General features: G+C 32.3%; 15 protein-coding genes and 1 long non-coding RNA gene across 19 annotated transcripts; 8 read left to right on the plus strand and 8 right to left on the minus strand.

Annotated features, from left to right (window-relative positions):
* The first annotated feature begins 338 nt into the window (after positions 1-338).
* LOC123218115 (kanadaptin-like) lies at positions 339-3,953 on the plus strand. The gene is made up of 7 exons (XM_044639344.1): positions 339-760; positions 1,057-1,142; positions 1,280-1,359; positions 1,907-1,962; positions 2,940-2,988; positions 3,363-3,458; positions 3,538-3,953. The coding sequence occupies exons 1-7, from the start codon at positions 459-461 to the stop codon at positions 3,814-3,816; spliced, it is 948 nt and encodes a 315-aa protein (XP_044495279.1). The 5' UTR covers positions 339-458; the 3' UTR covers positions 3,817-3,953.
* Positions 3,954-7,002: 3,049 nt separating this feature from the next.
* On the plus strand, positions 7,003-7,509 carry LOC123218001. Its single transcript, XM_044639146.1, has one exon. The coding sequence runs from the start codon at positions 7,036-7,038 to the stop codon at positions 7,315-7,317; it is 282 nt and encodes a 93-aa protein (XP_044495081.1). The 5' UTR covers positions 7,003-7,035; the 3' UTR covers positions 7,318-7,509.
* Positions 7,510-8,344: 835 nt separating this feature from the next.
* Positions 8,345-26,419, plus strand: LOC123218809 (nudix hydrolase 3). 2 transcript variants are annotated; one of them, XM_044640447.1, is made up of 21 exons: positions 8,345-8,495; positions 9,276-9,455; positions 10,635-10,712; positions 11,593-11,689; positions 12,477-12,610; positions 12,935-13,016; positions 13,836-13,922; positions 16,215-16,321; positions 16,455-16,626; positions 16,774-17,027; positions 17,136-17,217; positions 20,394-20,459; positions 20,672-20,749; positions 20,833-20,928; positions 21,632-21,738; positions 21,888-22,056; positions 23,987-24,070; positions 24,840-24,934; positions 25,018-25,108; positions 25,183-25,329; positions 26,153-26,419. In XM_044640447.1, the coding sequence occupies exons 1-21, from the start codon at positions 8,416-8,418 to the stop codon at positions 26,204-26,206; spliced, it is 2,340 nt and encodes a 779-aa protein (XP_044496382.1). In that variant the 5' UTR covers positions 8,345-8,415; the 3' UTR covers positions 26,207-26,419. The 2 variants fall into 2 exon arrangements, with proteins under 2 accessions (XP_044496382.1, XP_044496383.1); XM_044640448.1 differs by having other exon boundaries at positions 8,475-8,612.
* A 641-nt stretch (positions 26,420-27,060) lies between these two features.
* Positions 27,061-30,459, minus strand: LOC123218278. Of its 2 annotated transcripts, none has more exons than XM_044639623.1 (5): positions 30,000-30,459; positions 29,134-29,351; positions 28,810-28,938; positions 27,364-27,495; positions 27,061-27,278 (listed from the first exon to the last, which is right to left on the minus strand). In XM_044639623.1, the coding sequence occupies exons 1-5, from the start codon at positions 30,355-30,357 to the stop codon at positions 27,165-27,167; spliced, it is 951 nt and encodes a 316-aa protein (XP_044495558.1). In that variant the 5' UTR covers positions 30,358-30,459; the 3' UTR covers positions 27,061-27,164. The 2 variants fall into 2 exon arrangements, with proteins under 2 accessions (XP_044495558.1, XP_044495559.1); XM_044639624.1 differs by having other exon boundaries at positions 29,134-29,334; positions 30,000-30,189.
* An 8,504-nt stretch (positions 30,460-38,963) lies between these two features.
* On the minus strand, positions 38,964-42,654 carry LOC123218444 (AP2-like ethylene-responsive transcription factor At1g16060). The gene is made up of 8 exons (XM_044639904.1): positions 42,286-42,654; positions 42,127-42,209; positions 41,976-41,984; positions 41,710-41,798; positions 41,518-41,591; positions 41,363-41,413; positions 40,670-40,746; positions 38,964-39,861 (listed from the first exon to the last, which is right to left on the minus strand). The coding sequence occupies exons 1-8, from the start codon at positions 42,429-42,431 to the stop codon at positions 39,320-39,322; spliced, it is 1,071 nt and encodes a 356-aa protein (XP_044495839.1). The 5' UTR covers positions 42,432-42,654; the 3' UTR covers positions 38,964-39,319.
* A 9,384-nt stretch (positions 42,655-52,038) lies between these two features.
* On the plus strand, positions 52,039-55,072 carry LOC123219090. Its single transcript, XM_044640825.1, has 6 exons — positions 52,039-52,242; positions 52,316-52,564; positions 52,721-52,894; positions 53,320-53,426; positions 53,550-53,839; positions 54,178-55,072. The coding sequence occupies exons 1-6, from the start codon at positions 52,132-52,134 to the stop codon at positions 54,783-54,785; spliced, it is 1,539 nt and encodes a 512-aa protein (XP_044496760.1). The 5' UTR covers positions 52,039-52,131; the 3' UTR covers positions 54,786-55,072.
* LOC123219091 (protein HEADING DATE REPRESSOR 1-like) lies at positions 55,041-58,979 on the minus strand. The gene is made up of 3 exons (XM_044640826.1): positions 58,676-58,979; positions 55,586-55,899; positions 55,041-55,514 (listed from the first exon to the last, which is right to left on the minus strand). Exons 1-3 carry the CDS (start codon positions 58,776-58,778, stop codon positions 55,311-55,313), a joined length of 621 nt encoding a protein of 206 aa, XP_044496761.1. The 5' UTR covers positions 58,779-58,979; the 3' UTR covers positions 55,041-55,310.
* Positions 58,980-76,913: 17,934 nt separating this feature from the next.
* Positions 76,914-77,750, minus strand: LOC123219589. The gene is made up of 2 exons (XM_044641593.1): positions 77,655-77,750; positions 76,914-77,460 (listed from the first exon to the last, which is right to left on the minus strand). Exons 1-2 carry the CDS (start codon positions 77,743-77,745, stop codon positions 77,093-77,095), a joined length of 459 nt encoding a protein of 152 aa, XP_044497528.1. The 5' UTR covers positions 77,746-77,750; the 3' UTR covers positions 76,914-77,092.
* Positions 77,751-87,317: 9,567 nt separating this feature from the next.
* LOC123218671 (putative leucine-rich repeat receptor-like serine/threonine-protein kinase At2g24130) lies at positions 87,318-90,634 on the plus strand. Of its 2 annotated transcripts, XM_044640202.1 has the most exons (3): positions 87,318-89,087; positions 89,322-89,984; positions 90,087-90,634. In XM_044640202.1, exons 1-3 carry the CDS (start codon positions 87,419-87,421, stop codon positions 90,497-90,499), a joined length of 2,745 nt encoding a protein of 914 aa, XP_044496137.1. In that variant the 5' UTR covers positions 87,318-87,418; the 3' UTR covers positions 90,500-90,634. The 2 variants fall into 2 exon arrangements, with proteins under 2 accessions (XP_044496137.1, XP_044496136.1); XM_044640201.1 differs by having other exon boundaries at positions 87,318-89,984.
* Positions 90,635-98,224: 7,590 nt separating this feature from the next.
* Positions 98,225-101,326, plus strand: LOC123218929 (putative leucine-rich repeat receptor-like serine/threonine-protein kinase At2g24130). Its single transcript, XM_044640581.1, has 2 exons — positions 98,225-100,703; positions 101,028-101,326. Exons 1-2 carry the CDS (start codon positions 98,225-98,227, stop codon positions 101,324-101,326), a joined length of 2,778 nt encoding a protein of 925 aa, XP_044496516.1.
* A 6,300-nt stretch (positions 101,327-107,626) lies between these two features.
* On the minus strand, positions 107,627-110,039 carry LOC123218116 (heat shock 70 kDa protein-like). The gene has a single exon (XM_044639345.1). The coding sequence runs from the start codon at positions 109,775-109,777 to the stop codon at positions 107,813-107,815; it is 1,965 nt and encodes a 654-aa protein (XP_044495280.1). The 5' UTR covers positions 109,778-110,039; the 3' UTR covers positions 107,627-107,812.
* A 2,722-nt stretch (positions 110,040-112,761) lies between these two features.
* LOC123218119 lies at positions 112,762-114,894 on the minus strand. The gene is made up of 2 exons (XR_006502626.1): positions 113,619-114,894; positions 112,762-113,507 (listed from the first exon to the last, which is right to left on the minus strand). It is a non-coding gene; the product is annotated as an uncharacterized LOC123218119 (long non-coding RNA).
* Positions 114,895-115,020: 126 nt separating this feature from the next.
* On the plus strand, positions 115,021-115,889 carry LOC123218118. Its single transcript, XM_044639347.1, has 2 exons — positions 115,021-115,342; positions 115,432-115,889. The coding sequence occupies exons 1-2, from the start codon at positions 115,204-115,206 to the stop codon at positions 115,698-115,700; spliced, it is 408 nt and encodes a 135-aa protein (XP_044495282.1). The 5' UTR covers positions 115,021-115,203; the 3' UTR covers positions 115,701-115,889.
* Positions 115,890-116,693: 804 nt separating this feature from the next.
* LOC123218117 (shikimate O-hydroxycinnamoyltransferase-like) lies at positions 116,694-121,541 on the minus strand. The gene is made up of 3 exons (XM_044639346.1): positions 121,416-121,541; positions 120,499-120,923; positions 116,694-117,945 (listed from the first exon to the last, which is right to left on the minus strand). The coding sequence occupies exons 2-3, from the start codon at positions 120,904-120,906 to the stop codon at positions 117,061-117,063; spliced, it is 1,293 nt and encodes a 430-aa protein (XP_044495281.1). The 5' UTR covers positions 120,907-120,923; positions 121,416-121,541; the 3' UTR covers positions 116,694-117,060.
* A 4,473-nt stretch (positions 121,542-126,014) lies between these two features.
* On the minus strand, positions 126,015-127,180 carry LOC123218930 (NAC transcription factor 25-like). The gene is made up of 2 exons (XM_044640583.1): positions 126,842-127,180; positions 126,015-126,761 (listed from the first exon to the last, which is right to left on the minus strand). Exons 1-2 carry the CDS (start codon positions 127,178-127,180, stop codon positions 126,015-126,017), a joined length of 1,086 nt encoding a protein of 361 aa, XP_044496518.1.
* A 2,697-nt stretch (positions 127,181-129,877) lies between these two features.
* Positions 129,878-139,549, plus strand: LOC123218120 (probable protein phosphatase 2C 60). Its single transcript, XM_044639348.1, has 11 exons — positions 129,878-130,018; positions 130,509-130,631; positions 131,892-131,955; positions 133,694-133,802; positions 134,381-134,534; positions 136,791-136,916; positions 137,988-138,111; positions 138,213-138,289; positions 138,467-138,519; positions 138,974-139,028; positions 139,108-139,549. The coding sequence occupies exons 2-11, from the start codon at positions 130,515-130,517 to the stop codon at positions 139,387-139,389; spliced, it is 1,161 nt and encodes a 386-aa protein (XP_044495283.1). The 5' UTR covers positions 129,878-130,018; positions 130,509-130,514; the 3' UTR covers positions 139,390-139,549.
* Positions 139,550-144,179: the final 4,630 nt, after the last annotated feature.

Raw genomic sequence — 144,179 nt, forward strand, 5'->3', positions numbered from 1 at the left:
AATTTTTTTTATCTAAAGTTTGAAAGTAATTATTTTTTCCTAATATTTATTCTTATCTTCGATCATATTCTTTGTGTGTCATCTCCCACTCTCTTCCCTACTCATCTTTATTAGAGGAGAAGATGAATAAGTCGTTTAGATTTGGGATTTTACCAAAGCTTGGTTAGGAATAAGTTTTTGGCCAAATTTATAAACAAAAAAAAAAAATGTTAGACATAGAAAGAAAAACAAAAGGGCATTTTTGTCACATAGCTAGTTATTTGGGTAACACGTTTCAGATTTCAGACTTGTCACTTGCTACAACTCATCTATTTAAGCTAAATTTTTAAAGCCCATTTCAGGTATGATCCGGCCCAGTCCATATATGACCGGACCCGCCGTTTCGCCGGTTTGTAAAATGGCCTTCTGCTGGCACTGAAGCCAGTCTGACGCAGTTCTTCGTTCAATTTTTTGACAATATGACGACAACCACCGTGCCTCCTCTGTCGTCCGAACTCCCAGCCGAGGAACCCGCCACCTCTTCAACTTCAACGACGACGGCGACGACTACGAAGGTCCCTGTGGCCCCGTCTCCTCCGAAGACCCCTAACCGTGAGCCGATTTCTGAAACCTCTGTCGATACTCAGCAACAAGATCAATCAAATCCCGGCACTCAGCATAGCTCCGTGCCTTACAAGATTCCTGAATGGAGTGGACCCCCGTGTCACAAATTCTACTTCGAGGTCCTCAATGATGGCTCCATAGTTGATCAATTCGACGTGTAAGTTTATTTTCATTTTATTAAATTTATGAAACGATCTTTAGTTTATTTTCCTGTAGAGTATAGTTGTGCATGATTAAAGTAATGTAGTGTTGTAATTCGTTTTTGTTACTGACTTGATGTTAAATGTTGAAGTACGAGTTAGACAATATGAAATTGGTCACAATGTTGAGATTAAGAAAAATGGAGTTGTATATTCGAATAACTGTTTTTCCTGTTAACATTACCAGGATTTGCGTCGAGACATCTTATCTTTTCTCTTGATTGTTAAAGGGTTTGATATTATTGTTGTTCAGGTACAAGAAGGGGGCTTATATGTTTGGACATGTAGACCTCTGTGATTTTGTTCTTGAGCATCATACTATTTCTCGCTTTCATGCAGGTGATTATTTTTTATTTTGATTTTCTTCTTTGCTATGCGATCAGTTCAAGCTTTGTTACCCAAGAATATATGTCTAAGTGGGCTTCCATTGGTTATTTAAACTACTCTAACTTAATCCCTTGTTCCTAAATTATCAGTTATTCAGTTTAAGAGAAGTGGAGATGCATATCTGTATGACGTTGGCAGTACGCATGGAACTTTTATTAACGATAAGCCGGTATCATAATTCCGTTTTGTTTTTGCTTGTTGTTTTGTTTTTAGAACTGTGTAATTGTGTTGCATGTTTCAAATGTTTAGAGGTAGGTGAATCTTCCACTTTTTACTGGAATGTTTTTATTCAATTTCCGTTGGTTGTGATGCAAATATTTTTCATTTACACTTCAAGTTATGCGCGAAAATATACCATAGGATTTCAAAAGCTATTTCAACCTTGACTTGTGCTAATATTTATACTTTAGTGGTTTGAATTAGGAGTTTCAAACCATTGCATCTCTATAAATCTTTTGAGATTTTATTAATTTTAGCTTTCCATTCATTTAAATTCACTTGGGAATGAATGCACACAAATGGCATCATAATGATAACTTATCCATTTTATCAAATTCATACTTGTTTGACACTATCTTAGTCCATGTAAATGGTCTTTCCTGTAAACTCATATCTGCATTTTTATTAAATATGAATGCTTGTCAATCTGTAATGCATTTTTCTTTGTTTTTAACTAGTATAATAAAATTTGTCGTCTGATTTTCCTACATTAACAGGTACAGAAAAGGGTTTATGTGGACCTACATGTTGGTGATGTTATTCGTTTTGGCCAGTAAGTGAAATATAATGTGACTTTGTGATATGATATCCTTGTCTACGTTTTACTTGTCCATATTTTCAGGTCACTATACACTCCTTACGTAATATTTGTGTTTCTCTTGATTAGTCTGATTTTCAGCTAGGTATCTAATTATTATAGTAGATTATGCTTTATTTGCTAGGAATTCTAAAATGTTATGTGTGTACTAGTCCTACTAAGAAGTATCTTGATGACTCTATGGAGATAATCTTACTATTATACTTGTTAAGCTGGTAGCTTAGCTCCTTAGAAGCAGCTAGCTTGCAGACAGCTCATAAAGAATTCCATACTAACAGCTCAAAACTGGTGATGTGTTTGCATGAGGGAGACTGCTAACTTATGCTGTCTATTAGCTAGTTTGTTTAAGAAGCAATTTAACTTTCTAGATGATAGATATAAAGTTACCGAATTGTTGTCTGGTCTAAGAAAGTCGCAGCTACTTCCTTATTGGCCACGTAAAAAAAAAATTTTAAAGATTTCAAGCTAACACATGGGCCTGACATTAGAGTAAAAGCACTTAAAACATTTTTTTATTGTATCAACTTATGAGTGGGTGGCCGTTAGCACTGATTTCTGTCAACTGCTATGTCAACTGCTATGTGGTTGATCTATAATGCTGATACAAGACTTTAAAACTCTGACAAGCCTTGTTATTTTTTTATTTCCGTTATTATTTCATCTGTAAAGTTAACCTTACTGCAGTAATGGTGTTATTTTGTTGATTCTTTGTTATCACCACATTAGATTTGTTGTAATTGCCCAGCTTAGTGTTATCATGGTATGTGATAGAAGCTTTTTTTTTTTCTGATTTGACTCTATTAGGTTATTGGTTGTATGTCAAATATCTTAAAAGAAAAAATGTGGATATTACCTGTAAATGCTCACAGTTTTTCCAACTTACATACTGATATTTGTAGTTGTGTTTTATTGTTTGTATTATTCTTTCACAGGTCTTCTCAATTGTACATTTTTCAAGGACCATCTGACTTGATGCCACCAGTAAGATTTCTTTGACAATAATTTATCTAGTGGATTGATATGATACAAAAATCCAGCTCCAGATTTTACTTATAAATTTTGGAATTACTTAGTTCTGGAGTAACTTCTGTTTCATTTATTTTCAATTACCCCTTATTGAGCATAGATCACTCAATCAAATATTTATAGAATGGATCAATGGCGCCATACTTTTTCCACAAAATGCGACACGGTTTTACTGTTTCAAGCTAGTTGACCAAAGCATATTTAGAAGATAAGATGAAAATTAACATACATAGTTATCGCACCTGAAGAATTTTGTATGTTACATGCAATCTCAACCACTGTAGGTATCTTGATCTAATTGTCTAAAAATTCTGTTGTAATTTACGTAGAAGGAGGAGCTCGAATCAAAGGCAGGAGATGAGCTGGCAGAGTCATTGAATACTCTCTTCACCAGCATATCCACCATGGTCAAATCTGAACTCCAGGTCAGATCTCAACATAGCTTTTTAATATATATATATATATGAAATCAAACCCTAATTTAATACATTGATATTGTTTTAGGGGACAAACAATACGTTAGAACTTTTGGAGAAGATGAATATGAGAGTGGCAGATGAGTACAAAGGGTTCGGTGATGTGGCTGCAGGGTTAAGGGTTTTTGTGGAGCAGTTGAAATCAAAAAGCGGGAGCTTTGATGAGTATGTTCAACAGATTGATTCAATTGAGCAACAAGTAACGCAATTTGAAGTTGTGATTTCGATGCTTGATAAATATATTTCTCTGCTAGAATCCAAAATTCAGTCCGTGTATCAACAGCAACATCTGCCTTCATCTTCATGAATCAAGCTTTCGATGATGCTCGAAATGATTTTGTACATTTTAGTCCCAATAAAACATTGTTGTTATCTGTTTTACATGTAAATAAATTTCGTGAACTTTAAATCAATGAAATACTAGAGAAGATTTTATGTAGAAAATGATAGGCTTTCTGGAAATTATAAGAACTGACTAATTTGGAAGATGGAGTTTGAGAAACAGTCTAGGTTGGGAAGTATTTCAAGAACTACATCAAACCCAAAATCTATAATCTGGAAGGACGAAATTGTGCTAGGTTGGCATAGTAGAAGCCTCAATTCTCTATTAAGTTTAAGCTTTTGGATGTTTATGCAAATATTTAACTTATATTGAGTAGGACTTGGTTGAAGTTCGGTTGTATGAATGGGTTGATATGACACAATCTGGTTTAACTTGTTTGATCCGTTTTAATATAAAATAATTTATTCTGTCAAAATAAATAAAATTATTATAATTCTAACTCAATTAATTTACATACATACATGCAGGTCATGTTCAGATTGTAAAAGATCAACTCGAATGTTATCCGATTAGCAAATGGGTTGACCTGTATACAATTTAAATCAAATTTCACATTAAAAAAAAAAAAAACCTTAATTCAATCCTAATTTTTCATATATCATTTGTCATGTTATCCAATCATATCTGAAACTAGACATGTCCAAATGGTCAGGTTGGGTCGTGGGCCAGCTTAGCTCGGACAAAAAAAAAGCGAGCTCCGTGGGGTTATGACCCATAATCTGTGAATTGTGTTAGCTGCGAATTATGCTTGGAGCTTTAGGATAAGAGGCCCGTTGGCCGGCCTGCGAAAAGAAAAGGTTTTAAAATTTTGAAAAATTAAGAAAAAAATTATTTGATGCAACGGGCTTGACACTGTACAACAGACTGCACCAGTTAGAACCTAGCATAGCCCACCGATGTGTATTGCGAACTGTCCCCTCTGTCTTCAATGGTGCAAGGAAACAAGGAGAAAGTACAAAAATTTCCCCAAATTTATAACTAGTGTTTTTCACACGCATTAGCGCCTCACTCCGCGGAATCTTTTTTATTTTATTTTATTTTTATTTCCTTTAAAAGCTCCCGTTCGCCCAAATGTATCGCAAATAACCGCAGTTCAGGCGCCGAGGCACGAGAACTTTATATATATAGACGTAGAAACGAACCTAACTAGTTTTTTTAACCAAAGGTTGAAGTAGTAAACCACTACTCCCGTCAGCTTCGTCTTTTTCCTTCAACTGTAAGTGATTTCTCTTTTTGGTTATTTGTTCAGATCTGACTATTCATGATTTTTTTTTCTGCTGTAAATGGCGTGTGGATTTGAGGAGATCTTGATTTGTTTGAATATGATTAATAAATTGCTAACCCGGTTGTTGAAATGTAAGTTTCGAATGGATTAGATGGGTAGAATAAGAATTAAAGAACGGTAACATCAATGGAGATTTGATATTTTGTTTGGTGAAATATATTAGTGATGAGCTAATTGAGCATTTGATGCATGTGTTTACAAGAATGGGTAGAAGATCTGAGTTTATGAAGCTGAACCGGTGACATGTGTTTATATAATTTTTTATATGGTTCTTGTCATTCTAGATTAATGGGTTATGTGATGGAGGTCTTGGAATCAAATCGTTTCTGTACCATGGTTAAGATTGGGGATTAGGAGGATTGGGGTCATTTGGAGGGATATGAAAAGGTAAAAGAGAAATGTGGGCACCAGTTAGTTTAGATTTTAAAGTTTCTTCTAATCGTGCTGGAGGTTTTGGGATGTAAAACTACGTAGTGGGGCTTGAAAGTTTGGAATGTAGAGTACGGGGTGTTTATCTGAGTTAATTTGTGTGGCCTATGAATTTTGTTTCTGTTGATGAATTAGTTTTTCCATTTTTCTGTTTTTCTGTTTTACTTTCTTCATGGCCTCTTTGTGTTTTCACTAAAAACAAATGATCTCTGTTTTTCTGTGTGAAATATCTCTTTAACACAACAAATAATACAACAATTATGTGAACAAAGGAGTAGACTCTTTTGGGTGTTTTTTAGTTCAACTGCAGTGCTGTTTAGCGCCAATTTTGAGGTGCCTTTATCAATATGTTCATTCTGTTCATTTGATAGTCAATAATCTCTATTTAGCAAGATTCTGGGAATTGTAAAAGATGAAGTGTTTCCTTCTCGTCCATTAGATGAACTGTTGATTTGAATTTCTTGTTTAGATCACAAATATGCCTGTATTTAATACCAAATTTTCTTTTAAAAAAATAATCTGCTCATGTTAATTTGTTGAGAATTCAGAACTGAATGTAGTTTGTTGTTTTTCTTTTCTTTTGCAATATTGGTTTGACTGTGTCCACTTTTGGATTTTTTTTTTCCTCTCCTTTGTCCCGTAGCCTTTGCTGTGGTTTCAGAATTTGGTTCTTAGTAAGTATGATGCAGTTGTCAATCTCTCATAGGACCTTGGTTTCAGTGACCAATAGTATTTGAATTACTTGGTATCTGTTACTTTAGTTGTGGCTAAGTGGCAGTTAGCTTGTTGATATACTCTAGATGATTGTGAATGGTTTTGGTGTGTGTCAGTAGGGGGTTGTGACGAATTTTGAAAAAATTACTGGGATGTATGAGAATCTATAGTCAGTAGCTTATTCTTTCTATTGTGTTGTGTAAATATGATGATTGTGATTGACCATTAACCATAAATAATAATAAAAATATCAATTATTATTATTAAAAAAATTATTTGTTTCGAGTATTAAAAAGCAAACTCTTTCATACTTTGCTTTTTCCTCTTAGTTTAAGTTCTTTTTTTCTTTTTAAAAGTTTATGGCAGACAATCTCTTTTAGTTGGGAAGGTTTTACCTTTTGATGCAACATCATTGAAGATTATTTATTGATAGATTTTTAATTCATCTGAAACGTTGATGGCTTGCTTACTGTGAATATGATTTTGATTGTTATTGAAGTAAAATTCTATTGATCTCTGTTAGTTTTGCTACCCCTTTCAAATGTGTGAAGAGTTTTCTAATCATTGTAAATCTAAAAGCATTTTCATATTTAATTATCCACCTTTATAACTTTAGAATACCATACTCTATTTTCTTTCCATCATTTCCCCTTTTCCCATTCCAAATCATCTCAGAGATATCCTTGAATTGAGCCATAAAATTAAAACCATGCAAATTTCAGGTTGGCTGTGGAAGTTTAGCAAACAAAACAAGAATGGTTCTTGAAACCATTTTATCTCCTCAAAGGAGGTCAGCGTCATTCAAGAGGCAATTTCCTCGAGATGAATTGGGAAGTTGGTCAACACTCCTCCAGAGGCATCGTTTCCTCTTGACAGCACTGGCCCTCTTGGGATTTCTTTGTACTGTATATCTCTATTTTGCTGTCACTCTAGGTGCCACAGAGTCATGTACCGGATTAACTGGAGCTCAGAGAGCTCAATGTCAATTAGAGCATGTGAAGACCTCTGTCTCAAAGGGCAAACTGAAATTTTTTTAGCATATAGTTCACAACCCAACTCATTGTTTTTTATGTTAAATTTCAATTTTGGGAGGGTCGGAAAATTGAAGAATGTTATGTGGTCACATTAAATTGTGGTTCAACTTGGTGGTGTTTATGATTGATTGTATAAGAATTTGTTTTGGAAGTTGTAGTCTATATATCAATGATTATTTTTTGTGGTTTTGGTAATTTTTCTTAATGATAGTATAATGAAATTTTGTTAGTGGAGTTAGAACCTTCTTGTAATTGTCATAATATTACTTGTTAATTTATGTTAATTTTTAGTGTAAAATTTAGGTTGTGTATACATATGCATTTTAAAAAAACAAAAAAAGTTTTAAAAAAATCCACATTATTGTCCCTGTTATTGGGTTTATTTGGAACTGAGTTTGTTCGAGCTTGAATTAGGTTCGAATGAGTCTAAAACAAGTTTAAATTCAAGTTTGAAAATTTAATGTTTTTGAATTTGAGTTTTAGGGTGTTCAGATAGTTAAACTTGTAAGTTTAAAAATTTTGATACAAAATAACGTTGTTTTAATAATAAGTTAAGTTAAAAACTCAATTTAAATTCGAATTTGAACTCCTTTAAAGCAAACTTGATGAGCTTAAATTCTGTTTTATTTGAATCTAACCCTAATTGGGTTGACAGGGGTTGTTCAATGGCTCTCAAGCTAACATTTAATTTTTTTTTTTTTAGCATGAATAATATTTGAATTAGATTATTTTTTATTACATAATTAATTACAGCAAGTAGATTAAAATTTCAAGTTCAATTATTAATCTTATAATTATTAAATTAGACCAATTAAAAATATAATTTTGATATACTACCAGTGAATTTGACTTTTGAGTCCAAATTCTTATTTTTTGGACATACTCTTTTTGCCATTCACACCACTCTGTCGGGGGTTTTTTTTTTTTAATTTTGTTTGTTGTGTACAGATTCGGGCTGCAGGTCCGCGGGCCTGATTTTAATTTGTTTCAACGTTAGAATTTTTTCCCCAAACTGAACAACCATATATAAGGCTGTAAAGTTAGAGCTCATCAAGTCAAGAGTGGTAAGAAAGAGTTCAGTGAATCAGAGATTGCGTAGCAATGGCGGAGACTTACGTACAAGAAGAGCATCTCGATGTTCTCACTAAAACTGGTCAGAAAACTGGCCTTTCTAAGACCAGGCATGTCTCCTCCGTTACTATTTTCTCATTCTTTGCATAGATGAATATACTCAGGTTGCAACTCGTCCAAACGATGTTTAGTGAATTATATTCAGCGGTGTTTTCCCTTTTAGACCGGTAATAATTTCTTCTTAAGACATCCATCAGTTTCAGCCAGTTTCCAATTGAAGTCCATAGCCTCGTTTTGATGATTTCTCTTCAGAAGTCTCTGTATATATGATGAATTTAATAATGAAGTCAGTGATTTTATACTACAAATTTCGTTATGTGAATTTGATTTGACTTGTGTTAAAGGAGGATTATTTTTGAGGAAAACTTGTTTTAATTTGATGAAATGTTTTCTCTGTTATCTATATACTTTGTGAATTTGTCAACAGTTTTGAAAATTGTTCTCAATATTGTTATTTTTTCCCCTCTTAGCTAGCATATTTAATTTTATAGCATCATTTGTTAAATTGATGTTTCTCTGTTAAATATGGCACTGGTTGTTTATAAATTATCTGTTCTCTCTAATATTTGTTTCAAGATTGAACTCTAAGCATTGGTATTTTGTTGTTGGCTAATTGTTAATCTTACTGGCATATTGTAAAGCTTTATCATCTTCTGAGAATGCTGCATTGCCTTTATTTTTGTGCATTGGTTTTGATATGTGATATATAACAGAATGTCTGATACTTTGTGGTTTTCAGCTGTAACAAAATGCTCTATGTATTAATATTAGTCTAATTATTGTGTGTTTCTAAATTTGCTTGTTTAAAAATAATTTTGCTGTCCATTCAGGGTAGATGTTCATCGAGATGGAGATTACCATCGAGCTGTCCATGTGTGGATTTTTGCTGAGAGTACACAGGAGCTACTTCTCCAACGACGTGCTGACTGTAAAGATTCATGGCCGGGGTTGTGGGATATCTCAAGTGCTGGACATATAGCAGCTGGTGATTCATCACTTATAACAGCCCAGTTACGGAATCTATTCTTGACAATATGGATTTCTCTTGATGCTAGTTAATGATAGACTTGTTTTTTTTTACCCTTTTTGTGTTTTTTTTTCTGGATCTTTCTTCTTTATGCCTTGTTAGCACTATGGAGAAACTACTGTTTTTCTATATAATATTGTTCCTGTGTCTTTTCTGTTTGATTACTCTTCTATATTTTTATGGCACATAAATTACCATTTTTGTTTAAAGAGTTAGTGAAGCATTATACTAGATGTTTTCTTCCATCAGTCTACCACTGCTTGTGTTGGATTTTAGGAGGCATTGGTGGTACACTAGGATGACTGTGATCCCTGGGGCATCTACATATGCTTTTTTTTAGAGAATTTTTGCAACAGAGACTGCATGACCACAGGACACCTGCTTGTATAAATTTTGTAGTTATATGAGTCACCTTGGTTCATTTTATATTGGTTTGAGATTTCTTTCCAATATAGTTTGCAAAGTCTCTCTGTTTCAATAGTTGGCCAGTACTATGTGATCATCCAATAGCCTCCTTCGAGTTGTTGGAAGATACACGTTTCTTGCTCTTTGTACCATTTAACAATGTATATGATCAATGTAATGCAGTAGAGCGAGGGAGGGGTGATTGAATCAATAATTATCTACTTTTTTAAATTTTTAACCAGATAAATTCTTTACCATTTGTTAATTTTCTGAGGTGCCCAAGGTATCAAGGAGGAGCTGGACATGCCATCATAATATTTTATCCTTTATACTTTCTGATGCTGGTTTTAGAGTAGTAGATTTTTAGTAGTCCCTTTTTCTGTGATATCTATTATGATCTTTTTGATGCTAATGATGGCTACTGGAAGCTGATCCTTTTTAAAATTCCTTTTCCTATGCTGAAGCTCTTAAGAAATAATTTTTATATTAACTGATTCTCTTTTATGTCAAACATGATTTAGTTCTCAAACTTTGTATAAACAAAATGCACCTTTAAATGATTATTGGTGGTGCTTCAGAGATTGATAGAATAGACTTCTCTTCTTCTTTTTTTCCACTCCTGAATTTCTTTCATTTATTTTTTTATTCTTGCATGACATAGATTTGACACAGTTTTTCCTTTGTGCTGGTTCTGGTTTTAAAATTTTCTGCTAAATAGTAATGCTTGCTAATGAAACCTGGTGTTCTTTGCAATCAGGAGGGAGCTTCATGAAGAGCTTGGTGTAAACCTTCCTAAAGATGCATTTGAGTTGATTTTTGTTTTTCTCCAAGAGTGGTCAGTATATGGAACCCCTTCATATTGTATGGCACTTATGTATATGTTCTCATATTTAGTGGCCTTTATGAGGCGTACTAGGTAATGTCCTTTTTCCATTATTGTCAAGGCCAGTAGCCTTCTCCTCGTCTTCTCAGTGAAGTCATGGAGCCTTTTTCTCTTGAGTTCTTTTTGGGGGAAAATATGAAAAGAAATGGAAAAAAAGCATCCATTTCTTCATCACAATAGTGATTAATTACTGAATGAAGTATTTAAAAAATTTGAAGGTGGAAAGAGGAAGTGGTCCTGTGTGGCTTGAAATTGAGTTTGAATCAACTTAGGCATCTCTTCTTGCCTAAAATTGGTGGAATATTATTGAAAAGGATGACCTGTTTGTATTTAATTAATAGATCAAACAATGAGAGCTTTGTCAATTTAAAGAGTAACAAAATTCTCTTGTACAACACTAAAATGTCAAACACCTAATCAACATTTAACATTTGCTGGACTTTAAAGATGCCTCGTGTGCCTTGGCATGTGCACTTGAAACAGTTGAACACAAAACACTAGGCTGTTTCCCTCTAAAAAAAGTGTCAGAATAGTGTAGTTCTTACTGTAACATAAGTTTTAAAGATATTGGAAAAAATACTTTTAGTTCTAAATTAGTTTATTGCTAGTCTGGGGTAAGTACTAATCTACTATGACATATCTGTTCTTGTATTTGCTTTTGCAATCTATTTACTTTGACTAATTTGTTTGGCTTTATGGCTCATATCCCCTGATGTTTTAGTTATATACTGATTTTTGTGTTTATTCTAAACTCAAAAGTGTTTTTAGTTGATCTGGATTATGAAGACCTAAAACTGTTTTTGTGCTTGATTTCTTTTACATTTAAATGCAGTGTCATTAATGATGGGAAGTTCATCAATAATGAATATAATGACGTTTATCTCATAACAACTCTAGATCCAATTCCTTTGGAGGCCTTTACGCTTCAGGTTAGGAGTGCAATAATTTTTATCAGTTGACATATCATCACTCTTGATGCAATAATTTGAATTTGATTCCTGTATAAATGGATTTCTTCAACTTTGGTAGAATTAACACTGTCATTTCAATTCAACAGTTGATTCACTCCTTTTTTTTTTTCTTCTTTTTCATTTTCTGTTGAGCAGCATCAGAACATCATAGGTTGGCTTTTGGGATCAATAGTTATTGCATGCATGGATTGCTTTAGTGTCTCTTGGAATTGATTTTCTATTAAATTTATTTACTTAAGTTCATTAGTTGTGTATTTCTTAGCCGCTTGTTACAGCATTTGTCCTAACCAACCTAAAACTAAAATTGGCAATGCAACTTCTTTTACTTGCACAATAATCTATACACTCGCACTTGCGCAATAATTATGAAAAAAATAAAATTATTGCTATAGGAACACGAAAATTCCTCTAAAAAATGGTTTGGCCATATGGAGTGATTTTATTCAGACTTCCTAAAGGATTTAAAAAAAATTAATTTTAAATTTCTCCTGCAATTCTAAGTCACTATTGCTTTGCTTGAGTACAACTTCTCCCACTCTTGTGGGCTTGCCCAGCATCAATTGATCTTGGTTTGTAATTTCTAATCAGTTGTGGCACCTGGTGTATTTTAGAAAGTGGGGCTTAAACAAGGCAAAGTACTGGTCAAGCTGCATCTGCCTGTTTGTTCACATGATAATGAGTTGGTGCTTTCTGTTGTCACACTGTTTGAGAACCTGAATGTGTTTTTGCTTTAATTTTGGGACAGGAAACAGAGGTTTCTGCTGTAAAATATATTGCTTATGAGGAATATAGAAGCTTACTTGCCAAAGAAGATCCTGAGTATGTCCCTTATGACATTGATGGACAATATGGTCAACTCTTTGATATAATTACTCAAAGGTATGCAATATGCAAACCATGATAAAATCCATTTTTCCGGTGTCAAATTCATTGTCAATACTGAACTTGTCCATCCCATGGTGAGTGAATTTGAAGGACCTAAGTTTCTTCATATAAGAATTTTTGAAAACCATGGCTTGGTTTTGTTCTGCCATCATTGAAATCTTACTTTTGTTTTCTCTTGGGCTTACTAATATATATGTTGGTGGATTAATATTCTGGCATAGGACAATGAAGTTGGTCAATGCTGTCATCTTGTCTATATCCAATTTCTCTAGCCAAGTGTTTCCTACTAACCATGTCTTTTATTTAAATTTGATGTAGGTACAAAGAGAACACCATGGAGCGCAGTTTGTCTCTACAAAAGAAATTGCGTCGATATGCTCCGGTTACCCTAAGTGCAGAGGTTGTCAATTTTCTGTTGTCCCTGGTTTTCTCTCTTGCCTTATATGGCGTCTGTCTAATTAATGATCTCCAAGCTTCTACTTCCAGTTGATTTAAAGTAATTTTGATGTGGGGTGTGATAATATGTGTTTTGTTTCACCTCAAGGCTTTCTTTTATATTTCTCACTGGGGACATACTGTAAGGACAATTGCTGCTGAATCTACAAGAATGGTGCATTGCTACTTGAGTTCACAAATGTAGAAGTGCTTTTCTGATGGGTTTAGTTGTTGGTGGGAATGATTGAACCATCCATTAAACTTTTTTTCATTTATTGAAAGATGCGGATTACAGTTTGTGGACTTATGAATGTCTTTGTTATGCTCTTATTTCCTTGTGAGGTAGTGGGAGATGGTGAATCTTTTTGGGAAGTTTCTGTAGTTTTTACTGTCATTTTGGAAATATAAAAATGAAAAATTTATGAGCGGATGGCACAGATGATATAGGGAATTGGCTAGTAATCTATATGTAACATCTTAAAATTCTCACATTGCATTTGATCGAGGTATAAGTTCTGCAGATTATAATTGATTTCATCAATCAACTTTCTTTATTATTATTTTTTTAATTTCAACCTGCTTCTATATAGCTTGTGTACCTTGTACCAGAATATTATATTAAATATTGATATTTCACCGTACTTGACCAAAATAAATGCAAGAAAAATAAACAATTTTTATTATTCAAAGAGAATTTATATTTTATTGATAATGGTACTGCAACTTATATTTTTTTGGCGTGAATGTTGTCCTGCTAAAATTTTCTTTTCCTCCCTTTATGCAGTTGACTGGGCTTTCAGATGCAGACAAGGAGGCTCTGGGTTTACTTATTAAGGCTGCAACAATTATGGATGAAATCTTTCACTGGCAGGTTGTATTTATGCATGCCTATATATATATGGATACTCTTGATGCATAAACAGTGCATGTGATTATACTACGTGTTTCTTATGTTGATTCCATGATCTGTGCTATTCTGCCATGTGGAAGACTTCATTGTTGATATGCTCCATGTTAGGTGGAACATTCTTTCAAAATTGATCTTTTTATGTGATCTAAAGTATATTTGACTCCTTCCCTAATTATTTTAGACAGAAAAATGTTAGGGTAGTTCCACTTTTATAAGCCAGTCTCATGCAGCATATAAATACAAGTTGGGCATGTCTTGGTTTATCTCATTATCGGGGAAATAAAGAGATTCGTTGTTCATGACCCTGCTTCACCCTACTTTTTATTTGAACAAGTAAAAGTTATGTCTTGGTTCGAGTAGGGATAGCATTTCTCTTCTGCATGTCCATTGAGTTTTGAAAAATCCAAACATCTCAAAGATAGATAGAGAGGTAGGAATTTTATCGGATGGACCGCACTCCTTCGTATACGTCAAGAGTCCATTGATGAGAAGGGAAAAAGGACAATGCAAAATGCTTATACTTTGGAGTATTTTTTTTTTCTTTAAATATGTTTAAGGACATGGTCTGCTAAATGTTGAACTTGAAGGAGCGATTGGCCTTTGAGTTCATTTACAAGTTCCTCTATCGCATGTGGCTTTGGGTTGCTGGCATAGAGCTTATCAAGATAAAGCAGAAAATAAAACTCTGCTTTTGCTTTTCAGAATATTAACCTCTGGTTATTTGAAGTCGTTGGACTTATAAATGGTCCCAAAATTACTTGTAGTTTTAAGTATCCTAATTCCTATACACAATGATGATATACCATGATGGGGTACACATGAGTATGTGCTTACCATCATATCTCTTGACCAGCATCAAAATTTAGTTATACTTGATCATACATGTTACTTGAAAAAGAAGGGACAATATTTGGCTATATTTCTGTGGGTGATCCATTTCAATGATTTGGGGGTCTCGTCCTCGTCAATATGACTATTGTGTCCACCTTACATTAACACCAGTTTGGATCTGAATCTAGTAGCATACACTTCGCAACAGGGTGATTAATGGTTAGAGAAAGCCAATGCAGCTGTGAAGGCCATAATTAAACACTCTATTAATTAAGTAGTATATGAAGATGGAGAAACATGTGGTGGATGAAAGTAATTTCGATATGCTTTTAATTCAGTGTACCTGACATCTTCAATGGAAGTTGACATTTGATTTATTAATTTGCTTTATGGCTATAGACAAGCTGTATATGAATTATTTTCCATCATTTGTAAGCTACTTAAAAATGGGGAACATTTTCCTATTTAGTTTGTAAATATATGTTGTTCAAATAGTTTTCCTGGAATTGCTAGCAAAGAAAGTATTGAGCTCTTCAGGCATTTTGCTTCTGTGTTTTTTCCCATTCCTTGTGAAAGTCCTTCAATAACAGTCATTATTATACATGCCCCTTAAAACAATTTTTGTTGTTGTGGAACCTGCATAAAAGATAGTTTAACTAAACCTGCTCTGGTTTCTTCTTTTGCAAGAACCTCGATCAAAGATATCTATATTATTAGGTACAAAATTCACATATGCTTAGTCTCCTTGTAAAAGGAATCTATGCACTCTGCTACACAGGTCTTTTTTATTTATCAATGCTTCTGTATCTATTTGAAAAAGTAGCTGAGCTGGAGTCCACATTTTTTCTTCCTCATCCCTTCTTTTAGCAAGGGTAAGTAAATTAAGAAGGAGAATTCCAAGGGGTTGATATGCTAGATTCTTAATCTTAAGTGATGTCCAGGGAAGGTATGCACTGGGTAAAGGGTAAGAAAGGTGTTTATCACCATAGCAATCTGTTACACAGTTCTGATGATAAATTTCCAGAGGGAACTTTTTGCTTGTCAAAATTGACTTAACTTTCATTGCTATTGGTAAAGGAATACCGTCCTGTAAATTAAAGATATTTGATAATAATAATTGTAATGAAGGAGTTGAAGTGAAAAGTTTGTCTAACTATGCATCATAAACTCACTTTAGATTAATATATCTTTTAATTGGCATCCTATGGCATCAAGGAATTAGGTGATATCTCTGTTAAAGATATTGCATCAAGAAATTGGAAAGTTAACTCTTTCAACTCTAGTTTTATGCATGTATTAGGTTTCTCTTTTAATTGGGTTATTTGAAATGTAATACAGGGAATTTCTTTATGCTGGAATAATTGAAGCTTTTCTAAAAATGCATGGTCTTGCTAACATAAACTTTTCTTTCTCTTTTTAAAGGTTTGGTACAGCAATCCAGTTCTACGAGATTGGTTGAAGAAGCAATCTAATTCATCAGAATTAGACAAGTTAAAGTGGATGTATTATTTGATTAATAAGAGTCCATGGTAAGTTTTCTCCTAAAACTCTTTTATATGCTTTTTTGTGTGTGATTAAGGGTAAAATACTTTCATTTTTCGATAAACCTATTTTGAAGAAATTTTGGATGGATTTAGAGTATTAATTCTTCTCTAAGAACAGGTCCTGCCTTGATGAAAATGAGGCATTTTTGACAACAGCAGATTCGGCTGTAAAGTTTCTTCCTGATGCTACAAAGTCAATTACCGGGTGGAGGGGCCTGGGATACAAAGCTGCATTTCCTATGCTAAAACCTCCTGGTGCCAACTTTTACCCTCCGGACATGGACAAAATGGTATTGGATCATATGCTTATGGCAACATATCTGAGATAGGTTCACGTTATATTTGTCTGATTATGGCAAAATTTGCTGCTATAGTCTTCCTTATGATTATTCTCTTAAATCCAGCACAAAAATCAATAACCTTCTCTCATGAACTAGGAATTTAAATTGTGGAAGAGCAGTCTATCAGAGAAACAACAAGAAGAGGCAACAAGCTTTTTTACTGTCATCAAAAGGCAGAGTGAACTTAGTTTAAGCTCTTCTTTATCTGATCATAGAGTTGATGTAACAAATCATCTACTTGGCTCCACCCATGACCTATATAGCGTTCCTTATTCTGAAGAGTATAAACCTTACCTTGTAAGAGCTGCTGAACTATTGCATAAAGCTGGGGATATAGCCAGTTCACTAAGGTAATAGTTTTTGTGAATTTTTTTGTTTTTCTTAATTCTTTTCTTATGTGTTTTTAAGAACTCTTTCAATATGTGGAGATTTGATGAAACCTTTCTTATCTTCTACAGTTTGAAGAGGTTGCTGCATAGTAAAGCTGATGCCTTCCTTTCGAATGATTATTATGAATCCGATATAGCCTGGATGGAATTGGTTAGCAGTTTATACATTAATGTTTTATATTCATGAAACTGTTTGTTATACACAGTGTCTCATTTGGTAGATGAAAACAATGTTGAAATTCAATAAAATGTAAAAGATTACCTTGCTTGTTTAACCTGCATCTCTCTTACCCTCTTAGACTTGACACAAACGCACAAAGGGACACATAAATACTAAAATGAGAAGATTTTTGGAAGAAATTCTCGCCTATTGCTTCTTTATTCAATGGGAAATATATGTAAGTATTGTCTCTTATATTAGACTACTAGAATATAGGAAGTACTAGAACATAAATAGAAAACAAATCAACAAATAGCCAATTTCCTAAGTCAGATGATCCTAATCCCAATTCCCTTGTCTTCATAGGAGCCTTCCAGGTCCACATTTGCATACCCCACAATTCCCCATTCTTCATTTTTCCAAAGCAGAAACCATTGTCCAGTGCCCCTTTTAGATATCTTAGAATTTGAGTTGCTACATTAAGGTGTTTTTGACTAGCTACATTAAGGTGTTTTTGACTAGGAGAGTGCACAAACTGGCTCACTACACTCACAACATGTGCAATATCGGGATAGGTGCAAGATAGGTAATTCAGCTTAAGCAATTGTTGGTACTTTATCAACTGGTGGATCGCTTTCAACCTCTCGTCTTTTCCAACTTTTCTAGAGGTGTTCCCATTGGTTTACATTCTAATGTACAAGTGTCTCTTAAAAAAGATATAGGGTATATTTCTTTCGAGAGATAAGAATTCCCTCTTTTCTCCTTCCTACCTCATCCCTAGGAAGTATCTCAGTTTTCTGACATCTTAACCTCAAAACCTACCTTTTATTATGCCTTTAGATTCTCAATTTAATGGTTGTCATGTCTATGAAGAATTTGGGAGTGATATAGGAAGTGAAATAGTGGGATCCCAATGCCTTTCTTTACTTGATTTCGTCCCTTGAAGGCTCTTCGAGGAAAGAGACATCATAAGACACAGAAAATTTATGAGCTTTTTATGTTAGGAAGTAGCCCACAAATACACATTTGATAAGCTCTAGGATCAAGTTTGCTATGGTTAACCTTATGATTATTATTGAACAAGATGCCGACAAAGACGTTAGGAGAGAGAATTAAGAATACAAGTATGAGGAAAATAGTGAAGGTACTTAAGGCGGTCCACGGTCCAAAATGCAAGTATCTTAGAGAGGCGATGATTGATTAGATAAGGGGCTGTAAGAATTGCTTCTCCCCAATAAGAATCTGTCATTGAGTTAGCAAACATCATGGAATGGGCAACTTTTAGGCAGTAGCAGTTTTTCCTTTCAACCACCCTTTTTTGTTGAGGAGTATGGGCACAGGAGCTTTAATGGAATATGCCACTGTCAATCAGGTATGTGTAAAGTCATTTGAAAAATGCTCTTGACCATTATCTGCATGAAAAACCTGGATAGAAGATTGAAAAGCAATTAGAATACAATGCTTTGAGATGGAGAAAACTGGGGTGGCAATTTGTTGAATAACCGAGGACTAGGGGAAGTGCAAGTTCCTGAAATGTATTGATGGCCATCTTTCTCCGTAGCATTGCCAATCATCTTCCACAAAGACAGGTCCTGAAATTCAAAATGAGAAGGAAAAAACGTTACCTTGTAGTTCATGTCTTTGGTCAATTTATTAATAGACAACAGGTTACATTTTAACTTTGGCACGTATAAGACAATTTCAATGTTAAATCTGATAAGTTAACTGTTCCTGACTATTGGCCACTGATATATTGATGTTACAGTCACACAACTTGTAGGTAGATAATGTATCCATTGATCCTGTCATATATTAATGTTAAATCTGATAAGTGAACTAGTTTATTTATCAATGGTCAAGTTGCTGGGTGGTTGCAGTATAGACTAGAGATCATGTCTTCATAATGGATGAGAGTTCCGCACTAGTGAAGGAAAGGCTCCTCCCCCTGTTGAAAATTTCTCTGTGATTTGTTATTGTCCATAGTTTACAGAATTTTTATTAGATCCCTATTTAATTAATTTTTTTTTCATCTTAAATCGGGGCTTCCTGTATTGTTTAAAAGAGCATTGTGAATTTGCTTATTTGAAAGCTTATGTTAGAACTGATATTTTCAAATAAGGATTGATAGCTTTACACAATGGATGTACAATGAACTACCAAAGGTTTGTATACTCTTGTTAGCTCAACTAAGCTAACTAGAGTTGTAATTTGTTGATCATACTTGCACTACTTGCTTACATAGGCAGAGTCTTTGATACGAACCTTAGGAGAACCGCACCTCAAACGCTAGCTATTGAGATGGGAGAGTCCAAAACCATATAAACCTCACATTAGTTGCTCATTTTTAAATGTGAGATCCAAGTCTCATATCTTGCACTTGAGATCCTAACATACCACCATGTTCCGTAGCCCCAACGCCCACGCAGGCTAGCTCACTGCTAGCCCTAAGCAAATACTGTAATGTTGGTGTTATTACCCGTGTCATACGATTGCAATTGAGAGACATGGTGATGACTCTAATACCAAATGATACAAACCTTAGAAGTGAGCTAGCCCTGAGCGAATACTGTAATGCCGACGTCACCACCCGTGTCGTACGATTGCAACTAAGAGATATGGTGATGACTCTGATACCAAATGATACAAACCTTAGAAGAACCACACTTCAAAAGTTAGCTATTGAGATGGGAGAGTCTAAAACCATATAAACCCCACATTAATTGTCTATACTTTCCAACGTGGGATCCAAGTCCCATACTGTGCACTTGAGATTCTAACAGTCCTCTACAAATAATTTGTTGCCACTTCCACTTGTATTAATGAATTGAAAGCCATCAGTCTTGGTGGTTAAGAGTAATATGAACCTCTGTATTTGATCAAACTAAATTGTTTTTTTCTCTTTTTGTTTTCCTTATATTTTGTTCTCGTTTGGTAACTTCTATAATATCTATTATCAAGCTTGGTGCTTAGTTATCCCTGTTTTAAATCTGCTTGTTATCAGCATCATATGGTTCATTGCTGAAAAAGCAGATAGATTAGGCTTGAGGAGAGTGACCAAGTTAATTTATCTATATCACAGCGAAAAAAAATCCTGGTTTCAGAGCTACTGTGCTTGATTGGAATCATTCTCATTGAAACACTTTTGACCCTCTATCTTGCTTGCGTAGGACTCTAAGCTGGATGTGACCATTGGTCCATATGAAACATATGAAGATACAACTTTTGGGTACAAGGTAAAATTTTTATAATGCACCCAGTTTAATTGCAGCCTAAGTGCAGTGCCTTTGCCATGGTCTTCTTCCAATCTAGAACAGTAGAAAAAAATTAAAAAGAGTGCCATGATTGATCCAAGAAAAAGTGGTCACTTAAGTAATTATGTTAAATGTAATATATCAGCTTAAGCTTTCCGTGTAATGATTGCTTAATATGTTGCATTATGTTTAAGGCTACATTTGAAGCATTTGTGGGAGTTCGGGATGACGAAGCGACAGCCCAACTTAAACTATTTGGTGATAATTTGCAGGTACTCTTATGAAGTCAGATATCAGTGGTAACATAATTAATGTAAATTCCTACTGTTTCTGATAAATATTGTTCTTTTACTAGGTTTTGGAAGAAAATTTACCTATGGATGATGCTTATAAATCAAAAGATGTTATTGCTGCTCCTATACGTGTTATTCAGCTTGTTTATAATGCAGGGGTAAGTGATCTGTAGAAATTCTCTAATGAGTATTGCATCTGGTTCACTAGCAAAGGATTGAAATCTCAATTTGCATCGTTTTTAGTGTTTTAACAGTACTCAATATGAAACCCTTTGCAGAAAGTTTTGCTCTCTCTCTCCCTCTCAAACGATGCAGGCACATGGTTGCTCAATTTTTCAATGCATGTTCTAATTTCTAATAATATATTTATATCTTTTTGTGCTTCAAAATGACATGTCAGTTTTGAAACAGCATTATCCTAGAACCTTGTACTCTCCCTGTAGGTATATACACAGAGGAACACATGCTGTCCTAATTCATACTCAAATTTTAAACTAGTCTTAACCATGTTTGGGAATTGAACAATATCTTGTTTACATCTTCTTACAGTCCTCTTTACATTCATACACGTGTTCACTTTGCACTGTCAAATTTTCAACTAATAGGTTATTTCTACGTCTGACTTTAAACCTAATGTATTCTGATTATGTGATTTAGATTTGATCCAAACAGTTCTAGTTGAATTATTTGGGTTGAATGGTAATCAAGTTTTTTAGTTATAGTTTATTATTGTATTTAGAGAAATGCAGTTTAGAATTTGTTGCCTTCTGTAAATTCACTAATATCCATTTTCCTTCACATTATATGCATTTGATCTTGCTGGGAAAATCGCTTGGGGTGGATTAATTTACTTCACATCAGGATGTGAAAGGTCCTCAAACTGTTGCTTTCAATTTGCCAAATGATGAACATATAGTGAAGGATCGAGGAACATCAATGGTTATGCTTAAGAATGTTTCGGAAGCAAAGTACAGTTCATTTTTTAAACTATCTAAAATTTTCATGTTGAAGTTTCTTTCATGTATATGGCCATTGTTTCTTGCTTCTTCTGAAGTTGTGTTCATGTTCTGATCTTGGCGGATAAATCTTTTAATTGTTTGACCTGTTTTCTAACCAGGTTCAAGCATATCCTTCAGCCTATAGCTGATGTATGTGTCAAAGAGGAACAGCGGAGACTTGTAGATTTCGATTCTTTCTTCACTCACACTATTTGCCATGAGTGCTGCCATGGCATTGGGCCTCATACCATAAGACTTCCAGATGGTCGAGAATCTACTGTGAGACTGGTTAGTTGCATAATTTTTTTGGTGCCATTCTACATTATTAACTACACGTCTGGTTCATGTATTTTTCTGTGTTAGTTTGGGACATGTTATGGATCTCATCATAGAGCAATAGTTTGACACTGAGATACTAGCATGTATACATGTATTTAGTGCCAATTAATTTATTCCAGCATTAATAACAATACTAAAAAAGTAGACCGTCCACATTATTGATGCTGGTGGGTTCTTACATATAGCTCTATGGATTTTATTTTATTTTTTGTATTAAAGCATGCACCATTATCTTTGCAGTTTGAGTATTCCTTAATGTGTTAATTAAATATCTTATAGTTTACTATTGTGGTTATAGTTGAATAAATTGTTGTAGGCTGTGACAGTAGTGTAGGTGATCTAAGTGTGTTCTAGTATATAAAATTCAACCTGTATCTATGAAAGAGATTAATGAAAAAGCGAACAAAAAAAGGATATAAAAAGTAAAGCTGGTGGGAGTGTCTTGTCCTCTTTGTCTTCTATTGGTATTCCTACAAATTGGAGGCATGCTATAGGACATCCGACGTGGAAGGAAGCCATGGTTGAAGAAATGGAAGCCTTAACGGAAAGTGACGTATGGAATCTCCCTACTTTTCCAGAAGGGAAAAAAAAAAAACACTCGGTATAAGTAGGTAGTTACAATAAAACGCAAAGCTGGTGGGAGTGTTGAAAAGTTTAAGGCGAGGCTTGTTGCAAAAGGGATTTTTATACCCAAAGGAAGTATGTTATAGACCTCGAAGGGACCGATTTGTTAGGGTGCAAACCAATTGAAACTCCCATTGAAGCCATTCACCAGCTCAAGAAAATTGAAAGTGAGAAGGTGGATAGAACCAATTGAAACTCCCATTGAAGCCATTCACCAGCTCAAGAAAATTGAAAGTGAGAAGGTGGATAGAAGGAAAATACCAATGGCTAGTGGGAAAACTGATTTATCTGTCCCATACTCTTTCAGACATAGCATATACTGGGGGAATGGTTAGTCGCTTTATGCAAGAGCTGAGGACCACTCAACACCTAGAAGGGGTTGTTATTCACTAGGCATGGACACCTAAGAATAGAATGATACTCTGATGTGGACAGGGCCAACTCACTCGATGATAAAAGATCAACTTTCTAGTATTGCACTATAATTGGAGGCAATGTTGTTACATAGGGATGTAAAAAACAATTTGTTGTTGCAAGATCTAATACTGAAGCTGAGTATAGAGCCATGACATTGGGTGTATGTGATTTGTTGTGCTGGAAAAATTGATGGAAGAATTGAGCCTAAGGTAGGAAGACTCTTACACTATTGTGATAACAAGGAGGCCATTAATATTGCTAATAATTAAGTTCAACATTATAGGACTAAACATATTGAGATTGACAGACGCTTCATCAATAAAAAATTCACTGGGGGACACTTGTGCATTCCATTTGTAAAGTCTAGGCGGCAACTAGCTGTTTTTTTCACTAAAAATCTAAACTCAAAATGTTTTCATGATTGTGTTTGCAAGATGGGCATGAGAAATATGTATGGTCCATCCTGAGGGGGAGTATTGGTTGTTGTAGGCTATGACAGGAGAGTGTAGGTGATCTAGTTGTGTCCTAGGAATGTTGTCTTCTGTAACTTATATGACTACCATTAATTTAGGCGGCTGGGTTGTCTGAAATTTCAGTTTGGATTATCCTCCTTGTATATAAAATTCAACCTAAAACTATGAAAGAGATTAATGAAAAAGAGAACAAGAAATTCTCAGACATTGCTGGAAATACTCTATTCATTCTGACTCTCTCTCCACCATCAGGTGTCTTAGAGCTTTTATATTACTGTCAAGCCTTACCAATAAGCTTAAATTGTTGGATCGGTTGATTAGCATTTTAGTATAAATCTTTATCTCTCTTCCTATTCTTTGAGCAGGAATTGGAAGAACTACACTCAGCTCTGGAGGAAGCAAAAGCCGATATAGTTGGTCTTTGGGCACTGAAGTTTCTAATTGGCCTGGTAAGTAACTAAATATGCATCACTTCTAAGGGATGCATCCATATGATATCACATTTTATGACAGAGATAGGCACTGCAGACTAACATGTTCCTAAAAAGCTTTCCCAAGCGTAGAAGTTATATCCCTATAAATAATCTCTCAAAGGAGTAACCAATAGAGGAATTACTGTAACAGCTAGTTTATGAAGCTAATAACTTGTGTCTTACAAGGAGCTAATAAGCAAGTAACTGTTTAAATTGGCAATAACCTCAGCAGGAGGCTGCTGCCTAATTAGTCATTCTTTTTTAATGGAAACTCAGAAAATACCTCTACCATATCCGGTATATTTAAAAACAGATTTTGAAGAGTTTCCTTGGCTCTGCATCATTGATTTACTCCATTACAACTTCTAGTATCTCTATCATTAGGTCCTTCATATTATACAATGTTATGACATGTAATATTCATGCTGGAAAACTTCAAATGCTTTACTGTGATTTATATTGAATATCAAATATGGAGTTCTTACATAAACCATAATTATTTTGTTGTTATTTTGAAAAGATATTAAGTGAACTTTCATCCATTGATTGCTCATACATCTATGAAGTTCTCTCAGCAATGCAAGTAGTTCAATTTTTAATTCTCTATCTGGGCCTATATCACATGGAAGAATCTATATTAGTTAATTATGATGATTTGCAAACCATCAGATTTGGATATTAGAGTCTTATTGTCTAATTATTTAATCTCTCACCTTTCTCCTATGAATCCGTCCATGGAGCGCAGAATTTACTTTCAAAGAGTTTGGTAGAGTCTATGTATGTCTCTTTCCTAGCAGGATGCTTCCGCTCTATACGGTTTGGCTTAGAGGAAGCTCACGGGTAAATGATTTATTCAGAATTCCTTCAATCCACGTTTTGATGTTAATGTCAATAATTTTTCTCTATCCATTAATTAATGTCAGAAAAGGACAAGCATTGCAGTTTAACTGGTTATTGGAGAAAGAGGCCTTTATTTTGCATTCAGATGATACCTTTTCTGTTGATTTTGATAAGGTAAAGTCTTCAAATTTCACTTCATTTATGGATTTACTTCAGAAAAATAAAGCCAACTTTGTTTTATTCTGAAGGTTGAAGGAGCAGTTGAGAGCCTTAGTACGGAAATACTCACAATACAAGCAAGAGGTGACAAAGAGGCCGCAAGTTTGCTTCTTCAGAAATATTGTACAATGACAAAGCCGTTAACAGTTGCGTTGCAAAAATTAGAAAACATTCAGGTACGAGCTGTGAAATTCCGTCACCTGTTAGTTTGTTTATTTAGTTGCAAATTTTTATATTTATACTGAATTAGAACTGGACAATGTATAAGATTATCCATCATGATTGCATATTTACTAGGACTAGAAATCAATTTACATTTTAGAAGCAACAATGTTGGGTGTTTCTACTGAACCTTGATGACACTCTTGTAAAAGATAATCTTAGGGAGCACATCATTTAGATCTTAAGACGTTGACTTTTTTCTGTTATTGAATTGCTTAGTATTGAAATAATTAGATGCATTGAACTATGGCTGTATATAACAATTGATATTTTGGGATAACTTTCTCATTTCAATAAAAGTGCACCAGAGAGGGAAGAAAGCAAAATAAAAATAGAACAGTTCTGACATGACATGGAGAAGAGTTAGGATCATTTTGGAGCTTGACTGGCTTTTAAATATTTTGTAAAATTGCTAGAGTTTCGTAATTTTGAACGCATAGCATTAGCGAAGAATCCCCGAGAGCCCACGAAATTTCCTCTTAAATTCACAATCATCCTTCAATAAATGTACTTTGAAAACCTCACTTTAATGCTCAATAAATCTTCCATATGATCAAACTCTGGCTTTAAACACTTATTCAATTGTTGGTCGGATCAGCGGCATCTAGATTTTGGAATATTTTTTCAGAAAACTAAATAAATTGCCCATTTTCTTTTTGAATGTCGAATAATTTCTAATTAACTAAATAATTTTGTGATTACAGAAATTTCTCCGTACGTGTTATCCGTTTACATGGATTTGCTAATTATGCTGCTAATTTTCTCTTTTTTTTCCAGGTTCCTGTGGATATTGCTCCCACATTTCCCCTAGCCAATGAATTATTCAAGTGAAAGAGAAGTGATTTGGTTTTAGGTGACAGCAAATAAATACACTGGATGCAATTAAATGTCACCGATTTGGTTTGATTGGCAATAATTTAACATTTTTGGTTTTTTTTTTCACAAATTGAAATGAATAAAAGTTGAGTTTTATTTTGGTCTGAATGAATTCTTGTTTGCATCCTCAAATTATTTTCCTTATTTATAAGGAGGTTTTTCATAGAATACTCTTGTGCATTAGGTTTTTAGATTTGTGTTGGATGTTAACCCAGTGGAGAATTCAGTCTAATTCAACCGATGGTTAGTCCAATTGACTAGTGATAGAATCAATAAATTATTCAAATAAATATAAAAAATAATATTTAAAATATTTTTATATAATTAATATATAAATTTAAAATTGAATTGCATTAAGGCATACAAACACTGGCGCCATTTTCTTATCTGTTCGGTTTCTCTTAGAGAAACCCCATGAAATATCTGGTTGATCGAAGTTGGAATACCCAGCTTAGGCTCGGTACAATGTTAATAATCTTTTTACTTAAGATATGATATTGTTAATATTTCGTTACGTTTGTAAAATTTTAATTTGAATTACTTTAAAAAAAGTATTATAAAAGTAAAAATATCATAAATCAGAAAAGAAAAGACCTGCACTATTTGTTGTAACATTTACCTATAAATATAGTGAAAATATAGATAAGTTTATACAAGGTAATGCAATATATGCACTGGGTTTTACTTTAATCTTATTTTAAAATTATTTAATCATATGATGATATATCATTTATATATACATAATTTTATTGTGCGGGCAAATGCAATCCTTGCTATTGTTTAATAGAGTTTAAATTTGAGGTTGAAAGGAAAACAAAACAATATCTGAACCCTCTTATATTATGTTACTCGGTTATTCTTAAAAGCATAATCTAAAAATCTTGATAAGCAAAAGTTGAGTGCAATTAATTGGCTAAACAACTTGTAATTCTTTAAGCCAAGCTGTATGCAGGGGGCACGGATCAGGTTTACCTTCAGCAAGTGCCTTCTCAGTGAGAGAATAGAACCAGCCATTTCTCCATTTGAACTGAAAGAATCGAACAAACTTAACTGAGAATCGAATGTAAGAAAAGATGGGTGTACTTGATTCATGTTGTCATTGCATTCTTTACCTCTTTAACTGCAGTTGGGAAATGTGCAACAGCTCGTGAATACGCGCATAATCTTTCGTCCATAGCTTCTTCAAATGTTAGTCCTTTCTCGGCAGCAGCTGCAGATGCTAGTTCCACAATGAGACTACAAACCTGAAAGCACAATTTTCATTGGTGATGATGGCTTCGATTCCTATCAGCTAAAGACACCTCATTAGAATGGCATTCACTAATGGCAACTGAGAGTTTGGTCACAGCTATAATTTTCACTGCTTATGCTTGCATTTACAGCCAACCTGACCTCCAAAAGGTAAAAGATCATTCCTCTTTGTACTACTTGATGCAGATGCACTATGAAAATTGGTAATTTGAAATTCAAAACAAAAGATAACCCAAAATTAATTAATATTCTTTTGAGGTTATCTCTATCCAGTAAGAAAAGTTGAATGTCCTTAGCCCATGTCCATTGCTCATCAGGTCATACTCAACGCTAACCAGAAATTCCCCTCATATAATCAATTACAGCCATATGTACTAAATGAAGAGGAATACAAACAAATGTCAAAGTTTTAGTTTGCTTTAAATTAGTTTCATGTATCATTTAAAATAAATAAACTAGCATGTAGTATCAAGGCTTCCGTAACATGCTACAATCCTCACAAGTAAGAAGAGGTATTAATAAGAATACCAGCTTAAAGGCCAGATGCCTTTTGACATGGGAAAAAATGAATGACTGAAACATAGAAAAATGTAGAAAGATCGAGTATGACATTAAACTATCAAATCATGGTTCGAAAGCAGTAAAAGGAAACAAAAAAAAAAAAAAAAAGGAAAAAGCAATTTTACCATCCAGCCACTGCAACACTTATAGTATACATATTATGATGTAATAGGCTAGAAGGTACTCAATAGCATCAGAATAACTAATAATTTAGCTTGTAATTGTAGCAAATGCAGTGTTTTTCTATGTCAGGCTACTTTGCAGCATTAAGTTAGACTACACACACACACACACAGAAAGAGGGAAAAAAAAAACGATCCTTATTGAGACCTTAGCCAGGATGCATAGGGAAGTCAGCCTACAATCAAGGAAACATGCGGTGCTACTATGGTCCTCTCTAAACAAAGGTATATCTCTCCTTCAGCTAGAGCATAAGAAAATTGAAAGAAGTATGGTCAATGACTTAACTCTGTGATAGTATCGAAGACAACTGTCATCAACTATAGAAAAAATGATTCACAGCAGGCACAATTAACATTCTGGATGTCAACAAGCAAAAGCTGGATGAAACATGACCAACAAACCTCCTTTGATAAGGATAAAAAAAATTGTGTTTGCACCATTCCGTTAATATTTCCAACAACCCACCCTCCACTTCACAAAGCGCTAGACTAAAAAAGACACTTACTGAGCATTAACCAATGGAACAGACAAATCCAAGTATCTTTCGAGAAAATTATTCTCACCTCAGACCGATACTCCTTTTCCACAACGCCCACAGTTGCACCAGGATGGCGAGCTCCAACAAGCATGAATGCAGAAATCCATATCAACTTCTCTAACATCTGCTTCTGGAATGCTTCCTTGTCAAGAACCTGAGTTACAAAACACAACTAAACATATTAGCATGATTACACTCAGATGTGCTGCTTAAGTTCCAAAATCAGAATCCACTTCGGTAGATACTGAAGTTTAAAGTTTGAACCAAAATTTTAAGCTCTTAATCTTAATTATCTAGCACCCTGTTAATAAGATAACAGTAAATTTCTTCAGAATTGATATCAGATAACCTTGCAAGAAAGGCCTCCAGCATGTAATCTTGCAGCAACTGCAGTAGCCCATTTCCCATATGCTGCGGTTAGCCCTTCAGGATTGGTATCAGTCTTCCCATCTATAGGAGGTTCTCCAAGCTTTGATACAGCAAAATAAGCCAATACTTGGTCTGCTTCACCCAGGCCTTTACTTTCAAGCCACGGTTCCAGCATCCCATTCTGGAAAAAAACCAAATCTGCTAGATTGTCAACATCCCATCAACTAGAGTTCCAAACATCTAAAATACATAGGAAATTCAAAAACTTCACACCACAATCACTCCAAAAACCATCTTACAAAACTTCTCCTAATAATTAAAACATAAAGGAAAACACAAACCATCAATGTATATGACAAGAGATTTCATTAATAAATAACACATAAAACTAGCAATCTTATAGTCAAATTATTAACTCAAACTCAAACACAAACACCAAGCAATGCAATAAAACACTTCAAACTTCGACAATTATACATATTGACACATTTACAAAGTGAAGCCTAAAATGAAAAAACTTTGTAGCCCTACAATTCATTAGCACAATTATTATAATAGGTAAATAAAAAGGGCTATATGAAAAGAGCTAAATTTGAACAATTCCATTGAATTAGATTATATATCACTAACTAAGAGAATGAAATTGGCTGATATTATTACAATTCACATTGCTATAAGTCTTACATTACAATGTAAAAACATTTCCATATTACAATTCCAGAACTAATGTTCAATTAAAGCTTGGCTTGTTAAAAATTTAACAGAAAAATTCCTAACAGTAATAGTACTAAAACATAATAAACAACAATTCCAGCTTGAATATTAATAAAAATTCAGGTGGTTTACCGTTCCATCTAGACTTAGGTGTGACCTCAAGAACAGCTTCAAGATCATCATTCCTCGTGCATACAAAGATAGGACCCTCAAAATCAAGCGGCACAGGTTCCCCACGCTTCACTATCAAATCTTGACCACTACCCATTTCTTGTAAAGCCCTTCCGACACGCCCGCCGCCTACGATGACGGCGGGAGCGATCTTGGTGGCAGTGGTATTGGCCATGGCAAAAATGCGAGTGCACTTAGCAAATTTATTGGGAGTGGAACTGTGAGGTTTAGGAAAAGTGGGCAGGCAGAGGTGTGGCCAAAGAGTGGAAGTGGAAGCGGAAGCAGAAGTAGAGAGTTTGGCTAGTGAGTTGACGGCCATTTGATTGAACTGAGTTTGTGTTGGGTTTGACGGGACTGAGATTTTATTTGGGACATTTTTGTTTTTGTCGAAGTGGGAGGGTGAAGTTTGGGGGGAAATAAAATGGCCACTCATTTTGTTAAGGCCTATCATTTTATCCTTTTTTTTACTTTTTCTATTTTGGGCTTTGCCAACACTTGTTACTGTCATGAAATTATAGCGAAATGGGCTCAAAATTAAGGGTAAGTTAGTATTTAGCCAACATAATAAAATTATATGTATAAATAATATACGTAATTTTATATAAAAATAATAATTTATTATTATATATAATTATATATTATTTTATTACATAATAATATTTTATTATTTATACACAAAATTATACGTATTATTTATACATATAATATTACTTTTAACCCATATAAAAGTTAAAAAAAATAAACCCTATTAAATATAAAATAATCTTTTAATAAGGTTTATATTTCCCCCATTTCAAACTTAATTAGATCTTTTTACATTTTTACACCCCAAGTTCTAATTTTACCTTATTTTCTTTTCCACTTGTTCAAATTTATCTACTTTCATTTTTCATGATTTTAAAGAGTTTGAAAAAGTAAATACAAAGATATTTCATTTGGCTATATAATAAAATTATATGTACATATTTTTTATATATAATATAATAATATTATATATATAAATAAAATAATATATATAATTTTATATATAAACAAAAATATGACATCATATAATTAAGTAATTATAAATTAAAAATAAGATAATACTTACTTATATAGTAATATATAATTATTTACATATAAAATTATACATATTATTTATATATATAATTTTATTATTCGTATAAAGCGTGTAAGCTTTCTTCAAGGATCCCACAGTACAATAATGTAAATATAAAGGATGCGCTTGCTCATCTTCAAATAATTGATCTTTTTTATCAATTCCATGATTTCTCAATTGTTTTCTTGTTCTTTATACTTTGCATCTTACATATTTCAAAGCAATACTAGTTGGACTTCAGGGAAGAGCTGGACTTAGAATCCAAGGCTGAGTAAAGAATTTTCACCTGACATGGAAGGTATTATTTGGCTTACAAACCTTTAACAGGTGTAAGCATTCACATAAAAGGGTGATTGAGGTCTAGGGTTTAGGATATAACTCATATCACAATAGACAGGAAATAATTTACACAATAAGGGTGTGTTTGGTCAAGGGAATTAAAAATTACTCTGATATTCTATTTCTTATTATTTATATTATTTTGTTTTGTTTATAAATAATAAAAGATTTTGATAATCTTCTATTGTCAATGGTGATATGATAGGTAATATAAAAGGTAATCTGATTACCACTTCTATATTAGATATTAAAAGATTATTAAGGTAATCTTGGTTGTATTATAATATATAATTTATTTATTATTTTTATGACAAAAATAATCTTAATTTTAATTAATATAACAAATAATATAAAAATATTTTTAAATAATTATACTTAAGGATATTTAAATAAAATAATATACTAATATTTTTTTTATTATCTCTAAACCAAACACAATAATTATTTATAGTTATCTATTTTTATCAAACTTTATCAAATATAGTAATAATTTATTTTCAATAATTATCTATCTTTAGGATAATATTTTAATTTTAATAATAAAATATTTTCAAAATCAAATGCCTCTTATGGGTAACTAAATGTGTCGTTGGTCACAAGAAACAGGAAAAGTTCAGCCATTTTTCTAGTCTGAATTTGTCAAGTAAAACAAACATCATTGGATTGTAATTTTGTTGAAGGGATTGGAATCTATTCCAAGAATTTGTTTTTTTTAAATTATGATTGTTAATTGTTTTCTTAATCACATTTTTAAGCGCCTCTTTGGGTTTCTTCTGAGAAGCTAAAATCAACTTCAGTACTTTCAGGAATCAAAGTGCTGGGCAAAATTTTTTAAAAGTAATTATTTTATAGACATGATCCTCCAAGAATCTGTTCTGTAGTTGTGGTTTGTTGGAACTCTTTTTTTTTTTTAATATATAAGAAAATTAAATATTTTTAATATATTATTACATAAAAATTATAAAATATGAATTATGTATATGTCCTATTTTGAGTATATAAATTAGTACATATTTATGGGTGTCATAATGTGTTTGAACGTTACTTTATCTTTAATTCAAAATTATTCAATCACATGATAATAAACATCAAGTATATATCTATTGGTGTACTCAAATGAATATATATAATTTTATTAATGTCGAAAGACTTGTTCTCACCCAAGGTTTAATCCATTGTTAAAGTAACCGTCACTAACTTTTGAAAATCTAAATATTCATCTGACATCTAGCTTCTGTTAAAATTTTTAGTTAGTTATAAGAGTAAAAATATCATTTAACCAGTAATATTAAAAAAATAAAATTGTATTACATTTGTTCACCTTAGTTTTAAAAATTAATAATTTTCCCTCAACATAAGTTTTGAAAACTTATATTTTCCTCCTAAAGTTTCATTTTTTTCCCATCCTTCTTCGACAACCATTCTTTGACTGACCTCTCATACCTTCTTCTCTATCAGTGCCTCCTCCCCTCTCCTAAACAAAGACGAATCGAAGATGGCAGAGCGCGATGGATGTTGTTGATGTTGGATCTATGCAACAAATAGACCGTTGATGCACATATCTATGCAACAGATCTCAACATAAGGTAGAAAGTAGAAGGCAGAGTGTCGTTTTTGTCAATCGATCTATGCGAAAAATAGAAGGGAGAAGGCAGAGCATTGCATTTGTCAACCGATCTATGTGAAAGATAGAAAATAAAAACATAACGTTAGCTAAAGGACAATCACTATAAAAGGAAAGAAAAATATAAGTTTTCAAAACTTAGATAAAAAAAATTGTTAGTTTTTAAAAATAAGATGAAGAAATAAAATAAAATTTTATTTATTTTAATATTATTAATTAAATAAAATTTTTATCATTATAACTAACTAAAAATTTTAACAAAAATTAAATAAAATATAAGTATTTAAATTTTCGAAAGTTAATAAAAATCACTTTAAAATGGATTATACCTTGTCTGGGAATAAGTTTTTTGGCCTTTTATTAATTATAATTTCAATATAATTGCATGGTATCATAAGTAAACAAAAGCACACGGCCTTTATAATTTGTCATTACTCATTTTAAATTATTGTATGGTATAATAATAATAAATCTAGTCACTAGTTTTAAAGTATCCAAGCGTCTTTAAACAAACAATAATAAGAATAATAATAATAATAATAATAATGATTGCAAGCTTTATCTAATAATATAAATGAACACTAATTTGTTTAACAAATTCTTTATAATTAACCACTTTTAATTGTATGGAATCCCCAGAACTCGTGGATGCAAATTAAGGCCAAACGACTATTTCCCACCCAAGGTTTAGCGTTTTCTCAAATGTCCCTCTTTTAACTATGGAAACACCAAACACTCATCCATGACTGGTTAGATTTAACAAAACCCTAACGCCTAAAAATTTTATCTCTTTTTACCCCTCTAAACTTTAAAAACTAACATTTTTCCTCAGTCTAAGTTTTAAAAAATCGCAGTTTCACCCTAGGGTTTGGTTTTGAAATCTCCGGTGGCCTCTCCGGCTCCGTTGCCGACGGCCTCTCCCTCCCGAAGCAACCTCTCCTTCCGACGATCTCTTTCCTCCCATTTGGAGGTCTGATCGACGTCGGAGACGCCTTGGGAGCCGGAGAGGCCGTCGGAGATTTCAAAACCAAACCCTAGGGTGAAACTGCGATTTTTTAAAACTTAGGCTAGAAAAAAATTTTAGTTTTTAAAGTTTAGAGGGGCAAAATTATATTCTATTTTATTTATTTTTAATATTATAGCAAAAATGACGATTTTACCCTTATAGGCGTTAGGGTTTTGTTAAATCTAACCGACCATGAGTGGGTGTTTGGTGTTTTCATAGTTAAAGGAGGGACATTTGAAAAAATGCTAAACCTTGGGTGGGAAATAGTCGTTTGGCCTTTTTATACAAGTGAATGATCCAAGAGTAAAACTATATATTTTTGTGGGATAATATATTTTAAAATGGATAAATAATTTTAAATTAAAAATAAAATTATAATTAATTTTATAATAATATTTTATTTGTATATCCAATTATATATTATAAAAATGTATAAATATAACATTACTTTAGAAAATACATTAGCAAGTTTTAGACACTCTCAACTGTCTCATGTGATTTATATTTAAATCGAAATTTGTATCACAATATTCAAATTGTGTATTATATCATGTACCATATAACATGTCTTTTAAATAAATAAAATAATAAAAAATATAATTGACATATCATTATTTTAAAAAAATATCGCAAACATATCTAAAATTTTTATATATAACCATATTATATCATTAATTTATCATTTTTTCTAAAAATATATATCGTAATATGTATCGTATCATAAGATACGTATATTTTATCATATTAATTTGATATATATTATTTTTTATCTATATTATATCATACAATATTTATCCTATATTATAAAAAACTAATACCATGATTTGTATAAAATCTCATATTGTTAACGAACATAAATGAAATTCTTTTTCATGAAATTTAAAAGCAAATTCATCCCTTTGAGGTTTAAAGCGGACAAAGCCTAGCCTAGCCAATTAGATTGAACTTCCGAATTTTATAGCACGTTAATGTCACTGACCCTATGTTCCCCTGTTAGTCTACACAACTAATTCCGAAAATAATTCATAAAATTGTCGTCTACCAAGCTACCACCCACTTCCTACGTACAAAAATAAAAAATATATGGATGAAGAACTCTCAACGTCTACCAAAATCTTTGTTTTTCCAACCATTAAAATTCCGTAAAATTTAGGTGGTAGCTTCCAACCTCTAACGCCCTTTATGGCCAAAAGACTTACTCCCACCCAAAGTATAGTGAATTCTCAAACTCTTACCCTCTAACTTTTAAAAACCTAAATACCTATTCATAATTTAAAAAACTAATACATACCCTCCAAAATTAAGTTAAGGTTAAGAGTAAAATCATCATTTAACAATAATATTTAAAGTTTGCATCATTTTAACCTCTTAATTTGAAAAGCTAACAATTTTCTCTAAAATTAAGTTTTAAAAAATGACATTTTCCCCTCATCTAGGGTTTTCAATTTTACCGGTGAATTTCCAACCAACGATGGCAGATCTCTCTCCCTCCCAGTGTTGTCATCTCCCTTCGATGCTCAATTTCAGATCGATGACATTTGGATTCGATAGAATTCAGATAAAATCCAGACAAAAAGTCGAAACTTTTCGTCTGGATCTTCGTCATTCAAACAAAGTTGACTTTGTCTAGACAGTGACAATGGTCCAGAAGAGATCAATCTCCTCATCTGGACTGTCATCATCATCATCCAAACGAAGCAGACTTCCTTTGGACGACGAAGAGCTTTGACTCGGCGTCTAGATTTTGTCTAGATTTCATCAAATTCAAATATCATCGGTTCGATATTGAGCACTGAAAGGAGAGAAGACACCGCGAGGGAGAGAGATTGACCATTATTTGTTGGAAATTCACCGACGAAATTAGAAACCCTAGGTAGGGGGAAAATATCAATTTTTAAAACTTAATTTTAGGGAAAATTATTAGCTTTTCAAATTAAGAGAGTAAAATGATATAAATATTAAATATTATTGTTAAATAACGATTTTGCATTTAATCTTAACTTAATTTTGGATGGTAGGTGTTAGTTTTTCAAATCATGGGTAGGTGTTTACATTTTTAAAAATTAGAGGGTGAAAGTTGGGGAATTCACTATACTTTAGGTGGAAATAATCTTTTGGCCTATTCTTATTTCATTATTCCCACCCAATTCTTAATTATTTATTTATTTTCCCATCTAACAAACACTAATTTTCTGTTTGTAATTAATGGTTAATTTGGGAATTCGATTGATTTGAGTTCATGGCCAACTCATTTTTCTTCGCAAAAATAGTGTGAGTTATTGACTTTCGAGAAGTTCATAATATCACTGCATCATCCTGTTGTTAAATAATTTTTTTTTGTCTATTCCATATTATGATGACTATTTTATCCATGTTTTTCTTTCTTTATTTTCTTTATTTTTAGGATTTTCATAGTTGGATTGAAGTATAATTGTAAATATTATAGAATTGCTTATTAATGGAATAAACAATGTCACGTGTGTTTAGTTTTAAATATTTAATTAAATATTTAAATGATATATTATTATATAATTGAGTACTATTTTATATTTAATTTAAAATTATTCAATTACAGAATAACAAATTATCTATATATTTAATTATGTACTTAAAACTACGTATATATAATTTTATTATAATAGAATATAAAATTATTCAAAGTGGTGAAATTCTCCCCTCTATGTCCCTTTAAATTCAAATATTAACACTTTCAACCTTGCAATTAAGATTGCATCTTTTTGTTCTCACGTCACCACCTTGTAAAATTACAAAATGACAATATCATCCCATTTTTGTTGCATCACATTCTCGATCTAAGTCATCTTTTCTAATTGGTGCTCCTTTGTTGGTCATCTTTGTTGTGGAACCCTCACCCATGTTGGCGTCCTTCTTGTTGTCATCGAAGTCTCTTCTTTGAATGCGAAATGCCTCACCTCTCCATAACTTGTCGTTGTTGGTATCTCCTGTTATGACTGTGACTAGAGTCCCTCCTTTATTGATTTTTTGGCCTTCATGATAGTGCTCCTTCTGGTGGCTAATTTATCAAATTCTGCTCTAGCTGGCATTGCCACTAACAGTCTCTTTACTCTAATTAACTACACCAATCATCTCTTCTCCCTTTTATCGGTGTTCTCTCATTTATTTAGTCCACCACAGTAGTGTCCTTGTAAGCTTTTACCACTATCATTCTTGGTTTTATTTTTCCATTGTCTTCATTGTTTTCTTTTTCCCTAACACCCAACTAGGCAGTTTCTTTCATTGGTTTCTACCAGCTACCATCGTTGTTCCTCATTACAATGAATGTTGACAGTCATTTTTATTCTCTCATGGAACATTATACATATTGCACCTAAAGATCTCAATTTCTTAACATCCTCACCATTCACAATATGTAGCATGTGATTGTAAGTGTTGCACACCATCTAGCATCGTTCGTTCCATATTTATGCTAATTTATAGCAAGTTCCTCCTTTGTTAAACTTTTTCCCCGTGAGCTGACTTCTTTTGGCTAAAGGACTTTTTCCTACCCAAAGTATGTTGCATTTATAAATTCCCACAATGTAACTTTGAAAAACCCCTTTATCTACGTATGGATGGATAAAGTTAATGAAACTTTAATCCCTTACAATTTTATCTCATTTTTCCCTCATAAACTTTAAAAACTAATAATTTTCCTCTTAGACTAAGTTTTAAAAAATAATATTTTCCTTATAAGGTTTAATTTTCAATTCCCAATGATATCTTTGGTAGCCTCCCCCCTCTTGATGCTTCATTTTCCTCCAACGGTATCTCTCTTGGTATCTCTCCCTCCTCTAATTGGTTATTCAAGCCAAAAAAATGAAGAGTTCTGTTAGGAAGATGAAACTCTTCGTCTTTTTGACTTGAATAGCTGATTAGAGGAGAGAGAGATATTGAGAGAGATACCATTGGAGGAAAAGGAAGTGTCAGGAGGGAAGACTGCAGGCGATGACACCAATGATGTCATTAGGACTTGAAAATTAAACCCTAGAGGAAAAATATTATTTTTTAAAACATACTCTAAGGAAAAAATATTAGATTTTAGAGTTTTAAGAGAGAAAAAAGATAAAATTTTTGTTTATTTTTTATATTATAGGTAAAATAACGATTTTACGTTTAAAACTAATAGACTTAACTATTTATCGATAGATAAATAATTTTTTCAAAGTTAAAGAGAGGGAATTTGGGAGTGGAACATACTTTGGGTGGGAATAAGTGCTTTAGCCTTTTTTTTTTTAAAACCAAAAGAAATCTAATCGAGTAACTCGATTAACAAATTGACTTTAGAATGCGAGAATAGCATGAAAAATGTGTAAAATACTGATGGATTCTTACTCTAATGACAATTATAATCAATTTATGTATTGATTTATTAGGATATTTATTTGATTTGTATTCCTTATTAAAATATAATCTATGTACTCCTTTTCCTTTTCTCCGTAGGATTAAGATTTCTTATTGGATTGTAGCATAGTTGTCTATATTGTCATATCATTGATTAATAAAATATACAATTATTCACTATTTTTCATCCAAGAAGTTTAAATAATTATTAGACCATGAAAACAATTTTCCCATTGTGAACTAGAAATGAACATCAAAATTGACTTCAAATATATTAGTCAATACCATTTTAGTTAATAAAAAAAATTTCCGAACACCTTTTTAAATTTTATTTTAAATGATTTGCATGGAAATTATTCAAGTGTGACACACGATATGTTGGTCAATGAGTAATAAATTTTTATTAATGGAACTTTTAAGTTTAATTATAGGTATAAAAACATGCAACGTAAAAATATATACACAAGAAGGAAAAAGAAAGAGTTCTTTTGAAAATTAAATATAAATTGAGGCCCTGACAAGTTAATATTATTAAGGGATACTTGATAAATAAATAATGTTTATACTCATCAGTATCTACATGTAAAATGAACCAATAAAAATCAGCAAACTTTCTTCTTCCCAAATTCTATAGTGAGAAGAAAAGAAATTTCTTTTCAGGAAAAAAAAAAAAAAGTAAATGCCTTCTTACTTGTTCATCCTTTGTCTTCTGACTCTGCTCCTTTCACCATTCATATATCTTCAAAATATTCACATATAAGTCTAACGATCAGAGTAAATTGTAAAGATAGGCTTATTTTAATTTGTCAGCAAAAAATTACTACTTTACCAAGCTTGCTACGTATACGTCATTAATTATCGAGTTCGCAATGGAAAATCGGTGCCATGAATGAGTTTAAGTCTCCAAAAATAATGTCATCACTATCAGTGTAGTTACCAGAGTCAAAATATGTTTGAATGTCGTCAGGAAAACTCCGGCGTGATGGACCTACCTCTGATGTTGATAAACAATCAGCAGCTGAAGTCTTCTCCAACATTTCCTTAAACTTTGAGGATTGTAGTAAAAGCCCTAGCGCCGATGAGGCTGATCCTCCAGTGTTGCTCGACTTCAATGGAGGATTAATCGATGTCTCACTAGCACTTGAACTCTGAGGTTTCGTTTCAATAATCCCTAATCCAAGCTCATGATTTAGGCTTGGAATTTGATTGATATCAGCGATAGGCCTTTCTTCAAGGTTGCTAGAATTAGGGCTTGGATTAGGGTTAGAGTTATGTTGATTGTTGGGACGCAGCCGCTTAATGTATCGACTAAGATCAAAATTTGTCACAGCATTAAGGCCACGATACTCTATTGCTGCCATGTCATAGGCTGTGGCTGCTTCTTCTTGGGTAGCTGCAAGAACAAAAGTATTATTGAATTATTAAAATACAATTGCAAAAATATTTTTCAAGTAATATTATACATATTCACTTTAAAAATATATTTATGTTTGTCATTATATAATTATATGTTATTTTATTTTTCATTTAAAATCTCATAACCATACTCATATATATTTTTAAAACCAGTATACATAATTATATATATATATATATATATATATATATATATATATATATATATATATATATATATAATGCAATAAACGGAGGACTTTAATATTTGGAAGCAGATTTGGTTGAGTGTTAAGATTTTGATGGCAGAATTCGAATCTTAAATAAATAGCGAACGAAAGCAGTTGAGGTTTGGTGAGCCATATCCCAACCAACTATATTTGATTACATATTTACATGCATTAATTCATCACTTGACTCTTACAATTTTATATATTTAATGTATGAAAATGACTCTAAAATATCTAAATTTATTTATGTAACTTATTCACTTGGACTCATTTGTGAAAGTAATTGATTTGGTGACATTTGCTCCAATCATTTCTCACCAGCGTACCTAAATTTAACTGTCTTAAGCTAACAATTCAACCCTAAAGTCAAACACTAAAGTTAATTTTTTTGGGAGCAAATTGTTGGTACCATATCCTAGGATAATTTTTCTATAATATTAATCCAAACTTATATTATTGTCTCTATTATAGAATAAACTTTTTTATTGTCTATTTCATTAAAATTTAGTTATTTTAATTAATATCATTTATCGTACTTAATAAAATAACATATTGCATTAAGAAAGTGTAAATTACCGTAAGTTCCAAGGTATAAATATTTGTTGCCGAACACTCGCCCAATTCTCGCTTCCCACCTTCCATTATGATGGTGCCTTCAAAATTAACAATTAAAATGAAAAATAAGAAATTGTAATAATAAAATAATGTATACCTAATAACTAGGATTAAGAAAACTGGTGAAATATTAAAATTTATAAAAAAAATATCTAAGTTCAAATTTTTATTATACTTATAAAACTTTACAAATACGTACTCATATTTTAATTGTGAGATTTTGATAGGCATTTGCCTTTATAACAAGATAATTTTATCATATTAATTGATACAACTCTGATTAGGTTCATTAATTTTTGACAATATAGATGTGACAAGCAAAGTGAGATAGATATATATAATTTCAAACTCATTAAAAAGAGTAATACAACTGTATATCCACTTTAAGTATATAATTATATACATATTTATATATGTTATCATATAATTTGGTGTTATTTTATATTTAATTTAAAATTACTCAAACATATAATGACACATATAATTATATACATATTTATATGCTCAAGATGAGTACATATAGTTTGATTGCATAAAAACGTATGACTGATTTGGATTGCTATTTTTCAAATCAATTTAAGGCTTATTATCAATCTGAAAATATTGGTACATGAATATGTAAATGCAAAAGCTTTAATTATTAATTAATATTACCTTGCTACCCCTCTATATTTTGAAACGCCCCGAGAAAATCCACTACTTTTCCTGGATTTTGATTTCATCAAAATTTAAAAAGAGAAATGTTGTTAATCTCAACCCTTCAAATGAAGATAATTCTTAATTAAAAATTCTAAACAAAAATTAATTACCTCCTCAAAGATCCAATATATTCTTCTTTTGACTGATTCTCCATTTCTCTGAGTTCTTTTTCATAAGTTGACAACTACAATTAAAATGGTAAAGTAATAAACATTTGACCTAAAATACATATGCATTACAATGTCGTAATTCGAATCAAATTCAGTAAAAAAAATATATATAAAATAAATTAAAAAGCTTACCGGAAAATTTGTGATGGTTTCTCGACCCCAGTACTTCAATGCTGCCAAATCATACGCACGTGCAGCTGCTTCTTCATCATCATAAGCCCCTAAAGGAAAAAAGGCCATTTGTATCATTAATTCACTAAAATTTACCAAGATTTACTATGAAAAATTAAAAAAAAAAATCTTATGAAAAGTAGAATTTTCACTAAAAAGCTAAATGAAAATGAAAGGTGTATTAGTTATGAAGAGAAGGATAATGCTTTTGAAATCATAGAACTTACCTAAATATACTGCATTTAGTTTGATTTCATCACAGTCACCATCCATCATCAACGCCAAATCCCCAAAAAATAAAAGAAATCACAAAATTAACTCATCAATAATCTCACTCAGTAAAAATTAAATCACTGAGGCCAAAGATCAATGAATTACCTTGTCTTCCTTTCTTGTTCTGCGATTCATTCCAGCAATTCTTATCCCACAGATGAGCTTCATATCGCCCTGTCCATCGATGCCTGAACAGGAACAAAATCTTCAACATAAACACAATACGAGAAGAAATTAAAAAGACTGAATTTCGAAATTTCGAACCTCGTGACGCCTCTGTAGATGGAGCTACGCTGCGGCGGCGAGTCTCTCGGCACGCTTTTGCGCGTCCGCTTAACCTTCGTAACAGCAGTAATAGAAGAAGTATTACTGCTAGTACTCGCAATGTTCTTCTGCGAGGTTTTGGCCATGAAACTTAATAAACGATATCACCGAAAAGCAAAAGAGATGAAAAGGAGAAAGAGAGTGACTAGGTCATCCAAATAGAAGAGATCAGAAATAGAGGCTAAATATTGAGAGAAGCGGCCGAAGAGAGAGAGAGATAAATAGATTGAAATGGCCGTCTAGAAGCGGCTTTGTGTAGAGGCTGGTTTCAGTTGTCATCACTTGTTGCCGAATTATAATGAGAAGGGAAATTCGTACGAGCTTCATTTTTTTATAAATGGAGATTGTGTATCTGATGAGTTGCCTTGGTCTAAGCCTTTTTTTTCTTTATTTATTACATGTCTCTTGCGTCATAATAATTATAATAATAACAAAAATTAATAAAATTAACGAAATATTATAATTTTTAAATAAAAACTTATTTAAATTAATAATTATTTACCAAAAAAATAACAATATTCAAGCATTTTTAAATAACTAAGAGTTTGTTCTGTATAGTTTATTCTAATAGAATTTATAAAGTATTTTTAAATTGTAATCAAATAATATAAAATAATTTATCTTTAATACATTCTAATAGGTATGAAGGATGTTTTTGTCTTTTCATTATATTATATTAACAATTAACTAATTGTATTAATATTATTTAAGGAAAATGAAAAAAAAATCATTTATTGACTTTTTATTAACTATAGTTATAATTTATCAAAATAAAAATTTATTTAAAAAAAGAAAAAACATGCATGTATTCATAAATGCAAAAATTTGGTTGATTTGAGGCATGCCTGGATCATGTGTTGATGAAGACTTTTTACTGATGGAGTGATGGGCATCCAATTTTGTCGTTTTGGTTTATTTTTTGATGAAAATGTGACGAATGCCACGTGGAATTTATGGCTAGCGTTTACTTATGGAGTCTCATTTTGTTCACCAACAGTATTTTTATTTAATCATTTTGACTCCAATTACTTCATTAATTTTCTTTTTTCAATTTTCATGTTTTTCTCTCCAAACATGTTTTCTTCATTGGTGAGTCATATTTTCAAGTATTTTCCGTAAAATTTTTTTAAAAAAAAAAAAGCCATTGCTTTGTAAAGCTAACCACGTGCAAATGATTAGATTCTATTTAATTTGCTTTTACGAATTATAGACAATAAATTAATGTCTAAATAATATAAAAAAGTAAATAAAATAAATAGGAATTAAGTTTTTTTTTTTTTTAAATTCACTTTTGTATGAGGTATGATGGGAATTGTGTGTGTGTTGGTTTTCATTCAACTTTTAAGATGAAAAATAATACAAACAAGATTTATGTGTCATTAATTTACTATATTTTGTATATTTCTTCAAAAAATTTGGGAAGTAGTTTGGTTGATAATTCGAAATAAAATATATTATATATGAAAAAATTTAATGATATTTTTATATATTAAGAAAACAATCACACTCTTATTTTAAATTTTGAAATATCCATTATGGATTAATTCTTTAAATTATCTCTTATAATTTATAAATAATAATGTTTTTTTTTAAAGAGAAAAATTTATATATATATAGATAACAGTATTATAAGGTATATCGAATTAATATTATATAATAAATGTATTATATAATACGATATATATTCTCAATATAAATTGATACACTTTTTTTAAAGAAAATAATGATGTAATAAAAATGTATATGAAAAATTTTAAAATTTTATTAGTGTTTGTGATATTTTCTAAAATTTGATGTGTCAATTAAAATATTTATTATTTTATTAATATTTAATTATTTTATTTTTTTAAAAATCATATAATATAATATGATACGATATAACACGATACTTGATACATGATATAAAAAATTAGATTTTATATATATATATATATATATATATATATATATATATATATATATATATATATATATATATTTATAGTTAATAATATCTTACAATATATAATATATATCATAATGTATATCGAATTAATATGATACAATAAATTTATTGTATAATATTATATATATTACTAATACAAATTGATACACTTTTTTAAAGAAAATAATGATATAGTAGGAATGTATATAAAAAATTTTAAAATTTTATTAGTATTTGTGATATTTTTCAAAATCTAATGTGTCAATTAAAATATTTATTAGTTTATTAATATTTAATTATTTTATTTTTCAAAAGTCATATAATATAATATAAAATTATATAATTCAATACTTGATAAATAACATGAAAAATTAATTTTTTTATATATAATATGATATACATTAGGTGTGTGTATATATATATTTTAATATATATATATATATATATATATATATATATTTTTTTTTTTTTTTTTTTAAATTGTTGGACAACAACAAAAATCAACTTGTCTTCCCAGGTAGCTAGCTGGCATTAATACAGGAACACTACTGGGCCGGCCCAGGGGGAGCTATTTTCTTAAACTTTTGCAGTCACTTTCTGATAATTAATCTTGGCGTCATTTGATTTAAACCTTCATTAACACAATTTATTTATTTATCTCTATTTTTATAATAATATTGATTAACATCAATTTCTAAAAGGGTTTAATTCTATAATTTATATTTTCCAAAAATATTTTATTTTTTGAAAAAAAATTATGGTCATTTTTTTTTTAATTTAAGAGAATTTCATGAAATTGAAAATTCTCTAAATCATGGATTTTGAGGGCAATCTGTAGTACTATATTTTTATATTTATTAAATTTCAATTCAAATAATTTAAAGATACTTTCTATTTAAATTTAAAGTAAGATTTAATTGGTAAATTTTATTTTTTAAACATAAATGTGTAGAAAGAGTGTTTTAAAAACTAGTATATAAATTATAATACTATTAATTAACTATTTTAAAATTTGATAAAATGATTTATTTTATTATTTAAAGATTAAGAAAATATTTAATATTAATTTCAATGTAAACCCGAGCTTTCGTAGTCAAATATGAAATCTATTTGTATCTTATTGAGTTAACAATAACAATACGTATATATATTTTTTATATATAATTTTGATATATCAATGATATATTATTATATAATTAGATAATTTTAAATTAAAAATAAAATAATATCCAATTATATAATAACACATTATCTATATACCTAAAATATATATAAAAAATGAATATATATAATACTACTTTTTGGCTAAGTAATATGTTTACATTTTGCCTGATTTTATGGTTAATATTTAAACCCATGACAGTATCTTATATTAATAACTTATAAAGCATGTAAGTCATGCATTATTATAAAAAAAATGTATTGATGGAAATTATATAAACAATAAATATATAAATAATAATAGAAGAAATAATAATAATACTTTTACTTAATTAAAAAAAACAGACTAAAAAAATCATTAAATAAAGTATTATAAATAAAACCTGAAATGGGCATTTAAAAAATAATAATTAAATGGCATATGGTGATAAATTGAGGGAAAATGGTCCCTTTCCTTGTTGTAATCAAAGAATGAGAGAGGGGGTTGAGACGTGAGAGGTTATTATTATTATTATTATTATTATTATTATTATTATTATTATTTTTAATATCAAAAAATCCAACCAAAATTGTCATATTGGGTTTGGGAGTAAGGGGGTTGAGATGTGAGAGGTTTTATTATTATTATTATTATTATTATTATTATTAATATCAAAAAATCCAACCAAAATTGTCGTGACTGAGGGGGTTGTGATGTGAGAGATCATTACTACTACTATTATTATTATTATTTAGTAGCAAGAAATTTCAATGAAATAGGATTATTATATTGAGATCGAATAATATAAATCACATGTATAATGATCCATTTTATAATTATTAAATTAAAAAATTAAAAATTTAATTTTGATAAATCATTAAAGAAGATTTGAACCCAAATTTTTTTATATATAAAACCTCTTTTTTTTACTACTTAAATTATCTTTGGAGTTGTGAGTAGTCAATTTTGAGTAAATGCAAATTTCATTAAATAGAATAGGAAGCATTTGGTATGCCGCACTTGGCGGCGACTGCCTAAATTCTTACCAAATCATTTAAAAGCATGCAGGAAACGGAATGGACCTTCAACTCCCACATATTGTTTCCCTGAATATATTGTATGTACCAAACTTTTGTAAAAGAAATAATGAATGTGTTTAAATTATTAGCCGTAATTTTTGGATTAGGTTGGGGTTGGGTGTTAGCAGGAGAGCCGATTGGGGACACCTTCCACCCTGTCTCTGTCTTTTTCTTTTTTCTTTTTTTTTTTAAATTTAAATTTACGATGCTTGGAGGGTATTATTTTTTAAATTCTTATATTTTCTATAAAAGGGCCAGACGAATCCGTAGGTTGATACCTTGAGCTCGAAATGATTTTGTGTTAGACATGAAGATTGTAACTAAAGGTATTAAATAGGTCAGGTCGGTCATGACCTAACACCAATATGATTTTTTTAATATAACCTATTTATACATAACACAAAAAAACTAACTGTTTCGAGATCGTGATTGACCCATCCCAACCCGCCATAAAGTAATTTTTATTTTAAAATTATTTAATGGTAAAAATAAAGTTTTACGTGGTCCTCTTACTGAAAAAAAAAAAAGATTTTATCATACATGATAAAAATTAAACCAAAGATATAATATATACATTTTCCTTTTGATTGAATATAAATTTAAGAGTAATGCTATCATATCTATTTTTGGTATACAATTTATATATACAGATGATGTGTTATTATATAATTAAATATTATTTTATTTTTAATTCAAAATCATGTAATTATATAATAATAGATTATCAGTAGATATGAATTATATACTAGAAATGGGTACATATAATTTTATTATAAATTTAAATATCATGGATTTAATCAGAACAGGATCCCAAGTCTATTCACAAAATACTAATCGAAGTCAAAAGTGTGAAATAAGTTGAATTATGCTCAGCTAATCCAACAGTTTTTCCTTCTAAACCTGAATTATACATATTTTTTTCTTATGCTAAAAGCAAATCTTAAATAATATATTAATATACAATCTCTGCAATTCGGAGTGGCTTCCTTCACATATTCCTATTGAATGCCCCCTGACAATTAATTGTTCATAAAGGTATATAAATATACATTAAATCAATATATTATATGTTGTGCAGGATATCAACATAATTAGGCGGTCGCGCTTTACAAAGGTTCGGGCGTCCCTTTAAGCAATATGGGGACACTTATAGTCCGGTAAATTGATGGGAGTAGAAGGGTGGTTATTGCTTGTTGAGTGATGCATGAGGGCGTGCACCATTTTCGAGTGCAAGAGAGTGGACAAAGGCTTGAGCGGACACAATTAATGACATGTTTAAGTATGAAAGTGCATAGTTATTGGTTTTGTAGGTGTGTTGTTACATATTGAGAGTGCTCCAACCACGAAACATGCGAAATGTAACTGGGGGTGTATTGGAGGGGAATTAGGTCATCATTGCACTAAGTAATTGGAAGCTGAAGGCACTCCTATAATAAATCCAAAGTAGAACAAAATCAATGATCTTAAATTATAATATAGATACATACAAGATTGATTTTCGAAAAGACAGAATCAAGAATGTCATATAAACAAGTTAGAAATTTTAGCTGGTAACATTTTATAAACACAAATACGTACGTAGATCAATAAATAAGTTGCATATATATATATATATATATATATATATATATATATATATATATATATATATATGTCCCAATTTTGATTTCTCACATTGATATGCAAGTTTCTCCTGCAAATCCAACCTTCGATTTCTTTGTATCATAAACAAGCCTGTGCTTCTTCTGCTAAACACACCTGTGATGCAACCGATTTCACAAAATAAAACATTCCACTTACATCAACATGCATCCAGGAATTTTCCTCTAACTGAAATTTCAGAATCGGAACATTCACTTCCTGGTAGCTACTCAGATTGTAACATGTTTCCAAGATGGAATATCCTGGTGCTGACGGATACCCTGAAAATACATTCTGCCTTGAGGGCCCTGTGAATTCCAGGCGGAATCCTGAAAATAACCGACCCGGAATCAATCAATATCCTGGAAAATTTCCAAAACCTGGAGCCTGCAATGCCACCCGGCCAATGCTGATGCTTTTAAGATTAAGAAAATAAAATGCCGTCAGTTGTTGATTAGGAATCATCCTGGTGTATGAAAACGGAGCCGAATTCCTGTAAACCAAGTAATTTCCTCCAAGAGTTAAAAGGCCCTGAACCTCCATCCGTTGAAGGTAAGCGATAGGAGACCAAATTAAAGCCTACAGAATTAACTTTATCAAGTACAATTAATTTTCACTAGAAAAGAAGTGAAAGGAGTAAAAAATTAAGCTAATGATTATTGTTTCCATAAAGCTTGAAAGCAAATTCTAGATCCTAGCAAAAGAAGAAAAGTTATCCTTCACTATAGATCCCAAAGTTGACAGAATATATGGAAATAAAATTATAAAAGAAATCAAATTAAAGCATTGGCTATCATTAGATAACTTGTCTGTAACGACTGTAATGAATTTTTTAAAGAAATTAACTTGAGCACTCACTTGATTTCTGAGAGAGAAAACTTGAGAGTTCTCCATTTTGGTATTGTTGTTGCCATTGAAGATAATATTCTGAAGATTGAGGAACTCATGGTAATTCTTCTCTTGAAAACAATGAACCCCTTCGGCTGCAAGCAAAAACAAAAATAAGAACATGAAAAGGTGAAACTCGTTTCACCATTTTTGAAGATAATGGAGAACGGGGTGGATTCAGAGAAGGGAACAAAAGAGGAAAGACCCCACAATTCAAGTGTTTGAGAAATTATTGGGAATTCACTTGATGATATAGTGGTGGTGGAGGTGAGAGGGAAAATGAAAGTACTATACAGAAAGTGTTGTGTTGATGATAGTGCCATTGCTAATCTCTCTCTCTCTCACACACACACACACACACACACACACACACACACACATATATATATATATATATATATATATATATATATATATATATATATATACACACACACACACACACATATACACACAGAGATAATTTTTTGAAGAGAAAAATTATTAGAATTTCAAGTATAAGATATGAAATTTGGAACTCACATTAAAAAATGTAAGCTTCTAATGTGGGATATATATGATTTTAAGCTTTCTAATCTCAATAATTAATTTTTCCGGTGCAGTTCTCTCAAGATTTATATAATTTGATATTAGAGTTATTATAAAATAGACAACTCTTGAAATACAATTCTCTCAAAATTGATATTATTTGATATTAAAATTATTATTAAACTGATAATTTTTAAGATATTATTCTCTCGAAGTTCATATAAAAAAACTTTTGGTGTATGGGTAAAAATATTTTAAATATTCGGACCCTTTTTTCCATGTAGATAATAGATATATCTTATTTTTAGTTAATAAATTTGATATATGCTTTTAATTATGAATGTTCAATATGGAAAGTTGTGCTTAAAATTGTGTAAAATAACTTAGAATCGATCGTGATGTCAATATAATATTGGGCTAAGTTATCAGTTAGTCCTCTGTGGTGTTCTCTCTTCTCTAGCTTGGCCCAATTTACTGTTCAAAAAGATTTATGGTTGCAAAAGAGTAAATATGAGGCAACGAAAGTGTTTGTTGATGTGTCATGAAATTATTTGGAGATTTAGTGTGTAAATGAACATTGATTCTTCTGAAGAGGGGAGAATGTCTATGACTATGTTGTCTTAGGAATCCAAGGCCAAGGAGGATCCCTTAGACAATGTATAGTCACTCAATTGACATCCATCCATAGAGTAGGGGTGGTTAGGGCTGGATTTAAATAGTATTGATTTAATCTCAAGAGCCAACTCGATTTAATTTGACTCAAATCAAATTCGTTAAGTTTGAATGTGAGTTAAAAAATTTGACTTATTTTTAAAATCAAGACAAACTTGAATTAAGAGAAGTTTCGATTAGATGAAATACAATACTGATAAAATTACGTTGTAATTTTCAACCTTCGAAAAAACAATATATCTATTGAATCCAAATAATACAATTAGTACTGTTAAAAATGGTGTCAATGGAGAGTGAGATTTCTACCTTTCCAATAAAATAAAAGAGTTAAAATAATCACCAACTTAATCGGCTAAGTCTAACACAATCAATATGTAATAGTAAAAGCCCAACACAATCCAATAATCCAATACATAAATAACAAGCATAACACAACCCAACACAATAAAATAGTAAGCCCGAAATAATCAACTCAACCCAACATCCAATATTATCCAATAATCCAATATTTATTTCTCTGTCACAATTGACTGGAAAGGAAATCTTCTTTTGTTGTGGGATGAGCATAGAATTTCTCAAAAGTAGAGGGTGGCAAAATATCAAGAAAAATTCTAGTTTCAGGGATGAAAATGATTGTTTCTTAATTAATAGGGTGCAAAGTGATATAACCAGCCGTCATACCATATAAGAAGCGAAATGATATAATTCTTGTGTGTTTTGTGAACTGATATTTAACTAAATTTATATAAATAAAAATAATTTAAAGTTTAAGATTTAAAATTTAAAATTTAGAGCTCGAATTAAAAGATTAAGTAAAAGCACGGTTTGCAAGATCACCCTTAAGTTTTATTTGAGAAAAAAGAGATTTATTGGTTTAGAATAAGTATTAACAATTTGTCAATCACAAAATTATAAAAATTTCACCATATATATGTAAGTTTTCTATATAAAAAAAAAATTTATCCGAATTGAAATATTATTTTTAAAATTAAAATAATTATATTGAATATGATAAACTTTAAAAGTTAAAATTTCATTTTTAAAATCAAACAAATCATATTAAATATAATAAATTTTAGATTTAATGGTTAAATTTAAAAAAATTAAATATATATTTTCTTATATATAATTTTTTTTGTTATTTAAACTATATTTTTTAAAATCACTTAACCTATCTTCGATCTTACGTAAGTCTTTCATTGAGAAAGGCAGAAAAGCTATGAATTTTTCACTTTTTAATCTGGTTTAGCTAAAAATGGTAGAGTTATCCAGATTTACTTTGTCGTTATTCATGTAATCATTGAACTTCCTGTCTTTATCATCTTATCCAAATTTTTATTATAAAGAATGAATCAACGAATGAAATCGAATGAATTCATCCGACGGTCTAAAGTCGGTCAATCAAGACGGCGGAATCCCATTTCTAAACATTATCCGCAGACGCATCTAGTCATTCCACATAACAATCCTACGCCTCTCTCAACTCACAGTATTTCTCCACCTGTCCCTTCTCAACCAATCAGGCACTTCCCCCTGCCACACGACAAATCCACCCGCTTCACACTCGTCGCCACCCGGTCCCACATTTTATCCACAACCTTTTTCACGTGCCTTCACGTGACACCTGGACTACCACCTCATCATCTCTTAAAAGACCAAACCACCCCTCACTGTACACAATCATGATAAAAGACAAACAATATTATAGTAAATTTATCGCTACAGCTCAGCGTAGGTTTCTTCATGTTCAAGACAGAACACGTGGCAATTCTGTTAGGCACGTGTGTCCCCTCCCTACTTGTTTTAAACAAACTGAACTTTCTCACTGAAAGAGGCAGATGCTTTAGGGAAGAATTTTCATATTCTGTTTGGATAATTGAGAAAAAATAAAAAAATATTGGCGATTAATTGAAATGGTTCAGTCGATGAATTCGGGGAAAAATTCGGCTGCTGTGAAGTTAGAGCTAGACGACTCGTTGGCGGACCAGCTCGGTCCACTTCACAAACGATCCAAACTCAAACAAGTAATTTTTAATTTTGTTCGTTCTAATTTTTATTTTTTAATTTGAATTCAATTTGATGTGTTGTTATATTCAGGAATGCGAATTGAAAACGTCACCGTTTTTTATCCCGCCTTCGATGTACAATCCACTAGAAGAGCCGAGTCCGTTGGGCTTAAATCTGAAGAAGAGTCCGTCGTTTCTGGATTTGATTCAAACGAAACTTTCTGAAGAAAACGCTAATTTGAGGAAGCGAAAGTGTAAAGGAAGTGTTGTTTCAGCTTCCAATGATAAGCTGAAGGCTTCTAATTTTCCAGCTTCGCTTCTCAGAATCGGAACTTGGGAGGTATATTTGAAAAAACTAATAAAAATAATGTTTCAGGGGTTCTGTTATAATTTCTGAAAGTATTTGGGTCATTAACTATTAGTAGGGGCCCATTAATTATTAGTAGTTAATTTAGATGGTTGAAGTGATTGTAATTTGAATTTCGGGTTTTTGCAGTATAAGTCGAGGTATGAAGGGGACTTGGTGGGGAAATGTTACTTTGCTAAGCATAAGCTAGTGTGGGAAGTGCTTGATGGTGGTTTGAAGAACAAGATTGAAATTCAGTGGTCAGATATTGTGGCGATCAAGGCTACTTATTCTGATGAAGGACCCGAGACCCTGGATGTTGTGGTAATTTTTTTTTCGTTTTTGTTTTATGTCTATTGACTGTATTTATATGCTTGTGTACTTACAGTTGTAACTTTTTATGCAAAAATTGGGAATATTTTACAGCTTAGAACTATCACTATATCTATAATGGTGTAAGTCTTATTAATTTCATATTTCAGTTAGAAATCGCCCAAAAAGGTTCCCTTTGTGCTGTTTTCCTCTTTGTGAAATTATTTAATGAGAGTTAAGGTGTACAGGGCAGTTAGGAATGTTCCCATATATGCACATATATTGTCCTTCTGGTTCTATATGGTGGCTTCATTTTGTTGAAGAAATGGAAGTTTAATGCCTTTAATAAGCTTTTGGTACACAAGATAATGTGTAGAAAGATTTTGTCATCTTTTTGGTTCATGCAATCGAATGAAGAATGTGCTTGTTTGATGCAGCTGGCTAGACAGCCCCTTTTCTTTAGGGAGACAAATCCGCAACCGAGGAAGCATACTTTATGGCAGTCAACATCAGATTTTACTGGTGGACAAGCAAGCATTCACAGGTAGAGCTGTGAATTTCGAGTCAGTACTTAAGTGTACATTGTTTTGCCATATCGTTATTTTATTCCAAACTTTGTTTGAATTAATTTTAACATCTGACAATGACACTGATTTTACTTTAATAGACAGCATTTTCTGATGTGCCCACAAGGCTTTCTCGTAAAGCACTTTGAGAAGCTCATACACTGCGATCCTCGTCTCAATTTCCTGAGTCAACAGCCAGAAATTGTGTTAGATTCTCCATTTTTTGAACCTAGAACTGCAGCCTTTGATGAAGCAGATGTTTCCAGCCATTTGAAGAGGGAGGAACGACCTGTTTTATTTAATTTGCTGGATGAGGCATCACCATCTGGTGCTCAGTCATCATCCTCTAATGTTGAACCACAAGATTTCATAAATCGTTCACCTAGTTCAGGTAGGACAATGATCAAAAACCAGCAAATTATTCTGAAATGATGATAGCAAATACCAATTTATTTATTTTCATGTAGAATCTCTGTTTTTTCTTTATAATGATAATTTCCCATTGTCAAATTGCAATTGCCCTATGCTTTAGATTTTCAGACCAAGGCATCATCAGTAATTTGGGACATTGTCTTGTTCTGGTTGCCCACTGAAAAGAGTTCCTACTCTGGTTGACTAATCTTCATTATTCTTTATATTACTAATTTAGTTCCTGGAATTGATCTTTTATAACATGGATTCATCGCATTGTTGTTTGCTTTATCTGGTCTAAGTTGTCTCTTATTGCAGTAATAGACACTTCTGCAACTGGCGAAATCAGAAGCAGTGGAGCTGAGGAGCCAAAGGTGCTTAGCCATTGGGACCAGATCAAAGTTCCTGGACTTCACTCATCTATGTCTATGAGTGATCTGGTGAATCACATTGGGCAGTGCATTTCAGAGCAAAGGACATCTGGTGGTTCCTTAAATTTTGGTGATGACCTAAAGGGAAGAGACGTTCTAGAGGAGATTTCTCAATACCTGTTTAGTGACATTCAACTTACATCAGCCTCTGATGAGAAGTCTCTAATGTCAAGGGTCAATTCACTTTGCTGCCTTCTGCAGAAAGATTCTACAGCAACACAAAACTTGCAGGACAAGAATAGTGAAGGTGTTGGCACAAACAGCATCACGAAATTATCTGAAACCGACTTAGGATTTGCCTCAGCCTGTGAAAACAAGGGTGGGGAAGATTCTTGTGCATCAGAGGGAAAGTCAAGCAATCTTTTTAGCTGCAAGCAGCAACCGGCCATGTTGAGAAAGGACTCAGTTGCAGAACTGCTGCACAGTCTTCCAAGGATCGCATCTTTCCCACAATTTTTGTTCAGCTTCTGTGAAGATTCTAATAAAGACAGATAGTGTGATCATCATCTACTTCCCCCAACTACACCCTGCTCAAAGGTACTCTTCATTATACATATGTGAATATGATACTTGCGAGTTGTTTAACAATCTTGTATTAGTTTGGGGATTTAGAAGTGTAGATTGATGTACTCCTCACATGTTCATTAGTGAATCCAGTGTTTGTATTACGTTTTAGATTTCATCTGTAAGTATTACCATAAAATCCTTCTTGTTTTGAACTCTTAAACATAGTTTAAAGAGAGCCATTGATAAGTAAATAGAAAATTCTTCTTATATCACAAGTACTTTATTTAGATAATACCTTCCAGACACTCGATCACAGACAATAACAAGCATAAGCAAGGCATTCGCAGCAACAAAACGGGCTACAATGACAACCTAATTTATCTAGGCCTCGGGTTTTGTTTTTTTTTTTTATAACTAAGAAAATGCATGCATGTATGATTTGCTCTCTACACTTACCAAACAATTCTGCAAAAGAATAAACAAACAGCCAGCCATACAAACAAACTATTACGATTAGGGTCCCTCCGTGCCCTCGTCCTCAATTGTCTCGTTTTCCTGCAACATGTTCATCAGCACGTTTATCTGATCTTGAAGCAGTGCATTTTCTCTCTCGACTTTAGCACGTTTGCTCCGCTCTTCCAGAAGCTGGACCTGTAAATGTTCTAGACAACGAGCATCCTCTTCCAGTTGTTCATTTAAGCCATCAATTTCACGGTCCTGAAAGATTATTCCATTGATGATTTATTGTATGAATCTAAAAGCATTACCAGTAATCTTTGGAAGTGTACCTTTCTATTCATTTCCAGGACTGCAACCCGTCGCATGCTCTCGACAACATCCACATTTACTAGCTTCCGCTTCTTTCCGATCAGCCAGCCCTTGGGATAGCATGCAGCATCAAAGTCTGGTGGGGGTAGTAAGGTTTCAGCTGATGACCCGCGGCCATTTGACGGGTCCAAGGGTTCAAAGAGAGCCTTCCGACGCTCAGAAAGCATGCGGTATGAAATTGGCTCCAGTTCCTTTTGTGTTTCAGAATTTTCTTTCTGTTTGGTGGTGGTTTCATTAGCAGTGTCCTCTGTAATGTCTAAATTCCTTCCGCTAGCTGTTAGAAAGAAAATTCCATTCTAACTCCAAACACTTTTAGAGACATGGCAATCTAAACATTCTTCACATTTTTAAACACTAAGAAAATCATAAAACCTGTGTAAATCGCCATTCTGGATAATGCAAGCCTATGGAGGACTTAGCCTAATGGCTTTAAATCCATACAGCCTCTAAAAGATACATAAAGCTATCCATTTTTAATGATAAAACATTTTATTTTATTATATTTTTTTGATAAATAATTAATTAAAGGTTTCACAAACGTGCACAAAATTTTTCCCTAACAGTTATCAATTTAGTTAAAGTTTTTATAATATTTTATTATATATAAGTGTCAATATTGTAATTGGAGTACATTCCGAATTCCTAAACTTTTGCATTACTGTTAGGCCAAAGAACTATTTCCCACCCAAACTTTGATTAAATAACGATTTCCCACGCTATAAATTTGAAAAGTCTATTGTCCCACCCATCCACTAAGTTTATTAATACATATATTAATTTTTTTTTATAAAATTGGTGAAACTAATTGATAGTTTGTCCTTAAAAAAAACAGAAGATAAATTTATCCAATCCTAGTTAATAATTATAAAAACTAAAAATTTATAAAAAGTCAGTGATCGTATTGAAATCTTCTTCATCTTTACCAACTACTATTCCTCTCTTCTTGTCATCATCTTTGTATTGTCCTCAAACAATTTTTCCTTTCTCTAAGATTACATTGGAGACTATTTATTCTTCTATCGTCGTCACCTCACCACCTTCCCTTTCTTCTTTGATTTCTTTTCCAACACTTTCGACTTCTTTTATTTCGATCTCATCCCCACAACTCACATCTCCCTCTTCAATCTCCTTCCTATTGCAACGGTTTCTCCTTTAATCTCCTTTTTCAATCTCTGTCAATTTAACTCCAATCTACAACTCATATCTTGAATCTAGAAGTTGTCGTTTCCTTATTTATCAGCTCCCTTTAAATGTTTTTTGATGGTCAACAAATGATAAAGGAGAAAAAAAAAAAAAAAGAAAGATGGGAGGATAGAAAATATAAAATAATTAGGTTAAAAATATAATTTACTCATACTATTAAAGGTTTGAGAATATTAATCCTGTCACAAATAGTGACAAACAAATTTTTTTACTGTTAAAACTAACGTCTAATTTAACAAATGGGTGAATTTTTTTTTTCAAATTTAAAAATAAAAAATTTATTAAATCAAAGCTCAGATGGGAAATTGTCCTAATATTTGTAGATGTCTACGAGAGGATTCAAACTCTTTAGGTAAACTCAAGAACCGAGTATGTCAAACTTGAAGTAAAATTTAAACAACTTACAGTTACAGCCCTCCCTAAACCAATAATTTTTTTTTTCATCAAGGCAATCCTTAAGTTTCATATCCTGCTCCCATATGCAAAACATTCATCACATTTAACGACAAATGTCATATATGAAATCAACCCATCCATGTATTTGCCATATAACATATGAATACCACAACCGAGGTCAAAAACTTGTACTAAAAATTTCGGTTATTAATTTAAAAAACATATAATCAATAGACCAAAAGCCTTATTCCCGCATTTTCAGACTGAGATCTATTAAGTATTGAAAACTCAAACTCTTATCCATAAACGGTTAAAACTAATAAAATCAATTAATTCTAAAAATAAAGTTATTATTTAATCAGTAATATATTAAAATTATAAAATGTTATCCATTTCTTTTCTTGATTTAGAAAACTAACAATTCTTCCTAGATTAAACTTTAAAATACTACATTTCTCCTCTAAGATTTCTTTTTTTCTTCCCCTTTTTCAGTGACAATTTCTCTCTTCCTTCTTGTTTTTTTCACTTTTCTAACACTGTCTCCAAACGAACCAAAAGATAAAATGAATAACGTTTTATTATTTTTAATATATTACTATTTAAATGATAATTTTATTTATAAAATTAATTAATCTACTAATTTTAATAATTCACATATAAAAGTTTAGGTTTTTAAATACTTAAGGGATATTAATTTGGGAATGCAACAACCCACTGGTGGGAATAAGTTTTTGGCCTGATCAATCATATAATGCCATCAACCATTGAAGTAACATTAATAGTATTATTCTTTCTGAAATGCCACTCAAAAAGTATCTGCCCTGTTTGAAAACGAAGCTATGCATTGATGAAGTTTTGCTGGAAGGAATAGAAAAAATTCTGAGTACGGCAGCCCTTTTTTGATTATTACTTATATTTATTTGGGTTTGAAATGAAATGCAAAAGATAAAGTAACAATACCAAAACCGAAAAGGAAAAATAATAAGAACAATAAGAATGACAGTGATTAGTCATCCAACCAGTATGAACAGACCCAGTAAAATTAGCGTAAAAGTAAAGCAACGTCAAGTCATATCACTATTCTTCTTTCTCTCTTCTCCAATAAATCTAAATTTTAGAGATGGGCCAGTTGGTAAGGGTGGTTGATGAATTTTGCAAAAAGTGAAAAAAAAAAAAAAGAGAAAACAAAACTGAATATTTGCCTTTTTGGTGAATAGGTTAATTAAAATTTGGCTAAAAAGCTATCTTTTGAGTGATCTTCGGGAAGACTGCTAAAATTTTGGAATTTCTAGGCTTGACCTGATTAAACATGAAAAGGGTATGTGTAAAATCAAGCAAATAGCACAAACTGAGCTGAAGTTAACAATTTTCTATCTATTTTCTGTCATTTCCCGCGAACCAAACAGAAAAATTAACAGACCGAATGGAAAGAAGATTAGTATTATTTATACCTGATCTCTTTCTTGACTTCCAGAAAATCCTAGTTGTGGAAACCGGAGAGAATCCAGTCAAAGCCCCGTCAATCTTCTTCACTTCCGAATCCTCTTTCTCCATTGAACCAAAAGCAAATCAATAAGTGAAACTCACAAAATTTTTCTTCCAAGATTATTGCTTTATCATCAAAAGAGCTTTAAATAAAATGGGGTTTTTTAAAAAAATATTAAATAAGGAATTTTGTAATCTTTTTAAAGTTCTTGTGTTGTACGTTCCAAACAAGGAAGAATAGGAGGAGGTAGAAGATTAATAATAGTAGGAAGCGTTTGAAATGAAATGTGTTAGTTGTCATATGCGTGGAGGGATCTGCAAGTTTTTATTTAACGGCTAGGATTTTGTGCTTTGGTGGAAGATTTTATGTCAACTACTTGTCTCTTTGCTTTCTTCCCTTCATGGGCCCTGTCCAATTTGCAGTCTCTCTGTTTTTTTTGTTTTTTTTTTTTTTTAAATAAAAAATAGCCACTTTTGATAATATAGCCAAATGATGGATAATGTAACAAGTGGAATTCAATTTATGTGCCTTCACCATGACATTCTAAATAGAGATAATATCATATAGTAAAAACACAATTTTTTATATTATATATTAAATATTATATCATATTATATAATACAATTTTTAAAAAATAAGATATTAAAATATTAATAAAATAATAAAAAATTATAATTAACACGTCATTATTTTAAAAAATATCATAAATATTTTTAAAAATTTTAATTTTTTTTTATATATATTCGTACTATATTATTATTTTCTTTAAAATAATGTATCGATTCATATAGAAAAATATATATTATATATCGTAAGATATTGATAATTATAAGTTTAACTATTTAGATAGTCTAATTAATATGTTAGATGACATGTTAATATGTTAGATAGACACTGTTGAATTAATCATAGTTTGTCATGTTAATGGCATACTGAAATTAAGTAAAACTTCAAATACAATTTCATACATTTAAAAATAAATAAATTTATCCATTCATTTCCTATAAATTTCAAACAAATACAATATTAGATGGTATTTATTGATTATAATAATTGATGCTTGATTGTATATAAAAAAAAATTATAAAATAAAAACATAGATAAGGTGATAATAAATAATGCTCTTTGAAATATTAATTTTTTTAAAAGTAAATAATCACAGTTTGGTACATACATAATATATAATTATATAGTTAGATAAATTTAAATTAAAAATAAAATAATATTTAATTTTATAATCACACATAACTTATATATTTAAATTATATATAAAAAAAGTTAATTATATAATTGTTTTTATTTATTATTCTTAGGTGTGCAGGCTTTATTATTTATTGATTATTAATTATTTTTGTGTTATTATATCTGTCCAAACATTGTTGGTATTATTTGTGTTGGGTAGGCAGAATCCAAGAAGTGTATCCTTCTGTGCAAATGAGTCTTTTCCTCTCTTGGAAGAATAAAAAAAAATGTTGGACTATTACTTCAGTTTGACTCTCAACACTATCATTCGAACATTTATTATAAAAAACAAAACTTTGGGATACTAACAAATCTGAGAGTATTATTATTAATATATATATTTTATATATAATTTAGGTAAATAGGTGATTTTTTATTATTTTATTAATTATTATTTTATTTTTAATTTAAATTTATTTAATTATATTATAATATATTATTTGTATATTTAAATTATATAAAAAATATTTATCTTTCAAACTATCATAAACCAAAAACAAGAAAATAAAAAGAATTAACATCAATAATAAGAATTATTGAGGGTTTGATAGGATTCTTATAAGATTAATACTGTATGTAGGACCTTTGTATACAAAAAAAAATTATACAAACCAATGTGATGTTGATATAGTGGTGACATGACAAATGCTTTTGATGTGTCGTATTTGTCACATCAATATTATATTTATCGAAAATATATATTAGGTTACAAGTATGAAAATTAAAACTCATATTATTTATAATCAATTAGTTTATGTTATGATCCAATCTACACACTTATATATCACTTATTTTACTCAAGTTTATTAGATGTGAGACTCTCTTTCTTTTTCTTTTTTATTTGAGTCTCTAACACTCTTGCTTAAGTGTAACCACCTAAGCTGTTAGACTTGTTTTTTGGCTTTGTTAATTTTTGGTTGAGTGCGTTGTCACTTATATTCGAAAACACTTAGAGTGTTAAATTCGTCGTTTAACTCATACTCTGATATCATATAAAAAATATATATTAAACTTACAAGTGTAAAGATTGAAACCTATATTACACAAAATCAATTGGCTTATGTTAATGTCTAATTCAAATTCAAAAGAGCGTTCAGGACATTCAGAGCATTCTGAGGTGTCGAGCTTCAAACAACCTATTGAAGTCTACAAGAGTGAAAGGCCATCCACTTCGATTCAGCAAATTTGAATAGTTTAGAGAAAGCAACAACACAAAACGAATAGAGGAACCTGCAAAAGAGTAAACCATTCGAAAAACTCATAATAGAGACGGTTCAGTTTAAGGGGGCATGCAGGTATATGTCAACAAATGAAATGATAGGCTAGATTGTAGTGATATAAAACTAAAAGGGAAATTTTAAAAAATAGCCAAAATGCCCTCCCATTAAGCCAAAATGCCCAAAATCACTATTTCCAAGCCAAAATGCCCAAAATCACTGTTTCAAAAAAAAAAAAGCCTATGACTTTTTTTAAATACCGAAATTGCCCTTTCCCTCATATTTATATAACTCTTCCACTCACTATAGGGGTTTTAAGACAATTTTAGATAAATATGGAGGGTTTTTAGATATTTTACACTATAAAAGATTTTGATATTTATTTATTTATTTAAAACTTTTTCTAAAATGACAAAATTACCCCTCCCTTCATTTATATAACTCTCCTCACTCACTATAGGGTTAAATATAATTTAGGATAAATATGGGGGGTTTTTAGATATTTTACATTATAAAGGCATTTTCATATTTATTTATATATTTTATTACTTTTTCTAAAATGTCAAAAATACCCTTCCCCTCATCTATATAAACCCTCCTCACTCATTTTATTTCCACACACTTCTCATATCACTCAAACATTCACTCTCATTTTCATTTTTTTTCAACATCAATTAGTAGGGATTCATTCGGACGAAGGAAGTTCGTATTTTTGAATTCGACTCGAAAAAATACTATTCATCAAAAAAAGGTATTTATGTCAATCTTATCCTAAAACTTCATTTTATTTGTTAAGTATAGTTTTTATGTCGTAATATGGGGGTTAAATGCAATATGTGACAAGTATTGAGGGTTAAATGTAATTTAGGATAAATATGGGAGGTTTTTGGATATTTTACATTGTAAAGGCATTTTCATATTTATTTATATATTTTATTACTTTTTCTAAAATATCAAAAATACCCTTCCCCTCATCTATATAAACCCTCCTCACTCATTTTATTTCCACACACTTCTCATATCACTCAAACATTCACTCTCATTTTCATTTTTTTTCAACATCAATTAGTAGGGATTCGTTCGGATGAAGGAAGTTCGTATTTCTGAATTCGACTCGAAAAAATACTATTCATCAAAAAAAGGTATTTATGTCAATCTTATCCTAAAACTTCATTTTATTTGTTAAGTATAGTTTTTATGTCGTAATATGGGGGTTAAATGTAATATGTGACAAGTATTGGGGGTTAAATGTAATTTAGGATAAAAATGGGGGGTTTTGGATATTTTACATTGTAAAGGCATTTTAATATTTATTTATATATTTTATTACTTTTTCTAAAATGTCAAAAATACCCTTCCCCTCATCTATATAAACCCTCCTCACTTATTTTATTTCCACACACTTCTCATATCACTCAAACACTCACTCTCATTTTCATTTTTTTTCAACATCAATTAGTAGGGATTCGTTCGGACGAAGGAAGTTCATATTTCTGAATTCGACTCAAAAAATACTATTCATCAAAAAAAGGTATTTATGTCAATCTTATCCTAAAACTTCATTTTATTTGTTAAGTATAGTTTTTATGTCGTAATATGGGGGTTAAATGCAATATGTGACAAGTATTAGGGGTTAAATGTAATTTAGGATAAATATGGGGGGTTTTTAGATATTTTACATTGTAAAGGCATTTTCATATTTATTTATATATTTTTATTACTTTTTCTAAAATGTCAAAAATACCCTTCCCCTCATCTATATAAACCCTCCTCACTCATTTTATTTTCACACACTTCTCATATCACTCAAACACTCACTCTCACTTTCATTTTTTTTGTTAACATCAATTAGTAGGAATTCGTTCGGAAGAAGGAAGTTCGTATTTCTGAATTTGATTCGAAAAATACTATTCATAAAAAAAAGGTATTTATGTCAATCTTACCCTAAAACTTCATTTTATTTGTTAAGTAAAGTTTTTATGTCGTTGCAATGGGGTTAAATGTAATATTTGACAAGTATGGGGGGTTAAATGTAATTTAAGATAAATATAAGGGGTTTTTGGATATTTTACATTGCTATGGGGGTTTTAGATATTTTACAATATATATAGGATTTATATAGCATGTTAAAAATATATAGGGATTGCTTTGATACAAGACGACATACAAGGGTGTCAAATGAAATGTTATTAAAATTAGGGCGTATTTTTATATTAAACATTGTAGGCGCATTATAATTAAAATTATAGGTTTTTTCGAGTTTCACCGCTTTAGGATATATCAATGCACATTTTTCTTATTTCTGAAGAATTTTTCGATTGTTGTCATTCTATGGTATTTCAACTTTTAGGATTCAAATTTCAGTTTTGTTTTTTTAAATTTCACCGTTTTAGCATATATCAACTCGTATTTCTCAGATTTTTTTAGAATTGTTCGATTAATACCATTCTAGGGTATTTCAATTTTAGAATTCGAATTTAAGCTCAGTTTTTTTTTTAATTATCGTTTTAGGATATATCCACTAGTATTTTTTAGATTTCTGCAGAAATTATTTATTATTGACATTTTAAAGTAATTCAAAGTATAGAATTTGAATATCTATTTCAAAGTATAGATATTATAAAAACGTTTTAAATAGAACGTTACAAACAGATAGATGCATTTTGATATAAGATAACATACGAAAGTGTTATATAAATTGTTAAATAATTATAGGGGGATAAATAACATATTAGAAAAATATGAGGAGTTTTTTTTAATTATTAATAATTGTACGGCTGATTTACATAGTTATTATTGATTTTTTTTTATACCTGAATAATTATCTTCAAAAACTTGTCATTACAGGATTGATATTTAAAATGGAGGGTTATGCATCGGTTCGTTACCAGGGAGAATGGATTCAAGGTCGCAACAACACAATGAAATATGTTGGAGGAGCCAAACAATTGATTAAAATCCCTTATGGAACAACATTCGAGGGATTTATTGAGCTTTTGACGGAGTATTGCAGTATTGATCCAATGAAAAACTACATTCAAGTATCAATGAAGCCAAGAAAAATTGAGCTCGACTGTCCCATCCAGATCCAAAATGATGAAGATGTGCAAGGTCTTCTTGATATGTCCCAATACTTTCAGGAATGTATTCCTGTTTTTGTTACATGTACCCCAATTGAAGGACAAAAGGAAGAAGATGAAGATGAAGATGAAGATGAGGATGAAGATGAAAAAAAAGTAGTTGGGTAAAAAAAAAATACGATTTGGAAAAGTTGATTGATATCAGTAATGACCCATTATATATTGCAAACTCATGGGCTCATGGAGAAAAAGATATAGTTCCCTATTGGGGTGACTTCGATGGAAATGATATGCCCGACATTCCTTCAGACGATGTAGAGCCTGAGTATATGACATCAGTAACCGAGGGTATAGATAGTTTACGGCTTGAAGATCCTACTTCAGGTGGTGGAAATTATTCTGGGCCGTTTTTTGACAATGTCCCCACTGATCCATTTAGGTGGCTTCCTGATTTTCCTCCACAACCATCAGCATCATCAAGTGGTTCCAGATCAATCCGAGAGGAGAATGGGGTCAAGATTGGTGATATTTTTCATAGTAAAGTCCAATTGATTGACGCCATGAGACAATTCGCCTTACTAAAAGGATTTCAATTTGGTGTCAAAAAGTCTGACAAGAAACGGTGGGAAATTAAATGCAAGGCTGAAAATTGTAAGTGGTATATACATGCAACCAAGTCCACTGTCGGTGATGTGTGGGGGATCAACTCTATGAATCCTACCCACACATGTTTAGTTGATCAAATCATGCCACATCATAGACAAGCTGGGGCCCGAGCTTTAGGTCAATTAATGAGATCAAAGTTTGTGATGATTGATCGAATTTATCGACCTAAAGAAATAATTGTAGACATCGCCGACCGATATAAAATTGATATTTCCTACTCACAGGCTTGGCGGGCAAGAAATTGGGCTATCAATTCATTGAGGGGTTCACCGGAGGAATCTTTTATGCTGTTACCAGATTATTGCTACAATTTACAACGTACTAATTCGGGCACCATTACTGCTATTGAAACAGACTATGAGCATCGATTTACAAATTTTTTCATGGCGTTAGGATGTTCCATTCGTGCGTTTAGTCAATATCTTCGCCCCGTTATTTGCATTGACGCTGCTTTCCTTAAAGGTCGATATCTGGGGCATTTATTTATTACGGTGGCTCTTGATGGTAATAATCAAATATACTCTATTGGTTTCGGTGTCGGCAAAAAAGAAGATCACGACACGTGGTGTTTGTTTCTTATGAGAATTAAAGAATGCATCCCTGACCTCTCTGAGCTTGCAATAATCTCCGATCGACATCATGCTATCTACTCGGCAATGGCTGAAGTCTTTCCAGATGTCCACCATGGATGTTGTTGTCATCACCTTCTGTGTAACATGCGGGCAAAGTATAAACGAGACTCAAAGGTATATTGTAAACAAGTTATTACATTTATAACAGTTTATCATTTTCAAACATTTTGCTTACAATGAGTTTTCATATTTTTTTCCCTCTTACAGGTCGCGGGTGCATATTGAAAAGCCGCTAAATCATACACAGAGTCTGAATTTGGGCAGATGATGCAATCTATTGACTCAATGAACCCCCAAGCTGGAGCTTATCTACGGGATGTCGGCTTTCCCCGTCGGAGTAGAGCGTACTTTCCGGGGCATCGATATAATATCATGACTACAAATATTGCTGAGTTATTTAATGCCCTTGTCAGACATGCACGGGGCCTACCTATAACCATGCTCTTGGAGTTTATTCGTGGTACAATGCAACGATGGTTTTACGAGAGGAGAACCCATGCAAGTAAGTATCAAATCAATATTAATTAAAAGTTGTCTCATATACTTTTTTTCCACTTTGTTAATCATATTATCAAATGTGTTCTTAATATTTTTTCTGAATTACAGGTGAATGTCATAACTTCCTCACCCCTTGGGCGGAAGATAAGATCAGTGATCGTCTTTCAAAGTCTGCAAGTTTGGATGTTCGACCGATTACACCTACTCGGTATCAGGTTGTTGGAATTGGTGGATTCATGGGTATTGTGGACTTTGGTGACATGTCATGCACGTGTAGAAAGTTTCAGCTTTCACGTATTCCGTGCAAGCATGCCATTGTCGTTGCACGACATATGAGACTGACGAATGTGCATGCATGGGTTCATCCATTTTTTCGCACCGATATTTATCGTGCAATATATCAGGAACCAATCAATCCTCTTGGAAATCAATGTGATTGGTTACACTCACCGGAAGACAGAGTGATATTGCCCCCCGTCCTCGATAGTTGTCGTCCAAGTCGTCCAGCCAATAGAAATCGACGTCCATCACAAGGAGAAATTGTTACACCGAGGATTTGCAGTCGTTGCCATGAACCGGGGCATACACGAACCCAATATAAATCCCCAGCACCGGTCCCGAGCTCTGCCCCCCAACGTTCACATACAAAAGGCAAAGGAACGAGATCTTGACATGCTTATACTCAATTTTGTTTTTTATATGATTCTTCATTGTTGTACTCTAGGTTTATGTAACCGATGTATTTTTATTATTGTTTCAAATGTGTAATTGTATTGTCATTTGATGTAATAAATTTAGTGTTACTTATTTTTAGGATTACTTTATTTTCTCTAATTGTTTCATTTAAGTAAATGTTTGAGTAATTATACGTTTTTATTGTTTTTTCATGACAAGATTATTTAAAAAATGAACTCAAATACGATACACATCCATATATAGCCACAAATAAAGTATATCATACACATATGAACATACAATAAATATATACATCTAAACATAGGAATAACGATAAATATACATCCATGAGCTACTCGATACAATGAAAATATAACTGTGTCGCTAATCGTCGACGTATAGAGGTAGACGACTCTCAGGGAAAAACGTAGCTACGTGTCAACGCCAAACACTCAAAAAATCATAAAATAAAGACGCCACAATCACCGGAGCCCAACCCCTGCTGAGGTACATCCGACGCTCGATGTAAAGTGAGGGGATCACGTCGTGGAGTCCTCCTAGAAGCTGTCCAAAAAGTCATCGCCTCTAATAACGCGGGAATAAAGGTCATGTACGGTCGCATGCGCTGCTCCAGAGTCCCTATATTCCCCGAATATGAAACATCTGAATCGTACACCGTAATCGACCACTCACGGAAATCTATAACTCCGGCGACCCAATGTGTGTTCTCGAAGTTTATAGGGATGAAAACCTATAAACAATGAGACATTTTAGTTACTTATCGTTGTCGTTAACCAATTGAATATAATAGAAATATATATAAACTCTACCTGATCGATCATCCCCCATGGTTTTTACAACAATCCCGGGGTGTACGATGCATCAACCATCCTCATGAAGAGCCCCAAAAACTCAAACTCTCCAATCGGTGTGATCTGCCAACTCTTCCAGGCCATCTCAATATGGCCTCCAAAGAATGTGTGGGCAGTCGTCCAACGCTGTGAGATAGTCGACTGGTGATCGGCCTGCTGTCGACGTAATAAAGCCAAAAAGGAGTCCACATGCTAAAATGGTTTAAACAAGTTCACGTGTTAGTTAGTAATAAATATATCTAGCTTTTTATGAAATTATAGACAATTCACATCGTCGGTCAACCACTCGCGCAACTCAACAACAAGCCTCCAGAAGCTGGCCTTCGACTTCGACCCGATGAAGTAGACATCATGTGAGTCGGAAGCTGCAGCGCTGGTGTACCACGTGAGGAAAGATTCCTCACGCTCAGAGGTAGAGGATGGAATGGTCGTAGGTTGTCGTTTCGCCCTCCCTTTGAGTGGATTCGTATACGGGGTGCGAACCAGCGGACCCTTCCGGACGATCCGACCACGTGCTGTACGAATCATTTGCATGATCCCAAAAAAATAATTAATTCGTCATTCATCATACGTAACAATTAGCATTAATCGATTTATCTTACCTTCTCCAAGTATGCGGGAGGAGGTTTAGCTGGAGAATCCTGAATCACGGTCAAGTCCACCACGCGTGCTCCCTCGGCGGACTAGAAAATATAAATTTTGAACATCTCAATGACCAATATATACAACTATTTATATACTAAGTATGATTGATATACCTCAATAGGGATGGCCTCAAAATCGTCCTCCTGGAAGTCCTCTTCCTGTGAACCAATAACCACTATTTTTTTGGTCGAGCTCGGGATATCAGCAAGTAACCATAATCGCTCGTCCTGAAAAACAGTCAAAACATCATCAAATAAATAATATAATTGAAAAGACAGATCAATCAATGACAATTTAAAAATAAAGTTAACCTGAACTTCCGGGGAAGGTGTTCGGGGAGATCTCTCGATCGATGCAACAGAAGGACTAACCAATGCGTCCTCCGGGCGACTACCCTAACATATTAGTAATAATAACTTAATTAGTGATATTTCATATATAACAATACTATAATATAATAATGACATTTAACAATAAATATAAATTTCAAATATCATACGGACCTCGTGTGGGTGACGGGATGGTATTGCGGTATCAACGGGGGATGTCGGTGGGATATCCTCCTCCCTCTCCTGTGCGAATGTAATAATAGTTGTCAGAATTATAACACTGTAGACATTTTATATAAGTAATAAATTATAAGTGGTTTTACAACCTGAGCGACGGAGGCTGGATATGTACACGTGACGATGTCCTCCAAACGAGTCATACGATCCTCTAATCGAGTCATCTGAGAAGAGACATCGTCACGTAATCGGGTCATCTGGGAAGAGATATCGTCGTGAAAACTCGATATCTCACGTAAAATCGTAGCACCCCAATGCGCTAAGGTAGCATCATATGTAGAAATACTGGGTGATACGAATCGGGGACACTGCTCTGTGGCATGATGGGTAGTGCGGTCCTCCACTCCAGGATGCTCCTCCACGCTAGGGTGGGCCTCTAATCCAGGATGGTCTGTCGTCCGTGGGCTCTGAACAATAGGAGAACATATAGGCTGCTCCATAACAAGAGGCTGAATAGGCTCCTGATGTGTCTGTGGAGTCTCTACAGGTACATCTGAAGGTCCCGAGGATGGAGGAGCCTCGTCTCTAGTCGTGATCGGAACTGAAGAAGATGAGGAAGAATCAGCATCGGGTAAACCGGTGTACTCACGAATCTCAGCGTACCACGGTAAACCCTCCTCGATCGATGATGACTCAAGAGGGAATGTGACATCCTCCTAATGATGAAGATATATAAGTCAAAATAATTGTAACATATAATGAATTAATCGACTTATTAATTTACTAGTACATACCGGATCACCAGTGAAAATACGACCTATATAAGTCCAAACAGGGACGTCTCGCGTACGCCACCTCAACATCCGTGGGGACGCATAGAGATCGACAAGGTCAATCCAATCGTGTAACGTCTCTAAAGTCTCATATATCCAATACTGTAATATAATCATTTACGAGGTAAATATAAAGCAATTTATATTTTTGCCAATTAATATATATAAATAATAATATAAAACTTACCTGAAATGTGAAAGGAAATCTGTAAAGGTCGTATTTACGGATTTCCTGCATCCGTCCGGAACAGACTCTCTCACTCGCCTGTGACATAGAATCGTATGTCATCTGCCATACAGCGACGCCCCACGGGTAAGAATTAAACCCGTCCAAATGATCAACTAACTGTAAGTACTCCATGGACACCTTCTTTCGTCGATCATTGCCCAACAAAACCATGTGTAGAATATACAACAAGGCGAGCTTAACAGCGTCAACATCGTCATCCCCCCATGGCCTCGACAAGAAACACGCTCGATGTCGTGATACTGCACCTTCGGACAACCGCAAAAGTACGTAAATCTGATCCTATGTCCGAAGGAGCGAGGAATATATGAAGAAACATCGGTCCGACGGCTAAACGAAAGCCCTGTCACCAACGCAAACTCGAACGGACTAAACCTCACATCAACCCCGCTAACTCTAAACCAAAACTCGTCTCTGACAAAGGGTGGATGTAACTGTCGGAGTAAAAATGCATGAACCAATATCCCGCAGAATTTGGTTTCGGGTAAACGAAGGAAGGACCCGAAACACGTCCTCTCAAATAGTCGCAGCTGCTGAGGGGTCAATGTAGAAGAAATCTGGGATAATGTCGTACGCTGTGCATGAGATATCGCATCTGCCCGGAAGTGTCTGGACTCGTCGGGAATGCGCAACTCGCTCTCAATCCATCTTCTTTTGCGAGAAATATCCTGTAACAATCATGTAAAATTTGTTAGATATTCACAAAAATAAATATGTAAACAAATGTATTAGTGAAAAAACATATAAAGATGAGAAATACCAAATAATTAAAAAGGAAATGACAAAACTTAACAAATAAGAACAGAAACTCGAGTTCTATACGTTCAACTTCTGTAAAATGTTAACAATCGAAAAAGTTATCCTTAAATGACGAAAAATAGAAGAAACGAAACTGAAATTCATACTTTATAGGTTGAAATACCTTGAAGTGACGATAATCAGAAAATTGTTCCAAAATTTTGAAAATACGAATCGATATATCCTAAAATGGTCAAATTTAAAAAACGGATGTGAAATTCAAATTCTATACGTTGAAGTACCTTAAAGTGACGATGATAAAAAATTCGTTTAGAGATCGTGAAAATACGAATCGATATATCCTAAAATGATTAAATTCGAAAAAACGAAAATGAAATTTGAATTCTATACGTTGAAATATCTTAAAGTGCCGATACTCAGAAAATCATTCGGATATCGTGAAAATACGAATTGATATAACCTAAAATGATAAAATCCGAAAAAACGGAACTGAAATTCGAATTCTATACGTTGAAATACCTTAAAGTGACGATAATTGAAAAATCGTTCGGAGATCATGAAAATACGATTCGATATATTTCGAATTGGTGAAATTCGAAAAAACGGAGTTGCAATTCAAATTCGATACGTTGAAATACCTCAAAGTGACGATACTCGGAAATTCATTCGAAAATCGTGAAAATACGAATCGATATATCCTAAAATGGTTAAATTCGAAAAAACGAAAATGAAATTCGAATTATATACATTGAAATACCTTAAAGTGACGATACTCAGAAAATCATTCAGATATCGTGAAAATACAAATCGATATAACCTAAAATGGTGAAATCTGAAAAAACGGAGCTGAAATTCGAATTCTATACGTTGAAATACCTTAAAGTGACGATAATTGAAAAATCGTTCGGAGATCATGAAAATACGACTCGATATATTTCGAATTGGTGAAATTCGAAAAAACGGAGTTACAATTCGAATTTCATACGTTAAAATACCTTAAAGTGACGATACTCAGAAAATCATTCGAAAATCGTGAAAATACGAATCGATATATCCTAAAATGGTGAATTTCGAAAAAATGGAACTGAAATTCGAATTCTAAACGTTGAAATACCTTAAAGTGACGATAATTGAGAAATCGTTCGGAGATCATAAAAATACGATTCGATATATCCTGAAATGATGAAATTCGAAAAAACGGAGTTGCAATTCGAATTCGATACGTTGAAATACCTCAAAGTGACGATTCTAGAAAATTCATTCGAAAATCGTGAAAATACGAATCGATATATCCTAAAATGGTTAAATTCGAAAAAACGGAAATGAAATTCGAATTCTATACGTTGAAATACCTTAAAGTGACGATACTCAGAAAATCATTCAGATATCGTGAAAATACGAATCGATATAACCTAAAATGGTGAAATCCGAAAAAACGGAACTGAAATTCGAATTCTATACGTTGAAATACCTTAAAGTGACGATAATTGAAAAATCGTTCGGAGATCATGAAAATACGATTCGATATATCCTGAAATTGTGAAATTCGAAAAAATGGAGTTGCAATTCGAATTCGATATGTTGAAATACCTTAAAGTGACGATACTCAGAAAATTATTCGAAAATCGTGAAAATACGAATCGATATAACCTAAAATGGTGAAATCCGAAATAACGGAACTGAAATTCGAATTCTATACGTTGAAATACTTTAAAGTGACGATACCCGGAAAATCATTCGAAAATCGTGAAAATACGAATCGATATATCCTAAAATGGTGAATATCGAAAAAACGGAACTGAAATTCGAATTCTAAACGTTGAAATATCTTAAAGTGACGATAATTGAAAAATCGTTCGGAGATCATGAAAATAAGATTCGATATATCCTGAAATGGTGAAATTCGAAAAAACGGAGTTACAATTCGAATTCGATACGTTGAAATACCTCAAAGTGACAATACTCAGAAATTTATTCGGAAATCGTGAAAATGCGAATCGATATAACCTAAAATGGTGAAATCCGAAAAAACGGAACTGAAATTCGAATTCTATACGTTGAAATACTTTAAAATGATGATACTTGGAAAATCATTCGGATATCATGAAAATACGAATCGATATAACCTAAAATGGTGAAATCCAAAAAAACGGAACTGAAATTCGAATTCGAAAAAACGAAACTGAAATGACGTCGTTACATCGTAAGTTGTGTCAAAAAACACCAAAATTTGAAAACTCGAATTTGAAATTTGAAAAATACATATAGAAAAACCTAAAACAGAAAAAACGGATATAAAATTCGAAAACTACACGATCAGAAACCGTGGATGAGAAAAATCTCAATTTAACCCCAAATGAAAATTCTTTAATTAAAAGGTCCAATGTTATATCCAAAATTTCCATAAAACCCCCTTTGTTGTAATGAATCTAATCCAGCTCTCCAAGATTTTAAAAAACCCAATTTACCCCCCAACTAAGTAGGAAAACGCAGCTGCCGTGGGAAATTTCGTTCTGCTGTGGGAAATTCCGTTCCCACGGCAGACTGCCGATCCACGTTTCAACCAATTTCGGCCAATTTTTGGTCGTTTTGACCTCCGATTTTTGCATAAATCAAATCTACACATTTTATAACATAAAACCCCTCAATCAATTCAACAAAAACAACCAAAAATCCAAACATTTTAAGCAATATTCAAAGCGTAAACCCTAGAATTTCAAACCTAAAATTCTCAATCAAATCTCAATTATATCAGCAATAAATTGATCCAAACAAGATTACGGGAGATATACTAACCTTCTTTGCCATTTTCGGTTGCCGGGAAGCTCCAAAATCGACGGAAATGACCTTCGTCGTGGGATTGACGTGGGAGGAGGAAACTTTTGCGATTTTTCGTGGAAATGCACAGTGAAATCAGGGCTGCCGTGGGAAATTTTGCTTTGTATATAAAGGGGGCAGGTTCGTAATTTCGCTTTTCCCACGACAACGTGCGAAATTTTAAAAAAACCCGACGTGGGCTAAGGATTTCCCCGACACCCCAATGGTTTAAAAAAGCCATTTTACCCCCCCCCCCCCCCCCCCACAACCCATTGTTCATTCAACCGCCGTGGGAGAATTCGTCCTGCTGTGGGAAATTCCGTTCCCATGGCAGACTGCCGTTCCATTCGGCAGCCAATTTCGGCCAATTTTTGGTCGTTTCGACCTCCGATTTTCACATAAATCAAATCTACATATTGTATAACATAAAACCCCTCAATCAATTCAACAAAAACAACCAAAAATTGAAACATTTTAAGCATTATTCAAACCGTAAACCCTAAAATTTCAAACCCAAAATTCTCAATCAAATCGCAATAATATGAGCAATAACTTGATCCAAACAAGATTACGGGAGATGTGATAACATTATTTTCCATTTTCGGTTGCCGGAAAGCAAGAAAATTGGCGGAAATGACGTTCGCCGTGGGATTGCCGTGGGATGTGAAAAAAATTCGAATTTTCTTTGAATTGTACAGTGAAAATTTACTGTGTTTATATATGGGGGCAGTTTCGTCATTTCACAAAACATGGGCATTTTTGCTTAAACCTGAATTTTTTGGGCAATTTCGCTTAGACCCCTTTAATTTTGCCTAGTTTTTAAAATTTCCCAAACTAAAAAGACAGTGTCGTACTTTAAGACAACCATGAGGGTCTCTATGTAATTGTCCCACAAACATATAAAATACACATAATGCCTGTAATACTTAGAGTTTCGTAGTGTTCTTTAAAATGAAACCTCTCACCACCCTTTCTAGAATTTTCTCTATTTCTTTCTATGAATTTTGCTTGTTTAAGCTGCGTTTTGATGATATTTTACTAGTTCAGTGATTTATTCAGTCTATTAATCAGTGTAATTTTTTTTTGTATACAAAAATTATGTATACAACATTACTGTTCTTAGAATAGCTATAAAGAGTATGACAAATAGGCTCTCGATAGTCTAAATTTCAATGTGAAACAAAAATTAATGAGCATCGGAGACGAGTTGATGTAATAGAAGTTATGGGCAGCCCAGAATCCGGCCCATAAGACTGCTTCACAGATCAGATGAACTAAAAGTGTTTGCAGAGGACACACCGAATAGGGTGAAGAAGAACAAGGAGTTCTAGTAGTTGAAGTTTTACTACTTTTGCGTTTTCTGGGAATTCAAAATGAAGTTGTAAGGTACATATTGGCCCAAGCTGGGCTAAATGTTGTCCGAATTTCGTCACATTTTAGGCCTAAATGTGGGCAAGACGGCCGAAGAGAAATTAATTTAACTCTGAGTTTTGGTAGAACAACGGTTTCCCACTCATCATCCAGGTTTGTTTGTAAATTTTAATCATGAAAGGTATGAACATTGGAGAGAATCGGAAGACAATATTTAGAGGAAGTAATTTTGTGAGATGAAGAGGGTTTGTCGATACGTGAATAGGGTTTGCTTTTCACTATAACTAAAGATGGCTGGTTTTCTTCTTCATCATGACCGAAGGTTAATAGCTTCTTAAGTTTTGATGATAGGGTTTCTTATTGTTGTTGGTGGTGGCAACGACGGACATAGTGAAGTGAATGCTCTCCTTGTTGTCTTCTTCATCAACGCCGCGATACCAAAAATTAAAGGGTGGTGTTGGTGGTGGCTGTAGACCCAGTGGAGGGAGTGTTAGGTCAATTGATATTTAAAAACATGTTAATAAGTAAGTTCACTGCTTATAAGTAATTCCAATTTATATGTTGCTTGATTAGAAAAATTATATGTTATAGATCAAAAGAAAGTTCAAACAATAATATTAAGACTTGCCATGGTGAAATATTATGTATAATGGAGAACACTTAAATGTAGCTTATGAAAATTTAATATAAATATGTGTAGATATCGGAAATCACACCAATTATAAAATGTTTAATACAATGACATTTTTAAGCCGGTTTGACTTGCTATTGGAGAGCTTATATATATCATTATGTTATTATATATTTTTTATTATAATTTGACAAGGTAGTTAGTTATATGTTAAAAAAATCATAGGGAACAAATGCAACTATCAAGACTTTTTTTTTTTTTTGGTTCATTTATTGGATAGAAAGTTTTTTATTAACATTATATGCTCAGCCCTAGTTAATAAATATAAAAACATTAAAGAAAAAGATATGTAAATTATATGGATATAGTACAGCAAATAATAAAAATACGTTTGTAAAAAAATGTCTTTAAAATTTTCATACAAAAAAGTATGAAACATGTATATACGAGTTTAATATAGCACATAGTCAATAATACGTTCATAAAAATATGACAATATTATAATAATTTTAGTACTTTTCACGAATCTTCTATTGAAAATTAATATAACAATTTAAATGTAAAATATTTAATTAACTATTAAATCTAATAAAACATAATACATAATCAAAATTTTTAGTATAGTTCATATGAGAGAAAAACGTAAAATTAAAGTTAAGAATTGAGAAAGAAATGTTGTTAAGTTTTTTCAAATGATAGTGACATTTTCATAAATAATTAAAAATAAAAAGAATAATTTTATACTTTAAGTTTAGCTAAAAATTAAAAATTACGATAAATGTAAAATATGATGTATAATTCGCATTTAATACGGAAAGGACATAAAATACATATTTAATACATTTTGAGTTCAAAATTTTTTTTGAATATATTTAATTCACAAATATGAATAATACGTGTATTTACTAACTAGACCCTAAACCAGTGTATAGATAACGCTACTATATGTAATTTGTGTATTGATCAATCGCCTTTTCATCGTCGTTCTAATAAGTATGATCAAAGAGGTGTCTGATTGCATGTATAATATGTAAAATCTTTTCAAAATTTAACATCTACCTTTTAATATAACCCAGCAAAATTATATTCTTGTGGCATTGTTTATTTAGATTATAGAGTACTTTATAGATTCTTGCTTTTCATCCAATTTGAGTTGCAAACTAATTATACAAATTCTATTATGTAATCATACTTGTTAACATTGGGTCACTTAGAAGATGCTAAAAGAACACGTTAATTGGCAATTATAAAGTTTTAAGTACCGATTTCAATTAATGAGACCCAAATAAGATAAGAATTGTTAATCATAATAAAATTATATATACCTACTTTTAATAGATAATTTAAATATATAAATGATATGTCTTTATGTGATTATATAATTTTGAATTAAAGATAAAGTAATTTTCAATCATACAATAATACATCATTTGTATACTTAAATTATGTAAAAAAAAAATGTAAATATAACATTGCTCAGTTGAAAAAGTAAACTGATATAACATTTCCATATAGCATTCTACATCTTTTAGAGTCAAATACTTATCTTCAAAATTATTGGATATGAATCATATTCTTTGTAAATTCTACATCAAACTTTACTAACCACACTAGTAAACAAATGGCTGCATAAACAACCTTATTCTCACAATCGCTAATAAAGGTACTCAGATTATGGCAAATTAAAACCTCTAAATACTGAATTTCTCAGTCAAGGAATCTGCACGATAATTCTGAGAAGATGTTTTATGTAACAATTGCTTGACATTCGCTTGATGCTCCGATGGAGATGGCTTCAAAGTCGGAAGGATCTTGGTGTCGGCCTCTTTCCAATCAGTTACCATTGTTATAATCACCCCGTTGCATGGACTTCCTGCAACACAGGGAGCTCCAGTATATGGCGATGAAGGTTGGAATCGGAGGGATGAGGGCGATGGCAAGGTCCTTTGGTGACCCGTTGTCAGGTGACCGGGTGAGGGCGATGGGTTTGGCGATGGCGGCGGCAGTGGTGGCGAAAGCCTTCCATTGTCAGTGATCATGGAGATTTTGTTTTGCCAATCTACGAAAAAAGAAAGAAAATTAGATAAACAAGTACAAACAGTGACTTCTAGGCATACCTTAGTATTACTTTGAAAATATAAAGTTGTTGCATTACAAATCTGAATATTCTACCAAATAAACTAAAGGCTTAACTTAACTATCCCTAACTAATTACACAAGTTTGCTCATGATCCATGCAAGCATATAAATTACCTGATAAGGTTCTTGCTTGAGCTGAAATGGCAAGGAAAATAAGAACAAATGCAAGTAGAGTGCTCATCATTGAAGTCGTCATGTTCTTCATCGATAATTCACAAAGCAATCTGGAAAGTAAAAACAATTTATAGACCAAAAAGTGCTTGGCATAACGTCAGACGTGAAATCATGTTTTTGTTCATATGTCATTTTCATATATATATATATATATATATTTGTGTTTCAAAGGAGCCTTTGTTTGTTTATATATGCATCTATAAAATTAAAGTATGAGCAATATCATATGTACGTATTTTTAGTATATAAAATATGTGTATATATAATATGTTATTATATGATTAAGTGTTATTTAATTTTGATTCAAAATTGTTTAATAATATAATAACATATTATTTGTGTATATATTTTATCTGTTTAAAATATATATATATATATATATATATATATAATTTTATTGAAATAAATAAATAAAATCATCAATATTAGGGAATAAAATTCGAAAAGGAAAGGCTTGGAAAATAAATCACATTCACACCTTTCTCTTACTTCAAGATGACCATAACAAAAAGAAATAATGAGTCCACTCAAAGTGGTAGGAGTAAATATTATATATATAAATAAATTTTATTAATTTATTGAATACTTTTAAAGTAAGAGAAAAATTGAATAATCATACTATTAAATTATATTTTATTATTTTAATTTATATAAATAAATTAATAAGATTTAATTATATAAATTGTTTTATTGTTAAATGTATTAACAAACACTAAAGTGAATAAAAATAGTGTGAAAAATTGGATAATAAGCTAAACATGTATCACAATTTACTTGGGTTAGTTAGGTCATATTTCTCTAAAAGATATTCATAATCTATGCACACCCAAATTGACAAGCCTTTTGAATGCATATGTGAAATATGTGTAATTAATTTGTACTTTCAGAGTGTCAGTGGATGGAGTTGGGTCATCCTAGGTCAACTTTAATGCGATTGACCGGGTCACATGCCAAGTTTGACCAAAACCTGTTATTTAATAGCTTTCGTGCTAGACTAACCTACTTAATTAAAAATAGAATCTAAGGTCATGAATTGGTTTATTCAATTTTAATTTTTAAAAATTTTTAACTGACTGTATCGAATCTATCCGCAAGTGTGAACTCATGGACAATGTTACATATCTAGGTGACTTTTCACCTAGTCAAGTCAAGCAATGAGAATGTATTTATGAAATGGAGGCAACATGATAATGAGTGGTGGAAAATTGAAGAAAGATATTTAATACCCTTCATGTGAGAAAGCTAAGAGATGTAATGTCAAGGAGTTGGTGAAAAGTTTATGTATAAACACCCCCTTTTTATCTCTCACTTTTAACGCAATTTTCTTTCATTCGAATTTGTAACTCTCTTTCTCTCTTCTCATCTCAATTCCTTTACCTAAACAATATTATCTTTCTCTCTATTATTCCTCAATCTCTTTCTTTTCTATAGTTACTTGAGTAAATTTATAACACATTATTAATACGATATGTTCAAATATATTATTATAATCTCTCAATTATTATATTTTTTTATTTTCTATTATGCTTTCATTTAATTTTTTTCAGTTATAATTATACTTTATTTACAACCTAAAGTTTACAAAATATCATAAATTTAGACTTGAAGTCCTGAACATTATTTGTAACCTGAAGTTACAAAATTATAAATATGAACCTGAAGTCCTAAATATGATTACGGTATATGATTTATAACCTGAAGATTACAAAATCATAAGAAAATATATATAGACTTGAAGTCCTAAATTTCACTGAAATATTTATTATAACTATATCTTACTTGTAATCTGAAGATTGCATGAATGATGAAAATAATGAAATATAAGTCTAAAATATTATGTAAGTTTTACATACTATAATATTATGAACATTAATCATAAAACCAGAAGTTTTGTGAATATATGACAAATACGAACCTGAAATTCACATATAATTTTTTCTCATCATATCACTAATTTTTATTTCTTTCATGAACCTGCAGTTGGTGAAAATGACAAATCTTGTAAAACTTCAATATGTTGCCCTTCGATTGGATGGAGAAAATTACTCTGAATGGGTCTTGGACATTATTCTCCATTTACAATCAATGAGCCTTGGAAAAACAGTAAAAGAAGGAAATAACGCATCCCAATAGGATAAATCTAAAACTACCATTTCCTTCGTCATCATATCCACGAAAGGCTACGAGCAAAATATGTGGGTATGATGGACTCACTAGAATTATGAAGAAATTTGAAAGAAATATTCAATCATCATAAATCAATAATAATACCAATGACTCAATATGAATTGACTTATTTACACTTACAAGATTTTAAATCTGTAAGTGAATATAACTCTGTCATTTTAAAAATTGTCTCCCGAATGAGACTATGAGGAGAAAAAATAACTGAAAAAAACATGTTAGAAAAAACTTTCTCCAAATTTCATCCCTCAAATATTCTCCTACATTAGTAATACAGGGAAAAAAATTTTAAAAAATATTCCAAAATGATATCTTGTTTATTGGTGGCTGAGTAAAACAATGAATTATTATTAAGGAATCATCAGACACCCCCCATTGGTATTACACTGTTCCTTGAAGTGAACGCAAATACTAGTAGTACTCATCATGGGCATAGACGAGGTCTTGGACGAAATGAGTTTCGATCCAAAGGTGGTTATAATAGAAAATCTTTCCACCAACAAAAGACCAGAGATGAAGAAAAACAGGATAAAGGGAAAATGATAAAGAATAAACCACAAAACCATAAAAGTAAATGTTATAAATGTGGTTCTAAAAGTCATTCATAACATACTTGTCGTACGCCAAAATATCTGGTGGATTTATACCAAACATTTATAAAAAATGTAGACAAGAAGATCGAATCAAATTGTGTTAATGATCCAGACCCTGTTGATCTGGCTAACTTTGATATTTCAGAATTTCTTCAAAATTATGCATATTATAGTGTGTAATTAGTACTATATATATTTCTTCTTTCCAAATTTTGTAATAACTAATGTAAATTTTAAAATGAAAGGAAATAAACTCCAAAATTAAAACGTTAACTTCAAGAGCTGATGATGGAAACATGTGTTTGGTCGATAGTGCAGTCACCCACACAATATTAAAAGAAAAGAAATTTTTCTTAACTTTATCACCAATGTAGCTACAATTTTGTTAAAAAATAGGACTAAATTAAACATCAATGATGCATTATATTCAAATAGATCTAGAAAAAATCTACTTAGTTTTAAAGATATAAGAAATAATGGTTATCATATTGAAACCATGAGTGAAAATGGTGTAAAATCCATCTGTATAATGAGTAATGCGTCCGAAAGAAGGTTTATACTAGAAAAATTGTCTACTTTATCCTCTGGATTGTATTATACAATTATAAAGACAATTGAAACCTATGCAATGTTGAATCAGAAGTTCTCTGATCCAAAAATATTTATGCTTTGACATAATCGCTTAGGCCACCTGGGATCTACAATGATGCATAGGATTATTGAAAATTCACATGGATATGCATTAGAGAATCATAAAATCTTATTGTCCAATGAAAAATTTTGCACCGCCTATTTTCAAGGCAAATTAGTAATAAGAGTATCTCCTTCCAAAATTAGAGTTGAATCCTCATCATTCTTGCAAAGGATTCAAGGGGATATATGTGGACCCATTCACCTACCAAGTGGATCATTTCGTTATTTTATGGTTTTAATTGATGCATCTGCTTGATGGTCTCATGTTTGTTTATTTCTTACATGAAATATTGTATTTACTAAATTGTTAGTACAAATTATTAAATTAAAGACACATTTTACAGATTATTCGATCAGGTCAATATGACTAGATAATATTGATGAATTTACATCCAAAATATTTGATGATTATTGCATGTCTATGGGCATTGATGTTGAATATCCAGTCCCGCAAGTCCACACACATAATAGATTAGCTGAATCTTTTATTAAACGACTTCAAGTAATTACACGTAACTTATTACTAAGAACTCGATTACTAACTTCGATGTGAGGACATGCTATATTACATGTTGCAGCGTTAATTCGTCTGTGACCTTCTTCTTATCATTAATATTCTCTTCTATAATTGGTCTTTGGTTACCAACCTAATATATCTCATTTGAGAATATTTGGTTGTGTTGTATATGTCTCTATTGCATCTTCTCAACACACAAAAATGTGACTCTAACATCGTTTAGAAATATATGTTGAATATAATTCACCATCCATTATCAGATACTTGGAACCATTAACAGGTGATCTTTTTATTATAGAATTTACAGATTGTCACTTTAATGAGACAATTTTTCCATCTTTAAGAGAAAAGAAAATGTCTTCTGAAGTTAGACATGAACTTACTTGGTATGTACCTACCATGTCTCATTTAGATCCTTGCACATTCCAAAGTGAAACTGAAGTACGGAGGATAATATGTTTACAAATTATTGCCAATCAAATGTCTGATGCATTTACAGATACAACAAAAGTGACAAAATCACATGCTCCAGCTGCTAATACACCAACAAGAATCAATGTGATTGTTGAATAGTCTATTCATGTCATAATTGATCAATCTACTACACGTCATAAGGGGGCGCAAAGACTATTTCTGACTTAAAGTATGTTAATTTTTTAAATTTATTCATATTAATTTTAAAAATCTTGTTTATTCATCTATAAACGGTTAAACTTAACGGTTTTAAAGATAAAATCGTTATTTTATCTGTAATATTAAAAATAAACTTAAATTTGATTTTTTTCCCTTCTAAACCCTAAAAACTAACAATTTTCTCCAATCTAAGTTTTCAAAAATAACATTTCTCTCCTAGGGTTTTCAAACTTTCAGATTAAATTTTTTTGCGATGATAAACAATCTCTAAGTGACGTCTCTTCCTCTCTGATGTCTCCTCTTTTCGGTCATGCGATGTCTCCTCTTCCTCAGCATCATCATCGAGACGAAGACGTTGTCTTCTTCAACAATGATACTAAGGAAGAGGAGATGCCAGAGAGAAAGAGATGTCACCTAGAGATCGTTTGTCATTGTCGAAAAATTTAATCTGAAAGTTTAAAAATCTTAGGGGAAAAATGTTATTTTTTACAATTTGAATTAGGAAAAAATTATTAGTTTTTAGAGTTTAGGAAGAAAAAATGATATAACTAATAGATTCAGTTAATTTTAATTATTTATAGGTGAGTAAATGAGATTTTTAAAGTTAACAGAAAAAAATTTGGAAAATCACCGTACCTTGGGAGGGAATAAGTCGTTTGGCCTTAGAATTATCTTGATATCTTCAGAGGCTAGAGGGATAAAAGTTTGAAATCATTGCGGAATCTTTTGTATACATATTTTAGGAATTCACAAAACGCAAAAATGTCAAGCACGCCAGTCAAACTTGGTTGGCAGTAAAAACGAGTTCTCGCTAAGGAAATAAAAAACTAATCAAAATGCAATTCACAATTAAGTTTCCAATAGCCCCATGAATAAAAAAAGGGTTCCCCAAACAAGACACAAGCAAAGGAAGATCTAAGACTGGTTCACTAAGCAACCATCAATAGGATTTTCAAAACAAGAGAGTGTAGTTTTTCTCTAAACTTTTCAATGTTCAAATGCTTACCAATCAATAAGAAAAGAATAAGACTCAATGAGAAATTGATAAAACCAAGAAGATTGAGGGATCCAAATTCACTAAACCTTTATTTGTCGAGGTAGCAGAAGAAGCAACAGTAGAATGAACCGCACCTATATTGATAAAGTTGGAATTAAGATAAAAATTGAGAAATCGATAGCAGATATTAATGACCATCAACCAATCCCTATCATTTCATTTTTTTTTACTTTTAAGCTTTAACCTGTTAGAGATGACCATCCACTAACTCCAATAAGTTTTTTCATAATACTGCAAAATAAGAAGGTGCTGTGCTGAGATATACAATCATACGAACAAACTGATGAACAAGAGGCTGAACATGTCAAACAGAGATTTTGAATGTAAGTAATCCCAGAACAAAAATCTATCATACTGAAAAAGAGACATGTAGCTAACCGGAATCCATAATTAAATGACATCCAAACTCCAGATAGACCACCAAAAGCCCTTGATTGCTAAAATCCTTCTGGTAACGACCTCCATTCTAACACCCACTCTCACAAAAATTGTGATCTTTTCAATCAATATCCCAAAAATGCATTTGAATGTACTGCAATGAACTTTCAAAATTCAATTTATAAACCAAGATATATTGCATAATATGAAATCACCAATGAGAATTGCTCATCTACCCCAAACACTAGACTAAATAAGCCTATAGAAACTGTTAAATTTTGTTTGGAATATAATTTTTCCTAATATATGGTATTATCTTTCTATCATTAATTTTCCTTTTGTGTATAAGACTCACGTATAAATTCAGCTTTATATCAATGCACAATATATACAAATATTATTTCATTCAACTCTTTGTATGGTAGCAGAGCTTAAAATATCTTTTTGCTTCCCATCAGTTAAAAACAACCTCTTTCATCCCTGGAACTGGGGTTCAATATTTTTCTATTTGCAGCTGCATCCCTTACCTTTGAGGACTTTCAACTTCACCTCACACAAAGAAGAGTTCTATTTCTGGTCAGTTAGTCTTTTTTGACAGTGCTCTCTCATCTTTCTGGTCATCAATGAGTGTCTTCGTGAGCTCCTTCTCATCGATTCTCTTCTTTTGACGTTGTTTCCTTTTTTTGATTATCAGTTACACTTTCCTGATTACTCTCTCTCTCTCTCTCTCTTTTTTTGCCATCAACAAGTGTCTTCATGAGTCCTTTCTCACCAATGCTCAACTTTCATTGATAAAACAAACGAGGCTATATTTTTCCGATGATAAAGCGGCCGAGTATTGTTTTTATGGTAACAAAACACATTAGTTGTCATTCTATTACATCATATCTCTTCTTCAACAACCAGAAAATCTTTTTTGACACACTTTGGATCTTCGACAGTAATGGATTCTCTCTCGAATGATTATGCATTCTATCAGAAACTCTGAGTTTTGATATTGAATATTTCCATCGGGAAATATTTCCGTCGAGTATTTTAGCGTTTGAATGCATACTATTGCTTAATATTCGGGCGTTGTTTGACTATACATAAAATAGCATATTGCGCTTGGATTGGGTTGGGCTTAAATTAATATTGGATCGCTATTAGATTGTGCTGGGCTTGAATAATTGAAATTTTTTTAAAAAAATGCATATTTAAAAAAAAAAAAGTTGATATATTATCATACGATTGAATGATTTTAAATTAAAAATTAAAAAATATATAATCACATGATAATATATTAATTATATATTTAATTATATATATAAATATATAAATATATATATATATATATATATATATATATATATATATATATATATATATATATATATATATATATAAAGAGTATTGTTTATACTCGAAAATTATGTGAATTAAGTTTATAATTGTGTGGTAATTCAACAAAGAACTTTTTGTGACAGTAGGAGATGAGATATTTGATGGCTTTATAATTATTTGAAAAGCCTGTAGATGTATAATGTGCTCTAGCACTTATCTTTTAGTTCCTGTGATCCTTTTTTTTTTTTTTCACATCCATTTGTGACAAAAAACATAAAGAAAAATTGAAGTGTCAACCACAACAATGATTGAAGATAGGCTAATGTAGCAAGAATCTCAAAGTGATGTTTACATGACTATGAGAAGTGTGTTTTTCACACAAGGAAAATGATACACAGAAAAGAAAACTAGTGGGGAATTAATGAAGAAAGTTTAGGTTCCGTGTTAGACTAAAAATGCACGTAAAGTTATTATTAATAATAAAATTATACATATAATTTTATACAATAAAACTATGTGTACCCACTTTGGGTACACAAATATATACACATTTATATATGTTATTATGTGATTGGATGAGTTTGAATTAAGAATAAAATAATAACCAATCATATGATGATACATATGAGTGTGTATATATTTGTGTACCCAAAATGGGTACACATAATATTGCTCAATTTTATATATAAATAATAATATATTTAATTTTTATATATAATTTTATATACAAACAATAATATATTTTTATATAATTGAATATTATTTTATTTTTAATTATTAATTATTTAATAATATAATGCTATATTGTTTACGCGCAAAATTATACATAAAAATTGTATATATAACACTTTTTCTTAATGTATATCAGTAATATATAAATCTTAATTAGTAATAAAATTAATATTATGTATACAAACAATATGCATAATTTTGTATACAAACAATAATATGTCACTATGTGATTGAATAGCTTAAAATTAGAAATAAAGTAAAACGGAATCACATAGTGATTTGATACAATAAAATTATATACATAACTTTTATGTATAACTTTATATAAAAATAATGATGTGTTATTATATGATTGAAAGTTATTTATTTTTAATTTTTAATTATACAAATATACGTTATTATTTGTACGCATAATATTTCTTTTTTTTTCTTATTCTAAAGATGAATTATGTAAAAACAATAATTCAGAATTTTTCCTTCATTTTTTACTCGACTCACAATTTTTACATTAGATAATTCAGAATTTCATTTTATTATAAAGTCTCATTATTTGATTTTAAATTAATTAATCCAATGAGGAGGTCAATTCTCTTAAAAGACTCAAACTAACTTTCGGGATCAATTTTTTAATTTTCTATATTTAGCTTTGTCCTTTCTCAATTCCAAATATTTGTTTCTTAAAAAATTGACTTTTATGGCAAAAAAAAGTCATTTTCCCGGTTATTATTATGTAAGGAAAACTAAAATGAAAAAAAAAAAATAAAAAGAAAATTACAAATTCATTAATATTCTCCCCATGCACAGAGCAGGGCCTAATTGGCTATTCACATTTTAATTGGATAACAACGATACAACATTATCAATATTGCTTCAAATGTCAACGACAATTCCTCATACGCAAGTCCATACCATAATAATAATAATAATAATATCAACATGTCAACTTGAACCCCTCAAGGGTTTCAATTACCTAATCAATGTCAAACAAGGCTTTACTATTTTCTTCACTCATTCATTAAATTCAATTATATTTTTTTATTCAAGCCAAAATTTATATCCAATCAAATGAGTACACGTTTAAAAACTTGAAACCCATGCGCTTTTTTAGAGTAGATGCTCGTAAACACTTGCAAACAATTTGTTTGTTTTTGTTAGGTTTAATCATGCGGACAATAAAAGAATATTTCAATTTCTATATGATAAAATGTTTGAATGAGATAAAAGTCACGTAATTAATTAAGTTGGCGCATGCCCTACTGAAAAAAATAGAAGTTCTATCAGCCTCTGCCACAGCATTACTTTAAGTTGAGTTGAATATCTACTCATCCTTGTTACATCCCTATCATGGAAGAAATTAAAGCTCAAAATTATATCTTATTCCCATATGACAAATCATTCCCTGCATTGAATTTTTCTTCTCCATGGATTTTTTCCCACCTTTGATTACATTGCCCACATTGAACAATTCATCTTTCCACCCTCTTACTCTCTTCCTTTTTCAGAATTTCTATCACTGGCATTTATCATGAAAGCAGAGGAACTAAGTAGTTTTTCGAATAAATTCCATCATTAGGCTTTTGCAGGTTATCAGAACATGGTGTTCATCAGAATAATTCTGTTTCATTTTCTCCAACATTTGGTTTTCACGTCCGGGTATGCAAGTTCAGGCCATCATAAATATTTTCGCCATTCGTTGTCCACGGACAGGGCAGCTCTAATGACTTTCAAAAGTGTCATAAGATCCGATCCTAATTCAACTCTGGATAACTGGGATGAGTCTGGTGATGTCTGCAACTTCACCGGCGTCTTTTGCGACAAACACAAGCACCGCGTAGTACTACTTGACCTGGAAGATTGTGGACTAGTTGGACCTCTCTCGCCCTTTCTCTCGAACCTCACAGGCCTTCGAAAGCTCCTACTTTTTGATAACTACTTTTTCGGTATCATCCCATCTGAATTCTCCAACCTCAGAAACCTGCATTATCTCCTGCTTGATGGGAACAATTTACAGGGCTCAATCCCAGAGTCCTTTGCCCTTTTTTCTAAACTCACTTTAATAATGATTAGTGATAACAAGTTAACTGGTGCACTTCCACCTTCCTTCTTTGCAAACTGTACCACTCTAAAGAATGTAGACTTATCTCACAACTCCTTCAGAGGACAGATTCCTGGAGAAATCGGAAACTGTCCAAATCTTTGGAACCTGAATTTATACAACAACCAGTTCACAGGACAGCTTCCTGAATCTTTAATCAATACTTCCATTGCTAGTTTGGATGTGGAGTATAATTATCTTTCTGGTGTTTTGCCTTCAGAAATTTTTGCCAAATTGGTTAGACTTAAAAATCTTCATCTATCTTACAACAATATGAGTAGTCATGATAACAACACCAATCTCGGCCCCTTCTTCGCCGCCCTGGGCAATTGCAGCAAGTTAATTGAGCTTGAATTGGCGGGCATGGGACTTGGAGGAACATTGCCTAGCTCTATTGGCAGACTTAATTTAACATATATGTTACTGCAGGAAAACAGGATCACAGGGTCAATTCCTCCGGCTATAGGGAATAATGCCTACCTGATAACTCTGAATTTGACATCAAATCGACTAAACGGAAGCATACCAGCAGAGATTAGTCGGTTGACGAAATTGGATCAGCTTTTCTTATCGTTCAACTTGTTCTCCGGAAAAATTCCTGCTGCCTTAGGCTACCTGCCTCACTTGGGTCTGCTTGATCTATCTTTCAATAATTTCTCTGGAGAAATTCCTGCAAGTCTCGGAAATTTAGTCCAAGTGAACTATCTGTTTCTCAACAACAACCTCCTTTCAGGATCGATAACGAAAACATTAGGACAGTGCACAGACCTCTACAAGCTAGACTTGTCTTACAACAAATTGACTGGGAGAATTCCTCCGGAAATATCAGGTATAAGAGAAATCAGAATTTTTTTTAACCTCTCACATAATCAACTTGAAGGGCAACTGCCTATTGAGCTCAGTAAGCTGGAAAATGTTCAAGAAATAGACCTTTCTTCAAACAATCTCACCGGCACTATCTTCCCTCAGATATCAAGCTGCATTGCTCTGAGGCTGATAAATTTGTCCCAAAATTCTCTTGAGGGGCACCTTCCAGATACTCTAGGTGATTTCAGGGGCCTTGAATCAATTGATCTTTCGCAAAACCATTTATCTGGTAGGATCCCTTTAAGCCTCAGCAAGGTTCACTCCCTTACCTTCATCAATCTTTCTTATAATGAGTTTGAAGGTATGATTCCCTCTGGAGGCATCTTTCAATCAGTAACAAATATGTCATTCTTAGGCAACCAGCATCTTTGTGGGGTGGTTTCGGGCATGCCCGTTTGCTCTCAAAAGCAGCATTGGTTTCGTTCGCGGATGTTCCTGATCATTTTCATCATAGTCATATGCATATCTTCATTCTTGTCAACAATATGTTGTTTCATTGGTTACAGGCGCATTAAAGTAATGATTTCCTCTGCAGCTGTAAAATCAGAAAGGAGAAGAAAACAAACAACACCAGACTTGATTCCTAACTTCCCAAGAATTACATACAGAGAACTCTCAGAGGCCACTGGAGGATTTGATGAGCAAAGTCTAGTTGGGACAGGTAGCTATGGGCGCGTTTATAAGGGAGCTCTTCCGGATGGAACAACAATAGCTGTTAAGGTCTTACATTTACAATCTGGAAATTCAACCAAGAGTTTCAACAGAGAATGTCAAGTTTTAAAGAGGACTCGCCACCGAAATCTGATAAGAATCATAACAGCTTGTAGTCTGCCCGATTTTAAGGCGCTTGTTCTTCCATATATGGCTAATGGGAGCTTGGATAGCCGTTTGTATCCACATACTGGATCAGGTTTGGGTTCAGGCTCCTCAGATTTGACTCTGATTCAGAGGGTAAACATTTGCAGTGACATAGCTGAAGGAATGGCCTATTTACATCATCATTCTCCTGTTAGAGTCATACATTGTGATTTAAAGCCCAGCAACGTTCTTCTCAACGATGAACTGACAGCTCTGGTTTCTGATTTCGGAATTGCAAGGCTGGTTATGACAGCTGGTGTAGGAAATGCTGCAATGTTTGAGAACATGGGAAACTCTACAGCTAATACGTTATGTGGTTCCATTGGATACATAGCACCAGGTACCATCACATTTTCTGTAGTCATCATAATTTCTTAATTTTGTAATTTGATTCTTCCAGGAAAAGTTAGTAAAATCATCTGTTTGTATTTTATCTGTTCAGAATATGGCTTTGGATTGAATACATCAACAAAAGGAGATGTTTACAGTTTTGGAGTTTTAGTCCTTGAAATGGTGACTAGAAAAAGACCAACGGATGAAATGTTTGTTGGTGGATTAAGCCTGCACAGATGGGTCAAAAGTCATTACCACAGAAGGGTGGAAAAAATTATTGACTCTTCATTGGTGAGAGCTTCAAGGGATCAGTCCGCTGAAGTGAAAAGAATGTGGGATATTGCAATAGGAGAATTAATTGAATTGGGAATTCTTTGCACACAAGAGTCTCCATCCACTAGACCTACAATGCTTGATGCTGCTGATGACTTGGATCGCCTCAAGAGATACCTTAGCGGTGACACCACTGCTACATTTGCCTCTTCTCTCGGCATCTCTTCCTCCACTCTAGACGATGACTAACGGCTCAAGATATATCTTCTATGTACATTATGTTTCCACTGGTTATCTAAACTACTTTGGCATTCATATTGTAAAATTTGATGATGTTACTCTGGACATTCAGAATAAGCAGCAAGCTCAAAACAACAAAGAAAATTCTGCACTCTGCCACAGCCTAAGGTCCATAACATTTCAATTACACATCTAAAAAGATCATAGTACAAACTAACCAGAGAGGATTAAGCAAGTCAAGGGGCTTCAATGAAATACTATCTATTGTCTCTTGAAAATAAAATATTCATATGTTTCAAGTGCATCTTCCACTGAGGCTGGAATGATTGTGGGAATCATTCATTGTTCAACACAAGAGCCAAGTTCATCTTTTATAAGTGGGTGAAGGTGTGCCATGACAATGACTGCCATTTTCATATTGAGTATACAATTTGCGGTTAAATGCTGCAAATGGAAAGCTAATTATTCTGTAATTTCTATTTTCTCTCAACCTTGACAGCATGAGAAAATTTATTAAATAAACAAAACGACAAACTGTGATAAACGACACAAGCTCCAATTCAATTGACTTTCCAATCATAATGGGAAAATTTCAGTGTCATCATTCAAGATCAGATATTTGTTATGTTGTGCTAGTAGCCACACTCAGAGATCCCATTTTCAAGAGAGTTGATGACGATCACAAGAATGTTCTTGAAGATAACAAAACGAAATATCGGCTGAAAAGTTTTTAAGATCGATTGGCATCGTCTAGTTTTGTCAACATTCTCTGTTGCTAGTGGTGTCCAACATGACACAATCTCAAATTGGAAACAAATTTGCCATTCAAACATAAAATGATGACCCAGATTTTTTGCATGAACAGTAAGGTTTGACATTGTTATATTAAATAGATATCTTGATGCTGTCTACTACAAGATGACAAAGAAGGGTAAAATGAGAAGAAGATGGCACAGGAGAATTTGCAAAATGAAGCACTCTTTGTAATTTGTAACATAAAGACAAATTGCTTGTACCTTCTGAATTTTCAACAGAAGGTTTCAGTTAGACCTATGAGAAAAATTTTAATGTTTATAGGAAATTGTTCTAACACACAAGAAAGTCACTCATGTTTTGCATTTAGGTTTAATTTCATAAGAACTTGACGAAATTAACTCTGTTATGGGAGAACTAAAAGCAAGGGAAGTGATTTTTTACTGTCTCATCTAATTTATTAGTATAGTAACTTGTATATATGAATCTGATACAAATTGGTCATACATAGAATATGAGTATAATACCCGTATAACTAAATCAGGTTTGAATTAAAAATTTTATTTCGTACAAAATATTAAACGTACAATAGAAATAAATAAATAACGAAAAGTTAAAAAAAAATAAAATATTTTTACATCATTCAACTATAAACATAACTTATATTCATAAGATCTACTTTAGTCATTTTAAATCCACTAAACATAAATACAAGTCAAGTAAGGTGAGAAGTTAGCTCAAATAGGCAAGAGGCAAGGTTGATGATACTCACTTTCCTTAACTTCGAAAAAACGCAATTGTCCTCCTTTATAATTGAATCAGATCAGCGTAAATACGGATAAAATCAAACATATAAAGGCACAAAATATATCATATATTCAGATATGATCAATATATGATAAACTGGAAAAATATTATTAAATATCAATATCTAATAAATAAAAATAATACCATATCAAAATAATGTCTTATAAAAAAAATAATGATTAGAATAATTTCATATTAAAAGAGGAGATCACATTAAAAACTATGAACAATGTCATATCCAAAGTATATGATTCACTCTCAAATGATAGTTTGAGTAGTAAAAACAGAATTTTCATGTATAAGAAAACATAGATTTAAATTTTCTCTCGGAATATATCAAGATCAAACTCGGGTTAATCATTAAATCCAAGATTTGTTCTATCGAGTGTGGTTGGATCGGTTTTATAAAAGTGACAATCTAATTCGAATAAGATTTCTCGTTATCAAAAAATATATATATATGAATTCGCTTTTAGAATGTTGTCACATACTCTATTTCATATGTTTATTTTTAATTTCTAATTAATATAAAATTTAACCTGAATTTTTTTAACTGTATTTTAAATATTATATTTTTGTTTGGGCTAACGGGCTTAGAGACAATTATGTGAAACCCCATAAAGGCTCTTGCCCTTAGTCTGAAAACAAAAGACATTCTCAGTTGGGCTCGGAATAGCCATCGCTCACATTTGTTTTGTAGTTTTTGGAATGAAAGTTTCTTTTTAAAAAAAAAAAAAAATTATTGTGACGATATAGAATATTAAAATATACATAATTTAAATCAAAGAAAATTTTTTGAAGCAATTACAGACTTATCATTTAATGTGATTTGTAATCTTATATATCTTAATGTAAAAATTCCTTTCTCATTAAAAAAAAAAAACTAAAAACATTTTATCAAAATATATTTTGTATAATGACATAAGGGATTTTGTTTTTTTGAAGGTTTTTTAGCCTTTATTTTTTTTAACAATTATTATATATGAAACATAACAAACTTATCATCTTTTCAACTTCAAGTGTTAATCTTAATTAACGTGTGTCACATAAGATATGAACCATGCATCATCATGGCATGGAGATTCTCGTAAAGTTTATTACATAACAGATATGGGCTTCCTATTTGTAAAGGTTCATAAAAGAACATGAAACTTTGCCTCCTGGCTGTATATTACACTGAAGCATTATGATGTTTCTGGATATATAAAATTATGTATATAAATAAATTGTATAAAGTTATTTGTATAAAATGAAGTGACAATTTGTGATTGATTTATGTGATTTATTTACTTATTTTCTCACTTCAAAATAATTCATAAGATGATAGTATTTTAACTTATATAAATAAGTTTATAATTTATTTATACATATAATATTTTTATTAGGGTAAAAGACTTATTCGCACGTAATGTTTAGTACAAACCTAAATTCATATTTGTTAATTTTTGAAAATTTAAATACCCACTTGTCTATTGAATTTTGTTGTTACTATCTGAAGTAAAATTGTTATTAAACAAAAATATTTGAAAAAACAATAAATTCATCACATTTTCTTTCATAAGTTTAAAATTTAATAATTTTTCTTCATCTAAAATTTAAAAAATAATTATTTCTCTTTTAAGGTTTGTATTTTCTCTTTTGTCACTCCTCTAGTGATTGAACCCTGCTAACCTCAATCATCGACGCTCCTCGTTCTCCCAAACAATGACAAAGTCGACGTGCATTTGTGCGTGGCATAGATTTGCTCGACTGATCTCACTTCAAAATGAGCCATTACTTCACAAATAAATTAATAATTTATTTGTAAATATAATATTTCTATTATCACCTAAGTATAATTACCATGCAGAAACCTAGACTCTCATATGCTGAACAGGTGGGAATGTGACAATAACCTAACAAAATTCCAAAAATTATGGAAATTTTGTTGAGCCATACAATACTTAATTTATTATTATTATTATTATTATTTTGCAACTTTGTGCTTATCAAGTAGGAGCCATTCATCACCTATATTATTTCTCATTCAGTTTCACATTTTCTTCCTTTAATCATTAGCATATACATAGGCACAAGTTGAGTATTAATATATAGAAATAATATCATATCTTTGAGTTCATGATCAAAATTTTATTTTATTTTTTATCACCTTGAAATATTTAAATAACCACCTTTTTTACACCGTTATATTTTCCACCGGACCACCACCACTGCCACTGAAGCAGACTAAAAAAAGTTACAGATTTTTCACATTCTGTGGAAATTCTTAGTAAGTTTTCATATTATAATTTATACATATATTTTTATTATTTCTTGTAAAAAAAAAAAAAACATAAATATCAAATAATAACAGAGATCATTGTGAAACAAAAATAAGAGAGGCAGTATTTTTCCAAGAAAACCTTATTTTCAGTATAAATATACCAGCTGAAAAAAAAAAAATAATTAGATGTAAAAGCTATGTGAACAAGGAGTGGTAACTCAAAGGCGAATTAATATTAGGCAATTGAAGAAGTTGATTACTTGCTGAGGCAACTGTAATCATCATCAGAGCCCACCCTAATCACCAATTGGAATAGAATTTTGGTAAATTTATTATGATATAATTTAATAGTAACAATGTCGTAATGTGGAAAATGTAGAAGTTTTCAAAAGTTTAATCAATAAATTATTGCACTACATTTTTTCCACCACCTCTGAAATCGCCTGTGGAAAAAAACGTACAATCTGTCTTGATCTCTTCCATACTCTTTTAAACACTACTCATATAATCATGTAAGAGCCTCTACAATATCTCTCCACCACCCATCGACAAACAAATCTAAACACAAATTACAACCATATGTGAAAAAGTAAATCCTGAACTTGGTAATCATGGTCAATTGGAGGTGGTGGGTGGGGTAGACCAGCAAAATGGGCTGCCGCAACTAATTGAAACCGCATGACCGACCATGAGTTTTGTACTTGTTTCTTTTTGTTGATAAAGACTTGTTGGTGACAGGTCATTGTGTCTTGAATGACCATTGACGAAACTGTGCGTGATTGGTGATGGTGTTTCACCATTGACGAAGATGGAAGAGAGATGACTAGCTTTAACTCTTCACGACTTCAAAATTACTAACTACTTTCAAAACTTATGTGGTGAAAGTGGAGCATTTTATTTGAGCAGCAGGCCATGCAACTTGTCATACAGCAGTCCCAGCTGTCTTTTACTCACAGACAAGGCAGTTCTTATGGCATTCAGATGCACCTCTGTAACTGGGGGGAGTCCGTTGATATCTGCGACTTCATGGCTGTGATATGCCTTCTTTCTGATGAGTTTCCTTTCAGTGAAGCTGCACCTTCACAGAAATATCTCCGTTTATCATAGTAATACGACTCTCTATGCAAGATGAGCTTGAGTTGGCAGGCAGATTTAAAACAATTCTATGCAAGAAAACAGCATCACTGGATCAAGTAAATCATATATAGGGAATCTTTCCAAACTTGTCTCACTGAATTTGACGTCCAACCTGATATTGAAATATTTGGCAGAGATTATTAGGTTGTCACTTATCAATACTCCTGTCAAATGCTAGAGGCGTTAGATCTAAGTTAAAACATGTGAAATGTCGTAATATGGATAATGCACTTGGGTTTTCGAATGTTTAATTAATTTAATTAATATTGACTGTGGATTTCCTAGTTCATATTAAAACATAACGTATCATATATTATCAATCAACACAACACCACCCAATCTCATGTTCAATATATTTTAAACTTTGGAGGTATCATTTCTGGACTTTGGATAACACCAGATTTGAAGTGGGATGACTAGGTTCATTGACAATAATTATGTGTGTGTGTATTTATATATAAAACAAGCAACACTGACAATAAAAAACATAATAATTAATAGAAGAAAAAGAAATATTTGACAATAAATGTATAATAGTAGAAACAGAAGAAATATTTGTGTATGGGCTGTAGCACAAGTTGAATTACAGCAACAATTAACTTGAACATGCTAATGGTGGTGTCAATAAATTAATAAGTGCGTGTAAAACATGTCTAGCTGAGGTAAGATTTGTTATTACTTTCTTTTTTATTAGGGTATTAATTCATTAATTAATTTAAGTTGGCTTGAAAATTAATCTACCCCCATCATACTTTGCACTGAATTTTTCACCACTTCTGATGTCACCTGTGGAAAAAAAATACCAGTTGTTATTATCTCCTCTTAAAGAAGCTGATCACTACCCGGAAAGCCAACAATTGATTATTTTTTTAACATATTATATCAAAATTTTGTCATCACCAAAACCTTTGAATACCCCATAAAGGAACAAATCTAAAGACAAATCGAAATCATATCTTAAATTAAAATAAATTTTTTGAACTTTGTGATGATGGTCAATTTGAGTTGGAGATGGTGGTGGGGGTGAACCGGCAACATGACTGACCTCGACCAATCACAAACCGCATAGCTGACTATGTAAGAGTTTTCTATACTTATTTCGTTGCCTTATCTAGTTTCTTTATTTGACAATGACTTGTTGATTATAAACGATGATGTGTTCAATGACCATTGATGAAGCTGTGAGTGATAGGCGATGGTGATTGAACTAAATAGGGGGGATTTACCACTTTTAAAATGTCTGGGGGTGAAAAATAATTTACCCTGAACCAAAATTTTATTTGAAGAGCAGGCCATGCAACTATGTCATGCAACGATATTCATCGCGCTTTGCTCACAGAGAAGGCGGCTTTTCTGGCATTCAAAAGCTCCTCAGTTTTTGGCATGAGGCTGTTGATGTCTTCGATTCACTGCTGTCAAATGCCTTCTTTCTGATGAGTTAATTACCTTTTAGTGAAACTGCCTTGAGTGCAATATCGCCATTTATCGTGATAATATGACTCTGGTTCCATTTTTCAAGGCCCTGGAAAACTGTGATGAGTTAGATGAGCTTGAGTCGGCAGGCATAATTTGAAACAAATTTTACTGAAGAAAACAACATACACAAAGTTACTGCTTGATCTATCTTACAATAATTTCTCTGATCGAATCCTGGAAAGTCAAGGAAATTGGGTTCAGGTTAATTAACCTTTTCTTAACAACAATATGATTTCAGGATCAAAACCTTTATTGCTAGGACAGTGTACAAATCTGCATGTCAGTGAACAGCAGAAATGAGATATTAACCATGAACTGGGGTGAGAAATTAAGTTGATTGAGATAAAAAGATAAACAGATATCCTATCAAGATATATTTCCACTGCAAAGTGTGTAGAATTGGAGTTTGAGTCGAATAAATCAAATTTGAATCAAGAATTAAACTTATTTTCAAAAAATAAGTCTAGAATAAACTGATCCAAATATTCAAATTCTTTGAATTGATCTAGATTGAATGCAAAACAAAAGTTGTTTTAAACGGAGTTAGAGCCTGTCGATCTTGACTGGGTCTTCTTTGGAATCCATCCGAATTGAATACAGCCGTGTTGCTAACCCCCCTTTGATTCTGAACTCCTCCCAAGTCCCAACCATTCATGGAGATATCCTCAAGCTGTATGTTGTTGTAAACACCATTAACTGTTTTCCAATCAAACTTTTATGTCGGTGTACAGTTTGACCTAGATGCATTCTACACCACCCCCCCCCCCCCCCCCCCCCCCCCCCCCCCCCACCCACAACAACCACAAAACATTAAAAAACAAAAACACAAACCGTCCAAACAAATGGCTTAAGGCGCAAGTTGAACAATAACCAAAGCACTCGATGAAATTACTGGTGGTATGACTGTGCATAGCATGTTCTATCAGCTAATATTTTAAATTCCCCACGTCTACAATCTTTTGCAAAGTTTCTTTTGTAATCTTATGGCATTAATTTAAGTTGACCTGAAACTCTACTCATCATACTTCCGCGAACCCATTATCAACCTTAAAAAGTATTTTAGTGTCTTCATAAATCGTAGCCTCAACTGAATTTTCTTCCCAAAAGATTGGTTTCCAGCTTCATCAAACCACACTCTAAAAGAAATCACCAGTAGACAAATCATAGCCTATAATACTCCTATACACACCTATCTGATAAAGGTATTACCAGTACCTTAAATTTTGTCCAAGATGGTCTTCATTAAAGCTTTTTTCATGCTCCTTAGTTTGATTCTAAGTACAAGTCAAGCAAATAAGATGGGTCATAACAACCATACTCACCACTCTTTGCTTGCAGACAAGGCTGCTCTTCTGGCGTTCAAAAACACCATTAAATTTGATCCAAATTGTGAGATAACTAGCTGGGGGGAGGATGTGGATGTATGCAGCTTCGGAGGTGTCACATGCGACAAAAACCATCACCGTGTAACTCAACTTTCTCTACCAGATTGTGGGCTGACTGGATCCCTCTCACCCTTTCTTCCAAATCTCACTGCTCTTCGATTCCTACAGCTCTATAACAACCATTTTTCCGGAGTCATTCCGGCTGAATTTTCCGACCTCAGACACCTTATTTTTCTCCAGTTGGATGAGAACAATTTACAGGGTCCCATACCAGAGTCCTTTGCTCTTCTTTCTAATCTCCTTGTATTGACTCTTTCAGAAAACAATTTAACAGAAGCACTTCCACCTTCCTTCTTCTGCAACTGCACTTCACTGAAAAATGTAGACCTGTCCCACAACTTTTTCACAGGAATAATTCCACAAGAAATAGGAAATAGTCCACATCTATGGTCCCTCAATTTATACAACAATCAGTTTGTAGGACAGCTTCCAGCGTCTTTGGTAAATACTTCAATGTATAATTTGGACGTGGGAACCAATAATCTTACGGGTGAGTTGCCTTCGGATATCTTGGGGAAGGTGCCTTCACTTACATATCTCCAATTATCATATAACTATATGATAAGTCATGACAACAACAGCAATCTTGACCCCTTTTTCACTGCCCTGGAAAATTGCACAATGTTAGATGAGCTTCAGCTGGTTAGCATGGGCCTCGGAGGAAGATTGCCGACTTCAATTAGCCAACTTAATATAACCAAAATGTTACTGCAAGAAAACCGGATCACTGGATCAATTCCTCCGAGTATAGCAAATCTTTCCTACCTTATGACACTAAATTTGACGTCAAATCGTCTGAATGGAAAGATATCGTCAAAGATTAGTACGTTGTTGAATTTAGAGCAGCTTTTTTTATCACACAACCTGTTCTCAGGTGAAATTCCAGCAACATTAGGTCAACTCTCTCATCTGGGTTTGCTTGATCTATCATACAATAATTTCAGTGGTCCTATCCCGGAAAGTCTTGGAAATTTAGTTCGGTTGAATTATTTGTTTCTCAACAACAATTTTCTTTCAGGATCGATACCCCGAACCTTAGGACAGTGCATAGATCTGTGCAAGCTAGACTTATCCTACAACAGGTTGAATGGCAGAGTTCCCCCAGAAATTTCAGGTATTCATGCAATCAGAATATTTCTAAACCTGTCGCATAATCGTCTCGAGGGGCCATTGCCAATTGAGTTTAGCAAACTGGAAAATGTTCAAGAGATAGACCTTTCATCAAATAAATTCACTGGGAATATATTCCCTCAGATATCAAGTTGCATTGCATTGATGTTGTTAAATTTATCGCACAATTCTATTGAAGGGTACCTTCCAGATTCTCTAGGTGATCTCAAAAGCCTAGTGTCACTCGATGTTTCAAAAAACTACTTATCCGGTGTGATCCCTACAAGCCTCAGCAAAATGTATACCCTAACCTTCATCAATCTTTCTTTCAATCAGTTTGAAGGTAGGGTTCCTTCAGGGGGCATCTTTAACTCGGTAACAAAAATGTCGTTTTTAGGCAATAAGGGTCTCTGTGGTGCAGTTACTGAGAGGCCCATTTGCTCTCAAAAGCGGCATTGGTTTCATTCACATATGTATTTGATCATATTAATCTCAGTCATCTGTATATCAACACTCCTGACAGCAATCTGTTGTAAGATTAAATTCGACCTCATAAGAAATTTGATTTCAGCAAAATCTGAAACGCTAAGAAGGCAACAAACACCAGAGTTGAGGCGAAATTTCCCAAGAATTACTTATAGAGAGCTGTCAAAGGCCACTAGAGAGTTTGATGAGAAGACGCTAATTGGCACAGGAAGCTATGGACGTGTTTATAAAGGAATTCTTCCAGATGGAAGAGCGATAGCAGTCAAGGTTTTAGATTTACAATCTGGGAATCCGACAAAGAGTTTTAACCGAGAATGTCAAGTTTTAAAGAGGATCCGCCACAGAAATCTTATAAGAATTATAACTGCATGTAGTCTACCTGATTTTAAGGCACTCGTTCTTCCTTATATGGAAAATAGGAGCTTGGATAGCCGTCTTTATCCGGGGACAAGTGTGGATTCGAACTCAGACTTGTCTTTCATCGAGAGAGTGAATATTTGCAGTGACATAGCCGAAGGGATGGCCTATCTTCATCACCATTCTCCTGTTGGAGTCATACATTGTGATTTAAAGCCAAGCAATGTTCTTCTCACAGATGAAATGACAGCTCTGGTTTCTGATTTTGGGATTTCGAGGTTGTTTACGCCGGTTGGAGATGAAAATGCTGGGGACATCGAGAACCTGGGAAACTCGACTACTAATATGTTGCGTGGATCTATTGGATACATAGCACCAGGTACAAAAGCCTCTTTCTTTCTGCATAAAAAAATACCATACAAAAGGAAAACAATGTCTTCGAACTGAAATTTATTGTGTCAATTGATAAGTTTTTAACTCTTACAAGCATCAGTAACTTTTCACATTTTGGATTCATTTTCTGAATGTATAGGTCCCACAATATGAACTCACAAAATGTTCAACATTACCATGGCATCAAATTCACACAACAATATTTTCATATGTGCAGAATATGGATTTGGATCTAACACATCGACGAAAGGAGATGTTTACAGTTTTGGAATTCTAGTCCTTGAGATGGTGACTAGAAAAAGACCAACAGATGACATGTTTGGTGGTGAACTAAGCTTGCAGAAATGGATAAAGATGCACTACCATGGAAGAATGGAAAAAGTTATCGATCCCTCATTGGTGATAGCTTCAAGAGACCAGTCTCCTGAAGAACGAAGAATGTGGTATGCTGCAGTAGGAGAATTGATCGAATTAGGTATTCTGTGCACACAGGAATCACCCTCTACTAGGCCTACGATGCTAGATGCAGCTGAAGATTTGGATCGCCTCAAGAGATACCTAAGTGGTGACACATTTTCCTCTTCTCTTGATTTTAGTCTTCCACTCTAGTAGATGACTAACAACTCACCATGTTTCTTGTAAAGAATAACCAAATCACTTTTGCATTGATCTCTCATAGAGTCTCTGTTGCAATCACCATGGATACATTGTATGTTGTTGCTGTTTTAGACTATCAGAAAAAGCAACGTAGATTTTCTGGTCATATTATGTGCAATCACAATATCACATTTAAATTTCACAAGATTTATAGTCGATATCAATAATATATCATAGTGACTGCTAACTAGCTTACAGTACAGAACTTAGCATTTGATGACAGATAAACAGGACAAACTACAAGTTATTTCAATAAACCAATATTTATAAATAATAAGTATAATTTTGTATATAAACAATGATTTATTACTATATAATTGAGTGATTCTGAATTAGAGATATAATAATACTCAATTATATAATAACGTATTATTATTTTTATATAAAGTTGTATTTATTATCTGTATACATAATGCTACTCTATGTATAACTACATCTGCTTTCAAATCTAAAAGACTTAGAAAAGTTCCAAAGTAACGAGAAAGATCAGACTACCCTCTCTTTGTTCTCAGGGTATAATTCATCTTTTGTCCAAAAATAGATAATATAAAATATTCATAGATGAAGTGGCATAGTGCACCATCCACTTGGGCTCTAATGATGTATCTTGTAGGCCACAAATATATAAAGAGAGGTCATGATGACAACAATTAGGTTTAAATTAAGCTTAAATTCATTATTCACTTGTAATTAAATGCAGAGCAGCAGCTAATGCCTCTTCACAAACAATCAAATAGATAACATGGAAAGAAAGGGAAATGAGGGAAACAGTGCTCTGGTCAAAGTAAATATCACATAGCATTCTGTGCCATCTACCTTTTATAGCCCATAAATTCACAACTTAGTGAGTACTGTATTCTTTGAGGGCATTTCTTTCAGGCAGTAATAAATTAATGAATGTAATAAGTAGAAGGGTCATGAGAATGGCAAGGCAAGAGCAAACAAACAACCAGAGTAATGTAGGCAACAATAATGGTGGTGTATGAACAAGCTTCAATGTCATAATGGAGATCAGTATATGAATGAAATGGTTCATATATTGTAGTAATTGCACAAACAAGGACAGTGTATGGGTTTTATGTTTGACACAAACAAGTAAAAATTATACCAACAAATAATTCCAAAATTTTAAAGTGAACTAGAAAGGATTAAATTACAAGAGTTTCAATTTGCAGGCTTAACCAGTCCACCCAAACTCAAGTCTGCACAGTATTATACAACTCTGTAAATGTTTTGTCGAAAGGAACGATAATTTTGGATGGAAATATGCAGATCATTTGCTAGTGGGTTGTTGCATAAAATATAAAATTCAAAGCTGATGATGACACAATTGAGGTAAAAATTCTCAGTATATAAGCAAAATAACAGGAAAGGAAAACTTTTTTTATTTTTTATGACACTATCACAATTCAAAGTGTAAGATAGAAGTTATTGGGATTAAGAAAAAAACCACCACGCAACACCCAAATCTACCAAAAATGAAGCAAGCCCAAAAGAAAGCCTAAAACAAAGAACATAAATATATATGGTTTGACTAAACCCAAAGTAGTCAACTCTAAAGAAATAAACTTGTTAATAAATTTTTACAGCCATGTAACTCTTAGAATGAGAAAAGTAACAAACCCATCAACTGTGCTCAAATCCCAAAAATCCAAATACATTATTTCAATAACTATTCTATAGGTGTCTCTGACTATTTTTGGATATCCTAACCTGAGACAAAGAAGCCTATTTATAAGAGAAAATCATTTATAAAACTTTTAAACAAGAGATGTGAGACATATATTTATAATGGAAAAATTCCTTCCAAATTTAATAAATAAATAATGTGAGACAAAGATTCAAGTTACAATCTCAACAAATTCTCCTTTGACTTTCCTCTCTTGACTTGAATTTTCTACTAGTTTAATGATATTTGTAAACTTAACTCGTTTGTCAATCTTCTTTAATTTGTAAAAATTGGAAAGCCTCCATTTTTAATCTTTCTAGCAATTGAGTCTCTATCAAGCATGTGCAAGTGGTTATTAATCCTCTTTTCTTATAGGATCACACTATCATTCTTATATACTTTATACTAATAATTTCGTCTAATATATGTACATCGATAAGAAAGTAATTCATAAAAAAAAAAAATAATTATAGCTAAAACTTGGTACAAAGCCCACATGATGAAGAGTCCTGATAACATCATTTTGAAATTTAAGGAACACTCCCAATGCCTTTACTTTGCACCTTCTCATTGTTGTCAGCTACAGCATCCCTAAAATCTCATCTCTCTTCCATCTCCACAAAGCATGCAATTGTTGCAAAAATGGCAAAAATAGAATACAAACCTTTTTCATATTTCAAAGTTTGAGTCTCATCTATGGATATAACAATAAGGAAGTAGGTCAAATATCCCTTTCCCTATCCCTAAATGGTGGAACCGTCCCTGTCCTCACTTCTTGTGGGGAAATAGTCATCTCCCTCCTTATTTTAGTCTTTATCGTGTCTTATAATTTAATTTAATATGTTTTTTTTTTTAAGATATAATTGTCATACTTACTCATTTACGCAAATAAGGGTCAGCACTAACTGTAACAATTATACCATCATTTTTATCATCATTTACCTCTTTTAGCAACAATATTCTCTCTTGATTGCTTGCAAGATGCTTGGATATGTCATTTCTTACTACAGTAATATCACTTTTGACTTATATGATTAATTGGCAAATTGCATTTATGATTCAAATAAAATTACATTTCTAGTAAAACTCAAGAATTAAATGAATAAAACTAAATGTTAAAAAAGATTAAGCAATTTTAAAATATAATTGTCAAACGAATTATATTTTGACATAAAATAACTTGTTACATATTACAGATTAACCAAAACATGGGTTAAGACAATGAAGTTTGATATAATTCTAATTTAAATCGGAGTAAAGTTTAAAATCCTTAACCTAAAACTAAACTAACACAACACAAATACAATTTGATGACATTAAATGATAGGTCTAACAATGATAAAACTTTCTCTTCATCTTTTAACTTATCAACAAAAATAGCTAACAATTAATAAACTAGTTTATTAAACTTATTCAAGTGATTATGAAGACTTGTATTTTTTTCTTTCTTTAAAGAACATGTATCTTTCTTATATAGCTCTTTTTGCATGTAGGAATCTTAAATTGTACTTGTTATAACAAAAATGATTTTTCCACCAAATAGAGGAGTATTAAATTTGGAAATATTAGATACTTCTCTTAACATTTTGAGATATATGTTTCACACAAACTAAGCCACTGAACTCCTCTCATGAATAGAGGTTTTTCTTTATATTAGACTTGCCTCTTCCCAAGACACGAATCCTTCTCTAATACAATCTGTTGAATAAAAACACATGCAGCACCCACACCCATAAAAAAAAAGGCAAACACAAAACAAAAAACACACAAGTATTAGGTTCGACGCAACCCAAATTCACCTACTCCAAATAACTAAACTAATTAATAAATTTTTTTTATTAGGTGACTTTAAGAATGAGAAAAATCACAAAAAGGCAAAAAAAAAAAAAACCCAATTATACCATTTTCAATACTCGTGCCTCTCACTATATTTGGAATAATCTAATTTGTAATGCTCTTACAAATCTTTTAGGCAAGTGATGTGAGACAAATATATTTATAAAAGAAAAGATCCCTTACAAATATAATAAACTAACACTGTTTGATAAAGATTCAATCCAAAATCTCAATATGAAGAAAATAAAAAGGAAAGAAAAAATAACCTGATTTTAGAGCTCTTCATATTGAGTCTCTATGACTCCATCTCGAGCTAAGAGATGACACTGAAAGTGAAAACTTCCAAGTCAGTTCTTTTTTATTTCATCCACTCAAATTTATTTGTGTTTGAGAGTAAAAAAGAAGGTGTAAACGTGTAATAGACGTAAAGGGAAAAGCTTGATTGCTTTGTTTGACAAATTTTCTTCTTTTTTCCAAAGAAAGCCTTGAAAAACGACTGTGCTTAGAAGGTGTGCCCGAAGTCACCAAAAACTGCCAACCAGTCAGCATTTTCTTCCACTGTTTAAGTTTTATTCTAATGTTTACATTAGTCAAGTTGATCATGTTGGGATGAATTCCTTAGTTCTGATAACTTCGTTACTCCTATATATCTCAACATCTTCCACATTTTATTGCTCATTCTCCTCTTTGCATTCTTCTATAGTCTAACTTCTATGTATTTACTATCAGCAACATTAGAAAAACAATGCAGTAAGCTTTCATACAAGAATTCTTACAAGGGTCTTACAGTTTTTCCAAGATGATCTTCAGTATAGACATGTGCATCTTCAGGAGGTCAACATAGCCATGCTCACCATTCTTTGCTTATAGACATAGTCGCTCTTCTGGCGTTCAAAAGCGCCATCATATTTGATCCAATTGCTGCATTTGCTAACTGGAAGCAGGCTGTTTCTCGACTTACATTATCTGGCTGCGGACTGGTAGGCCCTCTCTCTTCCAAACCTTACTGACTTTTGAGTCTTAGTTCTCAATGACCAATCATTTGTTTGGAATCATTCCAACTGAAGTTTTGCAACTCAGGCACCTCAAACATTTAATGCTATATCAGAACAATCTACATGGTCCAATTCTAGAGACCTTTGCTCCTCTTTCTAGCCCCGGTTTTATGAAACTTGACCGTAAATTTTGACAGGAAAAATTCCACCACCTTTCTTTTACAACACTTTTACAGGAAAAATTCCAGAAGAAGTTGGAAATTGTCTGTACCTATATGAAACCTCAATTTAACAACAACCAACTAACAGGATAGCTTCCAGGATCTTTAATTAATACCTCAATGCATAATTTGGATATGGAGATTAATCATCTTTCTGCCGAGTTGCCTTCGGACACTTTGCGGAAGCTGCCTTTACTCAGAAATCTCCAATTATCTTTTAATAATATCGGGAGTGATTATGATGACAATACCTATGTTCACCCAAATTTCACAGCACTGGAAGAAAACCTTGATTTGGCTAGCATGGGCATTGGTGGAACATTGCCTGGTTCCATCAGCCGAATAGATAATCTAACCCAGTTATCACTGATAGAAAACCAAATCACTGGATCAATTACTCCATTTATAGCGAATATTTCCAATTTAATGTTACTAATTAAAATTGTACACTAATCTCCCGACCGGAGTATTTTTAGCAGAGATTAGTCGGTTGCCGAAATTGGAGCAGCTTTTCTTATCGCACAACCTGTTCTCCGGGGAAATTCTGGGCAACCCCCTTATCTGGATCTGTTTGATCTATCATACAGTAATTTCACCTTTCAAATTCGGGACAGTCCATAAAATTTGGTTCAATTAAATTATCTGTTTCTCAATAACGATTTCCTCTCAGGATCAATACCCCAAACTTTAGGATGATGCACAGATCTGTGCAAGTTGAAATGCTAACAATTATAAATGTATTTGTTAACAGAGGTTTTTTAATAAAAATATTTATGTTTATTTTAATTTAAAACTTTATTGCTGCTCTAACATTAATCCCCCCAAATTTTATTTGGGTCATTTATTTTACATGTAATAAGCAGATCAGAAGGAAATGAAACTCGCAGGCTTCCAGGAAAGATAAATGGCCGTAGCGATGGAGGCAACAAAGCTACAACAGAGCTTGAAATCACTTTACAGTCAAATTTCAAAACTTTTCATTATCAGAATGCTAGACAAAATGGTTGTTATTCTAACATCTCTGTTCAGTAATCCAGCCCGGACAGTCCATCATAGTCTTCATAGCCTCTTAACCATTTGAGAAACTTATAAAGTATTTAATTACTTAAGTCTTTTCAATTTTAACTAGTATAAGAGATATAGACAAATTTAATATCTTTCATGTGTTTTATTAATACAAAATTTATATAAAAATATCATATTAAGCCTATGGGACTTACCATTCTCATTTAGGTTCGCTCTAATATTACTCCAAAAATCACACAAAACTCATTAAATATTCTATAAATTTTTTAAATAATTAAAATATATTTTAAATTATAAAATCTAAAAAAAAAACTATGATAAACTATATTTAAAACGAGTCATACTTTAATAATGAGACAATATTAAACCAGCATATTACAGTACTGTTATGAGTCATTTAAGTGCCTGCAGTACGGTTATTTCAAATAGGGGTAATGTTGTTCGTCTCCTAACTTTGGTATCAGGGGAACAAAAGACAACAAAATGCACAGTAAGATTCACAAACTGGGGCGAACAAGTAAAATTTTATTCTATTGTAATTTTGAACCAACTATTACTTACATTTTATAAAGTTCTATCTCATTCTTAAATCTCTCCCTATTACAATACACTTCAAAGCTATACCACTAAAGCAGAACCAAAAACAGAGTAATAAAAACAGAACATCTCTATACGGCATCCCTTTCATCCTTCAATCAACTTCCTCAATCTCAGGCCCAGCGCCACTGCCACCAGAACCAGCATTGCCATAGCCCTTCGGCATCTCTGCACCACCTCCCATTGGAACATCTCCACCACTTCCTTGATACATTTTGGCAATTATTGGGTTGCACAAGCCCTCCAGTTCTTTCAACTTGTCCTCAAATTCTTCAACTTCAGCCAACTGGTTCCTGTCAAGCCACTCAATGGCCCCATCAATCGCCTTCTCGATCTTCTTCTTATCAGCAGGATCAAGTTTTCCAGCAACCTTCTCATCTTTCACAGTGTTCCTCATGTTGTAGGCATAATTCTCCAGAGCGTTCCTAGCATCTACTTTCTTCCTGACTTCTTCATCCTCTGCCTTGTACTTCTCCGCTTCTTGAACCAATCTCTCAATCTCCTCCTTGCTCAACCTTCCCTTATCATTCGTAATTGTAATCTTGTTCTTCACTCCCGCAGTTTTATCTTCAGCTGACACATTCAATATCCCATTTGCGTCAATGTCAAAGCACACATTGATCTGTGGAACGCCTCTGGGAGCTGGTGGAATCCCTGTAAGCTCGAATTTTCCAAGCAGATTGTTGTCTTTTGTTTTAGCCCTTTCACCTTCATAAACTTGAATCAAAACTCCAGGCTGATTATCAGAATAAGTCGAAAAGATTTGCTCTTTCTTGGTAGGAATCGTCGTGTTTCTGGGTATCAAAACTGTCATCACACCACCAGCAGTTTCAATTCCAAGGCTAAGAGGAGTGACATCAAGAAGTAGCAAATCTTGAACCTTCTCATTCCCTTCACCGCTCAAAATTGCAGCCTGAACAGCAGCTCCATAAGCGACCGCCTCATCTGGGTTTATGCTTTTGCAGAGTTCCTTGCCATTGAAGAAATCTTGCAATAGTTGCTGAACTTTGGGAATTCTTGTTGACCCACCAACAAGAACAATATCATGAACCTGACTCTTGTCAATTTTGGAGTCCCGAAGACATTTCTCCACAGGCTCCATACACTTTCTGAACAAATCCATGTTCAATTCTTCAAATCTTGCTCTAGTAATAGTTGAGTAAAAATCAATACCTTCATAGAGCGAATCAATCTCAATCGTCGTCTGCGTGGTGGAAGACAAAGTCCTCTTCGCCCTCTCACACGCCGTCCTCAACCGCCTCAAAGCTCTCGCATTGCCACTGATATCTTTCTTATGCTTCCTCTTAAACTCCGCAACAAAATGATTGACAAGCCTATTATCAAAATCTTCACCTCCGAGATGGGTATCTCCAGCAGTCGCCTTCACTTCAAAGATCCCCTCTTCAATTGTCAACAATGAAACATCAAAAGTCCCACCACCAAGATCAAAAATAAGCACATTCTTCTCACCAGATCTCGACGCCTTCTTGTCCAAACCATAAGCAATAGCAGCAGCAGTCGGCTCATTAATAATTCTCATAACATTCAGCCCGGCTATAGCTCCAGCATCCTTTGTAGCTTGTCTCTGCGAGTCATTAAAATAAGCAGGAACAGTAATCACAGCGTTCTTCACATTCTGACCCAGATAAGCCTCAGCAATCTCCCTCATCTTCGTCAGCACCATTGAAGAAATCTCTTCAGCAGCGAACCGTTTCTCCTCCCCTTTATACGTAACTACAATCATAGGCTTATCTCCAGGACCTGCCACGACCTTAAAAGGCCAGAGCTTCATGTCACTCTGAACAGCAGGGTCAGAGAACCGTCTGCCGATGAGACGTTTAGCGTCAAAGACAGTGTTCTGAGGGTTCATCGCAACCTGGTTTTTCGCCGCATCTCCGATCAAACGTTCAGTATCAGTGAAAGCAACATAAGAAGGAGTAGTCCTGTTGCCTTGGTCATTCGCAATGATCTCCACTCGGTCATTTTGCCATACTCCAACGCAGCTGTAAGTGGTGCCAAGATCAATGCCAATGGCTTTGCCTCCAGTCTTTGGTGCCATCAAACAAAGTAAGTATCAGTCTATCAGAAACAGAAAGAAAAGTATTATGAGTTGTTGGAAGAGAAGTTAGAAAGAGAGCTATAGAATTTGATTGACTGCGTAAGAATTGTTTTGTTCGATGCTATTGGGTACAGAAGTGATGGGTTGTGAATATTTATAAGGAAAGGAGAAAGTTTGACGAAAGGGGAGATAATTCGGGAGAAGTGTAGAAGAAGAAGTTGATTGGAGGTGTCTGGAAAAAAGAAGAGAATTCTGGAGAAGCGGTTAGATTTTTCTTCCGTCCGGAAAGTTGCAATATAACGAAATAATTTTTTTCATCCCAGTAGTTTTAGATTTCCTTTTTAAGGACAATTATTTCGATTTTTTTGTCCATGTTGAGGGTGAGCAATATTGCGAATATCTATTTTGAATATATAAATAAATATATATTTATATATATTTTATATGATTAGATTTTATTTTATTATTAATTCAAAATCACTCAATTACATGATAACACAAATAAAATATGTATTTATTTATATATTTAAAATAGATTCATATAATTTTGTTGTTCAAGGAGCTAGGCCTGGATATGATCTGAGCTGGTTTGGTCCTGAAAATTGATTCGATTCGATTTAACTTTGCTCAAATTTGTTTGATTAAAATTCGAACTAAACTTAGCCAAAAGATTTGACTCGTTTTTAATTAAAACCAAATTTGAGCCAAAGGATATTCGACTCGATTTAAATCGATTGAAGAATGTCCTAGTGTAGTTTCTTGTGCAGATACTCTTGCTCTAAGGACTTAATTGTCACCACAGTAAGAACTTCACCAAATTATCTTCAAACATGCTTTTCACATTTTCATATTCTCTAAATTTCATTTATGTCTTATCATCCTCTAAATGAGGCGATCATTTTTGGAATGTTCCAACTGGACATAAAAATGAGACGATCTTCAATTTTTAATACGGTCTAGATATAATTCGAATCGGTTCGATCTTAAAAGTTGATTTAGTTCGATTTAGCTCAGCTCAAATTTATTTGATTAAAATTTGAATTAAATTCAAATCAAAAGATTTAGCTCATTTTTTAATATAAGCCGAACTAGAGTCGAGGAAAGTTAGGGCTTAGCTCGGCCCCAATCCACCCCTGCAAAGAGTTATTTCATAACACTAGTTTTAGTTTGGATGACAAAAGTTAACAACCAATAACTTCAAAAAATACTTTATTAATTTATTTTGAAAATTTAAATATTAATATTAGGGAAATTAATTCAATTAACCATGTTCTAAAATAAAATTAATCATATTTTTTTGTGTTAAACAAGTATAATCAAAATTACTAATTTAATACCAAATATGCTTTTCACCTCTTCTAAACCACGGTGCTAGATTACTAAGTGAAATTGTAATCATGTGAATATTTTTTGTTGATTTATTTGTTGATTATTATTTAATCTATGGTATGTTAGACATTAGTTTATAGATGTGTTAAGGATGATAGAAATTTTGTTATTATAACCAATGAGGTCAATCGGCGTTTTATCATGTGAGGTGTTACAAGATATTTGTTCATTCATAGGGTGTAGTGATCAAGGTTAGATTCAAATTGTGAGTTCAAACTCAGTTTGATTTATATATAATAGAATTTGGATTTGTCAAGTTCATTGTAATTAAGTTCAAACTCAATTTGAATTCAATTAGACTCATTTTGAGTTCGAGTTTTTAACTAACTTATTATTAAAATGACGTCGTTTTAATACATATTAGTCAACATAACATAGTTTTATATTAAAATTTTTAACTCGCAAATTTAACAAGCAAGCTTGAGCTAAAAAATGTTGGCTCGAGCTAAAACTTGTTTAAAGCTAACTCGTTTCAGGCTTATTTGAGTTTAAGTTTAAATAAGGCCAAACGACTATTTCCCACCCAAGGTTTGATGATTTCTCAAAAGTCTCCCCTTTAATTATGGAAACACCAAATACCCACTCATGGTCGGTTAGATTTAACCAAACTCTAACGGTGGTAAATTTAATCTCATTTTCCCCCCTAAAAGTTTAAAAACTAATTTTTTTCCCTAAGCTAAGTTTGAAAATATCTCATTCCCCCCCCCCTAGGGTTTGAAAATATCGTATTTCCCCCCTAGGGTTTATCTCTCCGACGCCATCACCGGTCGTCTTCCCCTCCCGATGGTTTCTCTTCCACCGACGACCTCCCTAAACTCTTGCACTACTCATCCGACGCCGAGATAAGTCGTCTGGGAAGACGATCGCCTTCCCAGACGACTTATCTGACGACGACGATCGCAGTTAGAAGATGAAGACGAAGATTAAGCCCGATCGCAGTTGGAAGATGAAGACGACGACGACGACGACTGGGAAGACGAAGTGTTTTTCGTCTTCCACGACTTCTCCGACTCCGATGGGGGGTCCAAATGGAAGGAAAGAGATCGCCGGAAGGAGAGGATGCTTCGGGAGGGAGAGACCGTCGGCAATGGAGCCAAAAATGTCGCCGGAGATTTCAAAAAGAAACCCTAGGGTGAAACTGTGATTTTTTAAAACTTAGGCTGGGGCAAAGTTTTAGTTTTTAAAGTTTAAGGGGGCAAAATAGATTCTATTTAAATTTATTTTTAATATTATAGCAAAAATGATGATTTTACCCCTACCACCGTTAGGGTTTGGTTAAATCTAACCGATCATGGGTGGGTGTTTGTGTTTCCATAGTTAAAGGGGAGACTTTTGAGAAATCATCAAACCTTGGGTGGGAAATAGTGTTTGGCCTTTAAATAAATTTGGTTCGAATCTAATCTTAATAGTGATATTTTGTAAAATGATGTTATTTGATATTCGATAATGTAAGGGGTATATAGATATTTTATTATATTATTTAATTTGATATTTAACCATATAAAGGGTATGTTGATATTTTATCTTATAGGGCTAAATTGATAATTATCAAAATTTTCAATTAAAATATTATTAGTAATTAAAAATAGAGAAACTTCACCAAGTAATTCAGGATTTCACTAATCATAATCTCAATGTAATTCGAACCAGACACTCCTATAAAAAATCTTCCAGCTCTACCACTTTTATTAATCCCATCTCACAACCCTCGCCTGTTCTCTATGATCTCCCATCCGTTCTTTTCTTGTCCACTCTATCTACATAACAGCTGCACATTTTCTCATCATAATTGCTGCCCACTTCCTTAAAATAGCTATAACCACAACTATTCACCTTTCTCCCATAATTTTTGGTCCATGTCTATCATGTGTCTTTTGTCCTCTCACTCTCCTTTTCTTGTGGGAAGCATAAACCTTAGTTTTAATATTATTCCGCCCATCCAATGACACCTTGTTCTCACTAGCTGGTAGGTGTTGCCATTTACCAAAGTTGTAACTTGAATTGGGATGAACGTGGAGCTTTGTATCCTCTGTTAAACAATCCGATTGCGGCTGGTTGATTATGGAATGCTGATCTGTATTTTTAATTGAGACGCATGAAAAACAGGATAAATCTTAGCTGTGACAAGTAAAGCCAGTCCAAATGTTCCTCAGGATCCTGTAAACCTCAGGATTGATGTATTAATTTAAGTCAGCCGATGGAAATCAGGCATTGTTCCTCCGAGGTCTATGCCAACCAAATGCAGCCAAAAAACAAACCAGTGCAATTTTCGAGGGTGGCGAAGAAGCTGTTGATATCAGTCTTGCGGCAATCACTTCATATCCTGAGCAATTTCCAGGCGCTGAATAACAGAGAAACAACTTATTAGAGCAGTAACCACGAAATTAACAATAATAATAACAAAAATTATATGGTAAAACCCTTTTCAATTCATGGGTGAACTGGTGCAAACCAGAAATTTAACGGCAATCGCACAAGTTTACAGAAAATCTGCTCGCTCAAGCTTTTTCTCAACCAAAAACTTCTGTTCAACAAACAGAAAATGAGTTAGACGGCTCTCAAAAATTAGAAATTTTTGTTCATCTAGCGGGAGGTGGGAAAATTCAGGTGGAATGACTCCTTGCAAGTGATTGTGGAAGAGCTCTAGGACAAGGGCAGTAAGATTGGAACCAAAGGGCAAGAGGGATCCAATTAGTTTGTGTTGCAGACATCAACATCCTCTTCTCAGTGTCATCGCCCCATTTGGATCAAATTTTATAGTGCTTTTGAACAACACAAGAGCCGCCTTGTCACTAAGCAAAGACTGGTGCATATTTTACCTGCTGCTATGATAAAAACCATGTGTTGCCAGAATTGAAGTATGAAGATTGCTATAATCAAAAGCATTTATTAGCCCCCAAGGGCAGCTTGAGTGGCATTTGATGGGAGTTGTGATTTCTTTACAATTGTAATATTTGTTTTAATACATTTACCTCATTTCCTTTCAAATAACAAACTTGCATTTGAACGTTCATCTTGGTTGCAGATTCAATAGCTAGGCTCATATGCACTCATCTTTCTTTAACATCAGTTTCATTTTTCACCATTCAACATCATCAACTTTATCAACTGTCCAGTTTCCACGATCCCGGAAGAATAATCTTCTGTAACTATCTGCCTCATCATCCATTGATGGGATTCTCCTTCCCATAGACATTGAAGCCTGACTCTGGATAACTTATGGTCACCTAAGATCTTGTCAGCAATGCGTTAGACTCCAGCCGAACTCTTGCTGACATTTAGAATCTTGCTTACATCATAAGATGCTAAAGGCAATAAGAGACAATGGGTTTTAAATGAGATTAAGATGGTCGATCTTGTTCTCAGAAAAGATAATTAGGTGGCAGGAACCTTGTAGAAAAATAACAAAAGTTTTCTATGGCAAAAGAGAAAAAAGTGAGCATCCAATTCACCAGCAACTTTATTTAGCTGGCCGGAAAGTTGATAAATCAAATGGCTTGATTTAGAAAAAATAAAATAGAGCTTTATCCTTTATTCTTCTACCCACTAGAAGGATCTAATCGGTGCTGCTACTTTAAGCAATTAAAAGCTGTAAGCCAACTTATACTTTCCATCCATTGAAGAGACAAGAACAAACAACTTTCTATCAAACAGTCACAAATTAAATAAACACCATGATTTTGATCATATCAGAGCTAACAAAAAAATATAACACAAAGTATGAAGACTATGAAAAGGATCAGGCAGGAATATAAAGACGTAGCTTGTCATTCAAGCTACGTCTGTTGCCAAACACGTTTACTAGACCAACTTGGTCTCCTGTATGAACAGTTGATTTTGATTCTCTGTGAAAAAAGCAGCATATTTCATCCATTTCCATTCACTCTCCACAGGAAAAACCAACCCCATATAATATAACATCTAACAGGCTTTTTGGCGCAGCATAAACCTTCCCTAAAATCCCTCTAATCACCCCATAAAAGTTTCCATAACCAAAGAAAACTAGATAAACAAATAAACAGATCAGAAGACTGTAAATGGAGGTAAGGTTTTTAACATGGTTCCTATTCATATTGTGTACTCAAAGTTTAACATGTTTGGGGTTTGAAGGCTTTCCCACAACAAAAGTTGAAGATTTCAACCTCACTGAACCAAAATTTGGAGGAGAGCTTCATGGTATGCAATCTTTATCAGATAGTTTATACATAGAGACAGCTCAATTTTTTCTCTGCAGAGTGGTTAATGTTTGATCAATCTTTTGACAGTGAGACACACAGATGCAAACATCTCAATTGGATTATATGCAGAAATTGAAAGAAGAGGATTAGAGGGAAAGCATGAACTTATTTTTGACAGAAAGGGAGCGTCCGGACAGAAAGGAAAGGGAACGTATGGTAGTGGAAATCCGACTCATCGTCAACATAACAGTAATGCTCCAGCTTCACCATCATCAAGTATTTGTTTCGTGTCTACTGTTATGAGATACATAAGCTTGGCAGCTTTCATGGTAGTGTTGCTGCTTGGGGCGTTTTAACTTTCAATAAGCGACTCTATCATCAAGTATTTGTTTCATGTCAGGCTTTTAATAATTTCTGGGACTTTGTTTCATGAACAGTTTCTTTCAATTCATGGAAAGCCAATGTGGTTAATAATGTATGCCAGGTTTCTGCAATTACTTGTGTGACTTGTTAACTATGATTGTTTTATTAAAAAGTGTTACTGACTCTCTGTTTGTCTTTGGTTTTCAAGCTCACATTCAAGTATATTATGTGATGAGACACACTCGTCTCTTTCAGCTTTATTTATAAGACGACCTTAGCCACCCTTTTATTAATGGAAGTGCTTGACTCTGTCAAAAACAAACATAGTTTTTTTCTTTTATAACGAAAAAATCTTACCTAGTTAAATTATTCTTTCAAAGTAAACCGATTATACCAAATACTTAAAACTTCGTATCCCTCTCACTTACCTAGGTTGAAGTCCAACTATGCAATTGACAGTATGGAGTTTACGATACAACTGATGTACGGACAACCATCCAGTGAAATTTTTGGATTTGGATGGTTGATCTAATTGGAGAGTTGGTGGAGAAGATTGTGGGGTAGACTTTGCTTCAGCCAGCCGCCAGGTACCTACTAGCAATAATAGCTTTATGCAGCTAAAGGCCTGTTTAAGTAGAACCAGTGACACTACCAACAACCAACGAAACTACAGAACATTATGCATCTCCTAGCAGTTACTTGAGCCATTCATAATTCAGTGCAAAAGTCTATAAGATTTTCAAGTCTCATTTAAGAGGGTTCATAATAAGAAGAAATATGATAGCTTCCTTTATCCCCCTCTCCATCTGATACAAAATTGACAAATTCCCTACCGGCTAAAGCTCAGAGCCACCCTAGCAAAAATAAAGATAATTGAGTAAACATGGTGCCCTTAACAATTAGGTCCACTGGTAAGTTGGCAACTCATCCATCAGAAACCAAAACAGTTGTGAAGATAAGTCAATGTCCAATAATAGCACCATTAATGATGAAAAGGCTAAACCACCCACTCCCAATATAATAAATTTCTTATGCCCTTGAGTTAATTACACATAAGGTGCATCAAAATTACATCAACATATTGCTTCAGAACTGTTGAAAAATTTCAAGCTAGAAATTAGCAACCTAACCTAAGTCAACAGTACCTGACAATATCAGCATTATTAAATCAAATTAGCACTTCAATTTTCCAAAGTCCATATCCGTGAATTGGCAAACAGAATGCACCGAATCAAGTTTGAACTTGTTATATTTTTAAAGGAAGCAAGGCATGTCAATACATGATACAAAATCACTACCAAAAAAATAATGGTTTGTGCGAAATTGTCTAGTTTGAAACTTCGAATGGTTTTTTTAAATATCATTGAAGAACTTCTGAAATAGTTTCATGTGTTCAGATTGAAGAGAGATGGCAACTGATAGGCTCCCATCATTTGTAGGGCTTGGCAATATAAATGATAAACCCTCATATGCAATCCCGCCAGGCCCCATAAATATGGGTCGACCCCACCCAAAATCAGCATCATGTATTGGCAGTCTAACCCAACTAGTAATCCCAAGATTTGGACACCTAAATGAATGGGCACCACGAACTAATGCTGATAAATCAGGCTGAAGCTCTAGGTAATCAAGGGCTGACCTTAAATAGTCATTGTCCATTTGGACCAATGCATCATGAATGTGACTTGCAGCATACCATGTAGGATTTGACTGGAGATCACCGGCTACCGCTATTGGTGTTGCGGTAAAGATCACATTCCCAAAGTAACCAGGAGGAAGTGAGGGCTTTAACCTAGCACGTCCATCTGTTGCTATGTACAATTTAGTCTCCTGATCGTCAGATAGTCCACGTGCCTTGCATGCAGATCTCCACACATGACCCGCCAGCATCTCATATGAGCTATAGTTGATTGAGTTACCATTTTCTTTGGCCTTGGCTTTGAGGATGTTGAGCTGGTCCCGTGTTAATTTGAAAATGGAGACAGCTGTAGGCTCAGAAACTGATGGCAGAGGAGTTTTCAGGGCAGGAGGTGGCTGGTATTCAATGTGTGGGAAAGTAGGTTGAGGTGGATCCCGGGCCCAGAGCAAAGTCCGGTCAATAAACGGTGGGATGGTAACATCAAGGCCACGAGCAATGTCTGACCATGTGTTCACAAAGTGGAGACCAGAAAATCCATCTGCTGCATGGTGTTGCATACCAACACCAAGGGAAACTCCACCACATTTGAAGTGAGTTACCTGCAGAAAATGAAAACCAAAGTCCTGGTCAGTGAGCTAGATTCCAATGGCTCAGAGTGAGGTGATTTGAACTTAGTAGGAGTAAAATTACTTGTTAAGCATTACTTCAAATATGATAGTGTCCCCAAATGGGTTTCAGCTATAATTAAATCGAAACTGGCATGTAAAAACCACTGAAAGATTTTTATAAACCTGAAATCATTCTCAATATTCCGATGAGAAAATCTGAACTCAGACATATATATTATAACTTTTAGTTATGCCTTATAAACAAAAATAAAATCAGGAAAACCAGAATCCAAAAGCTCATGCTTTCACTATTGCCATAGGAGCAACTTGTAAGCATAATCCACAGTTAACAGACCATAAAGACATGACAAGTGAACTCACCAAAAAAGACTGCTCAGTGATAAGTAATTTTTATCCATTGACTCCCAAGGTTTCTCTTCTTTGTTATTGTGGCTACTGCTTCACACTCTTTATTTTTATATTTATAAAACTTACGTACAAATTGTTAAACTATAATAAACAAGTTTTTGAGGTAGGTAGATCAATGGACTAGAAATTCACAAAGAGATCAAAAATCCAAAAAGGGGAACAACTACATACTAGACAGTGATAAATTTGTAAAAGATAACATTCCCTTCCAGTGCCAAAGTAAGCAAACTATACAAAGTTCACCCGGACCCGCTCTCAATTAAGATTTATGAAGTAAAAAAGAAGTCCTTAAATTCCTTAAATGTTAGGTGATCTGAAGATGGTAAGCAAGTACTGTTAAACTCAACATTTTGGCTTTAAGTTCACCATTCAAACCTTTTTTCTTAATGACCACAGAATTATGTGGGGACCATAGTTATAAATTCATTTTACCAAACTACAAGCAATCAACCTTGTATCAAATCCAAAAAAAATTGTGGGCAGGGAGAAATTATCACTTTTTCAGGACAAAAGGAAATTATAATTTTTAGTGACAGAAGCAATTATGAACCAAGTTAGTTGGATGCTTAAGTTACACCTATTTTAGGTAACATATAAAATCAAGGCAATAGTACCAATTTCATTTACATGGGCATATGTTGGCTTGCACAAGCAAGGCAATAGCTGGTGTGCAATCATCAAGATGAATACTAAGAATGTGTTTGGTTCAAAGAACCTTTTATTATCAAAACTAAAAAACTTATCACAGAAATATATTATCTTCAAAAATTAATGCATAAATTAATAATATGTTTGGGTGTGTATATATATATATATATATATATATATATATATATATATATATATATATATATATATAAAATTATTGTGTTTGGTTGGTGGAAATAAATAATATTAAAATATTATTTTATTAAATGTAGTAAGGTAAAATTGTAACAAAAGTAAAATTACTTCGATAATCTTTTAATATCTAAAAAGAAGATAGTAATCATATCACTCCATTATTACCTATCACATCAGCTTAATAATAAAATATTATAGTAATATTTTATTACCTAACAGATTAAACAAGGTATATACGAAATTGCAGTGACTACTTAAATCTTAAGAACCAGTACTAGCAACTACAATCCTATGTATACTATCCAAAAGTTTTCAAAAGCCTTCTGCATAAAATAGCTGTTATTTTCCCAAACTAAATAAACTCATAGAACTCTACATTCCACTGTAAAACAGCTATATATGAAGTTCGCATTTACCACTAAAATCAGAAAAATTCTACCACATTCATATAAAAGCATTCGAAGATTCTATTGCTCTGCTCTATATTCCATTGCTGCAACACATCATTCAAGTCCATTAGATGTTGTATTTGTTCAAGTGAGCTTATTAAACTTGGAATTGCTTGAAGTACTCTCTGACACACTATACAATTCCCTGTTTAACATTGGATTGCTTCAGAGATCTTATCCTAAAACATCTTATCCAAAGTCTTTTTCTCTATCCACCCAGCTAGTAACCACCAACCAACCAAGACCCACCAAATAAAGCAAAGCGTTTTAATATCTATTAAATGCAAGAAATATCAAAATCATAATTGTGTAAGCCATAGGCAAAAGATATAAAGAATTAGATCACCGCAGACTTTCTTTAGAAGTACCCAATCAACATCATGTAAACTCGTCTATCACAGTTCCTTTTAAAGCAGGAAGCATGCGATGATTTTCTCCACAAAAATTAGATATTCAAATAACCAAACGAACACTGAAGAACCAGAAACAATCATTTTCAGAAAATAGCACCCGCATCATACAGGACAACGATGGCTGAATTGCCAAACTTATTAATTTTACCTAACCATTGAATATAGCTGGTATAAATTTGATTCAAATTCCAACACATCAAAAGTACCAAACCTCGCAACGATACCGCACCAGTAACATACCAAGCCCCACCCCACCCCAACAACAGAAGTCAACGTTTGGGTAACCAACATGTTTCCTCCTGTAACATTTAGTCTATTTATTAACTAGATAAAACATTACGATGCTGCCCCATAACACAGTAAACAAATCCAAAACAGTAACGTTACTGCTAAAGGAATTTTAAAAATACCTGTAACACCAATAGGGGATACGTCGAGATCCCACCAGAATAATCCACCGTCGGAATGAGCTGCTTGAGCTCCAAGGTAGGCGCAAAGTCACCAAAATCATCAACAACAGAGGGTGTTTCGGCCTCAACTAACAAGACGCCTTCAGCATTACAATTAATCTCGATTCTTCCATCTTCGTCACGCTTCAACCGCCCCGCCATGGGGTAGAACGGCACCAGGGCTTTGGCGAGAGCCTCCTTGAGGACCTTACAATCAAAGAAATTTTGGGCGCCGTTGGGCCGGTAGAAGTACACGCTGGGAGTATGAAATCGGGGAACCACCAGGTCCACGTTGGAGTTCCACAGCGATATCCTCGGAGTCTCTGCCGACGGGGGGACCATCGTCGACTCCTTCACCGTGATTATCATTTTTTAAAATTAAGGACCTGCGCGGCGCAAAAAATAAAAATTGAAACGGCTGAGTTAGCTTATCGATGTAAATGAAAGTGGAAGAAGAGTCAACATAGAGTGACATAAAAAGTCAAGTTTCTTGTGAGTAGTAGAAAACATCCCTCGTCTGTTTGACAAATATACGCAAGAGAGACAATATTAAATGAATATCGACATATTTTAATTTGAGGTTTCTTAAAATTTGAGAATTCGATTAATTCAATGAGCGAGTAAGCCTGTCACCCAAATGATTAATATATTAGCAATTGGCCCTTGTATCCATTACAGGATGAATCCGTCCTAATATATATCTAACTCAAAAAAAACAATAAGCATTGGAAATGTGGGTCCATGGATGGTAGGTGTGTTGCAGAAAGATTCTAGTTGAAGCGAAACAGAGGAAGAATTTGTGAATATCAAGGAAGAATCAACAATTCAGTGAACAAAGGTGAAACATTATGAGGAAGAAAAGGAAGAAATTGAATTACCTGAAGGAAGGAGGAGGAACAGAAGAATGAATGGACAAATGTAGAGACGAGAGATTCAACAAAGAAGAAGAAGAAGAACGTTTAAAAGAAAACTTGTCTTCTTCTTCTGAAAAATGAAGGTGCGAAAGGGAACTAAATAATACAACTGCTGTGACCGGTTGTGTCATTCACCTACTACCGCCTACTTAAGCTGACCATAAATGAACTGCCACGTAAGCCCCTCCAACTCTCCTTTTTCCCTGGCAAGCCCCTTTTCTTTTTCAACAAAATTGTGACATCTATTTTTTATATAATTTATATATATTTATAATACAAAATAATAATTTTAAATTAATAATAAAATAAGATATAATTATATAATAATATATTATTTTTATATTAAAATTATGTATAATAACATTTTTTTTGTTTATTATTCAGTTGGTATATATTCAATTTTTCAAGTAATCTAAATTTGTTTAGTTTTGAAGTCATTTTAAGTCATGATTAGTATTTTTTATTTTTTTTATTTTTAATAATTATATTTGAGAATTATAGACTAAACAAAAGAATAGACATTTCTCTTTCATTACTTCTTTTTCCATGTAATTGTTTTAGACAACTAATAAAGATTCATAAAGTTATTATAGTGAGGGTTTCATAACTCTATTGAACCATCAATTTTATCTTTAATGGAATAATGTATACCAATTAGTTTTTGGTATTAGGTTTTTGGGTAACCGTTTTTCAAAATTTTTTATACCATTCTTACGTAAAATCGGATTTTCTAGAAGTCTTAACATTCAAACACGAATTAGTGATTTTTCACAATAAGTTCATTAATCAACAATGAGAGATTTGTCAGCATATTCTGCAACTTTATTATATAAATGGAGAGACTTAATTTATGTCAAACACAAATACCATACAAAGTCTATTTATACATTATTAGTATTTTTCATTTATGAAGATAAAAGTGTATATTAAAAGGAAAATTAAATGCGAGAAAAAGCTGTTGGAGTAGATATTCCAACTCAAAAAAAACGCAAATAAATAAATTAAAAGAGGTTGGTGAGATGGTGACCTAAGATTGAAAAAGAGTGAGCAAGTCCCAAAATAAATCCTCCCACTTTCAAACCAACTTCATTTGTTGGTGGATTTTGATGTTTTATTATTATTTCCACGCAATGCCCAGACGGCCACACCCAGCTTTCCTCGTTATGGAGTAGGTGAAATTCCCCCCAAATTCAACCTTATTTCTCGTTATCCCTTCAAAACTTTCCTGGGATAATAAAAATTCTATTGTTTCATAATAATTTGGATGATAAAAAAGTAAGAAATCAAAAAACATATTCCCACCCAAGGTCACCTGAAGAGGGGAAATCATATGAGGGTAAAATGAAAGTTTCAAAAGAAAAGGGAGGGGGGAATATATAAAACTCTAAAATTAGAGAAAAATGTCACTTTTCAAAATAAAAATATAAGATAAAAAAGAAATTATCAATTTTAGGGATAATAATGAGAAGGGGAAGGGAAGGGGATCTCGATCTCTATCCCCATTATAAAAATAAAAATGATTTTTCGTCTCATTTTCGCAAAAAAAAATCTTTTTTTTATCCTCTCCTCATTCCCACAAGAAAAAATTTTTTCCCTGTACTTATAAGAAAAAATTTTCTCCTCATACTCTTTAAACGTAATATAAATATATTAAATAACAAAATTAAAATCATCCTACTATTTCAAATATTATAAATATAATATATTAATCACTTTAATATGTACAACAAAAACATAAATAATCTAAAATTATAAAAATATGGTGGTATTTTAAGTAAATATATTAATATAAAGAGATAAAAATGAAACGAGGGTGAGAAGGGGACACATGTATCATCGTCTCTGATTGTAAAGATTTTTTTTATCTTCATCTACATCTTCTTCCCCTTTTCTATCTGGAATTCCCTCCCTATTAGGGTTGGGGCCTTTAAAGTCAGATCAAAATTATTATTTTTAGTCAATTTTTAAAACTAAGATGAAAAAAATGAATGAAATTTTAGTTTTACAATATTATTGGTTAAATAAACTTTTTATTCTTATAATTAATAATAAAATTTAATAAAAGTTGAATAATATATGAATATTTAGATTTTTAAAACATTATAGAGAAAAAATTTGAAAATATATTAAATTTTGGATGGGAATAAGTCTTTTGGCTATAATAAAAATTTGAATTTTTTAAAATAATTTAAATGATAAAAAAAGTGAGAAGTCAAGTACGAGAGTAAATATTTAAATCCTTTCTTTACCTCAACTTTTTGAGCAATGAGTAAAAACATATCAAAAGCAAAAGAAAATGTAAACATTTCTTATGGTTATTAAAAAATTCAATCATATTTAGGAACGACATCTCTGAGTAAAACTGTGAAATTTTTTATAATTATTTGGTAAAAAAAATATTAAAAAATTTTAAAATTCAGTTTTGAGTTAATATGGTAGGTGTTGAAAAGAGCCCCACTGGTTCACCGACAGTAATATTAAATGTTAAAATTAATTAATATTTCATTAAAAATATTATGAAATTTTAAAATAATTTTTGTTGCCCTTTTAGGTAAATACTAAAAGCAAGGTCCTAGAAGTCTCTTGAGTTGTTGGACTCAATCAAAATCAAGTTAATAATAACTTTTCATCCTTATCAACAACATAATGGCCCCATGCTATATTTAATCACAGAAATTTTGCTATAAAATTAAATATTTTAGGAAAAATAGATTGAAATTCCCCCCAACCACAAGATTGGGCTTGGATGGGCCCAATTGGTTGACAAATAACAAAAGAATAGCCTGTATCATTCAAAATTCATTGGGATAAAAAATTTAGAGAATTTTCATTCTTTAATCCATCTTGATTATAGTTATTAATATGTACACAAGTAAAAAAAGAGATATATCTTAAAATATATAAAAAAAATTATCGATATAATATATGTATCATATTATATGATTCAATTAGTTTTTGTAAAATTTTTATTATTATTAGTATAATAAACGAGAATTCTCTTATTTATCATTTTGATCGTGTTTACTTTAATGGGATAACTAGTGTTGCAAACCTTCCAATATCCTTGGCTGGCCTTTCGTTTCAATTAGAGTCCACAAAAACGTAATTTCACACATTCAAAGAAAGCTCAATAATGATCAAAGAATCTATTTAGATAGATATATTTTGGGGTCCTTTTGGACTTTCATGCATTTATTAATGTATTGACTAATTTAATACTACAAAGAGAGATCATTAGTAGAATCCCTAAAAAAGAGTTTTGGTTCTATCTTAACAAAATAGACATCCATTTAAGCCATTATGAGTTTTCCATGTAGGCAAGTTGCGACTTAGCCATCAAAGTGGCATATCTAAATACATCACATTGATATCACGACAAAAGATTTGGTATGCATATTTTCTAATAAAGATCAATGACATACACTCCTCGGTGTGATCGATAAGCTACATGATGACATAATCTTATATAAAATCGGTCAATAATTAATGTCATGGTCATGCACTCCTAGATGCAAGGCCGGTCATCCCTTTTAAAAATTTCGACGTAGTATAATATCCATATTATTCATGTGGGAGGCTAATGAATGAGCATACACGTTATATATACAACCATTCATCAAGCCAAATTTCACATCTTCTTCAAACTAAACTTAGGCATTTTCTAATTTATAAACATATATCAAATATGAAATTATTAAATTTACCTTAAATCATTTTTGTGAGTGTTACATTAATACGCTAAAGAGATGAGATAAAGTCTAATGTCATCAAGAGAATAAGTTTATGATATCATTTTAATGTTATTAAATTAAATGTAGAACAATTTTTATATATCGACTTTGATTGCCCTTGAGAGAGAGAGAGAGAGAGTCAACCAACACATGGGTAGGAAGATAAAGTCAGTCAACCAAATTTTTGTTGTCAGAGAAAGAAGAAAAAACTCTTAGGGGAAAAAATAAACTTTTCAAACTTTTGTATAAAGAGAAATTATTGGTTTTTTAAACTAAGGAAGGACATGAGATAAAATTTTAGTCTTTTTTTTGTTAAATACTAATTTTACCTTTAATCTTAACTAATAATTTTAACAAAACAAAAAGATAATCATAAGTGAAAGTTTGAGAATACATCAAACCTTAAGTGGGAATAAGTCGCATGCCCTTTATTCAATTGTCAACTTTTTGTCCGTTTAACTTGAAAACATATGATTATTTAAAAATTACCTTTTTGAGTTGATAAAAATAATATAGAATTCATGTCTCCAAAGGTTTTTAAAAAACAGAAATAATTAAGCCTAAAGAAACAGAACAGAAAAGAAGAAGAAAATTAAAACAACAAAAATTGAAAAAAAATATATATATAACTAAGTAACAATTAGTATTAATTAAACTAAATAATAAAGTTATGCGCACTTTTTTTTTATACACAATTAAATATATATATTTAATGTATTATATATTATAAAATAAAATAATATTCAATTATATCAATTATATGTTTAATTATAAGTGTATACCCATCATATGACCTAAACAGAAATATAAGCTCATAAAAAGAAGAAGCCCCTTATGACTCAATGAATGTTTGGCCCTCTGGTTTCTTTCCATGGACTGAATCAAGATAAGTATTAGGATCTTCTAGCATGAGAAACGAGTCGTCAAGACTATATTCCGTAACAAAAGGCTCAGAGTTGAAGAATCTATTATTACCAGCCACATTGCATGGATCCATTGTTTGCATTGGCGTCGCAGAGCTGGTTGAACCAAAGAAATTATCCCCCACATAATTCGCAGAACCAAAAGCATCTGCATTTTCACATACATTAGCTCCTTGCACTGCAGGCGCCGTGCCGGTTGAACCAACATAATTTGTGGCATTGCATTCGGTTTTTACCACTGGCACGGCTGTGCTGATAGACGCCATGTAATTAGGTTGTATCCACGGCAATGGAGGCAAAATAGGATCACCGTAATTCTCCAAATTGTATTGATTATGATAATGGTGCTCAGTTCCTTGCGTAAATTGTGCGAAGTTGTGATATCCAACAGCAATGGCCTTGTGATGAGGTCTTTGTATTGAAGCCATTGAGCCTGTGAAATCAAGGTTTTGTTGCAGATTAACCCCCTCATATTGCTGTATCAACGGCGCAACGCCGAGATTATCACCAACATTATGATCATAATTGCCCCCATCAGTTCCACTCATTTGAGGCTCCGAGATAATAGGGCTAGCACCACGGCTACTAGCTGCTTCATTCTTGTTCTTCGATTTGTGAGTCTTACAGTAGACCTTGCACAAAACCCAATCGTCCAACTGCCCGAATAATCAAAAGTTAGCAACATTTACATTAACTTAGGAAGAATTTAATCTCAATAATTAGAAGGATTAATTACCCTCATTTTGGCGTCTTCAAGAGGGACATTTGAGGTCGAAGCTGCGGCCTGAGATTTTTTGTTGTGAGCAGGTTTTCTTTCAGCAGGGGTGCTATGTTGATTCATTACATATTCATACATGATCCAATTAGTCTTTGTTGAATTTTTAGTGTTGCCATCGTAATAGACCAGTGACCTCTTGCTTGCTACTTTGATATTGTTTACCGTAACTGGCTGATCAACGCCGCTAGCCTTCCAATATCCATTGCCGGCTTGTCGCCTAGGCCGGTTCCCATGTGGGTACTTCCGATCCCTTGGAGAGAAGAAGTACATGAACTTATCTCCTTCTTTCTTATGCATATCTGACTCATAATTTTTAATTATAAGATTACCAAACAATAAAGAAAAGATGAAAACGAAGTTTGGTTTGTCAGAAAATTTTTTAATTTGGGTTATTATTAATTATGATTTTAATTTAATTAAATTGGATAATTAAATAGTTTAATGATAATTTACTAATGAACTTAAATTATCAATAAAGATAAATAAAATATATTGTAAATTCAATTCAAGTTTAAGAAATTCTTGAAATTTCTTGTTTCTTCAAAGAAGCTTATATAGAATTTTAAAAAAATAATTTATGCTATAAAAGAAGAGTATGCATATTAATCTTGATGTTCTACCTGTTAAATTAAAACATCATGAAACTCTTTAAAGAAAGAAACCCTAATGAGCCGTGCAAAAGAAAAAGTGAAACAAACATCAAGAAAGTCTTTAAAGAAAGAAACCCTAATGAGCCATGCAAAAGAAAAGAGATAAGTGAAAGGCAGGATAAACAATTTAGATATATAGAATAGCTGAGCACAAAAACAGAAAGAAACCTGCAAAGAGCCATGAACTGAAAAAGGAAGGAAGAAAGATTGAACTCGGGAAAAGATAAACATAATTAATGAAGAGAAAAAAACATTGCTGGTATAGTTTACTGAAAAAGGAAAATCAACCAAACAAATAAAAACAGGAAAGACAAAATTTAATGAAAGAAGACGAACCATATAATTGTTGAGGATGATAATCATAAAGATTAAGTTCTTTAATAATGTTGCAAGGCAAATAATTCTTTAAGATTTTGTTTCTGAGATAGTCCACAACCAGTTCTTCATCAGTTGGGTTGAACCTATAGCCTGACGGGAAAGCCATGTTTCACTGCCGTTTGGTTCAACTTCTAATTTGACTAAAAAAAAAATAATGCTTAAGCTTTGTTGATTTATATGTCTTTAATCTCCTAATAATTAATTAAGTAGGAATTGTACTTGCTGTAAAACTCAAATGCTCTATAATTTCGGCATGGTAACTCTTAATTTTTTATTTGTTTTTTCTGAAAGTATATTAGGGGGCTTTAAAATTAATAAAATGCTGGTAATTTATGTTAATTATTTAGTTGAATAATACAAAATTTTCATTAACATGTCATTGGGCTTATCAACTTATAATTATGTGATCACAAGAGTTTATACCTAAAACTTAATTTGTAAAACTATATATATATATATATATATATATATATATATATATATATATATATATATATATATATATATATATATTTTAATATATATTTTAGATACATAGATGATATGTCATCATGTGATTAGATTATTTTTAATTAAAGATAAAAAAATATTTAATCACATAATAACACATCATCTGTGTACCTAAATTGTTTATAAAAAATGTATATATATAACATTGTTTAAAATTAAAATAACATTAGACTATATATTGTCATTTTGAAATGAATTTATGCAAGAAACTTGAATCTGTACTCTCTTATATATAAAATCCCTCCTTTTATCATTCAAATTAGAGATAGAATTGTTAATTATAATTATTGTCATCTAGCATTATAATAAATTAATCACCAAAAATGTGTCAAGAATCAAAACATTTAAGTCAAGATTTTAATAATATGTCTCACAATATATTTTATTTTTATTAGGTCCCAAAAAATTCCAATACCCTTTTTTTGGTCGATAAATTTGAATACGTGGTTGACCATTTGTCAATCCTAACTCTGTATTAAGAGGCCTAGAAGATCATGTCTAAAGGCCCAAAAAAGGAAGCCCAACGGGAGCCAGCGAATTATTTTCAAAGCAAGTGAGCCCATCAAAAGAGGTAGACTTGTAAGAAGATTCCACAATAAGGATAATGACCATTTTGTCCAATGGAACTTAAATCATGTAGACTTTTCAGTAATACATTAGTAATAAAATTATATGTTGTAACCTATTTTAAGTATATAAATATATATACGTTTGATATATATCATTAAATAATTAAATAATTTTAAATTAAAAATAAAATAATATTCAATTTTATAATAATATATATAAATATATATATACCTATTTATATACTTAAAGTAAATATATATAGTATTGCTTATATTTTAGTCTTAATTAAGAGTATTTTGGTCTCTAAAATTTGTCAATTTTTGACATCACATGTCAATTTTCGTTCAATAGCTCATTGAACTCATTCGTTATCTCTATTCACATAACTAAGAGAATAATTTGACATCACAAACATAAATTATAACCATTTAATTATTATTTTTCCAAAAATGACCAAAAATGTCCTAGATTTATGTCTAAAATTTAAAATAACACCAAGATTGTTAGCAACCTATTTGCCTATCATTCTAGTTTACGTGATGGGATAAAATAAAGTAGAAATAAAGTAATATTATTTATATTTATTTTAAATATATATATTTATATATTATTATATAATTAAATAATTTTAAATTAAAAATAAAATAATATTTAATTATATAATAATATTATTTATATATTTAAAATAAATAAATATAATATTACATAATTTTATATAAGTGATTTATATGGTGGATTAACATGCACATGCAAACACAATTTCTTAAAATAGAAAAATGACACGTTAATCTCCCTTATTTTAAGGAAGAAATCATAAAAAATCTAGGTGACCACGTGGAATGCACGTGGTACAGTTACTGGATTCACTCCAAAGCCAGGAGTAAACGCCAGAACAGAGAGTATTATTTAGGTCCCCACATCAAAGATAATAAAATATTAATAGCCACTTCTCTTTCCACTGGGTCTCTCGCTATACATCTCCGCTCCCTCTTTTCTCTACTCAAGCTGAACGGACGCTCTGATTTCGGTAATTATTATTTTTCTTTTTTAATAATTTCTCATTTCTCATTTATTATTTATCTCATTATTTTCTTCTGCTGATGCGATCTCTATTATCAACTTTCTTGTGTTTTCGTTCCATTTTACGTTCATTTTTTGTTGTTGTTTTTATTTTTAATTTTCTTGATCCGTTTGGTTCTTGAGAAATTTGATAAGAGAAAGTGCTGTATTTCGTTCAAAATCGTTGACTGTTTGGTGCTGAGTTTCTTTACTAAGTTTGGAGTCAACGAGGCCGTTGGTTTCAGCTTGTTTTTAGGATCTGTCATGTGATTTTACTTGATCGGATAATCTGATTGGTTAGGAGATCATCTGTGTGAGTTGCGTTGTTGTTTGCTTATGAATCCGATTGTATTTTTTTTCTTCCTTGAAATGAAAAGATTAGAAATAAACGAATGCTTTTGAATATAAGTAGAAATCGATAGGTTTTGTGATTGACTGGTTGTTTTGTGTGGTTGCAGAACGAAATGGGGGTATATCTAAGCACCCCCAAGACTGAGAAGTTCTCGGAGGATGGTGAAAATGAGAATCTTCGATATGGGTTGTCCTCTATGCAAGGGTGGCGTGCCACAATGGAAGATGCTGTGAGTACTTTATTTGTTGGGTGAATTGTACTGTACTTGTGAATATTGTTGTTGAAGAGCAACATGAAAAATCACCAAAAGACATTAATTTGTAATTTGAAATGTAGATTTCTCGTAAAACTTAACTTTTAACAATACTGGGCTTGTAAAATAGGAAAGTATAGGGACATTGGTATCAATGCCTATCAGTAATATAGTATTAGTCTTGACTTCAACCTTGGTTTATGTTTGCTTTGCTGTTTGTAATAATTGGGTTTCTAGCTTACATGTTGATAATATAAGATTTGCACACCCTTTCCTCATATAGTTTATGTTAATTAAGGAGTTTATGGTACATAAATAGGTCATGATGTGTCTTTATAGTTACTTTTTGTAATCTTGCTTTGCCATTTATAATGTGTAGCTAATTTTATGTGCACTGCATGGACGGTGCGTTGATGTCATGCCGATTCAGTGTCATTTTGGTTTGTCTGAAAGATGCAGCAATTTGAAAGTTCCCTGGATTCTGTTAAAGGCTTGGAAATGCATCGGAGCTTTTTGTAGGAAAATAAGTTTCGGTGATATTTATATGGTCATTGTAATTGTCATTTGAGTATAGGGATGCTCTTTTCACTGCCAAAACTAAGAGAAGACAGTAGCCTGATGTAAGAATATATATATATATATATATATATATATATATATATATATATATATATATAGTGAAGTAGATGCATGTGTTGGTAATCAAACTGTCTTATTACCAAAATTTTCAGTATATGGTCTAATAATTATTTAAGCTTTAATTCCATAAATACAATAGTAATGGTCCATAACTTATCACACTGACTTGGATATCCAGTATAAAGTAATTTAGGTCGGTTATTCTCTTTTATTGTTATTGCAGTGCATTGAAATGTTTATGTATAGGTGATTTTTTTAGTTGATTTCTGTTAAAACCTGAGAGAAATATGTTGCACACTGACTAAATTGCATGATTATTCCTTAATTTTTGGTGATTATAACAACTTCATCCATGTTGCTTTTTAGTACTATCATATATCGACATTTGTATTTTTGAGTTTCAACTGAAATAAAGATATGCTCCCTTTGTGTTGGGATTTGATAAGGGTATGCATATTTTGAATGTGTTTATGCTATCTAAATAATGTGGTGTATATGTCATCTCCTTGGAGTCGGAGGTAATGAAACACAACTTCATGATTTATTGAAACAAATGCATTTAACTATGTGTGCCAAACTCATATGATTTTTCTGCAGCATGCAGCTTATCTAAACTTGGACAATTGTACATCTTTCTTTGGTGTTTATGATGGCCATGGAGGTTAGCATCCGAGTTTCGTAAATTTTTTTTTTCTTTTTATATAGATTGAAGTATTATTTATTTCCAATTTTACATGCTATTCATGGTTGTTAGCAGACAACATGACATTCATGCCACTTTAGAATGTCAAAGCTTTTCCTTAAATCCCCCTGGGGGTTAACAATTTATGAAATTCAAGCATGCTAATATAATCAATGGATAGGCAAATTCTTTTATTTTTTCCTTCACCTGTCAATGTAATTTAATGTGTCATGACAATTTTCAACATTGATGATGGATTGATTTGTTCTCATTAATGGATATATGTGCATGCTTTGGTGATCAGCAAAATACTATTTTTGATAATTCAATTTAATCTTACTTTTGGGTCATATTTCACAAGTTTTGGGAGTCTTCTCACTATAACAACGTTTTTGGGACGTTGTCACTCAACACGGTCAAAAGGTGTTTAGGTTCTCATAATTATTTATACTAGCACTTTCAAGTTTTCTGGAGTTTCTGTATGCTTTCTCTAAGTGATTTTTTTGTTTGTTTAGTGAGTTAGCGATGATAAGTCTATCTAAAGAGAAGATAATAAGAAATTAATTGCAATGCCTTTGTTATATCAATTTCTTTGTCCTCTGTATTTATATATGTCATGAAACACCATGCATATGCAAGATTAGTGTGGTTGTTTCAGATTGATTTTTTTGGTACATATTTTGTTTAGTTATCACAATATATGTTTTGTACGGTTATGCTTTTGTAACATAGGAGGAATTTAGTAAGTCTAATTATATGGTAGAAACTTAGACCGTGATTTGGCTAGTCTTGTCTTCCAGTTGACTTCTGCAAAAAGGTAGTTTTGGGTTTTGTTATTTCCTATTTCATTTTCTCATCTTCTTGGTTTTTGGATGAGTCTTGGCATCAAAGTTGAGTGCATGTTTCATTTTTTTTTCTTTTGTCTTAAGCTTGTCTCAGAGATGAGAGGACTGAGCTATACTATGTTGGTCTCGACTATGTCTTATATGGCTGCCTTGATTTTCTTCAAAACCTTCTATAACGTACATGTTAGAATATCCTCAGCTTATCACCTGCTATAGTATCCAGTTAATACTCTCGAAATCGCTAAGACTCACCATAGCTAACAGTCAGTTGTCTGCCCATGTTTTTACACCTCAGCAATGCAGAAGATGAACAAACTCAACAAATCACACATATAATTCAACAAACTCAGAGTAATGCAAGTAACAAAGGTGTAGTTTTTGAACAGAAGGGGAAAACAAAAACAATGAAATTGTAATATTAAGAACAATAGAATAATTGGAAAAGATGGGGGGCTATGTATTAATGGAATCCCTTCATTACAGCTACAATTCTATTCCCAAAATCAGAATTAACAATGGAGAGAAATAAGCTCCTGGCTTTCGAGAGGCCAGTCCTCTCCAAAGAGTAACAACACTCAGGGAAATACAATTCCAAATTCTTCCTTTTTCTTTTCTCCCTCTTCTCCACTGTTTATAGTCAGTTGCTGCCTTTTCCCATTGAATCCTTTTTGCTCCTCACATATACGGCCCCTTTTTTGTTGCATTACCTGATTTTGCCACCCCATTATGAGCTAGAATTTTCATGCTTGAGCCCTCATGTTTCTTCTTGTGCACCTCAGGTCCTATCACTTTCACACGTCTTTCTATTTTTAGGTTGCCATGTTGGTGATATATTGTTATGTTTTATCCTAACAAAGTCCATAAATCCGTAGGTAAAGCAGTGTCTAAGTTCTGTGCCAAGTATCTTCACCAACAGGTGCTCAAGCATGAAGCTTATTCGGCAGGAGATATAGGTACTTCTGCACAGAAAGCTTTTCTCAGGTTATTGTTTAACCTTTCCTGATTATTTTCACACTTTAAAGTTTTCTGCAGATGCCTTAATGTAGTCATGGTCTGAGTATGAGGCTTATAAGGTGTCTGTGTTCTGTAAGTGTCATGAATTACTTAGCTTGATATCTGATACTGGATTATGGATGTACAATGCTCAACTTAAACTGTGTTACTGTCATAAACCTTTTTCTTACATACCATTAAAATAAGTGTTTCTTATTCCAAATTTTTATGTGAATTCAGTTTAAATGAGATCTTTGCTATTGACATTGTGCTCTGTTGCTGGACACTAGAAAGATGGGAACTTTTTACTGGATCTGATCAGTCCTATGCATTCTATTATTCATGCTGCATTGTAGTTGCAGTCCTTTCATTTATTGAAACTGACTTTTGCCATGGTTGGCTTAAACCTTTAAGTTTTCTTTTTTTTAATTAATAAACGGGCAAGAAATTGTAATTTAGGATGAATATTTGTTACTTTAATGAAAAATTTCTTTTGTGTTTTTGTATGTCAAAAACTTTTATTTATTCTTTTCATGCTCCAACTACTGTAATGCTTTTTTATACAGAATGGATGAGATGATGCGTGGACAAAGGGGTTGGAGAGAATTAGCTGTATTGGGAGATAAAATGGATAAGTTTTCTGGCATGATTGAAGGTCTAATATGGTCGCCTAGAAGTAGTGAAGTTAAAGATAATCATGATGATTGGACTTCTGAGGAGGTATCATACTGTGGGAAACTTACTTTTCATGTTATGTGGCATTGGCACAGTTTTTCTACCTTTTGGTCAGTTGATTTCTTTCAGCACACAGGAGCATTAATGCTAATGTCTATGTATTATTATAGCTGAGACTGGTTTAATTCAAGCTGTCTGTTTTTCCTAATTTAAATTTAATTCATAAAATCATAAAATTTGGTAATCACTCTAAGATTATATCTGAAGTATATGTTACTCAAATGATAAATCATGTTTACCAAAAAGTCTGAAAAATCATTAGCTTGTGCCATCTTAGAAATATGTGCTTTAAAACTTAAAGCCTATTTACATCTTCTAATGCCTTTTCTTATGTATTATGAGGCCTATATAATCTTTCAATGCTTATATGCATGTGTGTATGTTACATTCATCAGAAAATGCGGAAATCAGATGAACTTTTCATGAGTGAGGTTTTGGAACTGCTTATATGTACTTGAGGATGGAGGAGAATGAGAAAAGGGGCTGCAGTTAACTCCTTTATTTGACTATTCCTTATTTTTTATTTAGGCATTCATAAATTTGATTTTATGATTTACTTACTTATTTTTGAATTTAATATATTTATCTCTGCTGTACCCACATGTATCTCATGTTTCCTTCTTGCTTGTCCAAGGAATTTCTTACTATAAAGTTATATTTATATAATTTGGATGATTATCCCTATTTCTTCTCTCAGCATAATAATAATACGGATTTAAAATTGATTTATCAGGTCTCTTTAAGCATCTTTCCTTAATGGGTATACTCTAGTATTTTATTTTGAATAATTTTGTCAGTCCTTAATTGTTATGCAACATGACACATGCAACATTATCAGATTTCAATACGTCACTTGAGTCATTTGTCCTAACTTTTATGAACAATGATTATTTTTTTTCAAATTACCATATTCTCAAAAATTTTTAGGAGTTTTCTTCATGTTTATTTGTGGAAGTAGCATTTCCTTGCTATTAATTCTATCACTCCTCATTTTTTATGCATTTCCTATGATCCACATCTCTATTTTTCTGCTCAATAGGCCCTGGGAAGTTAATGCATGAGTATTCACACTATTAATAATATTTCTGCCAATATTTTTTTTAATATAATTGTGATTCTTATTTATTTATTTAATATTAAAAATTTGATTTATATTTTTTTATCGATAATTGGAAGATGTTTTATATATTAGGTTGTGTAGTGTTCTTATCAGTTTAGAATGCCATTTTTTGTATTAAGGTGCCATGAGCTAAATGTTGTTAGTTTCTTCTTTTTCTTTTTTGCGTCAAGATGTCTTGTTCATTTTGTAGATTTTCACTTATTAATTTTGCTGTTTCATATCAATAAAGTTTATACATAAATCATATAATCTATGAGAAAATTGAACAAACAAATATATAAGAAGAGTGAGTTGGTCTGTAATCTACATTATTTTCAACCCTTATATGTAGGAGATTCCTGAAGCATTTTAGTGGTTATTACATTATGCTAAAATCACTGGTAGTTGGTGACTGCATATGAAAACATCTTGTGGTAGTTATTGAATCCTCTGAATCACTTTTCATGTACAAGTGCACTTCTTAAATTTAGTATTTCAAGCAAATTTTGGGCCTCTGCTGGAGTATAACAAGAATTATTCTGGAAGTAAGGGCTGTATTTGAATGGGTGCATTGTTGGGGTTTCTGGTGCTTCTGCTATAAGCATTTATAGGAGTCAGAGTAGATGACTTGCATAGAGCCTGCCATAATTTAAAAGTTTGCTTTTGTTGTGTGTAAGGCAACTGAGATTATTTACAATTTATTATCATTGCGATTGAGAGATGAACCATACTCTGTAATTTCATACCTTTTTTTAATATATGAAAATTGATACTGCAGAAGCATTGGCGAAACTCTATGACTTTACTGTGATAAATGAGACTCTTATATCTGAAGAACTCATTAGAGGAAATTTAGTCATCATGTCATTACTAAGGGCCTTAATATATAATTGATAGAAGATTCCTTCTTTGTTCTTATGAAACTTTAAAGTATCCATTTAGAGAGATACATTCAGGTGAATTTTCCATTTGTCCTCCAAATTTTATATTTCTACTGATTTTGTTTCATGTGCTATTTTCAGGTGCTTTGTCTCAATTCCTTTGTGTGATATCTTTGTTCATTTACTTGATTGGTTTCTGTCATCTGCTAGTTGTTAGGATTTTATAGATTTTTTAATGACATGATTTTATCTTGTGAATAGGGCCCCCACTCTGATTTTCATGGACCAACTTGTGGAAGCACAGCTTGTGTTGCAATCATTCGAAATAAGCAACTTGTTGTTGCAAATGCGGGTGATTCTCGTTGTGTGTTATCAAGAAAGGGTCAGGTATTTTAGTCCTGCACTTATATGTATATTGTGGTTGTGTTAAATGGATCCCTTTTTTGACTCTGCTCCCATACTCTTCTGCCATCTGCAAACTGAGATCATTTCAATAATTGAAAATTTATTTTTAGAAATACTTTTGTTACTAAGCAAGAAAAATTGTTATTTATCAATAATAGCACCTGTTGGTGGCCTAAGACATATCTAACTAACTACTGGCCTCACCATTTTACTCATGAACTTGTCTGTGTGTGCAAAGTGCTGATGCTCACAGCTTGTGAGATAAAAGGAGTATTATCTGAGTTTAGTAACTGCATTTTTTTATATGAATCTATGAATGTGCTGAACAAAGGACAAGAGGAAATGAGGAATGTTCTGGTGATACTATATGTCCTAAGACATTTTTCTATATCACGCATTCATGCAGCCAAGGATTTTTTTTTTTTTTTTTAATATTTAGGAATCTCTCAATCATGTCCTTAAATTTTCACTAAATTATAAACTAGGACTACTGTCAGACCCTACATTCTTGGTAATAAGGAAACTTGTGAGATTTAATTCCTTAAGTCATGTCCTTAAAGGAGATAGGGCTTGACTGTTGATTGGAACCAAAAAGCTTTAACTACTCAGCCCATCCCTTGTGGTTTACTGCAATATGCTATTTTCTTTATCAATAATACTGTACTCATAAAGTTGGAATCTCAACTGATGCCGTGATTGAATTTGTTGACACCACCTCAATTATAAGATGATAAGTAAAAGTTTGCTAAAATCAACTGCCAAATTGATGCCACATTGGTTAGCATATAAAACTGGGATCCTAAACTTTTTTAAGTGTGGTATTCTTCTTTCCATGCACCTCTCTTCATGTCTTAGTGTTAAACTTGTAGCCATCTCTGCTTTTATTCCCATGTAACACAAGTTTAGAAATTAGCTCAGTGGTTGCACCTGAACCTATCACTAGTTTTAAGACCTTTTATCACAAGGCTGGAGGTTATTCTGAGCCATGACTCCTATATAATGTGTTACATCTAAATTTTGCATGTGTTGTTGTGTTGAAATTATTTTGTGAAGGCTTATAACTTGTCAAAAGATCACAAGCCTGACCTTGAGGTTGAGAAAGATAGGATACTCAAAGCAGGTGGTTTTATACAAGTTGGGCGTGTCAATGGAAGTTTAAACTTGGCAAGGGCTATTGGTAATCAAATTTATTTCTGCTCCTCTTGAACGGGGGATTTTGGAGATTCCATCTACCCTTAATTTCAACTCCTTAAGCTTTTAAATTTTTGTTGGTTGCAGGAGATGTGGAGTTCAAGCTGAACAAAGCTTTGCCTGCTGAAAAGCAGATTGTGACCGCCAATCCAGATATCAATTCTGTATGTTGTTTCAGCACTTTTGTGTTCTGTAGTATTTGGTTTACGATTTTTGCAATTTCACTTGTGCAATTGAGCCATTAAAGATTATTTTTATTGTTTTTGATGTATATTCAAATTGTGTATATGTGTTTTGTGTGTTACTGTCTAATTAATATCTTCTTATTCTCCTTGAATTAGATTGAGCTTTGTGATGATGATGAGTTTCTGGTTTTAGCTTGTGACGGGATTTGGTAAGCTACTTTCTGCTTCAAACTATATATATAAACGGTTGCCCTTGAAAAATCTAATTTGACATGCTTTCTTCCCCTCTCTTGAAATGACTTTCTAAATGCCGTATGGGCTGTACTAGGGTTAGTTTTTATGAGAAAAATCTCTGAGGACTTCAAACCCTATTCCTAAACTTTGTCTGAACTTGATTAATTGTCTTTAGTACTTGTGAGCACGCTCTGGATTGTGTCTCTTTTTTTTTTTTTTTTATTAAAGTAACTATTGCTCTTGGAATTGTTGATAGTTTTTATGAGCCAAAAAGGCACATATGTTAAATATCACTTTCACTTGACTTAGAAGTCTATGTTATCGAACGAGCAGGAGAATTAGTGTTGATTTATTCGAGGGGGCGATCACCTGGAACCTTGATTGATTATAAATTTTGCTTAATTGATGAATCCTTGACTTTTTCCTTAGGGATTGCCTTTCAAGTCAACAACTCGTGGATTATGTCCGGGATCAGTTGGCCATGGTGAGCTTCTGAGGTCCGTTGTGATATATTTTTGAAGTTTGTCGTTGTGGTATCTGATATCTGTGGTCACCCTGTGCAGGAAACAAAGCTTTCTACCATCTGCGAGAGAGTATTTGATCGGTGTTTGGCTCCGGTGGCTGGTGGTGAAGGATGTGACAACATGACCATGATCTTGGTTCAATTTAAAAAACCTTATAAAGCTGGCGCTTCTGTGCCTGAGCACCCATCTGCTGGCAATCAATCATCTTCTCGTGATGTGCCATTGTCTTGTGATCAACCATCTGAGCCAGAAAGAAGTCATGCCGATACTGAATCACAATCTGAGGCTGAAAGAAATCCAGCAGAAATTGAATCGAAGTAGTTGGAAACATTTCTACTGACACTTTCTACTGTCTGAAAGCACTGGTGTGCGCAAGAATTACCGACCTGAAATTTTACATTTAGAAAGTGATTCTGATCATATGCTTGTAAATATTTAAAAGCATTTTCATTGATTATATGGTATTTGATGACTTACTATCTGTAAATGTGTCGTTGTGTTGAGTCTTTAAATTGCTTGTGACGACCGGCAATAAGGGCTTTGATCGATGCCGGAGATGGATTTGTTATTGAGATGATATTTGATCCTGATCCCGATCCTGTGCGTTTATAAGTTGGGCTGTTGAACTTGAATATACTGAGAGCAAGCCTCCTAGTAATTTTATAACTCCCATGTAAAATTTGTGAAAAAATATGATGGTTATAAGTTTATTTGGATATAATACCAATAAAAAAAAGATATTTATTTTAAAATTTATCAAATTAATATAATATAATAAATGTATTATGAAATATTATTAAAATAAGTATAGATATATTTTTAAAAAATAAAAATATAAGAATGTTGTCTATTAATTTGACAGTGAGGCCTTACTACCCATCCAGGGGCTCGAGCCTCGGATGTTGGGAAGAACAAACCCAAATAACAGAACCATTTAAAAAAATTTTAATCTATAATCGCAACTCAACATGGTCCAACTTCTTGAAGCCATTTACAATTTTTAATTTTGTAACAAAATAATACCTCGAATCCATGCAAAACCAACAAGTAGAATTTGACGACAAATGAAAAGACTGGACAATGTCATGGGAAGAGCTTCAACCGATTAGTTTTCCCTCATATTTGTCAAAAGTTGATTTGGGTTTGACCCAGAGTGATATAGTTGAGGTTGCTCATAATTGAGAATAATTTAAATTGTTTATTATTTTATTTTTTAATAGACATACCTTATAATATAATATATAATATAAGAAATTTAGTTTTTAATTTAAAAAAAAAAAGAGTTAAAAATACAAAATACAAATTTTGTAATATGAAAAGTAAATATGAATCTAAGTCAAATGATCAACAATTTTACAAAACCCAGTATCTCAATATCCAATTTTTATATTTGTAATTTGATCCGGTAAACCACTTCAAATTGATATTTTTATTATTTAATTATCAGACGGTGATAGGTTGATAAGGATGGTATGTTATGTATACACCAGAACATGGCATAACAACCAGAAAATTACAAATCTTTTTTTTTTATTATCTAAATAAATGGTTATTCTAATTTGGTTAGACATAACGAATTTTGCAATTTGGCTTCGCAAGTGATTTCTCTTTCTTGATTGGAACCATTTGGGGTTTTGTTCTTTTATGTGAAAGTAACAATATTTTATATTATTAAGTCATTATTTGGCTGATTAATGAATAAGACCGATTTATTTACTTTCCATAAAAAAATCCTCTTCTTTGTCATTTGGTTCATTTAAGAAGTCATATGAATGGTTAGCTTATGTGTGGCATCTCCAGGGCAATATAAGAATCCAAGAAAATGGAGAAAAAAAGTTGGAATATGTTTGAATGGGAATCTCCATTTTAATGGGTGTGGCTGAGATGTTGATTTTTTAAGTTAAAAATGTAATTTATTTGGATGCAAATATTAAGAATAATTGTCAAAATATGGAACCATTGTATTACAGAGATTTCAATTTTGGTAATTATGATAGTTGAATCACATATTATATTATATATTAAAAAAGGAAAATCTATTTTTTCGTATCATATGATCATAAAAAAGTTTAGTTTACATATCATCATTTTAAAAAATATTACAAATACTTTAAAAAATTTAAGATTTTTTATATATATTTTTACTACATCATCATTATCTTTAAAAAGATATATTGATCCGTATTGATAATATATACCGTATCATATAATACATAAACTGTATCATATTAATTTAATATACATTATAATACGTATCATTTTTCACTTATATCAAGGCAATTGACCCTGATATCTACTGTTTCTTCACTCTAATTAGATAAATGTTTATCATAATAGATGTGATCTTTCATGAAAATTTAATATATTTTTTCTGGGAGCTTGAATTTCAAAATGATTACCGTAAATAAACTTCATAGTCTAGATTATAAATCTCTAGAGTATGATTTTCTCATTTCCATGGGGGACAAATATTTTGAAACTAGTGAGTAAGATGTGGGCAACTTAGATAAAGTAGTATAAACTTGGATTCTATTTGCGATGGCTCATACCCAATCATCCAAGAAGAATGTGACTTGGGTTGGAGTGGTAAACTTTGGATCAAAATGATGATGAACACTTAGAAATTGAAGCAGTGACTAAAATAAAAGGCTCGATTCTATTTAGTTTTGAGTCCCTCTATAATATATCAAATTAATCGTCTGTTGAGGGTATTCTTAATTTAGTCTCTGAGTCACCTTCAAAACAATGACCACTTATACTAAAAGTACTCCTAAACCCACATATGGACTTGAACTTCCTGGTAAATGAATTATCTACTCTTACTATTCATAATAATATGCAAGAAACCTTATCTAACCCAAGGTGAAAAGTTGCTATGAACAAAGAAATGAAATCTTCATAGAAAAATGAAGCTTGAGAATTCATTGACTACCCATCAGGAAACAAGTCAATAACATATCGATAGATGTACATAGTAATATCCAAAATAGATGACAAAATTGAACATTTTGAAGTAAAATTTGTAACAAAATTGTAGGTATACTCAAACTTACGAGATTGACTACATAGAGCCATTCACCCTTATTATTAAGATCAACACAATTCGAGTATTATTGCCTTTGGTTGTGAACTTAGATTGGTCATTTTCAATAGTTTGATGTGAACAATATATTTTTATATGATGAATTATTTGAACGAATTTCTATGAATCTCTCAATAGGATGTTTGGTCTAAAAAATGCATAATCAATAAAAATTTAATTATTTAAGTTAAAACAGTCTCTAAGGGCATAATTTAGAAGGTTTAAAAAAATAATGATACATTTTCATTATCATCAAAGTAGTCCATGCATGTAGGGCTGGATTCGAGCCCGAAACGAGCCGGGCTCAGCTCGGCTCGATCGAGCTCGAGCCGAGCCCGAGCTGGCTCGGTATATTTTTTTAAAAATTTTTTTATACAAAACGACGTCGTTTTGATTTTTATATACATACAAAACGGTGTCGTTTTGATATAAAAAACGAGCCGAATTGAAAACGAGCCGAACTCGAGCCGAGCCGAATTCGGCTCGAGTCGAGCTCGAGCCGAGCCGAATTCGGCTCGAGTCGAGCTCGAGCCGAACTCGAGCTGGCCCTCAAAAAGTCGAGCCGAGCCCGAGCTGGCTGCGAGCCGAGCTCGGCTCGGCTCGAATCCAGCCTACATGCATGTCACACTTTGTTCAAAAAGAAATAACAAGGTAAGATTACATTGTACATATCGATGATAAGATAGTAACTAAAAAAGATCTTAAAAAAAGAAAAATTGTACAAAATTACTTACAAAGATAATTTAAAATGAAAATTTTAAATCATATGAAAAAAAATTTTGAGATTAAAGTTTCTCGATTAGATATAAGAAGTTTTTTCGTTGTAAAGAAAATATGTCTTAGATCTGTTATAGAAAACTAGAATGTTAGCATGTCAACCAATTGATGCACTAGTAAAAGAAGGTTGGAAATTATATTTAAGACTAATTATGTACTTATTGATAAAGGGAAATACCATAGACTTAGCGCAAACAAGGTTAGATCTTACTTATATACATTAAATGGTGTGCGTCAACATATACATGATCCTAAAGAACAATATGTTAATGCAATCATGCATAGTTAAGGTATTTGAAGTGGATAGAGAATATTTTGATGTTAATTAGGTTGAAACAATAGATGACAAGTAATCTACTTTAGGTTACTTTACCTTTGTAAATGGTAATCTCATTATACCGAAAAATAAGAAATAAAATATCGTTACACACTTAAATTCATAAGTTGAATTTATATGTATGACATTTAAAACTTTGTGAAACATTATGATCCAATCCAACTATACGTCGAATGTGATATTGCTCATTCTCTAATTCAACATGATTGTGTAAAACATGTTGAATCGGACAAATTCAAGTGGAATATTTGATTGATGAGTGGTAGGTAAACATGTGTGACATCTATTCACCAATTAAAGTAAGTGTTTAGATTTCATTAATTAGTTGTTTATGAGTGGTAGGTAGACCTTAGTTTTAAGAAATTCAAGTTTAGTTACAGAACATAAATGAAAAGTGAAATATTTGTAAAACAATGAAATTATGTGTATATATATTTTTTAATATATAATTTAAATATAAAGATGATATGTTATCATATGATTGAATGATTTTAAATTAAAAATAAAATAACATTTAATTATATGATGACATATCATCTATATATCTGAATTATATTAAAAAATATATATTTCTATAATATTACTTAGTTGTAAAATAGAATTAAAAAAATTTGTTTAAACTAAATAAGATAATGTAAATCTAACACTTTCATTATAATTCTTTTTAACAAGTGAATAATAATGTTATAAATGTTTTTATGAAAATGTGTACATTTATCCAATTATTTTTTACCCATGTCTAAATTTGAAAAATAAAAATCCTAAATTTCATTATTAAACACTAGCAAGATGTTTAACCCTTTCGACTTTCACCTTTCATTCAAATATTAATATAATAAAATTATATATAAAAATTTGAATATATAAAATTAATACATTATTATTAAATAATTATAAATAAAAAATAAAATAAAA

The sequence above is a fragment of the Mangifera indica genome, chromosome 6 (assembly GCF_011075055.1).
Source record: "Mangifera indica cultivar Alphonso chromosome 6, CATAS_Mindica_2.1, whole genome shotgun sequence".
Classification (NCBI taxonomy): Eukaryota; Viridiplantae; Streptophyta; class Magnoliopsida; order Sapindales; family Anacardiaceae; genus Mangifera; species Mangifera indica.

What these genes read in the sequence shown, in the direction of transcription:
- LOC123218115 (XM_044639344.1), top strand. Translation starts at nt 459, where the DNA reads ATGACGACAACCACCGTGCCTCCTCTGTCGTCCGAACTCCCAGCCGAG. An exon ending in GATGTTATTCGTTTTGGCCA is followed by an intron (nt 1,963 to 2,939) that starts GTAAGTGAAATA and finishes ATTCTTTCACAG; the next exon opens with GTCTTCTCAATTGTACATTT. An exon ending in TGGTCAAATCTGAACTCCAG is followed by an intron (nt 3,459 to 3,537) that starts GTCAGATCTCAA and finishes ATATTGTTTTAG; the next exon opens with GGGACAAACAATACGTTAGA.
- LOC123218001 (XM_044639146.1), top strand. Translation starts at nt 7,036, where the DNA reads ATGGTTCTTGAAACCATTTTATCTCCTCAAAGGAGGTCAGCGTCATTC.
- LOC123218809 (XM_044640447.1), top strand. Translation starts at nt 8,416, where the DNA reads ATGGCGGAGACTTACGTACAAGAAGAGCATCTCGATGTTCTCACTAAA. An exon ending in AGCTTGTTTATAATGCAGGG is followed by an intron (nt 20,929 to 21,631) that starts GTAAGTGATCTG and finishes ACTTCACATCAG; the next exon opens with GATGTGAAAGGTCCTCAAAC. An exon ending in GGCTTAGAGGAAGCTCACGG is followed by an intron (nt 24,935 to 25,017) that starts GTAAATGATTTA and finishes AATTAATGTCAG; the next exon opens with AAAAGGACAAGCATTGCAGT.
- LOC123218278 (XM_044639623.1), bottom strand. Translation starts at nt 30,357, where the DNA reads ATGGCCGTCAACTCACTAGCCAAACTCTCTACTTCTGCTTCCGCTTCC. An exon ending in CTGGAGGCCTTTCTTGCAAG is followed by an intron (nt 28,939 to 29,133) that starts GTTATCTGATAT and finishes TTTGTAACTCAG; the next exon opens with GTTCTTGACAAGGAAGCATT. An exon ending in TCCCAACTGCAGTTAAAGAG is followed by an intron (nt 27,279 to 27,363) that starts GTAAAGAATGCA and finishes CGATTCTTTCAG; the next exon opens with TTCAAATGGAGAAATGGCTG.
- LOC123218444 (XM_044639904.1), bottom strand. Translation starts at nt 42,431, where the DNA reads ATGGCCAAAACCTCGCAGAAGAACATTGCGAGTACTAGCAGTAATACT. An exon ending in AAACCATCACAAATTTTCCG is followed by an intron (nt 41,592 to 41,709) that starts GTAAGCTTTTTA and finishes TTTTAATTGTAG; the next exon opens with TTGTCAACTTATGAAAAAGA. An exon ending in AAATATAGAGGGGTAGCAAG is followed by an intron (nt 40,747 to 41,362) that starts GTAATATTAATT and finishes TTAATTTTGAAG; the next exon opens with GCACCATCATAATGGAAGGT.
- LOC123219090 (XM_044640825.1), top strand. Translation starts at nt 52,132, where the DNA reads ATGGTTCAGTCGATGAATTCGGGGAAAAATTCGGCTGCTGTGAAGTTA. An exon ending in CCGAGACCCTGGATGTTGTG is followed by an intron (nt 52,895 to 53,319) that starts GTAATTTTTTTT and finishes TGTTTGATGCAG; the next exon opens with CTGGCTAGACAGCCCCTTTT. An exon ending in GGACAAGCAAGCATTCACAG is followed by an intron (nt 53,427 to 53,549) that starts GTAGAGCTGTGA and finishes TTACTTTAATAG; the next exon opens with ACAGCATTTTCTGATGTGCC.
- LOC123219091 (XM_044640826.1), bottom strand. Translation starts at nt 58,778, where the DNA reads ATGGAGAAAGAGGATTCGGAAGTGAAGAAGATTGACGGGGCTTTGACT. An exon ending in GAAGTCAAGAAAGAGATCAG is followed by an intron (nt 55,900 to 58,675) that starts GTATAAATAATA and finishes TCTTTCTAACAG; the next exon opens with CTAGCGGAAGGAATTTAGAC. An exon ending in TCCTGGAAATGAATAGAAAG is followed by an intron (nt 55,515 to 55,585) that starts GTACACTTCCAA and finishes ATAATCTTTCAG; the next exon opens with GACCGTGAAATTGATGGCTT.
- LOC123219589 (XM_044641593.1), bottom strand. Translation starts at nt 77,745, where the DNA reads ATGAAGAACATGACGACTTCAATGATGAGCACTCTACTTGCATTTGTT. An exon ending in TCAAGCAAGAACCTTATCAG is followed by an intron (nt 77,461 to 77,654) that starts GTAATTTATATG and finishes CTTTTTTCGTAG; the next exon opens with ATTGGCAAAACAAAATCTCC.
- LOC123218671 (XM_044640201.1), top strand. Translation starts at nt 87,419, where the DNA reads ATGGTGTTCATCAGAATAATTCTGTTTCATTTTCTCCAACATTTGGTT. An exon ending in CATTGGATACATAGCACCAG is followed by an intron (nt 89,985 to 90,086) that starts GTACCATCACAT and finishes TTATCTGTTCAG; the next exon opens with AATATGGCTTTGGATTGAAT.
- LOC123218929 (XM_044640581.1), top strand. Translation starts at nt 98,225, where the DNA reads ATGGGTCATAACAACCATACTCACCACTCTTTGCTTGCAGACAAGGCT. An exon ending in TATTGGATACATAGCACCAG is followed by an intron (nt 100,704 to 101,027) that starts GTACAAAAGCCT and finishes AAAGACCAACAG; the next exon opens with ATGACATGTTTGGTGGTGAA.
- LOC123218116 (XM_044639345.1), bottom strand. Translation starts at nt 109,777, where the DNA reads ATGGCACCAAAGACTGGAGGCAAAGCCATTGGCATTGATCTTGGCACC.
- LOC123218118 (XM_044639347.1), top strand. Translation starts at nt 115,204, where the DNA reads ATGGAGGTAAGGTTTTTAACATGGTTCCTATTCATATTGTGTACTCAA. An exon ending in ATTTGGAGGAGAGCTTCATG is followed by an intron (nt 115,343 to 115,431) that starts GTATGCAATCTT and finishes ATCTTTTGACAG; the next exon opens with TGAGACACACAGATGCAAAC.
- LOC123218117 (XM_044639346.1), bottom strand. Translation starts at nt 120,906, where the DNA reads ATGATAATCACGGTGAAGGAGTCGACGATGGTCCCCCCGTCGGCAGAG. An exon ending in ATCCCCTATTGGTGTTACAG is followed by an intron (nt 117,946 to 120,498) that starts GTATTTTTAAAA and finishes CATTTTCTGCAG; the next exon opens with GTAACTCACTTCAAATGTGG.
- LOC123218930 (XM_044640583.1), bottom strand. Translation starts at nt 127,180, where the DNA reads ATGCATAAGAAAGAAGGAGATAAGTTCATGTACTTCTTCTCTCCAAGG. An exon ending in TTGAAGACGCCAAAATGAGG is followed by an intron (nt 126,762 to 126,841) that starts GTAATTAATCCT and finishes TTATTCGGGCAG; the next exon opens with TTGGACGATTGGGTTTTGTG.
- LOC123218120 (XM_044639348.1), top strand. Translation starts at nt 130,515, where the DNA reads ATGGGGGTATATCTAAGCACCCCCAAGACTGAGAAGTTCTCGGAGGAT. An exon ending in GCACAGAAAGCTTTTCTCAG is followed by an intron (nt 133,803 to 134,380) that starts GTTATTGTTTAA and finishes TTTTTTATACAG; the next exon opens with AATGGATGAGATGATGCGTG. An exon ending in TTAGCTTGTGACGGGATTTG is followed by an intron (nt 138,520 to 138,973) that starts GTAAGCTACTTT and finishes CTTTTTCCTTAG; the next exon opens with GGATTGCCTTTCAAGTCAAC.